This window comes from Triticum urartu, chromosome 5A, assembly GCF_056163025.1.
Source record: "Triticum urartu cultivar PI428250 chromosome 5A, HENAU_Tu73, whole genome shotgun sequence".
Taxonomy (NCBI): domain Eukaryota; kingdom Viridiplantae; phylum Streptophyta; class Magnoliopsida; order Poales; family Poaceae; genus Triticum; species Triticum urartu.
Window position 1 is genome coordinate 601,672,257 of NC_141877.1, and position 125,881 is coordinate 601,798,137.

Consider the following 125,881-nt stretch of genomic DNA (forward strand, 5'->3'; position numbering starts at 1 on the left):
CTTCTTTGCTGGAGACAAAACAATTGCCTGCTGCCTCTTGCCCTTAGTAACTGACAATGTTATCCTCCTGATGTCCTGGTATTGCTTAAGCATTTCATCCACCTTAATCTGGCTGTCAAGCAGTTTAAAACCATCCAATCCTATTCCACCACATCTCATGTAATATAGGCAGTCTGAAAAACTATACCCATTGTCAAGCAGCACATACATAAGATTGTAATATCTTATGTCTTTCTTAAAGAACTTTGTCCTGATGTATTTAATCCCTTCAAAATCAATATGCACGTCCCACTTCTCATAGCTCGACCTACAATACCAATTAAAATGTACATGTTACTATAACATAAATTTGAACAACACATAGTACAACTGGAATGTAATCCTAATAGTGTAATTACCTAAATTTGTACAACACAAGTACACTGCAATCCTAACAATGTAAATATGCACAACAATTGTAGAGCAAGATAATTGTAGGTTCTAATCTGTACTCAAACCCTAGTCAGGACTAAATTCAGAGGCAATACAAAACCCTAGATCGACCTAAACCTCAAGAACGAAAATTTAGAGGCAGAAGGAGCTTGAGATAGAGGACGTACGTGTCGTCGCCGGTGTTAGTAGGGACGACTTCTGCATCAGACGGCGACCGCGCCGCAGCGGAAGCCTTGCCTGCACGGCAAGAAGATGGCGGCTCTTCCTCATCGGGTTGGTCTCCCGCGCCTTCAGCTTGAATGGATCTGGATCCAAATGGCGCCGCCCCCGCCCTCTGCCCGCGCCACGGCGATAGCGGGCTGTCCTCTGAGGAGGAGGACTCATAGTCGACCCCAAGAAGGTCCCGCCCGCGACTCCGTCTGGATCTGGAGCCGCCATCGTCTCCACCCTCGACATCGCCGGAGGGAGTAGTTGCCATGGTTGCGTGCGCAACAGAGAAGAGAGGGAGGGGGATGAGAGCACCAGGGCCGGCGCGCTGGGCTTAACTAGCGGGGTCCTAACGGCCGTTTCCGCTTTGCCGTTTGCCCTTTGCCACGTGGCTCCGAAAGGTGGGCCCGATAAGTCAGATTCTCAGTTAGTCGCAGCTCACAGCACGTTTAGTGGTTTTTGTTACTCACTTGCCGAGGAAGTGGTGGTTTTTTGAAATTTTTGACAAAAGTGGTGGTTTTGCAGTATCCTTGCCACAAATGTGGTGGTTTTCAGCAATTTACTCTCCCTGACGCGACATATTGCTTTCTGTTGGTTTGTAGTCCCTCTTCGTTGTTGCGGTGCTCTCTCCGCCATTGTTATGAAGCGGGCGGAAGGTTTATTTAGGAGATGGCCTGGCTCTGAAAATTCCCATCTACACAAGGCTTCTATGGTAACGGGTTTTTATCGGGCCGTTGGTCCAACTGGACCTTAGTACGAAGACTTCTTGATCGTAAGATACAATGCCAGAACGACTTCTGTGATGGAGCGCCCGCGGTGGTGCGCCTTTGCCTCATGCTGGAGATTAAGTTTGTTTGCTATATAAGGGTCTGGTTGTATTTTCCTTGGTTTTTGTGATGTATTGCATTGTTGAAAGTTTTTAATATAAACCCGGAGTCTTATTTGCCAAAAAAGATCATATATTGTTTGCTCAATTCGGTTGAACTAAATGCGGAAATAGTGCCACCATAAGAAGGTAAATGTTCTGTGCCGAGTGACCGGTCAAGGCTTGGGCCGGTCACCTCTCCCGGACACATGCGACATGTCATTTATGGGCCCTACCCACTGCTTCACCGTCCTTATCTCCAAGGAAAGGTCGCTCTCCCACACAGTAGCCCTTGTCCCCATGCCACAATTCATCTTCTCGTCGCGTAGATCATCCACAAACACGTAGATCCTTGCAGCCGACGGGCACACCCCAACGTCGTGTGCCATCTCGCCCGTCCTTCAAGCTCCCCTTTGCTTCTTCTCCTATCTCAGATGGCCGCCCATTCACATCCTTCCTCTCCACATCAGAGCCTCAGTCGTCGGGGCTGGAAACGATGAGCCATCCAACGCGACATGTTGCAACGGGGACAGAGGCAGATGATGGAGCCATCAACGCCGAGTGTTGCGACCAGCACCCTGGCTTGATGGAACCATAATGATAGGGTGCTACGATGGCAGGGCACTGTGTGATGCAGGGACGCTGCGACGGGGGTGTCGTGATGGCCACGACTGTGGTGCACCCTTGTGTTGCGATCGTGTCGGCCGGGTGCTGATACATCTCCGTCGTATCTATTTTTCCAAACACTTTTGTCCTTGTTTTGGACTCTAACTTGCATGATTTGAATGAAACTAACCCGGACTGGCGCTGTTTTCAGCAGAATTGCCATGGTGTTATTCATGTGCAAAAACAAAAATTCTCGGAATGACCTGAAATTCCACGGAGCGTCTTTTTGGAAATAATAAAAAATATTGGCAAAAGATCAAGACCAGGGGGCCCACACCCTAGCCACGAGGGTAGGGGCGCGTCCCCCTACCTCGTGGGCCCCCTGGAGCTCCTCCGACCTCACCTCCAACTCTATATATTCACTTTCCGGGAGAAAAAAAATCAGAGAGAAGGATTCATCGCGTTTTATGATACGGAGCCGCCGCCAAGCCCTAAAACCTCTCGGGAGGGCTGATATGGAGTCCGTTCGGGGCTCCAGAGAGGGGAATCCGTCGCCGTCGTCATCATCAACCATCCTCCATCACCAATTTCATGATGCTCACCGCCGTGCGTGAGTAATTCCATCGTAGACTTGCTGGATGGTGATGAGTTGGATGAGATTTATCATGTAAACGAGTTAGTTTTGTTAGGGTTTGATCCCTAGTATCCACTATGTTTTCAGATTGATGTTGCTATGACTTTGCTATGCTTAATGCTTGTCACTAGGGCCTGAGTGCCATGATTTCAGATCTGAACCTATTATGTTTTCATCAATATATGAGAGTACTTGATCTTATCTTGCAAGTCTATAGTCACCTACTATGTGTTATGATCCGGCAACCCCGAAGTGCCAATAATCGGGACCACTCCCGGTGATGACCGTAGTTTGAGGAGTTCATGTATTCACTATGTGTTAATGCTTTGGTCCGGTACTCTATTAAAAGGAGACCTTAACATCCCTTAGTTTTCGCTAGAACCCCGCTGCCACGGGAGGGTAGGACAAAAGATGTCATGCAAGTTCTTTTTTCATAAGCACGTATGACTATATTCGGAATACATGCCTACAATACATTGATGAATTGGAGCTAGTTCTGTGTCACCTAGGTTATGACTGTTACATGATGAACCACATCCGGCATAATTCTCTATCACCGATTCATTGCCTGCGAGCTTTTCATATATTGTTCTCCGCTTATTTACTTTTCCATCGCTATTGTTACAATCACTACAAAATATCAAAAACATTACTTTTGTTATCATTAACTTTTGCTACCGTTACCACTACTATAATATTACTTTGCTACTAAACACTTTGCTGGAGATATTAAGTTTTTAGGTGTGGTTGAATTGACAACTCAGCTGCTAATACTTGAGAATATTCTTTGGCTCCCCTTGTGTCGAATCAATAAATTTGGGTTGAATACTCTACCCTCGAAAACTGTTGCGATCCCCTATACTTGTGGGTTATCAGATGCTACGACAGCGGGTCCTGTATGCTGGAATTTCGTCGTCAGGGTCCTACAACGACGATCGGGGGGGGGGGGTGCACCACATGCTGCAACCGCGACTACCTGGGGATGGTCCTTGCTTGCTGGAACCATGGGGACAAGATGATGCAACTGTGACGGCGACGAGCCGGAACCTCAGCCGCAAGATGATGCAACGGTGACCGCAGCGGGATGGAACTGGCGACAACTCCAACTGGAACCGTGTCGTGGGATGCTGCAACGGGGACCCTGAAGAGGTGGAACTGTCACTCGAGATGCTGCAATGGCGACGACGGCCAACTTAAACCGTGTCATGGGATGCTGCAATGGCGACCAAACCGACAATGACTTGTTTTCTTTGAGACGCAACGAGCCAAGGTCGGTCGCGCACGCACGGGTCCAAGGCGGCGGTTGGCCGTCCTTATTGTCGCCTTCCCAGCACGTTGATGCGATTTTGGGGGGAGAACGAAACGGGTGCTTGGAGACAAAGTGGGGAGGTAGATGTGACGGCTGAGAGAAGTCACATCAAGAATTCCAATTCAAGTTTTTTTTCATTTCACTATTCCTTACTCCAGGAGCCATGGAGAAAAGAATGATCCCATTCGACTTTTTTTAGTGGATTTGACTTCACTTTAGCGTTGAACAAAAAGGAGCCGTGGACCTAAAGCAGGCCGAATACAGAAAACCAGGGGACGGACACGGCCCAAATCGTCGAAAGAGCAGGAACAGAGCCCACATCGGAAGACAAGGGCGGAGTGTCCCAAAACGCAGACCCTTTTTCCATCTTCCTGCTGGAGGCTGCCGCTCCATTCCAAGCATGGCTGCGGCTATGCGCCATCTGATTTCTTCACGCCTCGCCGCATTGAGCAGAGCCACCGCCGGGCGTCTGCGAAGGAAGGCTTCCCTAGCCGGTGGAGTCCGGCGGCTTGGACCGGTGGGGAAAGCGGATCCATGGAGGAGCATTTCCACTACGCCAGATTTGAACAGGTACAAGGGGCCGCCGAAGCCGACCTTCTCATGGAAACTGCAAGATCTGCTCAACGATGATTTCTTCAAGAACGAGGCCAGTCTTTTCCTCTTCCTTCGTTTCTTGCTTCCATTAATCATATATATATTGACGCTCTGTACTAGTACTTGGCAAGGCTAAGTATAGCTTGCTTCTTCTGGATGAAGTATATACGTAATGTTAGATCAGCTGTAGAGCAAGCTTTCAAAATCAATTTAGGGCTCATATGGGATTGGGGGCTGTGTGAATCCTAATTATGCAGTGGCCGGATGTACACATTGTGTTTGTATTTTGATGCTTCATTATAAGTTAATAAAACACACCCTTTATCAAAAAATATGGGATTGAGGGGATTTTCTAAATTCACCGTTGATGCGATCACATTCAGGGCACGGGCATCGATCTAGCTGCGCTGCCGTTATTGCACATGGCTATATATTGTCAGCGTACTAATAGGATTTCTGTTGCATGAGGCTGCACTTCGTATCCCTTATTTGTATGGTGTTCTTTCTCATTGGTTGTTCTGTCTGGCTTTTTATTATATTTAAGTAAACTTGTGCTGGACCGTGTAAACGTTGCAACAATTGATTGACGGCTGTGTGCATCGATCGATGCAGAGGACTGGGTTTCAACCCTCTTTTCAAAAGGAAAAAAATGCTCCTACAAAGACCTGACAAGTTGCTGCTAACCTCTATATATGTATGTGCTTCCTTTCATTCAGATTAAGGTGATACCAACAACTTTCACTTCGGTAGAGGGGTACATGGGTTCATTCATGGCTCCACTATTGGAAGAAGCTCGTGCCGATCTCTGCTCTGCATTGCGCGGCATCCGGCACGCGCCGGTGGCCCAAGTGATCCGGATCCAACAGGAACGCACTTCAGAATTCTGTATCTCGTTCAAGGAACCTCGGCCAGCTGGTTGTTATGCCCCGAAAGTCGAGGATATATTGGTGCTCACATGTCGGAAACCGAGCCGCCACAAAGACTTGGACCCATTTGTCATAGCTGTAGTGCCTCCATCTGAAGATAGTAAAAGTGAAAGGAACGATGACGAAGGCACCACCACCGGCTCTTCTGATTCTGAAGATATGGACAATACTGTCACCTCTTCCCAAGACATAGCCATGCCATCTCTTCTCGAGAAAAATGCAACATCAGTTGATGTAGAGGCCTGGGCGCACCCCTTTTTCGAAAAAGAAAAGAAAAATGCACCCCAAGTGGTCGACACTGGCACAACAATATCAATAAGGCTGCTGTCGGGTAAACTACCTGTCAAACGACAAGGTCAAAAAGAAGTGATCGCATTGCCTCTTTTTGCGGTTTTTCTTATCAATATGAAGACCAACAATCGTATACATGATGCACTGGAACTGAAAGCCGGCATCCTTAGCCGTTGGGGCAGTAGCCTCGTAGAGAGGATTGCAGAGTATGCTTCAACTGTATGTATCTATTTAGTACTATAGCATGGTTTGCGTCTTTCTACTCAATCAATATGTTGTGATAGTTCCTATTTTCTGATGGCAGGTCAGCCAGGATCGCAATTCATTGTTGCCAGAGGTACCTTCAGGGTTAGCGTCACATAAGGCGCTGGATGGCCTTGAAAAATTCAAGCTCAACACCTCACAGCAGAAGGCGGTACTTGATTGTGTTTCAGGAATGGATGAAGCTAGGTGCTGGGTGCGCCTTATCTGGGGACCACCTGGGACAGGGAAAACCAAGGCCATCATATCTCTCTTGTGGTCAATGCTGATGAAAAACCACAGGACACTAGCTTGCGCTCCGACCAACACGGCGGTTGTGGAGGTTGCCTCCCGTGTTCTCGGTATTCTCGAGGATGAGTCCTATGGCGGCAGTGGAAAACACTTCTCCCTGGGCAATGTCGTGTTGTTTGGCAACGAAGATCGGATGAACGTGGATGAAAACCTCGCAAAGATCTTCTTGGATCGGCGTGTGTACCAACTTGTGAATGTGGCGACGAGCCGGAGGCACTATGTGAACCACATGCTAGAACTTCTTGCGAAACCGTTGTGTATGCACTCTTTGTATCTTAAGGATGTTCGATCGGAGCGTACGGGTGATATTTTGCAGCTGCAAGGGGTGGGGGATGCTGAACTAGAGAGGAGGAGGAAGGTGACATTCAACGAATTCTTCATAGACAATTACGAATGTCATGAGGAAGCACTGCGCCGCTGCTTCGAGACTCTCCGCAATGATCTGCCCCTATCCGCTAGGAGATTTGATTACCTGGATGAGACCCTACGCTCGCTCGAAGCTTTCGGGAAACTTCTCCGGTCCGAGCCGGAGCGCCCGCTTGGGAAACTCTTCTTCAAAAACGAGGGGTGGCCAGAGTTCCAAGAAGCAAGAGCATTGTGTCTTAACAAGCTAGAACACTTGCCCGATTGGTTTGATTTGCTTCCAAGCGATTCAAGCAAAATTGAAGACTACGTACTGAACAATGCCACGATCATACTTTGCACTGCTGCTAGCTCATTTAATCTGCGCCGCGTCCGTGATTTCCAGCCGTTTGAGCTCCTTGTTATCGATGAGGCGGCGCAGCTCAAGGAGTGCGAGTCGCTGATACCTCTACAGCTTGGTATCCACCGTGCTGTTCTTATCGGTGATGAATGCCAGCTACCAGCGCTTGTCAAAAGTAAGGTAATGTTTTTCTTTTTCTTCTAGCCTGTCCGTCGGTCAGTCCTGGTGTATCAGATCAAGCAATGCTCACGCTCACAATTGGCTGCTGCAGCTCAGCGCTGAGGCCGGCTTTGGAAGAAGTCTGTTCGAGAGGCTGTGCTTGCTAGGACACCCGAAGCACCTCCTCGATGTGCAGTACAGGATGCACCCAGAAATAAGCAAGTTCCCCATCTCAAGTTTTTACTGTAGGAAGGTGACAGATGGCCCCAACGTCCTTCACAAAGACTACGAGAGGAAGCTCCTGGACGGCTCAATGTATGGCCCCTACTCCTTCATCAACATCCAAGGTGGGATCGAAAGCTCGGGCATGCATGGCACGAGCCTGAGCAACGCTGCTGAGGTCGCTGCGGTGACCCGGATTGTGCAGAGATTGTCCCAAGGTATGCTGCAGCTACCTAGATATTTAGCAGCTGTAGATTCATCAAACATATTTCCTTTCCTTTGCTTCCTATCATCAGTTGACTAGTTTGGGTTCGTGTGTACGGAGTCAGTTGACACAAGAAGCAAGCTCAGCGTGGGCGTGGTATCGCCATACAAGGCCCAAGTCCGTGCCATCCAGGAGAGCCTTGCTTTGGAGCACGACAAGTATGGCGGTTTAACCGTAAAGATCCGAACCGTGGACGGGTTCCAGGGTGCCGAGGAGGATGTTGTCATCTTCTCCGCCGTGCGGGCCAATACCCATGGATCGGTCGGGTTCCTCTCCGATCAGAGGCGTACCAATGTGGCGCAAACACGGGCCAAGTGAGTGAACAATTAGTCGCCTGGTTGGTTGAGAGGACTTCTTCAGCTCATAGAAAAATTGGGGTCATATGTGATCTTGCTACTTCAGTTCTGCGCACTTCTGTTGCTGTGTTCTTTTGCAGGCATTGCTTCTGGATTCTTGGCGATGCGGCTACGTTGTCGAGCAGCAGGACAATCTGGCAGAAGATAGTGGCCGATGCAAAGGAAAGAGGATGCTTCTATGATGGCAACGACGACAAAGACCTCTGTTCTGTGGTGAGCGTCGCGATCAAGAAGGATGAAGTCAACCGTCTGCTCAAGATGGTGGATGCTCGTCTTGGTATATGCAGCTCATAATCTTGGGTATGATCGAGTAAATCAATCCTTGGCACTGCATCTTAATTTCAGAACTAACTTAACTGTCGAAAGAAGCATCTGACAGTAGGTGTTGCAACTACCGTTTCTTCCCTTCAGAAATCCAAGACGGACTAACTATGAACTTCTAAACGGGCAGGCATAGGGATGTGCACTGACCGCTGATGCAGTTGCTAATCTCTTTGATCGTCAGTCGAGTACTCGCCAGAGGCCAACTGCAGGAACTTACAGAGCCATTTTTTTCCAAAAAGGAGGATTACCCCCGGCCTCTGCATCAAGTGATACACGCAGAGGAACTTACAGAGCCATGTGCGCAGATAACATACTAACTCTTGGTTGGCACTTTGCTTGTTTGAGCCTGTAGGTTTCTGTTTTTGTGCATGTAAGATGTTCTCAGAGGAGTTTGGAGTGTGCGCAGCAGCGGTGATATTTCGCATGTGTGAGGTGGAACAGAAAGGATATTACTTATTACCTGGTAGCTGATTAGTTTTGGTTCTTGATCGTAAGAGGATGGCCAGGGTATAATCATGTTGGACTATGTAGTCTGATTCCAGAAATGAAATTGAGGAGCTGAGCTCCTTTCCTTGAAAAAAATAGTATTAATTCCTGTGTTATAGCGGTGTATGAAAGCCTTGGGATGGCCAGAAGGCCATTGTTCTTTTGAGGGAACTACATTACTCGTTGAATTCCCTCTTGGGCTGCAGTGCAAGTGTTACCGTGCATCTAGATGAAGCATAGTTAGAATGTCATTCACATGTCTGAACAGTCTCAGTTGCTCATTGCTGAATATTTCCTTACTATTCATTGTACTTACTACTTGGTACATATCTACGTACTATAGATTCATGGTATGGAATTGACACTTGAAAGCTGCTAGTCATCCCTTGTGTTTGTATGCTTGTGTTGCGTTTCAGTCTCTATATGGCTGTGTTGCTTTTACCAAGGAACGTCCGACTTGGATGGCCTTATGTTTTTTCTTCTAATCCATTAATGATAAGAGAAGTAAGTATATATCAGGGAAGCCTCCGCAAAGGTCTGATTTGTTAAAACGCAAATTATATCATATGAATAAAACAGTAGTTCGAATAATTGATTAAACCAGTTTGCTTAAGACTTCATTATTGTAAAATATGTGACCTCAACCAATGGCTTCAGATTATAAATCTTGAAGTGAGAAGAGAAGGACCAATTCCTCCCCACCAAACGAACTATCAACAAGCCAAGAATGCTTGATTACTATAATTAGAACCATGTTAGTAATGTTTTTCATTAATAAAATCTATCTATCTGTTATTTTAGGGGAAAATCGATGGAGCATACTGTCTTCCTGTGCTAGTATCTCTCAATAAGATTTTTCTCTAAAGCACTTGCATGAATGCAGAAATCGCATGCATCATGCTGACATCATTGTATGAAACTAAAATTATTAATTATTGATTTTTTATCTTACCAAGCGCTAATCTAATGCGGTCATCTTCACCGGTGCGTTCGACTTGACAAGTGCTTAAAATTTTGATCACATGTTGTCATATTTTGACAAAAAAGAAAACCTGGCAAAGAACCAATGCAATGTTTTCTTTGTGCGTACGTTGGTATTGGTTGTGTGCATCATAACCATACAGAGGTCGGGTGTGTGCTCATTGTGTTTCTATCCGCTTGATCTTCCTTTTGAGTTAATAAGATCCACTCTTTAGCGAAAAAATAAGTATTGGACGAGCTCTTAGAGCCTCTTTAGTTCGCACGATTCTGAACACGTAAGAATAGAAAACAAGAATATGACAAGATTGTCACAAAGGATTAAAAATACTGGAATTTTGAAAGCATTAGGTTCACATGAATAGGAAACACATGAATACTTGGTCAAATCAAAGTCAAGCCACATGAAAAGGTATAATCAATACAGTTACTATGCTCCCAGGATTTCCACGCTCGCGGTGCATCGTGGTTTTTCGGTCCGTTGTGGGCCTATTTATTAGGCTGTGTTTGGGCTGTTACATGTACATGAGCCTACTTAGTGCTGAGTCGTGACTATTGATGCAGCCTTTTTTTCTTTGTACGTGGAAGTGTGTGTGTGCTCTCTCGGCATTCTCCTTCTCGATGGAGCGCTGGCCCAGATTGTCAGCCTGCGATCGGACGTGGCGGTGCGACGCCAATAGCAATCACATATTGATTATGTGTTTTTCCCTTTTAGTGTGTTTCTTTATTGGTTCTTTGATTTATTTTTTATTTTTTGGTTTTGTTTGTTTTATGTATTGTTTTTTCTTTCTTTCAGGGATTTTCTATTCATATTCTTTCCATTTTATTCAAAAATATATTGAACATTTTGTTTATATAAGTTATATAATTTTCAGATACATGTTAAACATGTTTTTCAAATACCTGTTTACAATTTGATAAATGTACATTGAGTATTTATTGGTGAGCATTTTGTAAACTCACATTGAACATTTTTATTCAAATACTAAGCTCAACGATTTGGAGCCTCCTGGTGCGTCCTTGGCCGTGGGGTCTCTACGGGCTCTACTTTTAAGGGGTTGTGTCGCTTGTTCGGAATAACACATATATATATAGTTGTAAAGTGCCAGCTGGTTTTCTCGTTTTGAGAAGGTTCTAGAAGGTATTTCTTGGGTATTTTTGATTCTTTTATATGTTTTCTCTACCTATTTTAATTATTTTCGTCCTTTTCATTTTTTCTTATTTTTTTATCTTTTGACACTTCAATTCATGAACATGTAAGAAAAATCTTGAAGATTTTTTGGAATTCATGATAAATATATTTAAAGTTCATGAACATTATTAAAAGTCTATCGAACTTTTTTTGTGAACCTTTTTCAAACTCGAGAGCATAGTTTGAGATCCAAAATATTTTTTAAATTCATGAACATTTTATTTAAGAATTTGTTGTTTTTAAATTTCCAAAAATTTGGAAAAATATATTTGTGAACATCTTTTGATTTAATGATTTTTTTCAAATAAATAAGTGATAATAGGTTTTGCTGCATTGGAGCAAGTGCAAAAAAATTAAGCGAGCAAGCGAGAACTTGATGGCCAGGCCCATAAGTGAGCATTATATCAACAGTTTCACCGTTTTACTATGGAATATTAGCAACCAAGAGGCTCACACAACTAATGTTGGCTGACACCGAGTTTGAAACATGTAAGCACACCCAACCACGCACCGAAAAAACCCACTCTCCTCTCATAACAAATACCATCTTCAACAACAGGCCAACAAAATACGCAAGAAATAACTAACAGCCCAACACGATATCTAGATGAAAAAACAAATGCCAGAACATAACTAAAACCCAAACCGATGCAGATAAACCAGAACAAGACAATCGACCGCAATAACATCGTAAAGAAGAAGAAGAAAAAGTTAATCCTACGGATGAAAAACGGCGCAGCAAAGCGTGCGGTAGCCTCTAGTTAGGATCTTAGTCTTTTTCTTCGTGCGTAGGAATTTTAAGAAGAGGTCCATGCGGATTGTAAAATTTCTGTGTTTTTGTTTTGAAACAGAGATTAAGGAAAAACTATTCATTTTTCTTTGCTACAGATCTCTCATCGAAGCAGTGGTTCTCCCAGCTATCGGTGTTGAATCTAGGAGGTGGTTTCTACGACATCTCAGGTCCGTCAGATTTGGATGGGTGCTCCATGTGTCTTCTTGTTGGTTTTGAGGTAATGGTCTTCTTCTCCGGGCTCTTTGCGGTCGTGGTGTTGCGGCCAACAAGTGACTTGGAGGGCAGAAGGCCGACCCTTGATAATCAGGGTGATGTTACCCCGGTCGTTTCTAAGTAGTGGCGAGGATGTGGCCTCCTTTTCTTCCCTTGAGTGTCTCCCTAATGCGACAGATTGCTTTCTGGTGGTGTGTGTTCCTTCTTTGTCGTTGAGGTGCTCTCTCTGTCGTCCTTGCGGAGCTGGCGGAAGGTTTGTCTAGGAGATGGCTTGGCTCTAAATTTCCGTCTACACAAGACTTCTACGATGATGGCTTTTTTTTGGGTGTGGTCCAACTAGACCTTAGCATGACGATGTTCCACAGTAGGATACAAATGCCAGGTCAGGTCTGCTTCAGCGATGGAGCGGCAGTGGCGGCACGCCTTTGCATCATGTGGGAGATTAATTTTGTTGGGCTATGTAAGAGCCTGGTTGTAGTTTTGTTGGTTCTCGAGATGTCTTGTATTATTGGAAGTTTTAAATATAAATCCAAAGTGTTACTATTTGGAGAGGAATCATCCATTTTTTTTCTTTGCCTCATTCCGTTGAACTAAACGCGTGAATAGTGCCACCACAAGATGAATTCCAATTCCAGTGTTTTTCATTTCGCATTTTATTTTTTTTGAGTGGATTTCATTTCACCTTTCCCTTCGAATCAAAGGAGACCGTGGACCTTAAGCAGGCCGATTACAGAAAACCAGGGGACGGACACAGCCCACATCGTCGGAAGACCAACCAGGGGACAGAGCCCACATCGGAAGACAATGGGACGTGTGCTGCTACGGGGGAGTGTCCCAAAACGCAGATCTTTTTTCCACCTTCCTGCTGCAGCCTGCCGCTTAAGCAGTTCCACTCCGTTCCACCCTTCCTAGGAGACTTCACTCCAGGCATGGCTGCGGCCTTGCGCCATCTGATTCCTTCCATGGTTTTGGTAACCGAGTGAAATTCCGAGCTTCCGCGCGGTTACCGCGTTTACCGACCCCCCACGAGAAACACTCATATCAAGCAAAAAATCTCGAATAATTTGAAAATTTTGAATTCAAACTCTCACAGTATAGTTAAATATAGGCCATCTCTTTCCTGCCAACAGAACTGGTTGCGTCCTGGTTGAAGTGAACCATCCATCTGCTAGGAGACGCGGGTTCGACTCCTGGCTCTCATGTTTTTAATTTTTTGAGTTTGCAAAACTGAAAAATGTTGCCAATTAGATGGAGCGACCAGGGCTCGAACTCACGACGAGCGAGCAAGTGTAGCTGCTGTCGAATAGCCACAAGGCCAGGGTAACGTAGCTGATAATAAGGAGTTAAACAAATTTCTATATCGATCTAAAAAAAATTGAATTCAAAATTTGATTATAAATTCCGTCCGAAATTTTTCCGGAATTTCATGGTTACCGTGGTAACCGCAAATTCCAGTGCCCCTCGAGAAAAAATGTCCACTTGGGATCCAAAACCTTGATTCCTTCACGCCTCGCCGCATTCAGCAGAGCCACCGCCGGGCGTCTGCGAAGGAAGGCTTCCCTAGGCGGCGGAGTCCGGCGGCTTGGACCGGTGGGGAAAGCGGATCCGTGGAGGAGCATTTCCAATGCGTCGAGGGCAGCGATGGGCATGTGCACTACGTCGGATGGGAACAGGTACAGGAAGCCGCCGAAGCCGACCTTCTCATGGAAACTGCAAGATCTGCTCAACAAGAATTTGTTCAAGAACGAGGCGAGTCTCTTTTCCTCTTCCTTCTTTTTCTGCTTCAGCTTAGCCGGCTTCGGAAGAAGTCTGTTCGAGAGGCTTAGCTTGTTGGAACACCCTAAGCACCTCCTCGACGTGCAGTACAAGATGCACCCGGAAATAAGCAAGTTCCCCACCTTTAGGTTTTACCAGAGCAAGGTGACAGATGGCCCCAACGTCCTTCACAGAGACTATGAGAGAAAGCTCCTGGCTGGACCTATGTATGGCCCCTACTCTTTCATCAACATCCAAGGTGTGGAAAGCTCGGGCAAGCACGACGGGAGCTGGAGCAATGCTGTTGAGGTTGCCGCAGTGACCCGCATTGTTCAGAGATTGTTCCAAGGTGCCCTGCACGCTAGCTGTACCTAGCTACATCAGCAACAGCAACAGTAGATTCATCAAGCATGATTCCTTTTCCTTTGCTTCCTATCATCAGTTAATTAGTTTGTTTGGACTTGTGTGCACTACAGAGTTGTCAGGTAACAAAAGAAGCAAGCTCAGCGTGGGCGTAGTATCGCAATATAGTGCCCAAGTCCGCGCGATCCAGAAGAGCCTTGCTTTGGAGCGCGAGACGTATGGTGGTTTATCCGTAAAGATCCGGACGGTGGATGGGTTCCAGGGTGCCGAGGCGGATGCCATCATCTTCTCTGTCGTGCAGGCCAACAGGCGCGGAAAGGTCGGGTTCCTCGCCGATGAGAGATGTACCAATGTGGCGCTAACACGGGCCAAGTGAGTGAACAATTAGTCGCCTGGTTGGTTGAAACAACTTCTTCAGCTCAGTCACATATGAGTATAGGACAATTTGGGTCATATATGTGATATTGCTACTTCAGTTCTGTGCTCTTCTGTTGTTGTGTTCTTTTGCAGGCATTGCTTCTGGATTCTCGGCGACGCGGCTATGCTGTCAAAAAGAAAGACAATCTGGCAGGAGATAGTGGCCGATGCAAAGGAAAGAGGATGCTTCTATGATGGCAACGACGACAAAGACCTCTTGGCTGCGATGAGCATCGCGATCAAGCATAATGAAGTCAACCCTCTTGGTATAGGCAGCTCGCGGTCTTGGGTACGAGTAAATTAATCCTTGGCACTGCATCTTAATTTCAGAACTAACTTAACTGTCGAAAGAAGCATCTTAATACTATGTTATTGCAACTGGCGTTTCTTCCCTGCAGAAACCCAACTGTGCGCTGACCGCCGAGGCAGTTGCTCTTCACTTTGAACGTCAGTCGGGTACTTTGCCAAAGGCGAACCGAAGGAACTTACAACCATGTGTGCAGATAACATAGTAGCTCTTGGTTGGCAGGCACTTTGCTTGTTTGAGTAGGTTTCTGTTTTGGTGCATGTTTGATGTTCTCAGGGGAGTCTGGAGTGTGTGTGCAGGAGGGATATTTTGTTTGGGTTGGTTCCTTTTGTGTGAGTGTATGTACCCGGTAGCTGATTTGTTTTGGTTCTTGATCTTTAGTTGTTTGGCTGTCAGTGAGTGTGCTGCGGTCAGAACCCATCCTCCACCTGACGCCGCCCATCGCCTCCTCCCCACCCCTCACGCATCCCTTCTCCTCCTCCCCATCGGGACTGAGCAGGAGAACGAGCACCCTCCCTCGCAACCGCCTCAACGGGAGAAGAGCTCGAGCCCGGGTGTTTAGGCGTGTTGGTGAGCGCGGCGGCTGCCATGGCTGAGCTCGAGCCCGGGCGCGGCGGAGCTTTGTTGAGCATGGTGGCGACCAGGCCATGGACGAGCTCGAGCTCGAGCGTCTCGTTCTCCCATGGCTCCTGCGCGTGCCGCCCCTGGGTGAGGTGTTTGTTCAGTTGTCAACGTTGATTTGCTCGGTTACTTTCGGTTTGGTCAGGGTCTCAAGTGGGTTCCTTGCAGGTTTTGAAAAGCAACTGTTTGTTCCCTTCGTTGAGTCTTCGACCGTCCTGCGAACTGTTGCGCCAAGATGTTGCAAGGCTTATGGTTAGTGAGCTCTTCTTTTTTCCTTCCTATCTAGCAGTCAAATATATGTGGATTGGTTGTTATGTGCGGCTTCAGTAGTTACTTAGATGTGTTGGCTGCTCGTATCTGGCTAATGTTTTTTTGGATGCATTAGCTGCTCGAGGCTGGATATGGTCAGATTCCTTTGATGAATTAGGGGATCTACTTGGATCCTTGGTATTTTTTGTTTCCATGTGGGAGGCTCGGCCACGTGTGTAGATTCCTGCCCTTTTTTTTCTTTCTGAATTTGTCTGCTGCTTATGGGTTTGGCGTGGACTGTTGTTGTTGGCTCGGTTTAAAATATTTTTCCAGTCTCACTATTGGTTTGGGTTAGTCCCTGTTTTAGGTTTTATCTTAAGGATTAGTCATAGGATTATGGTAGGCTCAAATGTATGGCCATTTGGATTAGTAACTGATTATGTTAGGCTCAGATGTATGGCCATTTGGATTAGTAGGTGATTATGTTAGGCTCAGATGTGACACACGTTTAGGGCCATTTGTATTAGTACCTGATTTGTTCTTTGGCTTAAGAAGTAGTTGTATGAATCACATGGCTGGTATATTGTAGGGGTTGTGCCTGTCGTGGTTGCTGTTCGGTGGATTTAGGAAGCCATTCTTAGGTGCTTGATTGGAGCTTGTTAAGTAAAGGGGGTGAGATGGGTTGTGTTGATTGATTGATTCAAGATCTGCCTGGTCGTTTGTTTTTGGGATCAGACATCTCACACATTGGTTGAGGGATGGTGGACCATCAGGGGTTGAATTTGTTTCTGTTCGATTGGGGCTTGCAAAAGAGAGGTGTAGGGCAGGCTGTTGTTGGGTTCTGTCTCCTTGTCTTATTTAGATGTTGTCATTGTCCATTTGTTTTGGTTAGTCTCTGCTTAGTTGTTTGCCTTGTGGATTAGAGAAGTTGCATGGTTGGTTAAGAAGATGGGCGATCTATTCATGTTGTGCTTGCGGTTGTTTGGATCAGGGTGTGATTCTTAGGTGCTAGATTTTCTTAGTCCTTGCTTAGCCATGTAATCACAATAATGGATAGGTCACATGGTTGATTAGAAAAGAGCATGAAAGGTATGTGCTTATTGTGGTTGTAGTCTTGCCAGCTAAAATGTTGTTCTTCGGTGCTAAAATTAATTTGGCTATCCTGACAACTCCAAGCTTCCACTTTCTAATTATATACGAGACATTGGTGCTTTCCTGTTAGTTGTTTTGGTTGATTCTTTTGTTTTATGATACTCTGCTTGCTGCGATTTCAATGCTACCTATGTTGATATACTGGTGCTTGTTTGGTTGCCTCGCTTGTGGTTTTAAGATTTCTTATTTGCTCTGATTATGATGTTTGTTTGTTGATTCTGCTACATCTTTCTTTTTCAGGACTCTGTTGTTGGTTGGTCTGTGTTGTTGTTTTTTATCGTCTTCAGGCAAGCCATGTTCTTTCCTCCGAGAGAGAAAAGCCAAGCAAGATTGGGCCCCAAGTCATGATCTTCATCGTGTTATGGTCACGCTCGGAGCTCTGCCGCCTCCAGATCCACCCCGTCGAGATTCCAGGTTCACCCTCCCCGCCAGCAAGCCTGCTAGATCTTGATTGGCTTTTCTCTCTCGGTCTGTTCGGTTTTGAGCTTTGCATCCTGCTGTGTCTCTTCGTCACCTAGGACATCCTCTCAAGCTTCCTCGAGGTGCAGTGTTGTTCTCCATGGTGTATGTGTATGTTCTTCTTAATGTGTGCATACCTGATCCTCTATTTCCTTTTGTTTTGTTAGTTGGATTTGCATACCAAGGACACACATTCTGGAGAGCTCCTTGGTCATCAGCTGGTCCATCACATGGTATGTAACTTCACTGAGATGATGCATGCTCCTTATAAGCTAGGATTACAATTCTTCTGATTAACTGTACTATCGAGCTGTGAGACGCCGCTTTTTTTGTTAGAATAACTGAAAATATGCTCCTCAAATAATGTAATGTAAGGATGATTGTGGCATATGGATGTTGTTGTCCCAACTCCTAAGTTGAATTTCAAGACACTCGTGGCAGCAATTTTCCACAGAAGTGTTTATCTCGGTGCATCCGAATTGTTTCTTTGGTGCTGACCCTGTACAAAAATATTGGATTCTGTAAATACTGCATCGCATAGTTTTTCTGTCGATAAACATTTTTTGATGTATAAGCACTACCAAATCATATTACCAGACTAAGAAATCTACCACTCGCTCTAGTTTATTCTGGATCAGGGTTTTAATTGTTTCCTGTTGCTTGTTATTTAATTGTTTTCGTGTCTGGGCCACTAAACATATGGGGTATACCACGACGCTTTATGGGTTGCATAAAGCTTCATAGGGGCATGTTCTCAATTCCATTACCTTTCTAGATTGTTGTTTTTTGGTTGATGCAATACTCAGTTTGGTGGTTTCCTTTTGTTTTTGCCGCAGAGAGTGGATGTTTCAGAATGGTGCGGGCAGGTTGAGCAGCAATAGATGTTTTTTAAGTTCTAGGTGAGCACTCAGGTTCTGTGAATTTTCCCTTTATAGTACTGCGGTATTTTCATGCTTCAAGGAAATAGAAATAATATGGTTTCTCTCTCCCAGATTGTTACTACCGAGAATGGAATTGGAGAAGAGATACTTTTGGTGTTGTCCTTTTACCTCACGTATCTGACAGACGACACAAAACTATCAATTTAGTTGGCAAAACAAAAAAGTTCAGATCAGTTGTGAGGATATATGATGATCGGCATACTTAGGCCAGAGTCTTGTAATAACATCTGCGACGTAGCGTCCCCTGTTAAAAAAGTCTAAAAGGTAAGTTATGCCTTCTCTCTCGCTAATCGATTTTCTCTTGGCTTTTCTTTATTTGCAGATGATCATCTTTTGTGTATTTTCACTATTTATTCTTGTATCTATATATGTTAAGCAAATTGTTTCCTCTATGACCATGATTCTATATGATTACTAAGGTCTATAACCTTCTCTTCTTTTCTAATTAGAACAGGATACTAATCTGATGTATCTCCTATTTGCGATGACTATTAAATTATGGAGTTTCTGTGTTGTCTACTGAAGCAGTCAAGCATGCAATCTGAGCAGAATATCATTAAAAGGTCATTGACCCAACAAATTGAACTTAATCTGAACCTCCCCTGTTCCTGCTATATATCCTTATTTTTCTGAACTTAACAACAAAACAACATGATATATTAGATCAGCACACAAGTGAACCAGAAAGCATTTTGTTCGGTCTTGGTACCCTTAGTGTAAAATTATTCCTTACTTGTTGAGGATTTGGAGATGCAGTATGTGGTTGGCGAAGGATTTTTGTCTCCTAAGCTCCACACATTCTCTTCCATCTAAAACAATCGACGCGGTCAAGTGGTGTAGTGGTTGATGGTCGAGAGCTAAAATCAAGGCACCATCTTGTTTTAGGATTTGTGTATATCTTTAGTACAAGTTTTACAGTAGTTGGCATTTTTTGGAGCCGTTCGTTTGTCTTGATCTAATGGTGCATACATACGTAGTACTCGAAAGTACGTAGATGAAAGTACTCGAAAGTACTCGAAAGTACAATTAGTCTAGGGGCATTTTAGTCCTAGGAAATATATGACAAGGTGGGGCCCTCTCGTCCAATGCAAAACCGCCGCCCCTCTCGTCCAATGCAAAACAGCCGCCCCTCTCGTCCAACGCAAAGCCGCCGCCGTTGTCCTTCCCCTCTTCCATCACCATTACAACCGCGACCATCTCCTAGCCTTCTCCTCATTCTTGCGGCCGCAACTTTGCTCTTCTCATCTTCCACATCCAGCCCCCTCTTCCATCCATGCAAGAACCTTGATGGAGCAGCAGATCGAGCAGATCGCCGGCGACGAGAACACCGACTTCGTGGAGATCGCCGGCGGCGACCAGGTCAAGTTGGCCAGGTTGAGGGAGATCCGTTCTTGGTTTGACAACACAAGGCAGATGAGCTGGACGGCAATGGCCACTCTCAAGAATTTGACGAAGAAGGAGAGGGCAAAGCTTTTCCCCCAGCCCGCGCAACCGATTCAGAAGATCGAGATCCTCCTCTGGGCGATGGAGCAGGCCAATTCGTCCAGCGAGTGGACCAGGCGGAGGTGGTGGGCGTTCAGATCCAGGGTAGAGCATCCACTGGATCAGGAACCCACCATGCACGAGGTGCCGTTGCAGATTGTGCAGCCTCCAACCGAGTCACCGGAGACTTCGAAGCGCAAGATGAGGAGGACAATGGTCGCGACCTCGCTTCCCCGCCGTTCTCCACGCCTCCCTCGCCGCTCTCCTCGTCTAAACGGCGGCGGTAGTTATGTTTAGAGTAAGCTTCCCCACTCCTCATCTTTCTACTGCTCGTGCTTACATCGTGGTGATACTGATCATAATAGTTCAGAGAGGGAATGCTAGATGGCATTTTAATCTCAATGAATTGCATGAACATTTGAGTACATGGATTTGGAGGATGGATTATGATGTATGTGAACCCTAGGCATCATATGAACCCTAGGAAAAATTAGTAATGTTGTAGTGGTAGACACTGAAATATTTCGGTACACACCGGTAGGCACTGAAATATTTCGGAACTGCCCTAGGCAAAATTTGTAATGTTGTAGTGGTGGACACTGAAATTTTTCGGTACACACCGGTAGGCATTGAAATATTTCGGTACTGCCCTAGGAAAAATTTGTAATGTTGTAGTGGTAGACACTGAAATATTTCGGTACACACCGGTAGGCACTGAAATATTTCGTTACTACAATTTCAGTACACACCGATGCACACTGAATTATTTCACTACTGCAGTTTCAGTACACACCGGTACACACTGAAATATTTCAGTACTGCAAATTCTATACAAAGTTGGCATTTTGTCATTTATGTGTGAATTAATCCATGCATCATATGGCCTAACTTTGTACATGAGTTTGGGTCAATTTCATGTCTATTTATTGTTAAAATTATTGTCATGCCATGAAACACAAGACAAGTCACTGACCCAAGCTTGCAAAGATGCCATATCAATGTTGCTGATATGACATATGCATGTTTTCACCTAGTCTTGTGTCTGAATTAAAACTGAGCATTTTTTCTTGATGGTATCCATGGATCTAGAACTCCTATGAATTTGCTCATGTTGGATGTTTTGTTCTCCATCATTTGTACTAGCATTCCGTGTGATTAGATGCCATGACAAGACCCCTGGCATATTTATTTTCTTGCCTCCAACATCACATGTGTGTTCTGCAGGAAAAAACCTGGAGTTCACCAGGCTGGCTGAAGTTGTGAGGCTGGGAGGCTGATGGTGCTGCTACTGGCTGATCCTTCTTCTTTCAGTTTTTGTTCGTCATTTCTCAAGCCATTGGACCAGGGCTACTTCCCTATGTGCTGTTAATGTATTAAGTAGTTCCTTCGAATTTGTAGTATTAGTTAGTTTGAATGTGGAAGTACCTTAATTTTTAGGAACGAAATGTTGCTATGTATGACCAAGGGTTTCATACCTTAATCTTTGGATAATTAATTATGTGAACTGTTGGATGTGGCGCATAACGAAACGCCTCTACCATTGATACTAGTTCAACATGTCGGTCCAATTAAAGACCAGCCACTACCATATAGAACAGTTAGCATTTCATACTACAACCTGGCACGTACAAAACATCACACAGTGGAAGCACATCCCTAAGCACCTTGCATTGTACAAGGTCTTAGAGACAAGCCTCCACCATATATAACAGTTACCATGTCACACTACAGCCTATAAAACATCACACAGTGGAATAATCATAGCTAGTAGAGCATTAGGTACCAGTTAATATGAGTACATATAGGTACGGTAATACACGACAAGTACTCGCAAACAAGAGCTAACATAACAAGTTCATTTCAGATTGATACATGGCCCACCACAGTTCTAGATGAGGTGGATGGTGATCATCATCCTCAAGTCATGGCGACGGGTGTTCGCAACAGTGAGTAGGATGGCCTGTCCTACCCGAAGATTCTTGGCACGAAGGAACTTCTTCCACCCTGCCCTGCTCAAGACGGTGCGACCGTCCGTGTCCACTGCATAGGCACAGCTGGTGATGGAGCCCGTTCTGGTAAGGCGTAGTCCAGCAGCCATGCCTTCTTCATCCGGGTCGATGCCACAGCTATCAAGTAACCTCTTAGGTAATTTCTGAAAACAGTTGACATGATCATATACATTAGTGGAAATAGCAAAACAGTTGACATGATATATGATCATGTCACGTGCAATTATCAACAAAGCATACACTTCAAGACACATATATCATTGGATTCAACACTGAGCATATATATCATCACATCAGTACACATACGCCAAGCATCAAATTACTACAGTAATTAGGCATATCATTAGATTACTGCGTACACTAAGCATATCATCGCATATTACTACACTACATGCATGTCATAAAATTCTTCACTAAATGAATTCTAAACTAGGCCTCTCATCACAGTACTACAACATGCATATCATATGAACTACTACACTAACTAAGCATGTATATCATGTAATTACCACACTAAGTAACATACCATGATATGCCGTTTAACATTCGTCCTTGTGAGGCGGGTCACGAATGGCTTCCCTAGGTAGTCTTCACGTAGCGGAAGCATGTCCCAGAGGTTGCCGATTTCCTCGTCGCCCAGTCTAAGTCCTTGGGCATACAGGTATTCAACAAGTGGGTTCTCATCATCATCAGAATCGTCATCATCTGACTCAGCACCATCTTCCTCCTCATGAACTTCATCCTCACTATCCGGAATCAAATTTAGATAGATAACAGAAATCCTGGGCCTATCTTTTCTGAAGGAGAAGCTGATCAATTCACCCCCACTAAGACGGTTGCGGGCGATGAAACGATCTCAATCATCTCGTCCTATCTGGGTTATCTTTCGCCCCTTCTCGACCTGCATAGTGTATGGGCCCCCAAGAGCATTGGAGGTCACGGTGTCTGCGACGAGCTCATTGAATGCCAATCTCACATTGCATGGTACGATCTATGTAAGATAAAAACAAATAACACACACAATACATTAGTGGAAATAGCAAAAAAAACAAAAAGAATGTACTGTCAGAAGGTTCATATAAATTGTTACCGCTGCAAAAACAAAAGAAGGCTGGAAGTAGATGCCGAACAGCGTGGCAGTAGAAAGGCTGGTCCGGCACCGTGAGTTGCAGCGTCCACATTGTGCTTCCTCCATTCTACACAGAACGTGTTGAACTCTAAGTTGAATTGTACATAGTACAATACAAAGATCATACATATAGTAAATCATAGTGATAACCTATACTGGCAATGGCCAATCAATCTATTTTCTATCATCTACGTAATAAAGCAATGCCAATGACAATGGCAATGCCCGTCTCATCTAAAACTGGGAATAGTTCGGCATCCAAACTAAAACCAGTCCAATCCACGGCACACATCAAAACCAAACCAATCCAGATATTTTCATTTAGAATCTAGACCAAACCGAACTATACATGCTCGTCATCCAACCCAGTCCAAACCGTTTTCAACTTTTGGATTGAATCCAAAGGTTCAAACCGTGGACAAAGCCATACGCGAGGGCACGTCATGAATCTAGATCAGACATGGCGTCAAAGCTCGAGAGAGGCGACGAGCTCCGGCCAGCAACAGCGGCTCTTGGATTTGAAGCAGTAGTAGGTGGTAGTGGTGGCTCAAACTAATTGATTGATTTGGTCTCAAACCATAGAAACCAAATCAAGATCCAATCCAAAAACTAAGTTTCAGTCCAAACCAATCGGCTCAAATCCGCCTCCGTAGGGAGACGCGGTTGGGGAAGGGAAGAAGAGGGGAGATCTCACGTACTTGCCGGAGTTGGCGGCGGCCGCGCACCGGCAGCGAAGAGAGGGGTCGTCAAGAGATGGCGGCGACGGCGGCGGCGCTGGTCGAGAAGGGGAGAAAGAAAAATGCGGAGTGGTCGAGACGGGGAGAAAGAAAAATGTGGTACATGTGGTGGCTCGGTTGTGTGGATGACAAGGGGACCCACTTGTGAGACCGATAGCAATTGATGGCAAACCGCAGGAGGTGCAGGACCGCGTGCACGACCGCCACGTCCCCACGTGGAATGGGGACGGCCGGGTGGGTGTGTCAAGTCAAATCGGCACCCGCGGCTTCTCGGTAACTCCAAGAGGCAGGAGCAGGGCATTTCTTCCCCAAAACCCTCGTCCTCTCCCCACCCTCTCTTCCTTCGTCACCACCTCACCACCCTCTCCTCCTTCCTCACCACCCTCCTCCCTTCCTACGCCTCCCTCCTCCTGTCTTCGACCGACGATGAAGCGCGAGCGTGAAGATGCGGCGGACGAGCCGGAGGCAACCATCGGAGCACAGCAGTCTGTTGCCGTGGCTGTAGCCGTGGGTGCAGCGGCTGAGTCCGCCGTAGCGGCGGAAGCTGGCGGTGCAGCGACCGTTGTGCCTTCTCCCGCTGCCATCGCAGCCGTCGAGGCACCCGTCGGCGAGCACAAGGTCGGGGAATATCTGGAGGAGGAGGAGATGAGAAGGCGTAAGCGGAAGGTGCATGACGAAATCGAAGAGCTCATGGAGGAGAACGCCATAAAGGAGTTCGACCTAGATAGCAGGAAGGGCAGCGACTTCGACGAGGATGCCACCGACGAGCTATCTGAGGTAGTACTCTGTTTTTTGCTCTGTTTTTTTCATGACATTGAGGTTTTTGTTGTAAACTAGATGAGCATCAATTTCACTTGGGCGTGCTAGTTCTACGTATGTAGGATTGTAGGGATCTAGCATAGATCTTCATGTTGGATGTGGATTTTTAAATCTGATTCACATTCTGATTCCAGCAGATACTCTGGTTTTTTTTCATGGCATTGGGGTTTGTCTTGTTAACTAGATGAGCATAAGTTTGACAAGAGATACATTAATGAAAGAAGTGGGGTAATGAACCCAAATACAAGAAAATGTTCATGGCAGGGATACATTAATGAAAAGTGGGTTAAACAATGGATATATGGCAGGATTCTCCATTGGCTTCCCAAGGACAATGACAAAGTGCTGCAGTTCCTGATTCATTTTAGTTTATGTAGATGAATTAATTTGCACACATGTTCATATATGATTAGTTTGCACACATGTTCATAGATGATCCATTTGCAAATTCTATACAGCTTTCCATTTTGTAAAGGAAATGATCGCTCCCTTAATAATTATGGGCTGACAGTACATATCCACTGGATACCAAAAAATCAAAACATTTCATCTAGCCAATTTTCCACAGTATGTTATCTAGATGATCACAGCCACATCTCTCATCAATATGAGCAGTGAGACACCCCATAGCTCCTTTACCAATTTCCTTCTGAAACTTATCAGGGTCTAACAATGTTGGAGAAGCAGTATTGCCGCTGTCAGATAGAATAATGGTTTCTTCATTCCAGTAGATAGAACAAACCCCCCTTGTGTGAAGCATGGAGGAGTATAATGAAGCCATTCTTCTGATTCCAAGAAGAATTACACCTGTAACAAGTATCAAATATCATTAAACCAAGCCACTTCATGAAGTCTTTCATGTGTTAATTATGTACTACTTGTGCACTAATCTATAAATGCAACTATTCCACCGTCCATATTTATGCATGTCAGTTTCTTTGGCTCAATTATGTATGTGCACATACGCCTTGTTTCTAGCAAATAGATAGTTGCCATGTTACACATGTGTACTTTCAAAACATTGTAATTAAAGTCAATGTACCATAATAGATTAGCTGAGTTCTTCTATGTGTACTAATTCACAAATTCACAGGAGGATGACGACGACGTGGACTACAGCATGGACAGTAGGCACAGCAAGAGCCGGTACACCCTGAGGCATCTGATTGCTGGGAAGATCAAGTACCGTTTCTTTGGCAAGATTGGGTGCCCTTTCTGTTGCAAGTCGATCGGTGGCGGCATAGATGGCATGATACAGCATGCCTTTAGCACTGGCAATGGACATGGTAAGAAGCATGACGCCAGTACTCTGGCTAAACATGCTGCCTACGCACGCTTCCTCGAGATTGTCAAAGTCAATGAGCCCTACAACATGCATTGAAGAAGGGAGAGAAGTGATGTGCTGCTAGAGTGCTGCTGCTGCCCCAGGACCGCCGTGTCCTGTTATGTTATGTATGTTTGTTTGTTGTTGGAGTCTAAAACTGATGTCCTATGGTGTGTCTGAACCTATGCTGAGCGGTGGTTGATCTGCCGTTTATGTTAAGAGTTTGCTGCTACTCTGGTTTAGTGTTCCTAGTTGTTAATACTATTTTGGTGATGCATGTTTAAGCCTTGTACAATGCTAGATGCTTAGGGTGGTGCTTAGAAAAATAAACAGGGTATTTCTGAAGCACCAGTGCCTATTTCTACAGGAGAGACACCTAGTTATGCGTCTACCCTGTACAAATAAGCACATGTGCTTAAGAAAAGCCTGGTTTATTTCTATAAGCAACTCCCCTAAGCACCTTGCATTGTACAAGGCCTTAGCAACTCAAGTATTGTACGGTGGTCTATGTTATGGTTGCTGTGTTATTCTGCTATACGGTGATGCATGCTAGGAACTGTCATAATATGACTATGGTAGTTATAGCTTGGCATGACTATGTTTAGTGTATAACTCAGCATGTTCCTGTTGGGTTTCGTAGTAATTTCAAAAAATTTCCTATGCACACGCAAGATCATGTGATGCATAGCAACGAGGGGGAGAGTGTTGTCTACGTACCCAACGCAGACCGACTGCGGAAGCGATGACACGACGTAGAGGAAGTAGTCGTACGTCTTCACGATCCAACCGATCAAGCACCGAAACTACGGCACCTCCGAGTTCGAGCACACGTTCAGCTCGATGACGATCCCCGGACTCCGATCCAGCAAAGTGTCGGGGAAGAGTTCCGTCAGCACGACGGCGTGGTGACGATCTTGATGTACTACAGCAGCAGGGCTTCGCCTAAACTCCGCTACAGTATTATCGAGGTATATGGTGGCAGGGGGCACCGCACACAGCTAAGGAATAGATCACGTGGATCAACTTGTGTGTTCTAGGGTGCCTCTACCTCAGTATATAAAGGAGCCAAGGGGGGAGGGGGGCGCCGGCCAAGGGAGAGGGCGCAGGAGGAGTCCTACTCCTTCCGGGAGTAGGACTCCCCCCCAATCCTATTCCAACTAGGATTCCCCAAGGGGGGGAAAGAGAGAGAGGGGGGCCGGCCACCTTCTCCTAGTCCTAATAGGACTAGGGGAGGGGGAAGTGGCGCAGCCACCTTGGGCTGCCCCTTTCTCCTTTCCACTAAGGCCCATGAAGGCCCATATGGCTCCCGGGGGGTTCCGGTAACCTCCCAGTAACCCGGTAAAATCCCGATTTCACCCGGAACACTTTGATGTCCAAACATAGGCTTCCAATATATCAATCTTTACGTCTCGACCATTTCGAGACTCCTCGTCATGTCTGTGATCACATCCGGGACTCCGAACAACCTTCGGTACATCAAAATGCATAAACTCATAATGTAACTGTCATCGTAACCTTAAGCGTGCGGACCCTACGGGTTCGAGAACAATGTAGACATGACCGAGACATGTCTCCGGTCAATAACCAATAGCGGGACCTGGATGCCCATATTGGCTCCTACATATTCTACAAAGATCTTTATGGGTCAGACTGCATAACAACATACGTTGTTCCCTTTGTCATCGGTATGTTACTTGCCCGAGATTCGATCGTCGGTATCCAATACCTAGTTCAATCTCGTTACCGGCAAGTCTCTTTACTCGTTCCGTAATACATCATCTCACAACTAACATATTAGTTGTAATGCTTGCAAGGCTTATGTGATGTGCATTACCGAGAGGGCCCAGAGATACCTCTCCGACAATCGGAGTGACAAATCCTAATCTCGAAATACGCCAACCCAACATCTACCTTTGGAGACACCTGTAATGCTCCTTTATAATCACCCAGTTACGTTGTGACGTTTGGTAGCACCCAAAGTGTTCCTCTGGCAAACGGGAGTTGCATAATCTCATAGTCATAGGAACATGTATAAGTCATGAAGAAAGCAACAGCAACATACTAAACGATCGGGTGCTAAGCTGATGGAATGGGTCATGTCAATCAGATCATTTAACTAATGATGTGACCACGTTAATCAAATAACAACTCATTGTTCATGGTCAGGAAACATAACCATCTTTGATTAATGAGCTAGTCAAGTAGAGGCATACTAGTGACATTTTGTTTGTCTATGTATTCACACATGTATTATGTTTCCGGTTAATACAATTCTAGCATGAATAATAAACATTTATCATGATTATAAGGAAATAAATAATAACTTTATTATTGCCTCTAGGGCATATTTCCTTCAGTCTCCCACTTGCACTAGAGTCAATAATCTAGATTACATTGTAATGAATCTAACACCCATGGAGCCTTGGTGCTGATCATGTTTTGCTCGTGGAAGAGGCTTAGTCAACGGGTCTGCTACATTCAGATCCGTATGTATCTTGCAAATCTCTATGTCTCCCACCTGGACTAGATCCCGGATGGAGTTGAAGCGTCTCTTGATGTGTTTGGTCCTTTTGTGAAATCTGGATTCCTTTGCCAAGGCAATTGCACCAGTATTTTCACAAAAGATTTTCATTGGACCCGATGCATTAGGTATGACACCTAGATCGGATATGAACTCCTTCATCCAGACTCTTTCGTTTGCTGCTTCCGAAGCAGCTATGTACTCCGCTTCACATGTAGATCCCGCTACGACGCTTTGTTTAGAACTGCACCAACTGACAGCTCCACCGTTTAATGTAAACACGTATCCGGTTTGCGATTTAGAATCGTCCGGATCAGTGTCAAAGCTTGCATCAATGTAACCTTTTACGGTGAGCTCTTTGTCACCTCCATATATGAGAAACATATCCTTAGTCCTTTTCAGGTATTTCAGGATGTTCTTGACCGCTGTCCAGTGATCCACTCCTGGATTACTTTGGTACCTCCCTGCTAAACTTATAGCAAGGCACACATCAGGTCTGGTACACAGCATTGCATACATGATAGATCCTATGGCTGATGCATAGGGAACATCTTTCATATTCTCTCTACCTTCTGCAGTGGTCGGGCATTGAGTCTTACTCAACTTCACACCTTGTAACACAGGCAAGAACCCTTTCTTTGCTTGATCCATTTTGAACTTCTTCAAAATTTTGTCAAGGTATGTGCTTTGTGAAAGTCCAATTAAGCGTCTTGATCTATCTCTATAGATCTTAATGCCTAATATGTAAGCAGCTTCACCGAGGTCTTTCATTGAAAAACTTTTATTCAAGTATCCCTTTATGCTATCCAGAAATTCTATATCATTTCCAATTAGTAATATGTCATCCACATATAATATCAGAAATGCTACAGAGCTCCCACTCACTTTCTTGTAAATACAGGCTTCTCCGAAAGTCTGTATAAAACCAAATGCTTTGATCACACTATCAAAACATTTATTCCAACTCCGAGAGGCTTGCACCAGTCCATAAATGGATCGCTGGAGGTTGCACACTTTGTTAGCTCCCTTTGGATCGACAAAACTTTCCGGTTGCATCATATACAACTCTTCTTCCAGAAATCCATTCAGGAATGCAGTTTTGACATCCATCTGCCAAATTTTATAATCATAAAATGCGGCAATCGCTAACATGATTCGGACGGACTTAAGCATCACTACGGGTGAGAAGGTCTCATCGTAGTCAATCCCTTGAACTTGCCGAAAACCTTTTGCGACAAGTCGAGCTTTGCAGACAGTAACATTACCATCAGCGTCAGTCTTCTTCTTAAAGATCCATTTATTTTCAATTGCTTGCCGATCATCGGGCAAGTCAACCAAAGTCCATACTTTGTTTTCATACATGGATCCCATCTCAGATTTCATGGCTTCAAGCCACTTTGCGGAATCTGGGCTCACCATCGCTTCTTCATAGTTCGTAGGTTCATCATGATCTAGTAGCATGACTTGCAGAACAGGATTACCGTACCACTCTGGTGCGGATCTTACTCTGGTTGATCTACGAGGTTCAGTAGTATCTTGATCTGAAGTTTCATGATCATTATCATTGGCTTCCTCACTAACTGGTGTAGGTGTCACTGAAACAGTTTTCTGTGATGTACTACTTTCCAGTAAGGGAGCAGGTACAGTTACCTCATCAAGTTGTACTTTCCTCCCACTCACTTCTTTCGAGAGAAACTCCTTCTCTAGAAAGGATCCATTCTTAGCAACGAATGTCTTGCCTTCGGATCTGTGATAGAAGGTGTACCCAACAGTCGCCTTTGGGTATCCTATGAAGACACATTTCTCCGATTTGGGTTCGAGCTTATCAGGTTGAAGCTTTTTCACATAAGCATCGCAGCCCCAAACTTTAAGAAACGACAACTTTGGTTTCTTGCCAAACCACAGTTCATAAGGCGTCGTCTCAACGGATTTTGATGGTGCCCTATTTAACGTGAATGCGGCCGTCTCTAGAGCATAACCCCAAAACGATAGCGGTAAATCAGTAAGAGACATCATAGATCGCACCATATCCAGTAAAGTACGATTACGACGTTCGGACACACCATTACGCTGTGGTGTTCCGGGTGGCGTGAGTTGCGAAACTATTCCACAGTTTTTCAAATGTACACCAAACTCGTAACTCAAATATTCCCCCCCACGATCCGATCGTAGAAACTTTATTTTCTTGTTACGATGATTTTCAACTTCACTCTGAAATTCTTTGAACTTTTCAAATGTTTCAGATTTATGTTTCATTAAGTAGATATACCCATATCTGCTTAAATCATCTGTGAAGGTGAGAAAATAACGATATCCGCCACGAGCCTCAATATTCATCGGACCACATACATCGGTATGTATGATTTCCAGCAAATCTGTTGCTCTCTCCATAGTACCGGAGAACGGTGTTTTAGTCATCTTGCCCATTAGGCATGGTTCGCAAGTACCAAGTGATTCATAATCAAGTGGTTCCAAAAGTCCATCAGTATGGAGTTTCTTCATGCGCTTTATACCGATATGACCTAAAAGACAGTGCCATGGGTAAGTTGCACTTTCATTATCAACTCTGCATCTTTTGGCTTCAACATTATGAATATGTGTATTACTACTATCGAGATTCAATAAGAATAGACCACTCTTCAAGGGTGCATGACCATAAAAGATATTACTCATATAAATAGAACAACCATTATTCTCTGATTTAAATGAATAACCGTCTCGCATTAAACAAGATCCAGATATAATGTTCATGCTCAACGCTGGCACCAAATAACAATTATTTAGGTCTAATATTAATCCTAAAGGTAGATGTAGAGGTAGCGTGCCGACCGCGATCACATCGACTTTGGAACCGTTTCCCACGCGCATCGTCACCTCGTCCTTTGCCAGTGCCCGCTTATTCCGTAGTCCCTGTTTCGAGTTGCAAATATTAGCAACAAAACCAGTATCAAATACCCAGGTGCTACTGCGAGCTCTAGTAAGGTACACATCAATAACATGTATATCACATATACCTTTGTTCACCTTGCCATCCTTCTTATCCGCCAAATACTTGGGGCAGTTCCGCTTCCAGTGACCAGTCTGCTTGCAGTAGAAGCACTCAGTTTTAGGCTTAGGTCCAGACTTGGGTTTCTTCTCCTGAGCAGCAACTTGCTTGCCGTTCTTCTTGAAGTTCCCCTTCTTCTTCCCTTTGCCCTTTTTCTTGAAACTAGTGGTTTTGTTAACCATCAACACTTGATGCTCCTTTTTGATTTCTACCTCCGCAGCTTTCAGCATTGCGAAGAGCTCGGGAATAGTCTTGTTCATCCCTTGCATATTATAGTTCATCACGAAGCTCTTGTAGCTTGGTGGCAGTGATTGGAGAATTCTGTCAATGACGCAATCATCCGGAAGATTAACTCCCAATTGAATCAAGTGATTATTATACCCAGACATTTTGAGTATATGCTCACTGACAGAACTGTTCTCCTCCATCTTGCAGCTATAGAACTTATTGGAGACTTCATATCTCTCAATTCGGGCATTTGCTTGAAATATTAACTTCAACTCCTGGAACATCTCATATGCTCCATGACGTTCAAAACGTCGTTGAAGTCCCGATTCTAAGCCGTAAAGCATGGCACACTGAACTATCGAGTAGTCATCAGCTTTGCTCTGCCAGACGTTCATAACATCTGGTGTTGCTCCAGCAGCAGGCCTGGCACCCAGCGGTGCTTCCAGGACGTAATTCTTCTGTGCAGCAATGAGGATAATCCTCAAGTTACGGACCCAGTTCGTGTAATTGCTACCATCATCTTTCAACTTTGCTTTCTCAAGGAACGCATTAAAATTCAACGGAACAACAGCACGAGCCATCTATCTACAATCAACATAAACAAGCAAGATACTATCAGGTACTAAGATCATGATAAATTTAAGTTCAATTAATCATATTACTTAAGAACTCCCACTTAGATAGACATCCCTCTAATCTTCTAAGTGATTACATGATCCAAATCAACTAAACCATAACCGATCATCACGTGAGATGGAGTAGTTTTCAATGGTGAACATCGTTTATGTTGATCATATCTACTATATGATTCACGCTCGACCTTTCGGTCTCCGTGTTCCGAGGCCATATCTGCATATGCTAGGCTCGTCAAGTTTAACCTGAGTATTCTGCGTGTGCAAAACTGGCTTGCACCCGTTGTAGATGGACGTAGAGCTTATCACACCCGATCATCACGTGGTGTCTGGGCACGACGAACTTTGGCAACGGTGCATACTCAGGGAGAACACTTCTTGATAATTTAGTGAGAGATCATCTTATAATGCTACCGTCAATCAAAGCAAGATAAGATGCATAAAAATATAAACATCACATGCAATCAATATAAGTGATATGATATGGCCATCATCATCTTGTGCTTGTGATCTCCATCTCTGAAGCACCGTCATGATCACCATCGTCACCGGCGCGACACCTTGATCTCCATCGTAGCATCGTTGTCGTCTCGCCAATCTTATGCTTCCACGACTATCACTACCGTTTAGTAATAAAGTAAAGCATTACATCGCGATTGCATTGCATACAATAAAGCGACAACCATATGGCTCCTGCCAGTTGCCGATAACTCGGTTACAAAACATGATCATCTCATACAATAAAATTTCAGCATCATGCTTTGACCATATCACATCACAACATGCCCTGCAAAAACAAGTTAGACGTCCTCTACTTTGTTGTTGCAAGTTTTACGTGGCTGCTACGGGCTTAAGTAAGAACCAATCTCACCTACGCATCAAAACCACAACGATAGTTTGTCAAATAGACTCCGTTTTAACCTTCGCAAGGACCGGGCGTAGCCATACTTGGTTCAACTAAAGTTGGAGAGACAGTCGCCCGCAAGCCATCTATGTGCAAAGCACGTCGAGGGAACCGGTCTCGCGTAAGCGTACGCGTAAGGTTGGTCCGGGTCGTCTCGTCCAACAATACCGCCGAACCAAAGTATGACATGCTGGTAGGCAGTATGACTTGTATCGTCCACAACTCACTTGTGTTCTACTCGTGCATATAACATCAACATAAATAACCTAGGCTCGGATGCCACTGTTGGGTTTCATAGTAATTTCAAAAAATTTCCTACGCACACGCAAGATCATGTGATGCATATCAACGAGGGGGAGAGTGTTGTCTACGTACCCAACGCAGACCGACTGCGGAAGCGATGACACGACGTAGAGGAAGTAGTCGTACGACTTCACGATCCAACCGATCAAGCACCGAAACTACGGCACCTCCGAGTTCGAGCACACGTTCAGCTCGATGACGATCCCCGGACTCCGATCCAGCAAAGTGTCGGGGAAGAGTTCCGTCAGCACGACGGCGTGGTGACGATCTTGATGTACTATAGCAACAGGGCTTCGCCTAAACTCCGCTACAGTATTATCGAGGTATATGGTGGCAGGGGGCACCGCACACGGCTAAGGAATAGATCACGTGGATCAACTTGTGTGTTCTAGGGTGCCTCTACCTCAGTATATAAAGGATCCAAGGGGGGAGGGGGCGCCGGCCAAGGGAGAGGGCGCAGGAGGAGTCCTACTCCTTTCGGGAGTAGGACTCCCCCCCAATCCTATTCCAACTAGGATTCCCCAAGGGGGGGAAAGAGAGAGAGGGGGGCCGGCCACCTTCTCCTAGTCCTAATAGGACTAGGGGAGGGGGAAGTGGCGCAGCCACCTTGGGCTTCCCCTTTCTCCTTTCCACTAAGGCCCATGAAGGCCCATATGGCTCCCGGGGGGTTCCGGTAACCTCCCGGTAACCCGGTAAAATCCCGATTTCACCCGGAACACTTCCGATGTCCAAACATAGGCTTCCAATATATCAATCTTTACATCTCGACCATTTCGAGACTCCTCCTCATGTCCGTGATCACATCCGGGACTCCGAACAACCTTCGGTACATCAAAATGCATAAACTCATAATGTAACTGTCATCGTAACCTTAAGCGTGTGGACCCTACGGGTTCGAGAACAATGTAGACATGACCGAGACATGTCTCCGGTCAATAACCAATAGCGGGACCTGGATGCCCATATTGGCTCCTACATATTCTACGAAGATCTTTATCGGTCAGACCGCATAACAACATACGTTGTTCCCTTTGTCATCGGTATGTTACTTGCCCGAGATTCGATCGTCGGTATCCAATACCTAGTTCAATCTCGTTACTGGCAAGTCTCTTTACTCGTTCCGTAATACATCATCTCACAACTAACATATTAGTTGTAATGCTTGCAAGGCTTATGTGATGTGCATTACCGAGAGGGCCCAGAGATACCTCTCCGACAATCGGAGTGACAAATCCTAATCTCGAAATACGCCAACCCAACATCTACCTTTGGAGACACCTGTAATGCTCCTTTATAATCACCCAGTTACATTGTGACGTTTGGTAGCACCCAAAGTGTTCCTCCGGCAAACGGGAGTTGCATAATCTCATAGTCATAGGAACATGTATAAGTCATGAAGAAAGCAACAGCAACATACTAAACGATCGGGTGCTAAGCTGATGGAATGGGTCATGTCAATCAGATCATTTAACTAATGATGTGACCTCGTTAATCAAATAACAACTCATTGTTCATGGTCAGGAAACATAACCATCTTTGATTAATGAGCTAGTCAAGTAGAGGCATACTAGTGACACTTTGTTTGTCTATGTATTCACACATGTATTATGTTTCCGGTTAATACAATTCTAGCATGAATAATAAACATTTATCATGATTATAAGGAAATAAATAATAACTTTATTATTGCCTCTAGGGCATATTTCCTTCAGTTCCTACCATATCTATGAGCAATTACAACTGAGCTATGCATTAATTTTTGACAAAATGAAAGCATGCAAATGATTGCCGATTCCACCTATTGCCAAATCAAGCTTTGTACTGATGATGCATTAGATATTGCAATAAGTAGAGGATGCTCATGATTGCCAAAAGTACCTATTTCCACTTTCTGATAAGAACTAAACGTGTATCAAATGATGCTAAAAGTAGAGCATGAGCATGAGCATGTATCAATGCATTAGATATTGCAATAAGTAGAGGATGCTCATGATTGCCAAAAGTACCTATTTCCACTTTCTGATAAGAACTAAACGTGTATCAAATGATGCTAGAAGTATAGCATGAGCATGGGCATGTATCAATTGATGCTACCTATTTGTGTTTGAATGGGCTCAATAAAGCTGGTGCTGGTTTATGCTCTCTGCGTGACCGTGATGGTAACAAAGACACTTGGTTGGCTATGGTCTTGCTGTCAAATTTAAGTTCCAGTTCTTTAAGACTCTTTGTTTTTGCTGCTTGCTCGGGATCGACTAGCTTTCTCGGGCGTCCACGTGCTCTCTTCCTTTTGGGGGAGTTGGGTGCACCATTATTGGGGGAGTTGGCTGCACCGGTATCCTTCTGGGAGTTGGATGTGTCAGGTTCGTTGGAACCATCGGGATTGTTGACTAATTGTACGTCCTCTTCTGAAGCATCAGGTAGAACTGCTTGCTGGGCATCGTACACCTCCTTCTGTATAAGAGAGAGTGCTGCGTTAGTTCTAATCATGAGACTTATGAAATAAATGATATATTCTTCATGTAGCGCTAACCGTTATGGGGAACTTATATGATTCGAGACAAAGCGCATTGCAATTTGAATGCAGTAAGGCTGTACATATTTTCCACCTGAAAATATCTATCCTTGCCTATATTGAATAACCGACACTGACGTCAGCATAGCTTTCAAGCTAAACAAAGTACAAATTTAAATTAGGCATTCAATTACCTGGTTCAAAATGTCGGTCATTTCATCCCCGTTCCATGACAACATGTACTACAGTGTCCAAACCGCACAGGAAGTCCTGCGATGTTTAGTTAAAGATCAGTAATCTTATTCGTGTACGCACATAATAATTTATGAGGCCATGCGTACCCATCGGTCTGTTGTGGTATGTTCTCATAGCGTTTTTTGGTCCATTTGGAAAAATTGATGTTATTAGCTGGTGATATCAACCCTTTCTTGACAGCTTCGTCAATGCAGAACTGAATCGAGTCCACCTAGGGTACGACGAGTTATACATAGGGTTACGGTACTTTGGGAGCTCATGTTCCATGCGGATCAAAAGAGGCAGCAAGAGAACACTTACAAGAGAATCTTCCTTGGTCTTGTCGCAATGATAATTCATGGAGTTCAGAATCTGAATTTCTTTTTTGTTAAAATTAAACATCATTAGCATCCAATGGTTTTGGTGTACATTGAGTGGGACATGCACCTGCAGTAAAATTTGGGCTGGGTTGAGAACCAAAATTTGTCGTGTACAGTGTGTACGTAAACTATGAAAGTGTGGAAAACATGTACCTTTCGGCGCCCTACAAATTTTCCTGCTACACGAGCTAACCATGAGGTTGCACGTCCAACAGAAACCACCCCCTTCATTTGTAACAGCTTTTCGGTTTCTTGAGGGGATATGATTGAGGTAGTATCATTCTCAATTTGGATAATGCGAGCATATGCCATAATAACCTGCCAAATTTTTAATCATACAATAATAAGACAGTTGTTGCAGTAATGATGTAGAATAGAGTATAATGGGCTTACATCACCAGAAATGTATTTGTCGTCCAAATTTCGCTTCAGATTTTCTGCTGTGAGGGAAATGTCTCCGATTCTAGCTATTTCAACAGGGTCATATGTTCCGCGGATGTAAACGGCTGTCTCTATGTCCTCATCCGTGAACTTGTAATCATTACCAAAGACAGGCTTCATCGGAGTTAATTGTGGTTCCTCATTGTTTTCCGTCACATGTCTTGCACTTGGTGTACTCGAAGTCCCTGTCGTGAATTGGCTAGCCCTAGAATTCCTGTCAGGGATGAATTGCACACATTGACTTGATCCTACAATGAACAAAGGTAGTTCATCATTAGTTTGTTAATTTTAGATATTAACGTGTTGGGCCAATTTTGATCACCTGCACGCCTCCTTTCTGTGACACTGATTGTCGGTTCCTTATAAATTCGTATTTTAAGTCCTGTAACAATGCAAACAATAATGAACATGAAGGAACATATTCATAAAAAATACAAAATGCACAGTATGACATACATGGAGTTCCCTCCTTAAGTCTTTAATTTCTTCCTCGGCCTTCGACAACCTAGGATTAGTGCCAGTTTTAGTCTCCATGTCGATCAAGTCTTCACCTAGAGTCTGGTATTTGACATCAAATCTGTGCTCAATTTCCATTAACTTCCTGCATACCTTCTTTTCATGATCAGCAATGCGTGCATTCATGACTTCAACTACCATTTCAATCTGTGTAAAAAAAATAAAACCCCGTTGATAACAATAGCTAAATGAATGAGGTTCCATGACACCTATTTGTGATATTGCAAAAACAAATAGTCTTTGGAGTACATACTTGCTGGCTACTAAATTGCTGTCCTTGTGATGGTGCTCGATACGAATCATGTTGATGCACATGTTCATCTTTTTTTCTTGGAAAATTAATAGAATTCTCGGACGGTCGTTGAGGAGCACAAATTTCCATGACAGCCTATTTTTTTTAAAATATAATGAACCATTAGTACCAAATAAAAAATCGGATATAGAAAGTTCAATTGTAGATAGGTACCAGCCCGTTATGAAGACCTCCTTTCTCATAAGCATCGCTTCTTAAAGTAGCCATCATTTCGTCCCATCGTGCGATCAATGGAGGGGGTCTAGAAGCATACATTAATCGGCCACTACGCACGTGCTCCCAGTACCAATACTACACAATAAATTAGTTCATCACCATACAGATATGCAACAGAACAATAATTAAAGGACATTAAGTAGTGATCTATCACTAACCTGGAGCAGAATTAGATTTCCTTGTAGATTTACGTGATCTCGATTTCTAAACTTGTGAACGGACTTGAAGGAGTGATTAAGTGTGAAACATCCCCAGTTAAATTTCCGAAGGTTTTCAAGATCTATAACAAGGTTGAGAAATTTCGAGTCCACATAATGTTGTGTTGTTGGTGCTAGAACAGTACCAATTGCGTACAGAACGAACCGCCTCAGGAAATCGCCGTCTGGGGCTTTGGAAGCTCGGATTGCCGTTTCAAGGTCAGAAATCAAAATTTGCCCATTGTTTGCATAGGCGGTAAACAATTCTGTGTCGGTTTGCATTTCCAGATGTGGCTCTATATCCTCCCCTTCTATCGGAATGCCAAATATACCTTGCATGTCCTCTTTTGTTATAGGAATTGGCGTTTTACCGATGGTAATGGATTGCGTGTCCATATCTATGCTCTTGGCTAGTCTAACCAACATTATGCGCCGTAGAGTCACTTCATGCATCTGGGTTAGACCGCCAAGACTGGTTTCTGATATGATGTACTTTTTGTGGTCTTGTGACAACAGTTTCATGGTTTTTCCGAACCTTGTCTGTGAGCATACTAACTTCATATGACCATGCTTTTCGGCGAGTTCCTGTTACATGCCATTAAATATTACTGAGTACACATGTATTATGTGTACGAAACGATTGTACACAAACAGTAAATTACTTACCGCATCGATAATTTCGGAGATGGGCTTTTCTCCATTATTAAGGTTCGTATCTGAAACTGACATTGTTGCCTCGTATGCAATGATAAAATCAGGCTCAATTAATCTGAACAAAATTGGAAAATGTATAACAAAATTAGCAGAGAATTAATTTTAACAAAATTAACTGGGTCATTTAACATATGATCCACTTATGGGTTTAAGCACAGAACCTATTTGGGTGCAAAACCTATGAGGGTTCAACAACTAAAGCATCGGCGGACAACGATTATAAAGAGTTACGATCAGCTAATACCATTTCTCGGAGATGGTGCCACCGAGTAGCTGGCGGCGGTTAGTGCGTCGGAAACTATAAGTGCCGGTATAGCGCGGTCGACAGCGCAAAGGAAAAACGTCGCGTTCACGCGAGGAGGAGGCGGCGAGAAGAACACTGACGTCCGAGCCCTCAGATCACGTTGGCGGTGGGCGGCGAGTGCTGGCCGCCGACTCCTGTATTTCCGTGGGCGACCGGCGTCTCCGATCTGATCTTGCAGCGGTCGTGGGAGGTGCGGACGGCCCGGGTGGTTAGAATGCGGAGTTGTAATCGCGGGATTTAGGAAGGGGTGGGCCGCGTGAGTTATGTGAGATTTGGATAAATGATATAAAGAAATAAGAAAATCTTGTGAAGTCGGTGTGGGGTTTACGGGGTTTAGGGTTTAGGGGTTTAGGGTTATTAGGGTTCAGGGGTTTAGGGGTTTAGGGGTTTAGGGGTTTAGGGTTATCAGGGGTTAGGGTTATCAGGGTTTAGGGTTGAGTGTTTACATGCAAGCCCGGAAATGCGCGTGTCAGAGAACGTACTTGCATGTATATGTACTAATGATCCCGAACTTTCTTAATGGCATCCCATGACCACATAGAGAATGAATGCATAATGGTTTCCATGTTGGGCAAAATTTTGAATGTTTTTACGATTTAGTGGGGGGGGTTAGGGTTATCAGGGTTTAGGGTTTAAGGGTTTTAGGGTTGACGGAACTATGTTTGTCTTACGATGGACGTAGCACACACACCGGACATTGGTGGAGCGTTGGTCTACAATGGATTCCCTCCGGTAGCATCGATCCGATCCGTTGAATGGCTCGGCCGACAAACTTCGTGCCATATAGAGCATGCATCCATCCACTGGACCGGATCAATGTTGGGTTGGTTTCATACAGGTGAGGAAAGCAGCTAGTGCTTTCGGGGTGTTGACATGCTAGGCCGGAAATGCGCGTGTCAGAGATCGTACTTGCATGTATAATCCCAAACTTTTTTCATGGCATCCCATGACCCCATAGAGAATGCATGCATAATGGTTTCCATGTGGGGCAAAAATTTGAATGTTTTTATGGTTTAGTGGGGGGGGGGGTTAGGGTTATCAGGGTTTAGGGTTTAAAGGTTTTAGGGTTGACGGAACTATGTTTGTCTTACGGTGGACGTATCACAGACACCGGACATTGATGGAGCGTTGGTCTACAATGAATTCCCTCCGGTACCATTGATCCGGTCCGTTGACTGGCTCGGCCGACAAACTTCGTGCCACATAGAGCATGCATCCATCCACTGGACCGGATCAATGTTGGGTTGGTTTCATACAGGTGAGGAAAGCAGCTAGTGCTTTCGGGGTGTTGACATGCTAGGCCGGAAATGCGCGTGTCGGAGATCGTACTTGCATGTATAATCCCAAACTTTTTTCATGGCATCCCATGACCCCATAGAGAATGCATGCATAAAGGTTTCCATGTGGGGCAAAAATTTGAATGTTTTTATCGTTTAGTGGGGGGGGGGTTAGGGTTATCAGGGTTTAGGGTTTAAAGGTTTTAGGGTTGACGGAACTATGTTTGTCTTACGGTGGACGTATCACAGACACCGGACATTGATGGAGCGTTGGTCTACAATGAATTCCCTCCGGTACCATCGATCCGGTCCGTTGACTGGCTCGGCCGACAAACTTCGTGCCACATAGAGCATGCATCCATCCACTGGACCGGATCGATGTTTGGTTGGTTTCATACAGGTGAGGAACCCAGCTAGTGCTTTCGGGGTGTTGACATGCTAGGCCGGAAATGCGCGTGTCAGAGATCGTACTTGCGTGTATAATCCGAAAAATCTTTCATGGCATCCCATGACCACATAGAGAATGCTTGCATAATGCTTTCCATGTGGGGCAAAAAATTGAATGTTTTTACGGTTTAGTGGGAGGGGGTGGGGGTTTAGGGTTATCAGGGTTTAGGGTTTATGGGTTTTAGGGTTGACGGAACTATGTTTGTCTTACGGTGGACGTAGCACACACACCGGACATTGATGGAGCGTTGGTCTACAATGGAGTCCCTCCTGTAGCATCGATCTGGTCCGTCGACTGGCTCGGCCGACATACTTCGTGCCACATAGAGCATGCATGCATCCACTGAACTGGATCAATGTTGGGTTGGTTTACATGTACATGTACAGGGACCCGAAATGCGCGTGTCAGAGATCGTACTTGCGTGTACATGTACCATCCGTTCCATCCAGTGGCTGGGCCGACAACCTTCGTGCCACATTGTTCACATTGTCCAATTAACACTTTGTATAGATTTTTTTGGTAAAAAATGAACGAAATAATGCAACTAATCTGAACGTAACGTTTGGCATGTATCAAACCAAGTTGCCACTATTCCTCAAAAAAAAGAACCCAGTTAGCCACTAATTGCGCCAAACATATCTCGTAATTACGAATGAAAATGGGTTGACAATTATATCTGGAAATTCTTGGACTGAATTTATTGCTCTTCCTTTTTTAGAGAACAATAAGTTAGAATGGTGGGCGGCGGGTTGGCACGGGCACGGCGATGGCTCGGGCTTGTGTGATATGTGGTTCGACCCGCGGTCAGTGCACATGTTTTCGAAGCCCCGGAAAGATCGCGCTCGTTAAAAAAAACTTGCATCGAAGCGCATTACTTCAAAATAACTAATTAACCCTACAATCACGGATATATACCTTCCCATTATACCGCATATCTACCCTATCCTAACCACCCCCATCTACCTTGTTTCTCCTCACATAGCCATCGCCGGGATCGCGCCATCGCTTCTCAAGTGACCACGCCGACGCCGGATTAAAAAGGTCTCCTCCACGGCTTCTCTCATCTTCGACTGCAGTGCTCATTATTTTTTCCATTGATTCGACCAACAAGTAATTTCCGAAGAGATTAGAAAATCCAGCTTTTGCCATAGTTGAGTAGTTCTGGTGTGATTCGAGTATAGGATGTCATGCAAGAGCTTTTTGATTGATAGTTTGTACTAGTTGATCGTACGAACTGATTATGAATATTTTTTCACGGTCATATTGTTTCGAATTAGTTGGATGAGGGTGTGGATACAGTTTTCATACTATGGGTATATGTGTTGCTGTAGGGACCATGGTCTCAGAGGCGCATAACATCCGTGCGGAGTACGACAAGTCTTTGCATGAAGCGCGTCGGGAGATCGACTTGAAGGTGCAAAAGGATCGCGCTGAGGTAGATAAGAAACTGAAAAAAGAACGTTCATACGTGGACAGGATGATAAAGGAGGAGCGTGAGGAGTTTTCCCGTAAGATGGCGAAGATGCGTCTTGAGATTGAAGAAAAGTATAAGAGGGACTGTGAGTACATGGAAATTTTTTTTGTCTTAGGCTACAAGGAAATGCATCAAACGTTGCAGAAGCACCGGAAGCTTGTGGACAGTATTATACAGACAGAGCGAGTCAGGATGGATGCCTATGTGTTGCAGGCACGTGCGGATATGGACAGTAAGCTGCTACAGGAGCGGTCGAACATGGATTATAAGGCCATGCTGGAGAAGGTCCGCTTGGAAGGACATATGTTAGAAGACCGTGCGATCTCACGGCCACCCCGACAACATGTCTTCAATTTGTGGCAACCTTATGTCGGTGATTGTATGTAGGCTAAGCATCATGAGACGGCACAGTCGCCATTCACTCGAGACATTGCGATAGAGTCACCCGTTCAATGCCACATCAGTCCACCCCAACAACATATCGTCAATTCTCCCCTTGTAAGTACCTCGCAACGATGCATACCCAAGATATGGTATGACCTTTCAAAACTTGTGTGTAAACCCACTATCGACGTTTCATACGCAGGATAAGAAACCTGTGATGGTAGAGTCCCCAGTCACACCACATGAAGGATACATTCCACATAACAAGGTGAGAAGGTTTGAGATGGCACAATCCCCAGTCACTCCACATGAAGGATACATTCCACAAAAGCAGGTAACAACGCCGCAATGTTGCTATGCACATAAAAAATTATGTTTGCTCCTTTACTCATTGAATGTATTAACTCTGATGTGAGATACTAGGTGTTGGTCATGGAATTTTTTGTTAGTAGGGATGATGAGATGTCACATGTCCCGAGAGCATACTTTGATGAACACCCGGCAGAAGTCAGAATTTTTGAACCCGCCAAAGTGACCTACGATCTCATTATGAGTGAAATGAGAGATACTTTTGGTTGCAAACTGGGAGCAGAACTGTACTACTTCTTACCCGGGTCTGCGTGGAAGCTGCCAGAAGGAATGTTCTTGATTGCAGGACCAGATGATGTACAAAAAATGCTTTCTGATCTGAATGGCAGCAAGACATGTCACCTGTACATTGTGTACAATAGAACTATGGGTTATTTTCCCGAGGATGACATTGATTCCGAGGTTCAAATTTTACATGTTACAAGCATCTAGTTTATGGCTACGTCTTTTTTGAGTTCTTCCTAATACAATTCCTATGGTTTTCTACAGGAAGTGAGAATCCAAGAAATGGAGGGTCTTGCTAGAGAGTTGGCAGAGAAAGACCAAGAACAACTTAAGTTGTATGGTTACATTGATGTTAAAGAGAAAAAGATTGAAGCACATGGGTCGTCGCCAACGACGCAACGCAAGAGGTCACTGGATTTTGGCAGTGCAGAAGACAATATGGAGTAGGCTCAATTGTTTTTCAACCAGTTTAAGCTTCAAACCAGGATTATTTAGTTGCAAACAAACATTTTGTTTTCTGTTTCACACTATGTTCGCAATTATGGTACAATTTATTCATGAGACGGTTCTTTGAACAACAATGCATGTGTTTTATGATCAATCATACAGTTGTTTCTGAGTTGTTTTTGAGATGGCATTGTGTCTAAAGAAGTTTCCATCTATAAAACTTGGCACGCAGTCGCATCGGAATCGCGTATCACGCGAGAGGCGTGCGTCGCACGGGAGCGCGTCGCACGCGAGCTTGTTTTCGGGTAGAAATCATAACATATTTCGGATAGATAAAGTTCACGTCCGCCACCCGCGCATGCAAACCCACGTCGCCGCCATTCCCATGCATGCATGCCTCAGGCGCAGACAACGAGACGGCCCATCCGAATTAGGCCCATCTGAATTAGGCCCATCCGAAGTAGGCCATCAGAACCCTCCCCGTACTCCACCTATTCCCCTCGCACTGTGGCCTCCCTCCCTCCATCGCCAGATCCCCCACTCGTCCCCCTCTGTCCGCCGCCCCTGCACGCCGTCGGCGACTCCACCCCCGCCGCCCCCGCGCCCCCCGAACGGGATCGGCCGGATCCATCTCCTCAACCACCGCAGGACAGCGCAGGTACCCCAGTTTCTGTTCACGTCTCAATGGTATCCATGCTGATAATGCTAGGTAGATCGACTGAGTGTAGCAATTTTGTGCCACCAATCCACTTTTCTGGAAAATACTTGCTAGAAAACCATCTGAAACTTGTGATGCTTACTACTGTATAATATAGGACTTTTCAAAGTTCTGTTATGATGGCACTATTGGACACATACAGTAGAGCTGCGTTTTTAGTTGTTATACTTTCAGTTACCATCACTGCTTGGGAAAGGCCGAATTGGATGCATTTAGGTCTGCAGTTGATTGTGTATCATCATAATGTAGGTGCTGTGTTGTGTGATTCTTCATGCTGACAACTTCAGCTTTTTCAGTTATAGTGAAAGGCTTCTGTATAAAAAACTACTAAATGATCACAAAAACTTCTAGACAACATTCTGTATGATCTGACCAAAACTTGAACTAAATGATCACCAAAAGTTGAAGGATTTTGCATCACATCACAACCATAAGTGTTCTGCACCAGCATCATAACAATCACATAACTACATAACAAAAGCAAACTTGTTCATCATTACAAAAGCAAACTTGTTCAACATAACAAAAGCTAACTTGTTCAGCATTACAAAAGCAAACTTGTTCAACCACATAAGTGCAAACTGAGACACATAATACCACAAACAACTCAATATCCCCAGTAGTAGGGGTCATCCCAATGATCCTCCGCCTGTTGCCAGTACTCCAAACCTTCTTTGACGATTTCGATTTTCTTCCATGCCTCATAGGTGACGTACGCACCTTTCGCTGCGTACTCGATGAGGTTGTTTGGCAGTGGGCTGTCCCCCCATAGTTTGTGGTCCAATTCCTTGTTGATCTTCTACTTCATTTCCTTGTACGATGGGTGGATGAGGCTGGCTGCAAACTCCGCCAAAGCCTGCCACTTCTTTCCATTGTTTGGAACTCTCCATTTGCGCTGCATGTCGACATACTTATCGGGGTTGATCTCCAAACCAGACAATTTCAGCTTCTCCTTGTCACCTCCAATGGAGAAGCCAACAAAGGTGTACAGCTTCTTCTCCTGCAGGAGCGGGCGGAGTTCCTTGGGCCTGCATCAAATTAATCTGGTGCATCAAATTCATCTACTTCAAAAACTTCAGAACTTTAGAACTAGTATTGCATCTACTTCAGAACTACAGAACTATTGCGTCTACTTCAGAAACTTCAGAAACTACTAATTAGACAGAAACGTCAGAACTTCAGAAACTTCAGAAATGGATGTTTTTACCATTTGGTTGCCGCGGTGATGTGGTATACCAGGACGAGATCCTCCACGCATAACTGTAGAACTGCAGCCTTTTGCGGAGGTTCATCTTCCCTCGTATACTCGACATCAACGCCGATCGACCGAGAAAGCATGCCGCCGAGCCTCCTCCTGATCTCGCGGATCCTCTTGTCGGCTTCGTCTGGATTGCTGGTGCATACGACATCTAGCTTCTCCTTCTTCAGGTGGATATCAACCATGAGCGGCACGGTGTAGTCCTGCTTCTGCCCGGGGACCGGAACGTCGTCGTCGACCACCAGCGGCTCCTTGCCAGACGCCTCACCTTGGTGACGCTTGGCAGACGGAGGGGAGTTGCTCCACGATGCCTCCGCCATTCTCTTGGCAGACGGAGGGGAGTTGCTCCACGATTCCTCCGCCGTTGCCCTCCTGGCCAGCGATGGTGGAGGCAGAGGGAGGAAGATGGAGCGGCAATGGAATGAGGAGGGAGGCAGAGGGAGGCAGATTGAGCGGCAATGGAATAGGAGGGGAGTTCCCTGCATCGTGGGGAGTTGCCAGTGGAGGGGAGTCGTGGGGAGTTGCCAGTGGAGGGGAGACGTGGGGAGTTGCCTTGAAAACTCAAACGTCCTGCCCTTTGGCCCTCGAAAAATCTGGAGGGGAGACGTGTGCCCTTTGGTTTGTCCTGTTTCTGAAACAAAACAAAAAAAATAACAGCCATATTTTGCTCTCACTGCAACCATATTAAGAGATCAAAAATGGCACCAAAAAATCACTGCAGCCATCCTAAATGGCACGAAAACAGCACCAAAACAACATCAGTCAAAACAGCAAAAAATGCATCCATCGATCGTTCTTTATTTCTTCTAACATTTCGTGTTCTGTGTAGTGAGATAGACACAACGCTACAAATGCAGGCTGACAACGCCCGCGATTTCATGACCATCAGGACAGACGGTGGGTTCATCCACGCTCCGGTCCTATGAGTCGAGTCGAAAGTAGTGATGCTATGTGTAGTTCTGAAACATTGATTGGCTCATGTTGTAATTAAACTTTAATGAATTGTATGTCTCTTTGGTTTGGACAGTCGTTCAACTTAGATGTAATCGATGCTATTTATTACTAGGACCATGAATTGTGCTATTAATGTCTTGCTTTTCTCTTCCGATCCTTTTATTGCATACTTATTTATTGCTTATGTATTGTCTGTTGTTTGGCTTGTGCATAGAGATGCCGTCGTATGTCGTGTACAAGGGTAAGGTTCCCGGAGTCTACGACGACTGGGAGGAGTGTCGGAGACAGGTTCACCATTTCAGCGGTAACAGTTACAAAGGGTACACCACTAGGGCGGAGGCGGAATCTAGATACGCCCGCTATCTAGCGGGAGAGAGGAGGGAGCGTTGGAGGAACCGGATGAAGACCAGTTTCATCGCGATGATGCTCATCGTGATGACCGCAACTCTCTTCTATGTGATGGTAGTTTAGATGATCGATATCGAGTTGTAATGTGAAGACAAACTGTTAAGAACCTTTGCTAAGTCTGGCTTATGTTATTGTACTGTTAAGAACCTTTGCTAAGTCTGGCTTATGTTATCTATCTTAAGTAATGCAGTGAAGAACTGTTTTATTTCTTTAGGTTGTTTTCCTGAAAGTAGCAACGCTGAACTAGTATATTTTTGGGCCTAAAACCATTATGTACACATTGTGGGCCTAGACTGGGCTGTTTTATTACTCCACCTACCTACCACCAACCATTAGTAGTCTATAAAGCCCACCTCTTGAGTGAAACCGCAGTCAATCCCCCCATCCCCACCCTTCCCAACCCCCCAGCCGCCAAAGAAACCCTAGAATCCAAGGGAGAGATGGATCCTGGAGAGGTCATAGATGGAGAAGAAGAGGTGCCCAGACAAGCCAGGCGCAGAGATGCAAGGAGGAGGGCGAGAAGGCAACTTGCTGAGATGATCCTTGCAGCACGCAGCCGCAAGGACATAGAGCAGTTCCTGGAGGCATTCCCCCCTGGTTCCAACCCTAGTGCTGATGATACCATCTACTGGGCAAGGAGGAGGGCAAATTTCCATCCCTTTCAGGTCACCAGGCAAAGGTGGACTAGGATTTTGTACGTAGATCTGTGTTTCTAGATCTGTCTTTCTATCTATGTGATGTTTGAAGTTGGTGTAAGAACAATGTTGAATGAGCTATGTATGTGACGAATCAAGTTGTCTATGATGCAATGCTATGTATGAAACTGGTGAAAGAAAAATGTTGAATGATCTATCTATGTGATGAATCAATCTGTCTATGATGCAATTTATGAGTGAATCTTTTATCTATATTTGTATGTATGAATCAATTGATCTGGTGATCTTGATGTTTTAAGTTAGATATGTTATGGTTTGGTCAGATGGCCATATCTTGTTGTTTTAGGTTTGATCTAAATATGGGAAAAACTAATATGGTTTGGTCAAAATATTGTGTTTCAAGGCAACATTCTCAGTTTCTAGTACTGCCATGTCCACAATAGAAATCTGCTCTTTAGTATTGACAGTTCTATTATCACAGTGAGGGCACCAGAAACCTTTCAAGAGAAGATCCAATGTCGAGACTGGTTGCTTAGAGTCCTTGTCCATGAACAGCTTGCAACTGTTCCCCGCTTTGTCAGTAACATCAGTTGTTCCATTTAAATAAGATAGGAAACCGAGTGAAAAGGCAACACATTTCCACACTTTGTCAGATCCTAAATCACCAAATAACCTGAAGAAGAAGAAAAACTGACTCAAGGTTATCAGATCTTACAGAAGAACTATAAAACAAATTAAGTGCATTGTGGTCTAAGCAAATTTGAATTTATTTATATTCCTCAACCAAGGGAATGCCTTCAATAATATTTGGTAATCATAACCAAACGAGAAATTAACTGTTTTGTTTCAACAAAAGGCAAAGTGTAAAATGATAATCTGAAATCACGGTAAAGTAAATTTACTCACTCAAGTTTCTTGAACATCACTCCAAGCATCATAGGACCAGAATACAGTACAATAATGGGCATTGACATAAGAGCCTCATTTTGAACCTCCACAGATTCACTATGGATAGCCAGTTCAAGGTCACAGTCAATATTCAGTCTGTTGCCAATCTTAGCAATAACTTGTACCACAAGGCATTTTAACTTGTCTAAGCAGAGTCATGTTTGAGTGGAAACATGACCATCAGACCACACCCGTTTCAGCAAGCTGATGAGGTCAACATATAGTGGATAATCTTAATATTCACTGCGAACACAAATCAGCCGAGCTTCATCTTCAAGCTGGACCTGAAGCTGGAGCTGGACCTGATGATGTGGCCTGGTGGTTGTTTTTCCTTGTCATAAACTTGGCCTTAAGTCTGTCTCCACACATTGTCCACTTGTGGCCTTGCAGACCACAGTTACTGCATGTTATTGTGCCCATCCTTGATGTATCCTTTGGAGCTGGCACCTCAAATTCACCCTTTCTCCTAGCTGTCTGCTTCTTGCCTTGCTTCTTGCCATCCTTGATATTGAGCACTGTGAAATCTGAGTGGTCTATCATTTCTTCAACTTCATCTTGACTGTCCAGAAGAAATAAACCTTCCTGTCCAATCCCTTGTTCTTTTACCCAGTACATGTAGTCATCTGACCCATAGCCTTCAGTCTCAGTAAGTGCTATCAAGTTCAGAAATGTGATGTCTGAAACAGAAAACCTCCTTTCCATATTATCTCTGCCCTGGAAACGCAGCCTAACCTCCCAAATTTCATCATCCAGCCTGCATTACATAATATGTTATTTGAAAAGCCCAACTAACTAAGTGTTTTTTGCTACAAAAATTCAGTGCACACTAACTATAAAGTACAGTAAGGAATCTGAATCCCATGCATTTCTACTAAATCTAACTAATCCTTCAGTGCTAAGTGATACTGTTGCATCCAAAACATGTCACAGAGTGTTTGCTCAACTATTATTCAGTGCATGTTCATGTTCTAAGATGAATCACAGCAGCATCAACCTAGGGTTTGGTCAAAAAAATAACTAAATTATGCTATGTTGTTTGAAATGAACAAGCAGAAATGCAGAAACTGTTGAAGGAGCTCATAAGAGGGAAAAAAAACTTACTCCACCCCTCCAAATGCAGAGGCCCAGTGCTGGGAGTTGGCCGGATCTGCCTGCACAGCGCTAGCAAGAGACCTCGCTGCTCTGTACTCCAGCGATAACTGGCAATCATCAGGCGACGGCGGTGTAGCCTGTGGCGTAGGAGCCTGCATCAGAGCTGCAGCCTGTGGTGTCCGCTGCGGCGGCGGCGCCGCCGCCGGCTGGGTTGCGAAGCTACCACTCCCCAGCCAGTTATCAACCTCTGAGAACTCGCCGCCTCCATCCCCCCTTCCACCTCCACCCGTTGAATGGCCGCCATCGCCTAGTTTCGCCGCCGCCGCCATCGGAGAGGGAGGCGCGCACGAGAGAGAGGGAGACAGAGAGGGGGAAGACAGAGTGAGGGCGGGCCGGATCCGTTTGACCTGGTCGGGACGGCCCGTGCGCCCTAACGGCCGTCACCCGCGCGCCGTGAGCACTGTGGCCGACAAAACCCTAACGGGCGGGCCCCACATGTCATAACCCCAGTTAAAACTTAACCGTTCGGCCACTTGGGTTTTTTGGAACAGCCAGCCACTTTTGTGGTAGTTTTTTGAAAAATTAAAAAAAGTGGTAGTTTTTCGGAACGATAGCCCGTAATGTGGTAGTTTTTTGCTATTCACTCATATTTTGTCCAATAATATATTTTGTAACCTGTGAAAATATCAGAAATGTGCATTTTTTCGACCACCTCCAAATCACCTCAGTTTTGGCACACATGATCTCTTCCACAAACAAAACTAGGTTTCCAAGTTTTTGAATTTTTTTGAATTTATAATGCCCTCTAGACTGACTGCTGAAAACATCGGTCTATGCCTCAAGGGGGCATTGTAAAATAATTTTTTTCAAAATTTTCTTGCATACATATGTTTTGCACATGTGGGTGACCATGTACAAGAAAATTTGGGTGATTTGGAGGTGGTGGAAAAATTCACGTTTTTTCAAAAACTGGCTTAGACCAAATGGTCCCTCCGGGAATGCGGGCATTTTTTCGACCACCTCCAAATCACCTCAGTTTTGGCACACATGATATCTTCCACAAACAAAACTAGGTTTCCAAGTTTTTGAATTTTTTTTGAATTTATAATGCCCTCTAGACTGACTGCTGAAAATATCGGTCTATGCCTCAAGGGGCCATTGTAAAATAATTTTTTTCAAAATTTTCTTGCATACACATGTTTTGCACATGTGGTTGACCATGTACAAGAAAATTTGGGTGATTTGGAGGTGGTGAAAAAATTCACGTTTTTTCAAAAACTGGCTTAAGTAGACCAAATGGTCCCTCCGGGAATGCGGGCATTTTTTCGACCACCTCCAAATCACCTCAGTTTTGGCACACATGATCTCTTCCACAAACAAAACTAGGTTTCCAAGTTTTTGAATTTTTTTGAATTTATAATGCCCTCTAGACTGACTGCTGAAAACATCGGTCTATGCCTCAAGGGGACCTGCATGCAAGAGTCGGGGACCTGCATGCAAGAGTCGGGGACCTGCATGTGAATAGTGATTAATCAAGGCCTTGACAGCTACTGGCACAGCGGCTGCCGCCCGATTTGCATGCAGCGAAGATGAACGTGCATGGAGGTTTTTCAAAGATTTCCAAGCACACCCCAGTGGGCCCCGCTTATTTAAAAAATACGTCAGTCATTATTGCTCTGTAAATGAAGAATATGCATGATGATTATGAATATGCATGACAACCATAGTAAGGGTGAAGAATCATAGTGACCAATTTGTCGAAATACATCATCATTCTTAAAGTTGGACATCAAATGATACGCACAGAAAATGGAAACGAAAGATGTCGAACTAATACAGTAACATGGCAGTACAACCGCACTTCACTAAATTACTGTCACGATGAAATAGAATGTAAAGACCACGTCACACAAAGCTGAATGGCACACGACTTTCTCTGGCTCATCGTCGGTTCATGCTGTATGTAGATATCACAGTTCAACCTCGAGATCCTACACAGAAGAATACAATAAATCACATGGACATCAATTATGAGTAAAACACATGCAAAAAAAATATGAACATATTTCATACCTCTAGCAATTTAGCGCATTTACGTCGATTGTGACCTGGTTTCTTGCAATAGCCACAGATATTCTATGATCTTGACTTCTTTGTCTTTGCCTGGAGCCTTTTCTTCGGTGCACCTCGTCCTGTCACATGCACGGGATCCAGAACCTTATCAACTTTCTGCGAGTGCGGCATCAACGGGCCAAACCTAATGCTGTTATGCTAGCATTAGTTGACTCCTTGCTGTCAGCTTGTTCAAAACTAGATTGCTTGCCATGATGTTGTGCTTGCAAAAGCATCTTTAGACGGTGATAGTCCTCATCAGAGTGGCATGCCTGGAAACTTGCGGCATGACTACAATTCCGCAACTCGCGGTACCTCTGCAGGCTTACCGAATAGTCATACATCTGGTTTTTTCTGGTAGGTGCGTATGCACATTTTGCATTCATAGTCCACCTAGTGGGAACGCAACAACCGGGCAGAATTGTTTGTTTTAAAATTCCCAATATGTAAAAAATGTGGGAACATGGTGTGCCTGCGCATTCCAGCTTACGGCAAGAACAACTCACCCTGTGCAAAAGACCTCCTTGCTCTTCAATGCGCACTCCAAACTTTTTATCCATTCTTTCCTGCTTGGACACAACATAAGTGGAATCTTCTGATCCATCTAGTATCTCTCTAATCTGACATTTGCTGACAGCATCTATGCTCCATAAGACCATCTTAAAGACACTAGGTGTGAAAACTGTTGCGGCGTGTTTCTCAAGCGGCGAAGCATTTTCCTCTGTAAATGGAATGGACTGCAAGGCTTCGACGTCATGGAGAGCTTCGTTAATCCGTCGCGACGCAAGGCAACGCTCATAGTGCTCTAGCATTTCAAACTACGACATCTTACCCTCAAGATGCGTATGTAGCACAGAGTTCAAGCTCTCACTCCTCTGATTGCTGCTCAATCCTAGGAAACAACGCCCCTCAAGATATGGAGCACACCACAACTTTCTCATCTGATGCAGCCAAGACTCCTCACTAGTTACTTTATTCCGTTGTAAGAATTGTATCCATTTTATCTCATGCTCTTTAATGGAAGAAGTATCATAAATGAAAGATCCGAATTCCTCCTTTACGTCGTCATCATGCAGATGGCGTACAATGTTCTGCTGAATGTGCCATATACATAGTCTATGGTTTGAGTCTGGCCAGACCACCCTTATTGCTCTCTGCATTGCAAGGTCCCCATCTGTGATCACAGATATCGGATGCTTCTGTGCCATGCAATCAGAAAAGGTCCGCAACATCCACTCGTATGCCTGGCTTGTTTCATGAGAAATTATACCACAGCCAAATATAACAGTGCTGCGGTGGTGATTCAACCCGACAAAAGGCAAGAATGGCAGATTGTATTTGTTGGTTCTGTATGTGCTATCGAAAACAATGACGTCTCCGAAAGCCTCGTAGTCAAGTCGCGATTGACTATCAGCCCAGAACAGTCCCTTCAGATGGCCATGCTCGTCTACCAAGTACTTGAAGAAAAAATCCACATCTCGCTCTCGCCTCGCCATCATGTGCATGATCACCGTTTTAGCATCACCAGCACTGATTGTCTCCTGCTTATTAGCATGGCAGAAATTATAAACGTCCCTCTTTATGCATCCAACCTTATCAAATCCACCGTATTGAAAGCACAAAATATCCATAATACGGTATTTGCGGATCCCACATTTTTCCATGTCCGCAATGTCCGCTTTCTGCTCATCGCTAATTCGTCTGTGCGAACGCAGCAGACAAGAAAGATCCCGTGGGGCTAGAGGATGGCTGTGCTCATCGACGAAATCCTTGACAAACCACCGACCGGTTTCCTCCTGTCTCGTAATGACCAATTTAGCATTACACCCAACACGAGTTAAACTTCGTGGCCTCCTTTTTCTATCTTCCATCTTTCTTTTCATGTGCTTATCTTCGCGAAACCCTTGACGACTACACACAATTTTCCTTAAAATTATGTATTTGTTGGATCCATCCCACTCAACGTAGCTTTTCCTCACACTAAAACCTTTTTCAAGAGCATATTTGTTGTAGAATTCATAACCTTCAGCCTCACTATCAAACATCTTGCTGACAACATTTACATACTCGAACATACTCTCATCACTTGCATACGCCATGTCTTCCTGCATATGACATGTGAGGGAAACCAATCATCAACATATTTCTGTTTATCAATGTTGCAGGTGTAAAATAGCTCATAGGCAAAGACAAGTGCATAGAAAAGACTTTGCTGGTTTGACATGTGAGGGAAACCAATCATCAACATCCAACAAGTAGTATCTCATCTTCCTTTAAACTATATTTCATGCGCTATGCAAACCTAAAGTGATGATGACTTTAATAAACTAAATGAAGTGAACTATGGAACCAGTATCTCATATTCCTTTACTATATCTCATCTCAAACGTCAACATCTTACTTAAACAAACATGATGCGATTAGCTCAAGAGAAACTATGCCACGATGAAGCTTTCCATTCGTTGTTCTAGTCCGTACCCGGATCTTGTGGGGTTGAGGTTGTACTGCATGCACGGTGGAGGGGCGCAACGGCCAAGAGAACGAGCAGAACGCCAAGCCGAATTCATACCTTAAGGATGGTACGCGCGAAGAGATGGGATCGCCGCCGCGGTCGCCGCCGATTCAGCCGGCGCAGATCCGGCCTTCTTCTTCTTCGGTGACGGCATGGGGGGCTGGGGTTGGTTGGGTGGAGGACGAGGACGATGAATTTATTCCTCTCGCCGGGCAGGTCGACGACGGAGAAGGTCCATATCTTGAGGGGCGTTGTTTCCTAGGATTGCCAGTACTTTCCCAATCACCGTAAAACACCTCTATCTTTAGATCCACCGTTACGATCACAATTATTTTCCTGAGCTCTGGTGATTACTCCCAAGGATTACTCTACCAAATAACATTACCGAGGTATCACTGTGTGCATGGCTGGCTATTCATGTGTAGTACGTCAGTTTGTGGCCTTCTCTGTTTTGTCAAATGCCAGTACTTGCTTTGTGACCCTTGATGTAATGTCTGTCAACTTCCAAAGTGTCACGTAACTATGTATCTGTATCTTGAATATCGACATGTCGTAAACCTGTAGCCCTTTGAAACAGGACCTGCTGTCTATTGGTATTACTGATATAAAAGAGAAATTTTGTTTGTGCTGATGCAAGAGGGCAGCAACCTTGACGTGGCGATCACGTCGCTCCTTAGCGTGGAGAAGTAGTGCCACCTGGCCGGCAGCAGGAAGTCCGCCGATCGTCGAGATCTGCTTCAAGACGGCGCCTGGAAGAAGCTCAATGACCAGACCATCGTCCTCTCCAAGTGGAGGGGCCAGTTCAAGCAGGTACAACTAGCTCACCATAGCTAGCTCCTCCTCCAACTTCCTTCTTCAATCGTGTCAAACTTGAGCCTGTAGCTACTATTCAGATATCGCGTCAGATTTATTCTTTATGTCATAAGAATTGGCTATTCAGAGAAGCTACATTGTTTTCTGGAAGGAAGAAACTGGAATTTATGTAGTAGAAATATGTTAGCTGGCTATGTGTGAAGGAAGTAGTAGGTCTTAAATATGTTTTGTTTAGCTTGATGCGTTTATGCAATGGATGTTTGTCACATCTGTAAGGGGTCGAAGACATGCCCTTCGCATACCCAACGCTGATGGCTTGCTGTTCCTTATTCTGTGATTTGCCTTTTCTCGATATGGTGCACTACTAGATTATGAAACTGTAAACCAGTCCGGGATTGTGATTGGTGTGTCTGTTGGTTGGAAGCAGATAATGAGAAAAACGTAGTAGGATTCAAATGATGCTCCGATTGGTCGCCAATTGGAGCTGATTTATTCCTCACATGCATAGACATAAAGAGAGAGGTGAGGATCCACGTGTGCTAATGTTCTATCATTTTTCATTAACAGAAGTTCAGCAAAATAGCTAGGGTCGAAAACATGAAGCAGTTGGACTAGAACATTGTGTACCACTTCTTTCATAATATGGCCTTTAATTCCCTTTAGTTTGCATATATTATTTCTTCGCCTGAGTGATGGTTTTAGATACTTCCGTCGAAAAAATATACAGTTTTAGATACTTGATCCATGTTCAGGTAAGCTAAAATGTTGAGTGTTTCTCTCTAAATCATAGAGAGAGAAATTCACGAGTTTTGAGCTATAAACATGACATGGTCTTTGTTGTCAAGTTGTGTTCAATTCTTTCCATGTAGAATTTACCAACAATTCTTGCATACATCCTAGACAAATAAAGAGCTAGATAAAGCTAGCCACCAGAGTTTTTGTACATGACATATGCAGGTGGGAGAGCTTGTTGTTTGTCTTGTTGCTTAGTGTGTACATGAGCGTGCTCCCACCGTGTGCGCGCCCAGCCGTCCATGAGGTCAAGCGACCACTTGTATTTGTGGATGAGGAACACGCCGGCGTTGAGGCCAACCCGGGACCTCAGTGACACGCGTCGGTGTCGAGACACCAGACCCACTCGACCTCCGGGTGGGCAAGCATGGTGGTGTGAACGCGGCAAGGATCTTGGCCCAATATGCTACCATGGTGGGCTGCATCAGCCGTGTTGTACAAGAGCTTGATCCTATGGAGGCGGCTATAGCCCATAGTCGAGAGTTTTGTTGAGGAAGTGTAGGAGCACATTGCTGCTTGCCGCTTTGTTGGTTCACAGGTGGGACTGCGATCCTGCTCGACACCATGAGCATGCAGTCCCCAAGATCACACCAAGTACCGAGCCTAAGGAGAAAACACCCGGGCAGATGTCTGTGAAGCGGTGTACACCGTCCTGCTCATGCCGCTGGAGGGACAGAGAGGAGGACTCGGCCATGAGGTGCTGGAGCAACGGGAAGGACCCGTCGCCGCTAGCGGCGGTGGTGTGGTCCACGTTGGCCTCCGGCCGCAACGGCGGCGTGGACAAAGCGAGTGTAGCTGCGAGATCGGAGAGGTCGGCGCGCTAGCAGGTGCGGAGACGTCGACACGAGGTGGTCGGGGAGGACCAAACGACGAGCGAAAGGCCCGGGGCGTGCATGCAGAAACTTCATTTCTCTGCCTTTTTGTAGAATGCTGCCAATAATGTTTTTTTTTTTGAATTTTTATCATGCGAGACAAGTTCTTCCTTTTGTTCATATATATACAAATCTGATATATTGTTGGCACATATTCTTCCTTTTGTTCGATATAGTGCTATATTTTCACTGAACATATACGAAACTAGCCCGTTCTACCTTTCTGGTTGTGAGCATCATATGTGTTAGACAAAGAATCATTTATTAAATGAATAATAGTGCCTAATGAGTTTCACTAATGAAACACCATTGAGAAAGTCACATTTATTTGTAGCGAGCCATGCTTCCTATCTGTTCTGGTTGTTTTCTGTGTTATGTTTCTGAATATGTATCCAGAACAACTGGTCTAAAGTTGGGTATCTACATGAGTTGTAGTTTGTTTTTTTAGCAAAATATAGCTACTAGGATGATCTGGTTATCAGCTTTATGCACAAACATCCAATATAAATTTTCAAGGAGTGACACTGCAAGACCAGCACTGTTTTCCTGCACATTTGCATATAGTTTCAGTTGATATGATAGTAAACTTGCTCTCAACGACTCTGATCTTACAAAATATTAGGTCTCCTTAGTTCCAAATATGGTTTTACAGGTTCTAAAATAATTTCTTTGATGCCAGGTGCCATGCTGTGGAGAACAATGAGAGATTATCAAGGTGGAGCGATGGTGAGTGTGGAGCTCATGATCATCACTTCATCACCATGAAGCAGGAGACATGGTATAGCTTTGCCATGGCGAGGTTCTCACCTTCTTTGCGAGTTATTTGTTGATATGCTCGGGCTTAAGACTGTGTTTGCGGCATCACGGGTAAGTCAAGCTTCAAAAATGCCCAGTCGTCTATTCTATCTTCTATGCTTTTTGTATGTGGCATCGATATTTATTCAATGGTTCCGATATTTATGTACAAAGCTGGAAATGGACAGGTAGTACTATATATTACTATTGGTTGCCCATAGAGTAGGTCCATGCAGGTTTCCTTAGTAATGTAAAGCTGAAAATAACCAAGGTCTTCTGAAAATCAGAAACTACTATACCAGTTTTTCATGTCTCGGTGAATCTAGAACAATCTTATTAATTATTCACAATTTCATGTACTAACAATTAAGATGTCTCGTTAGCTGAATGCTGCTGCACTCTATAAATAAGTAGAGAGTTCCATGCATGGAGGAACTTACCCAATTCTTGGCAAAGGGAAGTTGAAGATTCTCTGGCAGATAATGTATTGGTCGGCGTGGACTTCCCCCCTTCTTGCTCTATTACTGCTGGCTGCATGAGAAGTACCACATTTTGTTTCTACACTGGCTTTGATGAATTATTTCTTGATTTCCTAAATAAAAGTTAATTACCCGCAGTTTGCAGCTGGTATAACCTTGTAAACATGGTGATGTATGCCATTTGTACTTGGTCCTAAAAGTTATTGTGGATACAAACCTTTCGGAAATTGTAGCATTATTCGTAGGCTGTGGCAGAACTTTACGAGGCCAATAGATAAAGAAAGGCACCTATTAAGCAGATATTAGTCTTGTATTTTATAGGGCAATGCATTATATACTTGATGTTCTGCATATGTGACTGCAACCTATATGTTTTTTGTCATCTCTATTGGTCATTTTGCCCATGTTTTAAAGCAATTTAAGTGGTGCTTTTGGAAGGTTTTTATTTTTAATTGTGTAACGGTGTTTTTGTGACCAAAAAGGCAAAAAGCATGTGCTGTTGTATTTCAGTCCCATGTGAAGTGCAACGTTCATGTGTGTGAAAGTTTTTAGGATCTCTCATAAATAATGTTCAGTTTTAGTATCCAGTTTTTGCTGCTTCTCACGCACCCAGGCGTGCTTCCTGCATTGCCATGAATGCACATCAATGGCTACATCTTGCTTTTGTTGCAGATGGTACTATTTTGATTTGTGATCCGGTCTATAAAAAAGGGATCAAAGAATAAACCAATTGGCCAGACTTTGTCGAGGCGGCAGTGATGAAAGAATATCAGATACGTGTCTTCGCCTTCAAGATTACAAGGGGAAACCATCGCTCAATGTCCATACGCTTTCAAAGGTTAAGGTACAAAATCAGAAGTGCATTGTCTATAAAAGAACATTTTATGGTTCATCTATCTCACAAACTATTCACATCAGGTCATATGGAATGGCACTCATGGAGTTAATCGAAAAGGCAGTTGAACCAAGCATTAGTATGCCTAACTATGACTTCGCATAGTTTTCCTGTCTTCACAGCCATTTGGTCTTGCATTTGCAATCTCATTTTCCTACTCTTACTATTGAACTTATATCTAATTAGTTTTTGTAATCTCACTGATGTCCATACTGAACTTGATGCTACCTAGCTCATGGGACGGATTGAATGCAATTAGCTATTGTAGTCTCATGACCGTGCTAAACTCATGATGCCATGCTTCTGGTACAGACTACAGAGTGAATGTTTGTTCTTTCTCTTAAACCCGAAAATCAGTTGTTCTTTCTCATGAACATGCGTTTGATATTTATTCGCTTGCCCAAGTCGTTAGGACCGGCACCCTCGCGCCAAGGCGCGTTACCGATCTACTACTAGTACATTGGCACATGCAAAGCACGTCCACGATCAATAGTTCTGTTGGGTTCAAAACAAATAATATTTTCCTAAAAAATCAAATTATGAATAAATATAGTGACATACATGAGACGTTGATTATTAATCTACCATATAGTTATTTTGTCGGCTATCTAGTTTCGACTCTTGAAATGGATTATTTGTATACAATGGTCTACCACAAAAATGTTTAAAACACGGAGAGAAAAAACCAAGGATGTAATTTTTTTTTGGATTGCTTACCACATGTGTCACTTGGTGATCAAGGATGTAAATTGCTACTGCTACTTTTGAGGTGCTCAACTGTTTGCATTATCTTTTGGTTAAATAATTGTTAGCATTTTTTTTGCAAAAATGTCCATTCAGCTAAAAAAAAGAATAGAAAAGTTGTAGAACAAAGTACTCCCTTCATTTTTTTTAGTTTGCATATAAGATTTGGTCAAAGTCAAACTTTATAAAGTTTGACCAACTTTGTAGAAAAAAACATCAACATCTACAATACTAAAGATATATGGTATGAAAATTAATTTCATGATGCATCTAACAATGTTGATTTCATATTGTGAATCTTGATATATTTTTCTATAAACTTAGTCAAAATTAACATAGTTTGATTTTGACCAAATCTTATATGCAGACTAAAAAGAAACGAAGGGAGTACCGAACTTTGCCTCAACTATCATCCCATATTTACTAGAAGAACCCCCGTGCGTTGCAACGTGGCCACATTAACTTTAAGAGTTCAATATTAATTATGTTAATATTACATTTAATATTTTCATACATATCAAGTGACATTGGCAACCTTTTTTACCATCAAATCATCCTCACACACACACACTCCCTCCGTCTTCCTCACTCTCTCTCCCCCTCTCCCTCTCCCTCCTCCCCTTTCCCTCTCTCTCTCCCCCTCTCCCTCTCTCTCCCTCTCTCTCTCTATAACACACACACACACACACATATTCATCTTATTGGGTATGGGATGTAGAGGTTAATTGTTTACTTTGTTTGGAGATTGAATTGTGCACGAATCGAATACTTTATGACAATTTGAAAGCGGGCACTTCTGCGTGTCTAGAATACCAAATTAGTGAGAACTTTAAAGGGAAATATTCATATAAGCAAGCGGCAGTGGAGTAGAAACTGCAAGGCAATAGTGAGTCTACAATTTGAGAAGCTCTAACACTTGGAGAACATGGAAGAGCTAGCCTTAAAATGGCCCAGCTTCGTCCTAGCTAGGAATTCTTCCGGTTAAATAAGGAGTAGAACAACTACGTCCATATGTCGTGGATCAGCAAAAACACACACCCTAGTTAACTCACCCATTTGAATGTCTTGCAAATTCAGCGGTAAATATACCAACATACATAAATAGTTATGTTTCTTCTGGAAATTGCTTTACCACACACAACACAACGCATACATGCATGGAATGGAAAAGGGGGGAACATGGAACTTGGGGAAAATATAATGAATCAAATTACGGAACAATGTGAAGTTGGTGTTGGAGAGCTTCTTCTTGCAATCCTTCCTCCACTGGTGACACATAACGTAGGTGTCCGCTCCTCCTTCCTGGAATCACCATTCAAAACAATGGTTTAGCAGGAGAAAAATATCAAGAAACTCAAGTAACAAGGCATGGATCTTTTGCTGAAGGAAAGTAACAGTGAAACTATATGTGCAGTAGGCAGTAGGACTACTGACATGCGCACCGCGAGGCGGGGCTGATGCATAAGCACAACATGGCCTTGTTGAAGCCAAGGAGAGACCATAGGTCGGTTGCGCTGCGGAGTCGGGTGCCATCGCGTCAGTGACTAGGTCCAATGCATCTGTCTGAGCACCTCTTGCAACGACGTGCCGCGCGCAGTCTTGGACCCGAGACCGGCGGCAACCCGCATCACCGTGCGTCCCTGCGCGTCCTCCGTGTCGGCCTTCTTGCGTCCTCCCGGATCTGAGTATTTGACGAGGTTGAGGATGTAGGGGAAGGGGCCATCGGATTGGAGCGGCTAGGGCTCCACGGATGACGCGGGTGGTGGCATGCATGACGACCATAGCGCCACATCATGCGCCGACACGGGAAACGCGGGGTGGCCGGAGGCGTGGTGTGATCTAGCAGGAGGCAGCACTCTACCCCTTTCTTCTCTCTAGGCACGTCCATCTGCAGTTAATCGATCGGATCAAAGGGGATTGCCAGCCAATTTATTTCCTTGGTCAACACATGCTTCACTTGGAAGGAGGGATTGCTCGTTGATTTCCTTCCTTGGGAGGGACTCGGGGGAGGAGCGAGCAACGCAACAAAAAATCAGAGGGATTGTGTATTGATCGGTGGAACCTGGTAACGAATGGTTTTGGTACGTGAATTGATTGTTGCCTTGTGCGTTTGGTTTTGGTATTTGAAGATTGATTACCATTCGTTAGTTGGGTTACCAAAGAAGAAATCAATCACTATATGTGAATTCATTGTGTTACCAAATAAACGTTGTGTTTGTCCGCCCAATGGGAGAGGGGCGAATAAAAAACCGACGAAAAAAATCGACGAAACTGGAAGGTGGGATCGTTACTACGGGGGATTGGGAGGTGGGAGGAAGGACGAAAAAAATCCCAAAGAAGATGAGACGAAAATTAACCGCGAAAACTACTAACTGAGACATTAGGAATAGAGATGTCACGTACATGTGTACTAATCACTGACCTATACAATTGTGGCCCTTACGGCCCTACGTTCACATCTTTGGAAGAGTGCATTGAAACGGATGGAAAAGCTACATACAGAACAACACCTCACGTGAGCTAAGCCCTTGTGACCCACGTATCAGTGAGTGGAATGGTCCTAATCTGGAGTGTGAAAGAACACTCTAGAGTATAGTCTCGTTGCTTTTATTTTCTGACAATGAGTACTGCGCCGTGACAGTAGGGAGAGCACGACAGTGGTAGGCAGCACCGCGAATCCCTGCACTTTGGGCCGCTAGATTGCTTAATCGGACGGTTGATGTATGTGCACGTAGCTCCATAACTGAGCAAATTTGATATCAGCCATCAGATTTAAAAGATCCAACGGTTCATATGCATCTATACTGGTACACTATATAGGAGTATAGATATAGATATAGATATAGATAATGGGATTGACTATGTGCAAGTTGACTGAATGTTGTTTTTGGGTAAGTCGCCTGACCAAAATTAGGGTCAGTCACTTGTTTTACTGCCGGGCTCACGTACACAACCCGTATGCATGCATGCTCACACAATCCCGCCACAGGACCCAGGCTGCATGCGTGCATGCTCACGAACACAATCCCACCACGGACCCGGGCTGCATGCGTGCAAGCTCAGTTGCTCACGTACACAAGCCGAACATCAGTAATTATATAAGATATAAAAAATAATAAAATTAAAATAACGAATTTTTATAAGCAAGAATACACTAGCAGCATTGGTATTGCCTTTTAAGAATATAAGAAAAAATGAAAAAAAAAACATGCACACAGCATAAATTCGAATCACACTTTCGGTAATACACATATTTACACACATATTGTATATTACTTGCATGTATATACTTACACACACAGAAATGAAATAAAAGAAGTTTAAGAAATAATGAATTAGTGGCATTAGTATTCCCCTTTAAGAAGAAGAAAATAAAAAATGACAAAATTTGCACATAGTTTACACATAAATTGCACTTTTTATAAATATGCAAGAATAACCATATAATAGTGAAATTATATTGTTATTGCCCTTAAAGAAAAAATGAAATAAAAAAATCAAAATCAAAATAATGAAGTTTTCTACGGAAGAATGAAACCCTTCAAAAAGAAACAAAATGAAAAAAGCAAAATAATGAAGTTTTCTAGGGAATAATGAACCCCTTTAAGAAAAAATGAAAAGAGAAAAAAAAACTTGCACACAAGTTTGTACTTAATTAAATTGCACTTTTAGTACTATGCAAAAAAAAGGAACATATAATGTTGCAATTTTCGCAACAAGTTGTATAAAAATAACTAATTAGTGGCATTATATTCCCCTTTAAGAGAATAAAATGAAAAAATAACAAAATTTGCACATAGTTTACACATAAATTGCATTTTTATAATATGCAAGAATAAGCATATAATAGTGAAATGATATTGTCATTGCCCTTAAAGAAAGAGAATAAAGTAAAATAAAAAGAAAAACAAAATCAAAATAATGAAGTTTTCTATGGAAGAATGAAACCCTTTAAGAAGAAAAAAAACTAAAACTAAAGCAAAAAAATGAAGTTTTGTAGCGAATAATGAACCCCTTTAAGAAGAAAGAAAAAGAGGGGAAAAATTTACACACAAGTTTGCACTGAAATTGCACGTTTAGTAATATGCAAAAAAGGAACATATAATATGGGAAAACTTTGTTTTTGCCACTCTAGGTTTTGCCCAGTTTGCTTATGCCACTCTAGGATTTGACATTTCACTTTTGCCACTCTTAGCTTTTGACAATATATCACTTTTTCCATTCCGTGGCAAAAGCAAAAAAATTAGAGTGGCAATTGTGATACATGTCAAAAGCTAAGAGTGACAAAAGTGAAATGAAAAATTATCATTTTTGCCACGGAATGACATTTATGATGTAAAAATTCAGGCAACTTACATGTAGCTAAAGTGATATATAATAATATAAGACCAATAATAGGCCTTTTGCTTTAATCATCTTCATTAGATTTAGGAGTACAGTACCTTACACTTCTCTTACAAAATACAATACCCGTTACCTTAGAAATGCGAAAAATTATACTGTACGACCTTATTCCTTGACGTGTCGTCCTTTCAATCACAACTGCAGCGTATGACGACCGTTGTACGCAAATGCATGCATGTAATTATATATATCGGTATAAATAGCAGTATATCTTAGATATAGATTCACCGTGAGGCACTCAGGCATCGGCCAAATCCACGAGGAGAGGTGTGTCGTTGTCCCCTTTCTCCACGGTGAAGGTCTTGAGCATCTGCTTCCCCGTCGCCGTGGTGACCTCCACGACGTACCTGCCGTAGAAGCCCCTGAACTTGAAGTCCCCGTCGCCGTCGACGCTCCCGCGCGCGTCCGTCTTCCACTCCCTCTGGAGGTTGAGGAACATCTGGCCGGCCTCGTTGACGGTGCCGTCGGCGTCGACGAGCCAGGAGTTCTCGCGCCACATGGTGCCCTGCATGAAGCCCCAGAAGACGACGCCCTCCACCGCCGGGTGCGCGTAGGCCTCCCGGAGCACCACCTCCAGGTCCTTGGCGCGGAGGCTGACGTCGTACTCGGGCACGTCCAGCTCGGTGAACCAGATGGGCACGCCGGTCTTGGCGAGCCTGTCGATCGCGGCGCAGATGACCTCCCCGACCGGGTTCTGCACGTGGCCCTGCAGGCCGATGCCGCCCACCACGGCGCCGCAGCTCTGCAGCCACACCACCTGCTCGGCGTACTTCTCCGGCGTGGCGTTGGGGTCGTTGGCACGCTCCACGTTGTAGTCGTTGACGAAGAGCGCGGGCTCCGGGTCCAGCCGCGCCACCTCCTTGAACATATACGCCGGGATGTCCTCCTCGCCGAGGCGGTCGCGGAAGAAGCGGCCGTGCAGCATCTCGTTGTTGACGTCGTAGTGCGGGAACTTGCCGGCGTAGCGGGAGACGAGGCCCTGGAGGCGGCTCTGCATGGCGGACCTGAGCTGGTCCTTGTTGAGGTTCTTGACCCACTGCTGCACGTCGCCGTCGACGGACCAGAAGACGCAGTGGCCGCGGACGCTCTTGCCGAGGCGGTCGCAGAAGGCGAGGAGCGCGTCGGCGTCGGCGTAGTTGAGCTGGCCCTGCTGCGCCTCGGTGTGGTACCACTTGAGCTCGTTCTCGAAGACGGCCCAGTCGAAGTGGTTGGTGAAGAAGTCGAGGAAGGCCGGCTTCTGGATGACGGACGTGTTGATGCATGACCCGAAGGGGAAGGCGTTGTCCAACTGCACCACGCGCACGGACGCCGCCGCTCCGGTCTGCCTTCCCAGCTTCAGAATCACGTCCCTCTTGCGCGCCTGCATCAACGGAGCTCGTATGATGCATGCACGTCCATGCCAAAAAAAAAGTATGCATGCATGCAGGTGGTTACGTGGATGCATGCTCACCTTGTCAGTCTTGTCCTTGAGCTGCCTGAAGCGCGCCTTGTGATCCACCGGGAAGACGCGGACATCCATGACCTTGATGTCGACGCCGGCGGGGGCGCCGTGGACGTAAACCGCGGCGCTGCGTGGCTCCGTCCTGAGGCGGAAGGCGCCCATGATCTCCGTCCACGCGCCCTCCTGGGCGCACACCGCGCCGCACTCCACCAGGGTCTCGTTGCCATTATCGTCCACGTCAAGGTGGATGCGCACCGGGTGGCTCGTCCCCTGCGCTTCGCCCAGGCTGATCCACCCGGCCACGCGGTACGTGATCCCAGACTTCAGGACGCCCACCGGGATCGGCAGGCGTACGCCGTCCTTCTCGTCGGCGCGCCCCGCCACCAGGATGTACCGGCCGCTGGGCTCGTTGCCACCCACGGCGACAGTGATGCCCGTCTCCTCCTCGTTGTGCACGGACAGCATTGTCGTGCTCGAGCCGAACGGTGCGTAGCGGGCGAGGCTGCCGTCCATGTTCACGTCCTGAAACAAGCAGCACACAAAGTGCACCATGCAAAATGAGCTAACTGGACTCATGGTGTTACTCGATCGACCGTGCGCTGCAGTTGTAACATACCTGAGTGCTTGCCATCTTACGCGAGTGGGAGTGAGAGCTGTGAAGACAGATGTTCGCCGGATTGATCTGCTGTGTGAGTGAGGGAATGGATCACGGTGCGCTGCGGTATTTAAAGGGAAATTCTGGCGGCGGCCGTCGACGTCGAGATGGATATAGTCGAGTCGTTATCACGGTATGGGAAGAGTAACGGTGAAGAGCGATAACGAGCGAGGCAGAAACCGGAAGCAACTCTCTCTCTCTCTCTCTCTCTCTCTGGCATGCTCGCATGCTGCAGCTCTTGAGTAGTAACAGTGAAGATTGCACATCACAAGGGATGAGATGAGACCTTCCTCGCTACTATTTCCCAAAAGAGATAGCCAACTTGCTTGCAGTGACGACCATGTAACTAATTCGTGCGTGTTAAATTCAAGCGTGGCCTTGCATGCAATGCATGGCTTCAAGTAACAGAAAACGGCTTCGCGCGTCCAGTATGGACACAGACGATTGTTCCCGAATCTTGCCTGCCTGCTAGCTCGATCGGTCTAATCACGTTAAGCAATGGCGAGACGCATGCACGAGCGCTACGACCCATATTTTCGTCAGGATGATCAGTAAAATCGACCATTGCGGCGCACACGCCGTGCACGGAGAAGACTATACATTTTAGAAGGCCCTACGACACAGGAACCTGCACCTGGCTACACGCGGGTACCCGTACACTGTGCGGTGTCGAGGATGAAAGTTCATCCCATGCATTGGTTTCCTGCAGCCATGCTTGGAATATTTGAGAGCACATGCGTGCCGTATGGCCCTTGCCCCGTGATGTTCTGTCAGTCTGTCAGTGGACAGTGGGAATGATTCGCTGCTGAATCTTCTAATGAATTGCACAGCAACCGTGCGGGACATGGTGATTATGTTGATCGCGCATTTGGCAGCTTCGATTCGGAATGACTTGTGCCAGTCATGGCAAAGAGACGGCCCTCCAGTTGTGGCTACAGTAGAATTCTTTTATAGCTATTTGAAGTCCCTTGGTTACTCTCACAAGTATAGCTGCGGCAGGCATGACACTGAGAAGAGAAGATTATTCGATCGGTCATATTTTCAGCCTATTGCTATATCTTTAATTGCAACGAAGCGCTGGAGGTCATATTTTCATGTAAGGTATGACTCTTGCTATTCCACATACGGACTTTCCAGTCGTTGTACAATCTGATTCCTTAGAGGCTTTAGCAGTGTTCTCCGGTGAACCTCTCTCCCGCTCTGCTTATGGGCATCTCATCATGGAGATAAAGGCGTTGTGTTCCGACAGGGGGTTTATTCCTCAGAAGGTTCGGCGCGCACAAAATAGTTGTAGGGAATGTGTCACGACGGTGTGGCTCAACCAAGGTTTCCCTTGTATTGAGGATCTTTTGGCCACTCGATTGTAACACTGTAGTATCAGAATAAAACTACTTTTATGCTAAAAAAAAGGAAACACAATGCCGTGGTGTAATTCCTTTGTCCAGGTTTACTAGGGTCCCTTGTATATTAGGTTAAGCTTTGATCATCTATATAACAAATAAATTATAATTTATGTCCTACATAAAGTAGAGTACTGAGTTTGTTTTTTTTTTTGGCAAAATATTGAGTTTGTATTTGAAAGAGGATTCTCACCGTAATTTTTTATGGTCAAAGTGTGACCCTAAATATGAGGGGGGGCTCAATCAAAAAGTCACTTCCGATGACTAGCTCCAGTGAGCTCTATATTTTGGATAGTGACAAAATAGTATTTTGAAGTTTAAAAATTCAGCATGTCTATATGGATGTATATTAAAAACATGTATATTTTGATGCTGAAATAAATAACCATGTGAGTTGCACAAAAATGAAAAAAAAATCATGATTTTGGAAAGATGAACAGTACATGTATTATTCAGTTTTTAGAAAATCACCATTTTGTCATTTTTTGTATAGCAAAATAATTACAAAATTGTTAAAATCTGTACGAAATCATTATCATCTGCTTAAAATGCATGTTTAGTATTTTTTTCAAATTGAGTTACGTAATTACAAAGGCGTTCTTTTTTATGAAACAATTGTAATATGTGTCTAAAATCTAGTGCGTGTGAAATAATTAAAACACGTCTAAAATGAATGTGCAATATTTCCTGAATTCAGGTGATGCAAAGCATCCTACGGTCACCCCATGTACACTAGAACTACTCCCTCAGCCCCAACTGGACATATGACGAGAGCTCGAGCATGTGCCATTGGACACAAAGTGAACCCGCTTCAAAATGCTTCCCCTTTCCATTCATTCGAGACATGGTTGCTACCTAATGCAAAGACACTACATATGCTCAGGAACAATGGAGATGCTCGAAGCTAGGACAAGTCCACACGGAAGGGGAGCAAGGGGTGCCTCAAGTGGAGTTGCTGTGGAGCTACAGTGGCCAGACATCCGGCGCCACCAAACAGAGGAAGGCCACAGAAGAATGGACGCGAGGCGACACTACAGCTGCCGGACATCCGGCACCCGTCAAACAGCCGGACATCCGGCGCCAGCCCGAAAATCCGGCTCTGGCTATCCAGGGGAGAGAAGTGACCGGCCCTCCACGCCGGACATCTGGCGTCTCGTGTCGGGCCAGACATCTATTGCTTGCGCACAGCATCAAGCCCAAGTGCCTTGTAACCTCCCCTCGCTTACCCTTTCGCCCCTAGCTCTATAAATAGACCTCCTCCTCTCCATTTCGAGGGTAGGCAAAGATATTAGATATTTAGTAGAGTTTTGCTCCTTACCCCCAGCCCCAAGACCTCCTAGGAGAAGATCCCTAGTGGATTCAAGACCCCATCTATGGAAGATCCTCTATATAAGGATATCAAGACCTCAATTTCTTCAAAGGATTGGGATGAACTAGTTCCTCTTGTGCCCTCTTGTGTTGGATTTGGATCCTTGTATCCCTCTATGTGTATGTGGATTTAGCATATGTGTGATTGGATCTTGTCTATTTGAGTGTTCATCTTGTGTTCTTCTCTTGATTTGCTCCCTTTTACTCCTCCAAGTGTGAAAAGATCATGAACTAGGGTTTCACCCTACAACATCTTAGATCAGAGCATATGTTGATTCACATATTGGAGTCCCCCCCCCCCCCAAAATTTCTAGTGTAATTTTGTTTGTTTTTACCCAATTCCAAAAATCCCCACAAAAAGAGCCATACCAATTTTTTTGTCCACGGGAGTTCTTCCAGCAAAAAATGGAGATGAAATTCTTACACCACACCATCCTGACAAATCTAGTGTGGTTAGTCATGTTGCTTATTCCACAGCCTATAGGGTAAAGGCTAGCACTAACCACTATCCACTACTCAAGGCTCAACAATTTATACTTTACCATTACACTAGCTAAACACCCGTGCGTTGCCACGGAATTCCAGAAAATAGGTGGAGGAGTCACAGGTGAGTGTTGACTTGGACAACAACCTGCTTCGACTCCATGGTGGCCTCCTCGTGGTGGTTCAATAGAAAGTTGTAGGGTGAGTTCATTGAGAGGAGCTCGGTGATAGGATGGGGTCAAAGACAACCCAGGCGAAGATGGTGCCAAATGCAGTCCTCAACCCATGCGCTAGAACTTGATAACTATCTCGGGGACACAAATATATCATTACTTGGTTAAGTCCTCTTTTAGTTTCTAGTATACATATTAGAATTTTATTGAAAAACATTACTGCAGTTGCAAGTTGTAGAAGAGACTTAATCTAACCTTGGAGAACGTTCATATCTTCGAGTATCATTCTAATCATTATTTAGAAATTGTGGTCGAACTGTGCAATAAAGGAACCAATTCAAAATAGAATCTTTCACTTGTACTTCCTAGCCATTTAAAATTAACATGTGTGGTAGTGATCTAAATGATCTTATATTTGTTTACAGAGGAAGTAGAAGAGAAAGGCTTGCACCTCTTAATATTCATAATTTCAAGATATGGAAGTTGTGCACGCACAAATGCGCATCTCGAAATTCAGTAAATATATATGACCAACATATGAATGATATTCATTGGATGAATTGTTTTCTTACTTCCTAAGAAAGAAAGAAAGAAAGAAAGGCTCCCAGGCATTTAGGGCCACACCTCTCGTCGACGTTGTCATCTATTTCCCTCGTCTCATGTGGCCTTAGGGCTATGAAGACGCGGTGGAACCCGATCCATGCCGGCGGGAGGGCTCATGCTTTGTTTTTAGGTGTTTTTCTACTGCATTTAGGGTTCGTGTCCTGTTTAGGAAGTCGAGGTGGCGGCAGCACCCTGAAGAAGGAAGAAGGTTGTTCCCACCTTGCCCCAGTCCCAGCGACACACCTCGCGTCATCAGATGGCATGTGGATGTGTATCTCCGACAGATATCGCATGATTCGGTCAGTGTTTGTCTTCGGTGGATCTGCATGGATCCAGTCTCCGTTCATCTGTGCTCATGTCTCTATAGGTCGGATCCTTCCAATCTATGATTCTCTTTATTGGTGGCGGTTGTTTTTCTGGTGCGCTGATCGTGTGGAGCCTTAGTACGACAACTCCGACTTCCTATTACAAAAAAAGTTTGCCCACCTCCAGTGAGTGAAGGGTGATGATGACAATGCACCTTCGGCTTGCTCCAGTGCTTGTAGTCGTCGTAGATGGTCTACGAACAATGACGTAATATTTGTTACTTCTCGCATTTTTTTTACTGCCATGATGTTTGATGAATAAATCGGGAGTTTCCCCGCCAAAAAAGTAATACCCACTTGATTGTAATATAAAGTTTTGTTCATGACAACCCCATTCTCCCAGCCTCGCTTCCAGGGTTTCCACCTCTCCCACCATGTATCCCTCCCTCTCCTTCCATTTTTTTCTCCCCTTTTGAAAAAGTAACGCTTTGATCCATGCATGTTTACCACCGACGCCGGAAATAATCCCAACTCATGCACACACACACACACACACACACACACAAGGAATTGAAGCCCCCCTCTTGCCTACGTACTCCGCTGGCGAGCTCGTCCAATCTCGCTACCGCTCCATCTCCCCCGAGTGCCATTCTCTGCCTTCCCATCTCTCGCGATCTACCTCCCTCATCTCATATGACGTACATGTTGATGAAACTCGAGTCCATGATGATGACGAAATACCATGATTCCGACACTGGTGTCGCCATGAGCCAGTACGCGCGTCGCAGCCTTGGTAACCCACTATCGTGCCACCCCTAGAGGGCCAAGACGATGATGACACGACCCGGTGAAGCCGAAGCTTGTAAGGAGAAGGTAAAGGGATGCCTCCATGATGAGGCGCTTGAGCTCATAAATGGCCGATGCGGCCATGTGGAGGGAGGAAGAGGTGTATGAAGGTGGTCTAGAAGCGTCAAGGGCGGGGGTATGGCGGCGAGAAGATGCGCACCGAGGAGAGCCACGACGGGTCGTGCGGCAGGTGGTCGTCATTGGCAAGGGTGAGGGAGGAGTGTAGCGGCGACAGTTGGAGGAGGCGAAAAAGAGGAATGACGGCAAGGCAGAGGTAAGTTGTGAAGGTTGTTTAGGTAAGGACAAAAAGAAAAAAAGAATCGGCTAAACCGAACGGGTGAATCATTTGGGAAAAAAAATGATGATGAGAAAGTCTGCGATGGTTGTAATCATGCGATCTGCGAGATGAAACGAACGCCGTACAAACTCCTTTTTTTTGCCGGGGAATACATACTCCTCTTTAGTAGAGATATACCTTTAGCTTTAGATTTTGCAATTTCAAGGTTTCCCTGCGCCATAATATCTGGATATGCTCGAATACTTTATATCCAAACCAGGATTTTGATCATGCACTAAATGCATCGGAAAAAAATAAATGCATGAATGAGCGGTCATGAATGCTTTGAAGTGAAAAGAGTCTAGGGCTCTTCTTGCCCCGGCCGTTTTGCCTACCTTTACACCGTTGACTTGGCGCTTGTTAATGGATGGCTGCAAGTTGTAGAGCGAAAGGGAAGAATCCAAGGGCCAGGTGCCAAGAGATAATATGGTAAGACCAAAAATCTTGGAAAGTAAGTCGCGTCTTCCTGGATCCAAGCAGTCTTTTTTTTGCTTTTTTTTTAGGCGCCGGATCCAAGCAGTCATCTTTGAAGCTACGTACATATGCCTGCTCCCGGCAAAAGAAAAACGTACGTATGCCTGCTGGGCCGTGGCTGTTGATGTTGGTTGGGCCACGTATCGTAATTATAGTTGGGCTGATAGTTACACTTGAACACGGCCCCTCAATATTTCGGCCTGCGGGTAGTTCACGCCAATATGAATTCGGAAAGCCGCCCGACCGAGTTGATTACCGATCATGCGGAGCATAATATATACAACTCCTGCGATTAGGGCATAGATTGTGATTCGACCTGTAAGTTGTGATCGAGCCAAAAAACGCGCAAACTCGAGGAAGAACACCCCGCGAACAACGCGCGAGAGAAGAACGGACGGCGGACGCGGTCACCATGGTGGCACAAGAATCGGGTGTCCCTCCCAAACACATCCTCGGCGTCCTTTACGGATTCTCGAGCGGCAGCGTCGAACTGCTCAAGACACAGGCGCACGTCGCCGGTACGCGCGTCGCCTTCGAAGCCGCATGCGCGTTCCTTGAGGATCGTGAAAGCGAACTCGAGGGCTACGAGCCCGTGGCGTCGCATGGCGGCTTCGTCGCCCTCCGCCGCCGTCCATCGCCGTCCGCAGTCGTCTTGCCCGGCCACTCGCCGCCGCCTTCAGACCTCGTCGTGTGCAATCCTGTCACCGGGTAACACGTCTCTCTGCCGCACCCGTCCATCTGGGACGAGTCTTTTGTGCTGTTGGCTCACGGCGGCACGAGCTTCAGCCTACAGATTCTGAATCTTGAACTGGCGGACGCCGGGATGCTCCAGATCCAGACCTTCTCGTCGGCGAAGGGCAAGTGGGATGGCGTCGTGGCCACGTATGCCAACCTGCCCCTGGGCGCCCCGAGCAGGTTCGTCCGGCCTTCGCCGCTCGTCCTCGACGGCGTCGCGTACTGGCTCTGCAAGTCCGAGTCCAAGTGCCTCGGTTACCACGTCCTCGCGCTCCCTCTCGACGGACAGCGGCAGCCGACGCCGATAAACTTCCCGATCAAAGTTCCAGAAACACGAGGTCGCGGCGACAACTTCAACACCGAGGACATCCTCCTGGCATCGATGACGGTGAATGGGACGCGGCGGCTGACCCTAGCCGTGGTGGCAAATGTCACCATATCTCTATGGACGCTGGACGACCATCAGGCGGAGAAGCCGGCGAGGTAGACGCGCCACAAGTCCTTCGACTTGTGGAACATCACGTTGGAGCGAAAGGGCCGGCTGCCGTCGCGGGAGAAGGGAGACAGGGTGGCGCTGGAGTGCTTCTCAGAGTTAGGGGAGAGCGGCAGCTTGCTTTTCCACTTCTACCATCGCATGCTCTACAGGATCGACCTGCAAACCGAGAAGGTCTCCCTCAACCTCGCCGGCATTTACTGCAAGCGGAGCTCCAGCAACATGTGTGAGTACCATGTTGACGATGCAGCAGTGCTCAAGCTCAAGAGCTAAATGAGATGGTATATATGTCGCGACGCATGCACACCAACTTCCGCGCAAAGCTGAAAGAATCGTCCAAATTGTTTGTTATAGTTAAAGAGGCTACTTCTCATTTTACCGTGCACGAAGTAATTCAAATGTTTGTGAGTGTGAAATTGAAGTAGAACTAGTAGTTTCTTTAATTTTGTCTCGAGGTATGTTTATTTTTAGGATCTGTCTCGAGGTATGTGAAGTATGTTTTTTCTGTCTCCTGGATGTGTTTAATTCTCAAGCGAAAGCCATGTACTCTGCCTCCTCAAGTGCAAGTCTACGCTCCTCGGATACCACATCCTCGCGCTCCCTCTCTATACCATGTCCTCTGTCTATGCTCCTGAAGTGGGATTACGCTCCTCACAGTACCAAGTAATTGAATTAGAAAAAGTAGTAGTTTTTTTTAGTCTCGAGGTATGTTTACTTTATGATATGTCTCGAGGCATGAGACATATTTTTTTTTCTTTCTCACGGATATGTTTAATCTCAAGTGAAAACCATCTTACTAACATTCATTTTGATGTCAAAGTACTCCTTATTGCAAGGTGATTACTATAGTAGTAGTATCTTTTACAAGAATATCTTACCAACAATTTTGTATTGCCTTCATGTGGAAAAGAAGATTATTTATACAGACAGATGTTACCATCATACATCCGAATATAAGGTTATTTCTGGTGCTTCATAGTGTACAGATGCTAAGACTCTAACCGATCTCCTAAAAAATAGAGGAGGACCCGGCCGAGTAAAGTTAATAGAGTAAACATTTACTCCTTCATAGATGGCCGCACCTAACCGAGCCCCTAAACTTAGTAAAGTAAAAAAGAAGTTTGTATAGGTTTTGTGTCATAGCCGTATGAACCTTAAACACTACACAATATATATCATAAAAACATTCAAATTAAAACATCCATAACATAACCGTTAACAAGCATATACTTTCATCATTGCGATTTTCAAATTAAAACATGCGTAGTGCAATCAAAAGGCATTATTTCAAACACAAAGTTTGATCCAAAATCACCACAAACATAACTTGTGTATGTTGTGGATCAAGCCAACCAATGGCAATGCATGAACTCAAACGAAGTCCTCGTCAAAGAAATCATCACCGCCACCACCATCATCCTCTCGTCCACCATCACCACCACCATTCTCTTGGCCGCCACCACCATCACCACCACCACCATCCTCTCGGCTGCCACCACCGTCATGACAGCCATTCCGAAGACAGCCTTCCGCTTCTGGCAAGATCTCCCCACGAGTGAGCTCCCAATACTTTCTTGTGGTTTCATCCATTGTGGACATGATAGCGCGATTTTCGGCTTTCTTGGCATTATGGATCCTCTCCTCCTCAAGTGCAAGTCTACGCTCCTCTGCCATCAAATTTCTCTCTTCGGCCGCCAACTTGGCCTTCCATTTCTCATCCTCCAACATCTTGAGCTCATTCCACCTCGCCATCTTCTCTTCTTTGCGCTCGGCTGCTAGCACCTTTCTTGGCCTCAATAATGGGCACAAGATCTTCTTTGTATGTGCCACCGTATGCATTTCTCTTCTTTCTCTCTTTTGCAATTTTGTTCCCTTTTGGTCTATTGTTGGTCTCATATTCCACCTTGTTGTCCTCCTCAATGGATATGCTCAACCTTGATCTCTTTTGAGTGGTCTCCGCATGACAAGAAATAATGGCAAGCACGGGAACCTAGTCAAAACACTCAAATGAAGAAAACTCACCAATGCATTGAAACATTTAGTTGCTAAATCAATAAATGAAGGGAGCTTAGGGCATCTCCAACACCGACCCTTAAAACTGACACTGTATTTGTCCGAGGACTGATACAGGAGCCGACCATCCAACCATGTCTTCATACATTTCAAAGTAAATTTGAATAAACCATATGGTTTTTATGCAAACCGGATAATTTTTGTTTAAACCAGACCAAATTCATTACATTTTTTTTGCATATTTTGACTAAACAAAAGCGGGCAAGCCTTTATTAAGCTAGTCTAAATTATCGCCAACCGTGGTGGAGTCTGTGTCCCATGGCATTTTTATTGTATGGACAGTGGCAAATTGTTGTGACCATGGCAATTTACTTTTTGAACAATTTCAAAATTTAATTAAAACCATGGCAAAAAAAATTCTAGCATGGCAAGTTTATTTTTTTGTTGGACCATGGCAATTTTTATGTTTTTTGTCAGCTATTTTTTCTATGAATTTCTATATTTGTTGTGACGCTTTTATTTGTAAAGATTTTCTCAGTTTTTTAGTTGGTTTTCATGCATTCTTTTTCATGTTTTTTTACACTAAATAGACTTTATTTCTCATGTAATCCCTCAGTTTCTAAATATAAGTCTTTTTAGACATTTAAAATGGACTACAACATACAGATGCATGTAGACATATTTTAGAGTATAGATTCACTCATTTTGCTTCCTATGTAGTCACATGTTGAAATCTCTAAAAAGACTTATATTTAGAAACGGAGGGAGTAATAGTCATATCGTTTACATTCTTTTTCATGTTTTAGTATCTAAAGGGCATGTTTTCCTTTTATTGCTTGTGCAACAGGACCACATTGGCAATTTTTACGCAATTCGTCGTGTTCTTCATCTCTACTCCTAATGGAGCAGTTGGTAGTCTCGCTTCCAGGTTTTTTTTCGTCCCACCTTTCATGGTTTTTTGGTACCTCCTCCCACCTTTGCTGGTTTTTTTTCGTAGATTTTTGTAACGACCAAACCTCGAAGGATTTGAGTCTCTGTGCTTACCGTGCTAGTCCCTGGATCGAACTCGCTAGCACACATAGTATAGATGAATACCAGAATAGCAAGTGCATCATTTATTACATCGTATGATCCAGAATATATAAAATAAAACGATCTGCATAGCACTTGGCTAGCTTTATTCAATCAAACAACGGAAAGTAGCAGAAAATAACGATGAGTCCCATCATAGCCCATTGGCGATGCTGAGTGCAGACTCGCGACCCTAACGGTACCTTACTCTTCGTCAGAATATCCTGCAACATGAGATGTTGCAGCCATATAGGTCAATACTTGGAATGTATTGGCAAGTTACACAGGAGTAATAATAAAGCAGACCTACATGTATATGCATAGTACAACAAAGAAAGGCTTGAGGGTTTATTTTGCGGAAAGCTGATTTTGTCCTCATAACTACCTAATAGTCAAAAATTTTATATAGTTCTTTTATTACTACAATTAAATGCACAAGGTTGAGTTGGCAAAATCAACTCCAACCTACCCTTTATTAAGTTGCAAACAAATTTATTAAGTGTCACATCTATCAAGATCATCCAACAACTGTAATGGCATAGTGGCTCAAAGTTACCCATAACCGGGGGCACGACTAATCATGATTAGTTTTAATACTCTACAGAGTTTAGTACGCTTTACCCACTGGACCCAATCCGAAGATTGAGACGAAGTCTTTCAGAAGAGGTTCCCTTGACCACCTGACGACCACATCCCACCTACATATGCTACATCTGTCGACACTGTCTGGGCCAGGGTTCCAACAACTGATCAACTAAGCCAGAGCCCATATAGCCAGTGGCCGCACATGGAAGCTACTAGTCACTAAGTCTGTCTGATCTTTTTGAACCTGGGCGGCATTCCACTTAGGGTGCACTCTCATGAGCGCATGGCCTTAGAAAAGGTGCAAGACCCCATGATGCCTTCCCTCAACACCAAGCAATACCACTTCCACCCAGAGGTGAGTTAAATCCTGAGTTACTACTCAATTTGTTAAATGTATATAATCCTCACATAAACTCAATGAATACACGAACCACCCCCGTCTACAAAGCATAGCAACCTACCACTACCATGATTTGCAAAGACGGGAAGATAGCTCATCAGCATAGCAAAAATAATATAGTATTCCTATACATGCATATATTCATAGTGTGATATAACTACATGCATAGAAAACAATAGGTAAAGGATGATCAACATGTAACTTGCCTTGGTTCTGGTTCAGAAAGTCACACTCCTGACAATAGCTCGCGTCGCACTCCGGACAATCTACACGTTCACTAGTAGAAAACAGGGCTATGGTCCAGGCCGGCTCAGCCCATTAGTCCCGGTTCAGTGTAGAACCGGGACTAATGTGGGCATTGGTCCCGGTTCGTGAGCCCAGGGGGCCGGTCGGGCCACGTGGGCCATTGGTCCCAGTTCGTCTGGACCTTTTGGTCCCGGTTGGTGGGACGAACCGGGACCAATGGGCCTCGCTCCTGGCCCACCACCATTGGTCCCGGTTGGTGGCCTGAACCGGGACCAAAGGCTCCCCTTTAGTCCCGGTTCTTGCCACAAACCGGGACCAATGAGGTGCCTATATATACCCTCGCCCGCGAGCAGAGCACTCCAGTGCTCTGTTTTTCTCTGGCCGGCGAGGGGAGGGGTTTGTGGTGCTCTAGCTCACCTCCTATGCACATGAGGTGTTCGATGGAATGCCCGAGCCACACTATTTAAACTTTCTCCTCTCGAAGCTCGACCTCCAAGCTTCATTTTCCTCGAGATTTGTCTAGATTTAGCGGTCCGTCACGCCCCGTCCCCGTCTTCACCGCCGTCGATCACCCGCGCTGATCTCATCACCGACACCACCGTGGTGAGCCTCTTGTTCTTATCTTCTTTCTGAAAGGAAAAATATTCTTACTTGTCTGTTTAGATAGATACTTGTATCATTTTCTTACATTTATTATTGCATCTTATATAGTGCGATGGTTTTGGTATCCGCCCCCGTCGGCCCTCGTCCTGTCTATGATTCGGATTTGGTATGTATATTATCTTCATAACTATTGGTTCATTTATTGTTTATGAAAATTATGCCGACCAACGTGACATAGATTTTATTTATCTAGGATGTATGTGAATCGGAAATGCCAACCGACCCTATTGTCGAGAGGTTAAATTTAGTTGAAGAAGAAAACAATTTGTTGAAGGAAAAAATAAAAAAATTGAGGAGGAGAAGATGATATTGGAGTTGCATGTTGCGGATGTCGTCGATGATCACAAGATCAAGATGGATGCAATGCGCTTGAAAATTAGAAATATTAGAAAATATGCCATTCATACCGAGGCTTGGTATCATTATGCCGTTGGATCAATTGTTACCTTGGTTGCGATTATGATCGCATTTGTTTTCGCATTGAAATGTTTTACATAGTTTCAATGCATGGTTTAATTAATTAGATGCTCTGGAGAGCTATATGTTGTTAGATGAGAACTATGTATGCACTTTGGTTTTAATGTGATGATGAACTTCTATTAATTTGGACACTTAATTATATATAATGCACGCAGATGAACCGGCAATGGATGTACGGTGACAGACACACCCGCGAGTACATTAAGGGCGTGCATGAGTTTCTCGATGCGGCTGAGGCAAACAAGCAGAATGGTTTTATGTGTTGTCCATGCACTGAATGTGGGAATACGAGGTCTTACTCTAACCGGAAAATCCTTCACTCCCACCTGCTTTACAAGGGTTTCATGCCACACTATAATGTTTGGACGAGGCACGGAGAAATAGGGGTTATGATGGAAGACGGCGAAGAAGAAGAGTACGATGACAACTATGTGCCCCCTGAATACGGTGATGCTGCAACGGGGGGAGCTGGTGAAGATCAAGAGGAACCAGACGATGTGCCCAATGATGCTGCCACGGGTGAAGCTGCTGAAGATCAAGAGGAACCAGACGATGTGCCCGATGATGATGATCTCCGCCGGGTCATTGTCGATGCAAGGACGCAATGCATTAGTCAAAAGGAGAAGCTGAAGTTCGATCGCATGTTAGAGGATCACGAAAAAGGGTTATACCCCAATTGCGAAGATGGCAACACAAAGCTCGGTACCGTACTGGAATTGCTGCAGTGGAAGGCAGAGAATGCTGTGGCTGACAAAGGATTTGAGAAGCTACTGAAAATATTGAAGAAGAAGCTTCCAAACGGTAACGAATTGCCCGACAGTACATACGCAGCAAAGAAGGTCATATGCCCTCTAGGATTGGAGGTGGAGAAGATACATGCATGCCCTAATGACTGCATCCTCTACCGCGGTGCATACAAGGATCTGAACGCATGCCCGGTATGCGGTGCGTTGCGGTATAAGATCAGACGAGATGACCCTGGTGATGTTGACGGCGAGCCCCTCAGGAAGAGGGTTCCTGCGAAGGTGATGTGGTATGCTCCTATAATACCACGGTTGAAACGTCTGTTCAGAAACGAAGAGCATGCCAAGTTGATGCGATGGCACAGTGAGAACCGAAAGAAAGATGGGAAGTTGAGAGCACCCGCTGACGGGTCGTAGTGGAGAAAAATCGAGAGAAAGTACTGGGATGAGTTTGCAAAGGACCCAAGGAATGTATGGTTTGCTTTAAGAGCGGATGGCATTAATCCTTTCGGGGAGCAGAGCAGCAATCACAGCACCTGGCCCGTGACTCTATGTATGTATAACCTTCCTCCTTGGATGTGCATGAAGCGGAAGTTCATTATGATGCCAGTTCTCATCCAAGGCCCTAAGCAACCCGGCAACGAAATTGATGTGTACCTAAGGCCATTAGTTGAAGAACTTTTACAGCTGTGGAATGGAAATGGTGTACGTACGTGGGATGAGCACAGACAGGAGGAATTTAACCTTAAGGCGTTGCTGTTCGTGACCATCAACGATTGGCCCGCTCTCAGTAACCTTTCAGGACAGACAAACAAAGGATACCATGCATGCACGCACTGTTTAGATGACACTGAAAGTATATACCTGGACAAATGCAGGAAGAATGTGTACCTGGGCCATCGTCGATTTCTTCCGACCAACCATCAATGTCGAAAGAAAGGCAAGCATTTCAAAGGCGAGGCAGATCACCGGAAGAAGCCCGCCATGCGCACCGGTGTTCACGTGCTTGCTATGGTCAATGATTTACACTACGTAATCTTTGGAAAGGGTCCCGGTGAACTAGCTGTTCCGAATGATGCTGAGGGACACGCACCCATGTGGAAGAAGAAATCTATATTTTGGGACCTACCCTACTGGAAAGACCTAGAGGTCCGCTCCTCAATCGACGTGATGCACGTGACAAAGAACCTTTGCGTGAACCTGCTAGGATTCTTGGGCATGTATGGGAAGACAAAAGATACACCCGAGGCACGAGAGGACCTGCAACGTTTGCACGAAAAAGACGGCATACCTCTGAAGCAGTATAAAGGTCCTGCCAGCTACGCTCTTACGAAAGAAGAGAAAGAAATCTTCTTTGAATGCCTACTCAGTATGAAGGTCACGACTGGCTTCTCGTCGAATATAAAGGGAATAATAAATATGCCAGAGAAAAAGTTTCAGAACTTAAAGTCTCATGACTGCCACGTGATTATGACACAACTGCTTCCGGTTGCATTGAGGGGGCTTCTACCGGAAAACGTTCGATTAGCCATTGTGAAGCTATGTGCATTCCTCAATGGAATCTCTCAGAAGGTGATCGATCCAAAAATCATACCAAGGCTAAGGAGTGATGTGGTGCAATGTCTTGTCAGTTTCGAGCTGGTGTTCCCACCATCCTTCTTCAATATCATGACGCACGTCCTAGTTCATCTAGTCGACGAGATTGTCATCCTGGGGCCCGTATTTCTACACAATATGTTCCCCTTTGAGAGGTTCATGGGAGTCCTAAAGAAATATGTCCGTAACCGCGCTAGGCCAGAAGGAAGCATCTCCATGGGCCATCAAACAGAGGATGTTATCGGGTTTTGTGTTGACTTCATTCCTGGCCTTAACAAGATAGGTCTCCCTAAATCGCGGTATGTGGGGAGACTGACTGGAAAAGGCACTCTGGGAAGAGACTCAATAATATGCAGGGACGGATATTCTTGGTCTCAAGCACACTACACAGTTCTACAGAACTCTACCTTGGTGACCCCGTATGTCGATGAACACAAGAACAGTCTGCGCTCCAAACACCCGGAGCAGTGTGACGACTGGATTACATGTGAACACATCAGGACTTTCAGCAGTTGGTTGGAAACACGTCTCAGAGGTGACAACACTGTTTGTAATGAGTTGTACTTGTTGTCCAGGGGACCATCTTTGACTGTATTGACTTACAAAGGATACGAGATAAATGGGAATACATTTTACACGATCGCCCAAGATCAAAAGAGCACCAACCAAAACAGCGGTGTCCGCTTTGATGCAGCAACCGAGAGCGGAAAGGACACATATTATGGTTACATAGTGGACATATGGGAACTTGACTACGGACCTGATTTTAAGGTCCCTTTGTTTAAGTGCAAATGGGTCAATCTGTTAGGCGGCGGGGTACAGGTAGACCCACAGTACGGAATGACAACAGTGGATCTGAAAAATCTTGGGTACACTGACGAACCGTTCGTCCTAGCCAATGATGTGGCACAGGTTATCTATGTGAAGGACATGTCTACCAAACCGAGAAAAAGAAAAGATAAGGAAGCGAATACATCATACGATGAGCCAAAGCGCCACATAGTTCTTTCAGGAAAAAGGGACATCCTGGGAGTGGACGGCAAGACAGACATGTCTGAAGATTATGAAAAGTTTCATGAAATTCCTCCCTTCAATGTCAAGGCTGACCCAAGCATCCTGATAAACAATGAAGATTATCCATGGTTACGGCGCAATAAGCAAATGACACAAGCGAAGAAAAAGTGAAGACTTTCTCCCGCAATAAGCAAATGCTATGTGGGTGAAATTATGATACCATGCCAACTTTCAACTTTTTCAGAGTTCATTTGAAATGCTTTCATGTCTTATGGTTTGAAACTTTGATACTTCGAAAGTGATTGTCCATTTTGTACACGAAGTGCATCAAGTTTTTGTCGTAACCCTCTCTACTTTTTGGAACATGCTATGTGGGTGAAATGATGATACCATGCCAACTTTCAACCTTTTCAGAGTTCATTTTGAAATGCTTTCCAATTTCAGAGTCATTTAGCTCAAAGAATGAATTAATAGCAAACAGAATATAATTTGTGTGACCTAAAATCAAACTATAAGTATTTAATTGTAAGTATAAATAAAAAATAAATAACAAAGAAGAAAAAAATTCTAATTTTATAGTAAAGTTATTCATAAACTAGTGATTCACACAAATTTTTAAAAATTCAAATTTAAACTATTTAAAATTTAAAACTAATGGCACTAACAGAAAGTTTATAATTTTTGTGACCTAAAAGCAAAAAGAAATCACTAAAAAACTGTAAGTATTTAGTTGTAAGTAGAAATAAAAAATAAATAGAAAAAATTCTAATTTTATAGTAAAGTTATTCATAAACTAGTGATTCACACAAATTTTTAAAAATTCAAATTTAAACTATTTAAAATTTAAAACTAATGGCACTAACAGAAAGTTTATAATTTTTGTGACCTAAAAGCAAAAAGAAATCACTAAAAAACTATAAGTATTTAGTTGTAAGTAGAAATAAAAAATAAATAGAAAACAATTCTAATTTTATAGTAAAGTTATTCATAAACTAGTGATTCACACAAATTTTTAAAAATTCAAATTTAAACTATTTAAAATTTAAAACTAATGGCACTAACAGAAAGTTTATAATTTTTGTGACCTAAAAGCAAAAAGAAATCACTAAAAAACTATAAGTATTTAGTTTTAAGTAGAAATAAAAAATAAAAAACCAAAAAAATGTAGAAATAAAAAAGAAAAAACCAAAAAAAATGCCACCTACTGGGCCTCCACGGCCTGAATACGACTAGAAACCCTACATGGGCCAGGATTCAGGCCCGCAAAGGCCCAATAGGCCAACAGGCAGTAGCAGGTTTAGGCCCGAAAGCCTGCATTAGAGAGGAGCTCGAATGGGGAGGCAGAGCAGCGCTTATAAACCAGTGCCGGCGCCCTTTCAGCTAGCGATGTGGGACTAAACTTTTGGGCGCGGGGCGCACAAGGGCATTGGTCCCGGTTGGAGGCACCAACCGGGACTAAAGGGGGCATTGGTCCCGGTTCGTGCCACGAACCGGGACCAATGCCCCCTTTAGTCCCGGTTGGTGCCACCAACCGGGACCAAAGGCCGCCGCTTCCCGCCCTTTGGGCTGCTGAAAATTGGCCTTTGGTCCCGGTTCGTGGCACCAACCGGGACCAAAGGGGGGCATTAGTCCCGGTTGGTTTCACGAACCGGGACCATTGCTCTGGCTATATAAGCCAACACTTGCAAAATTTTCGCCAACTGCTCCATTCCCCATCGCCGACGCCGCCAGGCTGCTCGTCCTCCTCGTCGCCGTCGCCGCCGCCGAGCCCTGCCCCTCATCGTCGCCTCCGCCACCGCCGAGCCCTGCCCCGACGCCGTCAGGCTGCTCCACTTCGCCGTCCTCGCCGCCGCCGTCGAGCCCTACCCCGACGCCTTCCCGGCCCGCTCCCACTGTGAGCCGCCGTGCCGTTCCCCTCCTCTCCTCCTCTCCCCCCGCCGCGCCCTGCCACCACCGCCAGCCGCGCCCCGACGCCGTTGCCCGCAGTGCTCTTGCCGCGCCCCGACGCCGCTGCCCGCCGTGCTCTGCCCGTACGTGCTCCGCTTGCCGCGCCGGCGCTGGTTCGCCGCCGCCGCCCGTCGTGTTCTGCCTCGACGCCGCCGCCTGGCCGCGCTCCGCTTGCCGCGCCGCCGCCCGCCTCTGTTAATTTTTTTGAGATATATGTATGCATGTGTGTAGTGTATATATATGTGTATGTATGTGTATGTGTGTGCAGTGTATATGTGTGTGCATGCAGATATGTGTATGTATGTGTATGTATGCATGTGTGTAGCTAGTGTATATGTGTATGTATGTATATGTGTGTACCAGATAACTTCGACATGAGGGGGGTCGATATACCCCCTCCCCGATAACTTCGACATCATGGGGGGAGGGGGTCGCCGAGGGTCGAGGGTTGCCGAGTGTTCAAGGGATCGAGGGGGCGAGGGTCGGGAACTAGCTAGGGTAGAGGGTCGAGGGTCGCCAAGTGTTCGAGGGGGCGAGGGTCGGGAAGAAGAGGAGAAAAAAAGAAGAGGAAAAAGGAGAAGAAGAGGAGAGGAAGAAAAGGAAGAGGAGAAGAAGAAAGGAATAGAGTAGAAGAAGAAAAAATAGAAAAAAATTCTATTTTTTCTTCTTCTACTCTATTCCTTTCTTCTTCTCCTCTTTTTTTTCTTCTTTTTTTTCTTCGATCTTCTCCCCTTCCCGATAGGAAAGTTTTATATAGAAAGTTACAATTTTAGAAAAGTTTTATATATGCAAAAGTTACAATTTTAGAAAAAGAAGGATAGGAAAGAAGAAAATAAGAAGAGGAAAGAAAGAAGAAGAGGAGAGGAAAAGAAGAGGAGAAATAAATAAGAAGAAGAAAAAAGAAGAAAAAGAAGAGGAGAAGAAGAAAGGAATAGTGGAGAAGAAGAGAAAATAGAAAAAAGAAGAAGAGGAGAGGAAGAAGAGGAGAAATAAATAAGAAGAAGAAAAAAGAAGGGGAAGAAGAGGGAGAAGAAGAGGAAGTCTTCTCCTCTATTCTTCCTTTTCTTCTTTTTTCTTCTTCTTCTTCCTCTTTATTTTATCGGGAACGAGGGTCGTCGAGAGGTCGAGGAGCGGTAGAGGAGAAACCCTAAATAGAAAGTATCGTCGGTGTGAGATACATGTACCGTCGGTGTCGGACACTACACCCACATCCCACAAGTGGCGCGGGCTTCGACGCCCACGTCACTTGTGGGACGTGGATGTAGTGTCCGACACCGAAGGCCACATGTATCTCACACCCACGAAACTTGCTAGCTATTTAGGGTTTCCTCTACCGAAAAGAAGAGGAGAAATAAATAAGAAGAAGAAAAAAGAAGAAAAAGAAGAGGAGAATAAGAAAGGAATAGTGGAGAAGAAGAGAAAATAGAATATATTCTATTTTCTCTTTTCTCCACTATTCCTTTCTTCTTCTCCTCTTTTTTTCTTCTTTTCTTCTTCTTATTCTTCTTCTTCTTATTATTCTTATTAGCCGGAAGTAGAGAGAGGTTTCCTAGTGTCAAAGTATTGAAGAAATCCATGCCTTCATCATTAGCCGGAAGTAACCAGGGCATGTTGGTACGAAGTTCTGCAATGTTGTTTTGGAATGGAGTCCCGGATAGAATAATCCGCCTTTTGGTACCAATTCAGCAAAGGCCTTCCAAATAGCGATATTCGGAAGGCTCTTGCTGAACTTTGTGCCAAAAGGCGGATTATCCTATCTGGGAGTCCGTTCCAGAACAACTTTGAAGAGCTTCGTACCATCATGCACATGTTACTTTCGCCTAATGATGAAGACATGGTTTTGTTGAATCCTGAGACACTACGCAACCTCCCGACCCCTCGGCGATCCTATCGAACATGAGAGGAAGAAGAGGATAAAAAAAGAAGAGGAAGAAGAAAAAAAGAGGAGAAGAAAGAATATTCTTTCTTCTCCTCTTATTTTTCTTCTTCTTCCTCTTTTTTTTATCGGGAACGAGGGTCGTCGAGGGACATAGATGTAGTGTCGTCGTTGTCGATATATACCCCCTCCCGATAGCTTACTATGATTAGGTAGCTAGTTCTACGTTTGACACTAATATATCCATCTGTCATGTTTGAATAATAATTGCCATGTTGTAAATATTTGTAGAAACTATGGACACCGCCCTAGACGAAGCAACAAAAGAAGCGTTGTTGAGGGACATAATCGCAGAAGGAAGTGATGCCATCTCGTTGTTTCTCAACGAAACCGATGGTCTGGAAGGAGAGGGTGAACAAGCTGGCTACGGTGACCTAATGCCGGTGCAAGAAGAAGAACATGAGGACGGCTCCGGTGACCCAATGCCGGTGCAAGAAGGAGACCGTGATGACGGCTCCGGTGACCGAACCGAGTCCGGCCAGGTATATATATTAGTTAAGCCTATGCTGACTAGCTGATTGATGCATTCATTGTTTTGGTATGTACACATATTAATTAATTCTTTGTTCTTTTTTCTAGCCCTCTGAATCGAGCACAACTTCGGTAAAGAGACGAGGCCCGAAGAAAAAGTTGAGCTCGGATGAAAAGTTTGAGATCATAGCAATTGCGCCCGACGGCCAACCTATTGAACCCCTCCGGACAAAGAGCGCATTTGTTGCTCAGTGCGGGGTTCTGGTTAGGGACAAGATCCCGATAAGCATCCAACAATGGTTTAAGCCAGCTACAGAAGACCCTGAGGTGTCTTATGTCAATGATATGCAGAAAAATGATCTTTGGACTGAGCTGAAGTCAAATTTCACCCTACCGCCTGAGGATAATCCAGAGAACCCAGTTAAAGAGAAATTAATCAAGTCTTTTGCTCTAAAGAGGATGGCAGAACTATTCAGGAGGTGGAAGAAAGAGCTGAATAAGTTTGTCGAAAATAATGAGACACCAGAATTCAAGGGCAGATATGAGAAGATCAGAGATCACTGGCCCGCATTTGTGGCCCACAAGACATCAGAAAAGAGTAAGAAGATGTCGGCGACAAACAAGCAAAATGCTGCGAAGAAGAAGCTTCACCATCGCACGGGGTCAGGTGGCTACCTTGTAGCCCGGCCTAAGTGGTCCAAGAGTGAGAATGATCTGGTTCATAAAGGGATCGAACCAGAGACAAATAACTGGCCAGACCGTTGCCGGACTTGGTTCTTCAGGGCTGGCGGAACCCTGGACCCTGAAACAGGGAAGTGCATTTGGACGAACGATCAAATGGACATACCAGTCAGTAAGCTTAAGCAGTATATCGAAGCAGCGCATGAAGGGACGTTCTTTCCAGACAGAGAGAACGACGAGCTCACAATGGCCCTCGGGAATCCTGAGCACCCTGGACGGACACGAGGCACGCCAGGCTCCGTTCCGTGGAAGGTTGGGTTTCCGGACGCAGGCGGTTACAAATCCCATGAGAGGAGGAAAAAAGTGCAGCAGACCCAAATGCAGGCGCTGAAAGCAAGGGTGGACGCGATAGAGGAACGAGAAGCAAATCGCAGCAAACGTACTGCCGAAGCCTCCCCCGAAGCTACCCCGCCATCTCAGCGCAGAAGCAGCGTGGCTTCCACCGAGCTGCTTCAGCCGGAGCATGCCTTGACGGCTCCTGCCAGCTATCCCGTGGATGCTATAACGGAGTCTCAAAATTGCCACCTTATGACGCAATGGATGAATTTGAAGGTCAAGGCGGCTGTTGGCTCTGTTTTTCCTACTGAACCCGGCGCAACTTTTCACTGCCGGCCGATTCCAGAAGGATATGCTAGGGTGATGGTGGATGAGATAACGGAGGGATTTGAGGACCTCCAGCTTGACCACCCTACCGGTGAAGGGGAGACTCGGCTGGGGTCTGCTCTGAAGACTCCATGCCTATGGCGGAAGGAGCTCATCAACCTTCCGAACTGGACGCCACCGCCTCCTCCTCCTCCTCCGGCGAGTCAGGGCACTCCGCCTCCACCGCCTCCTCCTCCGGCGAGTGACGATCAGGGCCCTCGGCAGGCTCCTTCTCCGGCGCGCGGCGGCACTCCGCCTCCTTCTCCGCCTGCGCCGACGCGCCCGAGCAGCCAGCCTCCTCCTTCTCCGCCTCGTCAGCAAGGGCGGAAGAGACCTGCCGCCGCTCCAGCTGCTCCGGCGCGTCGTAGTCCTTCTCCTCCGCCTCTTAAGCAAGTAAAGAAGACAACCGCTACGTCTGCTCGGTCGGCGTCTAGCAGTACAACCAGAGGCGGGAGGACATACAGATTCGGTCCTTCTCTGAAGACTCCAGAGAAGTTACCATACGAGAGGACCCAAGAGGAGAACGCCGAGATCGCGCGAGAACAAGTGAAGAAATTCTTTGAAGGGGTGAAAGCAAAGAAACATCCACCTCCGGAGGAGAAGGTAGATCGGGTGAAAGTGAAGCGCACTCTGGCTGCCCTGACAAAACCACCGAAGTCTGATTCGCCGAAAGGAAACTATGACCGCATTATTGGAAAGGAATTTGCCGAAGCGGAGCGGTCGGGAAGTACTGTCAGTGATCAAAGGCTGAAAGAACGACGAGCTAGGAAACAAATTGCCCAGCTCGGCGAACAAGCGAAGCAATCGTGCCCCCCACTCAAGGTGCCTAGCCACAACGTCGCTAATGATCTGAGGATGGTGCCCGGTTATAGCAATCTTGCAGATTACCTGCCCGACGAAGTACATTATGAACCCATGGAGATGCAGATACAAAGATACGAGTACGGGAAGCCTCTCGTCAAAGATGAAAGATCTCTATCAACGATGATGCGAAGATTGCATGATTGGTACTTGAAAATCTGCAGACTCTGGGGGGAGGAGTACTTTGTATTTGAAAGTTAAAAAGGAGCATGACCTCGTTGGAATTGATCTGTTGCCTGTTCCATTTGAGGAGTTCTATCAGTTTTTCAATCAATTGGCCCTCGATAAAGCAACGGTCACCTGCTACTGTCTGTAAGTACTACTACTTCTGTCATTAAGTCTCTCCATATAGCTCAGCTCTTTCATTGCATGTATTTATAATCATCCTCACTATATTATGCAGATTGAAGATCGTCGAATTGAAGAAAAGACAAGTCGGTGATATTGGGTTCATTAACACATATCTCATAGATGCAACTCAGGTTAAATTTCATGCCGCAGAAACCGAGGCCAGCATGCTAGAATCGTTGATAATAAATCAAAACAAAGATATAATACTCTTTCCTTACAACTTCAAGTGAGTGTTACTGTCTTGTGCGTATTCGGTTTCCCTTATATATTAGTCAAGGTTATAGTAATGTAATTGATGAGTTATGCATGCGTGTGCAGTTTCCACTATATTCTCCTACATATTAAGCTTGAGCAGGGACTAGTAACCGTCTTAGACTCAAGACGAAAATATCCCAAGGACTATGCCGACATGACTCAAATACTCGAGAAGTAAGTTAAATCGATCATTATCCACCATATCAGCAACTTTGTTCATTTCCTGATATATCAAGTAATTGTTTTCTTTGTCCGGCAGGGTTTGGAGAAAATTCACCAGAAAAGCTCCGGGACTGCCGAAGGAGCTGCAATTTAGACACCCGAAAGTAAGTACTAGCTATAGTAGCATTTTAAGCGCATCTACTAGTCATTCAAGCGCTAGTTTCATCAATACCATTTGGCATTCTTGCTTATCAGTTTGATTAACCTCTATTTCTTGTAAAGTGGTTGTGGCAGGAACAAGGGAATGATTTCTGTGGATACTATGTTTGCGAGTCCATCCGCCACATGACCTGTGAGCGGGGCTACACTGACGAACAATATGAAGTACGTAAATAACAACATTCACAATTTTATTTTATTACCATCATTTGTGTTGAGTTTCATTCATTCATATATATATATGTATTGACCCCCTTCTTTAAATTAGATGTTTCGGAAGCGGGATGAACTCCTAGCAACAGCTCGCATGCGAGGAATTCAAGAGGAATTGGCGGCATTCTTTCTTGACCACGTGATCCCTGAAGACGGAGAATTCTATGTGGACCCTGAGTCCGTATGATTATATTTGTAAGAGATAATTATTGTATATATGTAGCCGGTAGTGTCAGATAGATATACGAGAACTTGTTGTTCGACCAATCTCTCGGAGAAGGAGAGGTGGTCGATATCACTTCTCTCTGTATATATGCATATATGTTCATGACGATCTTTCTGTTTCCTTCGTTTGCTTAATTACTAGCTAGCTAGTGTGTCTAGTCCTCTCTATATACGTATGTATAGTACGTAGCGTTGACCAAGCACGTACATAACAGAGGACACTTCTCTCTATTAATTATAACTAGCTAACACAATATATGAAACACCTAAATTAACCCCCCAAAACCCCCAAACCCCCCCCCCCTTTCAAAAAAAAACAAAAAACCCCAGCCACAGAAGTGCTGACGCGTGGATGCCTATTGGTCCCGGTTGGTGCCACCAACCGGGACCAAAGGGTCTCCTGGCTGGGCTCTGCGCACTGCCCACGTGGAGGGCCTTTAGTCCCGGTTCTGGATTGAACCGGGACTAAAGGGGGGAGGTATTAGTACCGACACTTTAGTCCCGGTTCCTGAACCGGGACTATAGGCCCTTTTTCTACCAGTGTTTCACACAATTCAACAAATCAATCACCGGAACACGAAAAGAACCAAAAAAAAACCAACAGCAAGAAAAACATTTTAAAAACTCAACAACAGCACCTAAATTGCACTATGGTCACAACGCAAAAAGAATCACTCGATTCCGGTAAACGGTTTGAGAGTTACGGCCTCCGGAAGGTTTAATTCGAATTCAAACGAATTCAAATTTGAACAGAGCAAACATGTGCAAATTTGGTACTGTGATAATGTGCTGATTTTTGTGAGTACATAGGAAAAAGAATTACCTAAATTGGAGCTATAGACTAAAAGATATAGCTAGTTGAAGTTAGAGTTGAAATCTGAAAATAAAACAAAAGAAAACAGAAATCTCCTGCACAGTTCACGCGTTACTGCAGCAACTCCTGTGCGTGTCCTGTAGCGAAGTGCCACATGGTAGTGCTTGATTGGCCGGGCGCCTGTGCTCACCAGAAAAACAGAGGAAAACAACGGCGGTCTCGGGCGTTGGCGGCGGCGCTCCTCCGGTGGGTCTCCGGCGAAGGAGAGGTGACGGACGGGTGCGTAGGTGAGTGGCGGAGACGGTGGTGGTGTCGGATGGCGGCGAGGTGGACTGTGCCGGTGGTGGTGAAGACCTGAACGCGGCAACTCCGGCGGCGGCGGTCGAGCTCGTCCCACTCACGCTGCTGCGTTTTCGTCCAAGCAAGAATGTCAGGAAGGTGCGGCGTTGAGAGGAGGGTCGAGGGGAGTGAACGATGTGGCCGGTGGTGTCCTTACGGCGGTGGAATCCTCCGGCGAAGACGGCAGACAGCGGAGCTCCGGTGCGAGATCCAAAACACTCCAGCGGCTTCGTGTGGTCGAAGGAGGACGATGGGAGGCTGCGGTCGGGTTCCCCTAGGGTTTAGCTCGCGCGTGGCGTCTCCAGGGTGCTCAGGGTGGACCAGGGCATCGGGTCGATCCGGCTCGGCCTCGGTCGCGTGTACGGTGTGCTCCAGTCCGGCTCGGGGAAGGAGACGATCAGGGGCGCGGTGCGGGTCGGGCGATGCGGTGCGGCTGTGCGTACCGCTTCGCGACTGCGAGCGAGCAGGCTGCGGGGCTGGCGGTTGGCTGGGCCGCGGTGCGCGACTGGGCCGACTGGCTGCAGCGCTGCGGCGCTGCATTGTTTTTTTAAAACAACAACAGAAAACAAAATAAATAAAATAAAATACACAGTATAAATTCTAAATAAAAATACCCAGACACACAGTAAAAATAGCTCTACGGCTATAAACTACAGGAACACTAGTTCCAACACTAATACAATTTTTGTAAAATAATTTTGATGCAATAGGCCACTCAAATAGCAATAAAACAATCAAATAAAATATTTTGAAGATTGCAAAAATTACCAGAACATATCATATGAACTGGAAATAATATTCTGCACATTATGAACATTTTTAAAATAGGGGAGAAGTCATGTTATCTCCACTCCAAATAAATTGCCTTTTGTTACATAATGATATGAATATTCTGAAAAAGCAAATAATGAAATAAAATACGATATGTATATGAATGATCTATTAACATCCTAATTTAGGAAAATTGAGATGTTACAAACCTACCCCCCTTAAGATGAATCTCACCCTCGAGATTCGGGCTGGCTAGCAAATAGGTGTGGGTGATCCTGCCTGAGATCTTCCTCTCGTTCCCAGGTAGCTTCCTCCTCTGTATGATGATCCCACTGAACCTTGCATAACTTGATTGTCTTGGTGCGAGTAACTCTCTCTGCTGTCTCCAGAATCTTAACAGGCTTCTCCTCATATGTCAAATCACTCTCCAACTGAATTGCCTCAAGTGGCACAGTGTCCCTCAATGGAACATCCATCATCTCTGCATGGCACTTCTTCAACTGAGATACATGAAACACACTATGAACTCCTGACAAGGATTCTGGCAACTCCAGCTGATAAGCTACCTCTCCTCTACGCTCCAAGATTTTGTAAGGCCCCACAAACGTGGTGCTAACTTACCCTTAATTCCAAACCTCTTAATCCCACGAAGTGGTGAAACTCTAAGGTATGCACGGTCTCCTACCTCATATGTCACCTCCTTACGTTTTGCATCTGCATAACTCTTCTACCTGGACTGTGCTATCTTCAGCCTGTCACGAATCAGCTTGACCTTCTCCTCAGCATCTCTGATCAAGTCTGGTCCAAAGAATTGACGCCCTCCAACCTCATCCCACATCAATGGTGTTCTGCACTTTCTACCATACAATACCTCAAACGGTGCCATCTTCAGACTAGCCTGATAACTATTATTATATGAGAACTCTGTATAAGGTAAATTATCATCCCAACTGGACCCATAGTCCAAAGCACAAGCTCTCAACATATCCTCCAAAATCTGATTTACCCTCTCTGTCTGCCCATCTGTCTGTGGATGGAAAGCTGTACTGAACTCCAGCCTGGTGCCCAAGGATTCATGCAACTGACGCCAAAATTTGGATGTGAACTGAGTACCTCTATTAGACACTACCTTCCTTGGAACTCCATGCAGACAAACAATTTTAGACATATAAATTTTTGCTAGTTGAGCACTGGTATAAGTGGTCTTTACTGGGATGAAGTGAGCAACCTTAGTCAAACGATCAACAACTACCCAAATAGAATCATAACCTGACCGAGTCCTGGGTAGACCTGTAATGAAATCCATACCAATCTCATCCCACTTCCAATCAGGTATAGGCAATGGCTGTAACAAACCTGCCGGTCTCTGATGTTCTGCTTTAACCCTTTGGCACACATCACATGTCGCAATATATCCCGCAATTTCCCTCTTCGGGCTAGGCCACCAAAATCTTTCCCTCAAATCCAAATACATCTTAGTATTACCTGGGTGAATAGAATAAGGTGAATCATGCGCCTCCTGAAGAATCAACTTCCTGATATTTGCATCTTGAGGTACACAAATACGCTTCTCAAACCATATGGCTTCATGTTCATCCGCACGGAAACCTTATGCCTTACCTTTAACCATATTCTTCTTTATCTCAGCAATCTCCTTATCATTCTTTTGAGCTTCTCTGATCCTGTCAAGCAAAGTAGGCTTTACCTCAAGTGTTGCTAAATATCCCTTAGGAACCATCTCCAACCTGAGATTCCTGAACTGTTCACATAACTCGGGTGGCATATTATCAATATTAACTGCATTAGCATGGCTCCTACGACTCAACGCATCAGCAACAACATTAGCCTTACCAGGATGATACTGCACATTCAAATCATAATCCTTAATAAGCTCCAACCATCTCCTCTGCCTGAGGTTCAAATCCTTCTGAGTAAAAATATACTTCAAGCTCTTATGATCAGTAAATATATCACAATGATTACCAATAAGATATTGCCTCCAAGTTTTCAATGCATGCACAACTGAGGCTAACTCCAAATCATGTGTAGGATAATTGTGCTCGTGATTCTTAAGCTGACGTGAACATAAGAAACAACTTTACCTTCCTGCATCAAAACACTCCCAAGTCCTTGACGAGAAGCATCACAATATACCTGGAAGTCCTTATGTATATCCGGCAGAGTTAAGACTGGTGCTGTAACCAAACGCTGCTTCAATTCCTGAAAGCTGGCTTCACATTCATCAGTCCAAACAAACTTCTTCTCCTTCTTCAATAATTCAGTCATAGGCTTTGCAATCTTGGAAAAGTTCTCAATAAACCTCCTGTAATAACCTGCAAGGCCCAAAAAGCTGCGAATCTCTCCAACTGTCGTGGGTGTCTCCCACTCCGTAACTGCAGCAACCTTAGATGGATCAACTGCAACTCCATTACCTGACACAACATGTCCAAGGAATGCTACCTCATCCAGCCAAAACTCACATTTGCTGAACTTGCCATACAGTTGATGTTCCCTTAGTTTCTCCATTACCAAACGCAAATGCACCTCATGCTCTTGCTTATTCTTGGAGAACACCAATATATCATCAATGAAAACAACCACAAATTTATCCAAAAACTCCATAAACACCTTGTTCATCATATTCATGAAGTATGCAGGGGCGTTAGTCAATCCAAATGACATAACAGTATATTCATACAACCCATACCTCGTAGTAAAAGCAGTCTTTGGAATATCTTGCTCACGAATCTTCAATTGATGATAACCAGAACGAAGGTCAATCTTAGAAAACACAGTAGCTCCCTCCAACTGGTCAAATAGATCATTTATCATAGGCAAAGGATACTTATTCTTAATGGTTACCTCATTCAAAGAATGATAATCAACACACATCCTCAAGGTCCCATCCTTCTTCTCCACAAACAAAACTGGAGCTCCCCAAGGTGATGAACTTGGGCGAATAAATCCTTGTGCCTGCAATTCTCTTATCTGCTTCTTCAATTCTTCCAACTCTTTAGGAGGCATTCTATACGGTCTCTTTGCAATAGGTCCAGTGCCTGGTATTAAATTAATTAGAAACTCAATATCTCTATCTGGTGGCATACCTGGCAACTCCTCTGGAAACACATCTGGATAATCTCTCACAACTGGCACCTCTTCCAGGCTACCCCCCTTAAGAGAGTTCACCTGCACCTGATTACGCTTATACTTACACACATATTTGATCCTCTTCCCTCCTGGTGCACTGAGAGTAATAGATCGACTGGCACAATCAATACGATCTTTATATAACTGCAACCAATCCATACCCAAAATAATATCCAGACCTTGTGACTTCAATATAATCAAATCCGTAGGAAAATCATGCTTTCCAATAGACAAAGTCAACTGATGGCAACCAACACCTGCTATCATCTCAGCTCCTGGGGAACTCACTCTAATAGGCATACTAAGTGTTTTGGTTGGCAATCCATGTTTATCAACAAATACCCTCGAAATAAATGAATGCGATGCACCAGTATCAAAAAGAACAAGTGCAGGTACTGAATTAATCAAGAACTTACCAATCACTGCATCAGGTTCATTGTAAACCTCCTCCACATTAACATGATTTACATGACCCTTTTGGAAGGGGTTTGGCTTGCTGGATCCTGAGTTCTTCGCCCCCGGGCAATCTGTGGCATAGTGCCCCATAGCCTTACACCTGAAGCACTGCACCTGACTCAAATCCCTTGGCGCACGTGTAACCTGGTGGTTCTGGTTATTGTTCCCTCCATTGCCATTGCCATTACCATTACCATTACCTCTGCCATTGCCATTGTTACTCTTGTGCCCATTATAATGATGGTGGCCATTATGGTTGTGGCCATTCCCTCCATGATGATTATGATCATTACCTCCATGATGATTATGTCCATTACCTCCATGATGATTATGTCCATTACCTCCATTACCATGATATGAAGTGCGTGGTTTCTGCTGTGGTCCTGAATTATACCTATTATTGTTGTTGTACTTCCTCTTGCGATTCTCTATGGCATGTTGCTTTCCCTCCAACACAATGTGAAGGAAATATGCCCTAGAGGCAATAATAAAGTTATTATTTATTTCCTTATATCATGATAAATGTTTATTATTCATGCTAGAATTGTATTAACCGGAAACATAATACATGTGTGAATACATAGACAAACAAAGTGTCACTAGTATGCCTCTACTTGACTAGCTCGTTAATCAAAGATGGTTATGTTTCCTAACCATGAACAATGAGTTGTTATTTGATTAACGAGATCACATCATTAAGAGAATGATCTGATTGACATGACCCATTCCTTTAGCTTAGCACCCGATCGTTTAGTATGTTGCTATTGCTTTCTTCATGACTTATACATGTTCCTATGACTATGAGATTATGCAACTCCCGTTTGCCGGAGGAACACTTTGGGTGCTACCAAACGTCACAACGTAACTGGGTGATTATAAAGGAGCATTACAGGTGTCTCCAAAGGTACATGTTGGGTTGGCGTATTTCGAGATTAGGATTTGTCACTCCGATTGTCGGAGAGGTATCTCTGGGCCCTCTCGGTAATGCACATCACATAAGCCTTGCAAGCATTGCAACCAATGAGTTAGTTGCGAGATGATGTATTACGGAACGAGTAAAGAGACTTGCCGGTAACGAGATTGAACTAGGTATTGGATACCGACGATCGAATCTCGGGCAAATAACATACCGATGACAAAAGGAACAACGTATGTTGTTATGCGGTCTGACCGATAAAGATCTTCGTAGAATATGTAGGAGCCAATATGGGCATCTAGGTCCCGCTATTGGTTATTGACCGGAGACGTGTCTCGGTCATGTCTACATTGTTCTCGAACCGTAGGGTCCGCACGCTTAAAGTTATGATGACAGTTATTATGAGTTTATGCATTTTGATGTACCGAAGTTAGTTCGAAGTCCCGGATGTGATCACGGACATGACGAGGAGTCTCGGAATGGTCGAGACATAAAGATTGATATATTGGATGACTATATTCGGACACCGGAAGGGTTCCGGAGAAGTTTCGGATAAAACCGGAGTGCCGGAGGGGTTACCGGAACCCCCCCGGGGGTTAATGGGCCTTATGGGCCTAATGTGGAGAAGAGGAAGGGGCTGCCAGGGCAGGCCGCACGCCCCCTCTCCCCCTAGTCTGAATTGGACAAGGAGGGAGGGGCGGCGCCCCCCCCCCTTTCCTATTCTCCCTCCACCTCTCCTAGTTGGACAAGGAACGGGGAGGGGAGTCCTACTCCCGGTAGGAGTAGGACTCCTCCTGCGCCCTCCTCTAGGCCGGCGCACCACCCCCCCTTGGATCCTTTATATACGGAGGCAAGGGGGCACCCTAGGACACACAAGTTGATCCTCGTGATCGTTCCTTAGCCGTGTGCGGTGCCCCTGCCACCATATTCCACCTCGGTCATATCGTTGTAGTGCTTAGGCGAAGCCCTGCGTCGGTAGAACATCATCATCGTCACCACGCCGTTGTGCTGACGGAACTCTTCCCCGAAGCTTTGCTGGATCGGAGCCCGGGGAGCGTCATCGAGCTATACGTGTGCCAAGAACTCGGAGGTGCCGGAGTAACGGTGCTTGGATCGGTCGGATCGGGAAGAAGACGTACGACTACTTCCTCTACGTTGTGTCAACGCTTCCGTTGCGATCTACAAGGGTACGTAGATCATACTCTCCCCTCTCGTTGCTATGCATCACCATGATCTTGCGTGTGCGTAGGAATTTTTTTGAAATTACTGTGTTCCCCAACACAATGGCCTTATCAATTAGGTCCTGACAATTCCTAAAAGTGGCCACTGTCAACTGAAGGCTCAAGTCATCATTTAGGCCCTCCAAGAATTTCTCCTGCCTAGCTGCATCAGTGTTAACATCATTAGGAGCATAACGTGCAAGATTATTAAATTCCTCCACATACGCATTAACTGTGCGACCTCCCTGGCGCAAACTGCGAAACTCCTTCTTTTTCAGACTCATAGCACCAGCAGACACATGTGCAGCACGGAAAGCATCCTGAAACTGAGGCCATGTGATAGTAGCAATGGGATAGGTGACCAAGTAATTGTCCCACCAAGCTGCAGCAGGACCCTCCAACAAATGTGAGGCAAACCTCACCCTCTCTGCATCTGTGCATCCAACCGTCTCCAGGTTCCTATTGACTGCACGGAGCCAGTCATCAGCCACAATAGGTTCAGGGGAACTAGAGAACCTCTGAGGATTCAACCTCAAGAACCTGGTAAGCATATCCACTGGTGGAGGTGGCGGTGGATTGTTGTTGTTATTGTTGTTGTTCTGGTTCTGAGTAAGCAACTGGATCAACTGGGCCTGTCCCTCAATAACCTGCTGTATGTATGGTGGTACTCCATTGCCATTATTGTCTCCTCCTGCAGTATTGCGTCTAGTATCACGCCTCGGCGGCATCTGGTGGGCAAGCATAGATGAATTATAGATATAATAGGGCCAAAAGCTATGTATATATAAATATATTCTACCCATATGCATAATATGATCAAGCCAACAAAACACAACAACGAATAACACCAACAAACAAACAACAAACAATATGGTAATATTTTATATACATATATATATATATATAGTCGAATAATTTCGACACTAAGCAATTTAACAAACAACTACCAATCAAGCAAACAATCTAGTATCTTCATACCACGAAAGTGGGCATAATCAGATACGCTAACACGATAACGTGGCAATATAAAACAAACATGAATGGTGGTCTCAGCACTAGTTCCTACTTAACTGTTCAAGATACTCGAGGGGGTTAACTAATAAACAGTAAGAAGGATAGCTAGTTTATAAAATAACTTTCACTCCTATGGTTTTTCTAATCCATTTTCTAGGGTCACGTCCTACAGTCAACACACTGCTCTGATACCATCTGTAACGACCAAACCTCGAAGGATTTGAGTCTCTGTGCTTACCGTGCTAGTCCCTGGATCAAACTCGCTAGCACACATAGTATAGATGAATACCAGAATAGCAAGTGCATCATTTATTACATCGTATGATCCAGAATATATAAAATAAAACAATCTGCATAGCACTTGGCTAGCTTTATTCAATCAAACAGCGGAAAGTAGCAGAAAATAACGATGAGTCCCATCATAGCCCACTGACGATGCTGAGTGCAGACTCGCGACCCTAACGGTACCTTACTCTTTGTCAGAATATCCTGCAACATGAGACGTTGCAGCCATATAGGTCAATACTTGGAATGTATTGGCAAGTTACACAGGAGTAATAAGCAGACCTACATGTATATGCATAGTACAACAAAGAAAGGCTTGAGGGTTTATTTTGCGGAAAGCTGATTTTGTCCTCATAACTACCTAATAGTCAATTTTTTTATATAGTTCTTTTATTACTACAATTAAATGCACAAGGTTGAGTTGGCAAAATCAACTCCAACCTACCCTTTATTAAGTTGCCCAACAAATTTATTAAGTGTCACATCTGTCAAGATCATCCAACAACTGTAATGGCATAGTGGCTCAAAGTTACCCATAACCGGGGGCACGGCTAATCATGATTAGTTTTAATACTCTGCAGAGTTTAGTACGCTTTACCCACTGGACCCAATCTGAAGATTGAGACGAAGTCTTTCAGAAGAGGTTCCCTTGACCACTTGACGGCCACATCCCACCTACATATGCTACATCTGTCGACACTGTCTGGGCCAGGGTTCCAACAACTGATCAACTAAGCCAGAGCCCATATAGCCAGTGGCCGCACATGGAAGCTACTAGTCACTAAGTCTGTCTGATCTTTTTGAACCTGGGCGGCATTCCACTTAGGGTGCACTCTCATGAGCGCATGGCCTTAGAAAAGGTGCAAGACCCCATGATGCCTTCCCTCAACACCAAGCAATACCACTTCCGCCCAGAGGTGAGTTAAATCCCGAGTTACTACTCAATTTGTTAAATGTATATAATCCTCACATAAACTCAATGAATACACGAACCACCGCCGTCTACAAAGCATAGCAACCTACCACTACCACGATTTGCAAAGACGGGAAGATAGCTCATCAGCATAGCAAAAATAATATAGTATTCCTATACATGCATATATTCATAGTGTGATATAACTACATGCATAGAAAACAATAGGTAAAGTATGATCAACATGTAACTTGCCTTGGTTCTGGTTCAGAAAGTCACACTCCTGACAATAGCTCGCGTCGCACTCCGGACAATCTACACGTTTCACACAATTCAACAAATCAATCACCGGAACACCAAAAGAACCAAAACAAAACCAACAGCAATAATTTTTTTTTAAAAAACTCAACAACAGCAGCTTAACAGCACCTAAATTGCACTATGGTCACAACGCAAAAAGATCACTCGATTCCGATAAACGGTTTGAGAGTTACGGTCTCCGGAAGGTTTAATTCAAATTCAAATGAATTCAAATTTGAACAGAGCAAACATGTGCAAAGTTGGTACTGTGATAATGTGCTGATTTTTGTGAGTGCATAGGAAAAAGAATTACCTAAATTGGAGCTATAGACTAAAAGATATAGCTAGTTGAAGTTAGAGTTGAAATCTGAAAATAAAACAAAAGAAAACAGAAATATCCTGCACAGTTCACGCGTTACTGCAGCAACTCCAGTGTGTGTCCTGTAGCGAAGTGCCACATGGCAGTGCTTGATTGGCCGGGCGCGTGTGCTCACCAGAAAAATAGAGGAAAACGACGGCGGTCTCGGGCGTTGGCGGCGGCGCTCCTCCGGTGGGTCTCCGGCGAAGGAGAGGTGACGGACGGGTGCGGAGGTGAGTGGCGGAGGCGGTAGTGGTGTCGGACGGCGGCGAGGTGGACTGTGCCGGCGGTGGTGAAGACCTGAACGCGGCAACTCCGGCGGCGGCGGTCGAGCTCGTCCCACTCGCGCTGCTGCGTTTTCGTCCAAGCAAGAATCTCAGGAAGGTGCAGCGTTGAGAGGAGGGTCGAGGGGAGTGAACGGTGTGGCCGGTGGTGTCCTTACGGCGGTGGAATCCTCCGGCGAAGACGGCGGACAGCGGAGCTCCGGTGCGAGATCCAAAACGCTCCAGCGGCTTCGTGTGGTCGAAGGAGGACGAGGGGAGGCTGCGGTCGGGTTCCCCTAGGGTTTAGCTCGCGCGTGGCGTCTCCAGGGTGCTCGGGGTGGACCAGGGCATCGGGTCGATCCGGCTCGGCCTCGGTCGCGTGTACGGTGCGCTCCAGTCCGGCTCGGGGAAGGAGACGAGCAGGGGCGCGGTGCGGGTCGGGCGATGCGGTGCGGCTGTGCGTACCGCTTCGCGACTGCGAGCGAGCGGGCTGCGGGGCTGGCGGTTGGCTGGGCCGCGGTGCGCGACTGGGCCGATTGGCTGCAGCGCTGCGGTGCTGCGCTGTTTTTTTAAAACAACAGCAGAAAACAAAATAAATAAAATAAAATACACAATATAAATTTTAAATAAAAATACCTAGACACACAGTAAAAATAGCTCTACAGCTATAAACTACAGGAACACTAGTTCCAACACTAATACAATTTTTGTAAAATAATTTTGATGCAATAGGCCACTCAAATAGCAATAAAACAATCAAATAAAATATTTTGAACATTGCAAAAATTACCAGAACATATCATATGAACTGGAAATAATATTCTGCACATTATGAACATTTTTAAAATAGGGGAGAAGTCATGTTATCTCTACTCCAAATAAATTGCCTTTTGTTGCATAATGATTTGAATATTCTGAAAAAGCAAATAATAAAATAAAAATATGATATGCATATGAATGATGTATTAACATCCTAATTTAGGAAAATTGGGATGTTACAATTTTTTTCGTCTCCTTCCCCCACTTCATCGGTTTATTTTCGCGTCACCCTCTCACACAACGAACGAAATCTGAACAGATCAAAACTTTCCATACTGGCGCAAGTTATTTAGTAATGTAAAATCAATCACGAACAATCTCTAAAGATCAAATCTAAATCAATTAATCTTACCTTAAATCACTCTATCACATTAATTAGAAAACAAATATTAGATTTTCAGAAAAATCGCTCAATCACATTAACCTTACCTTAACTCACAGATGATAATCAATCTCCAAACAAAGGAAACAATACATCGAGGGAGCAGTAAATAAACAATGACATGCATATGATCTTCCCTTTCCTCTCCGTTGTCGAGCGTTCTTAATTCTCGAGGCCGATGCTTGGGCTGCGTCACTGGGTTGCGACGGTGCCGGAAGACGAGGACGGCGAGGCCGGGTGCCGCGACACCGCGTTGGCCGCTGCCAGTGAAGGGGGCGAAGAAGGGCGGCTTCCCTAGCCGTGGCCCTGGGAGTTGGTGCGGTGGAAGCGGCACTTGAAGGACCCGGCGTGGGTGGCCGGCGCGCAGACGCACTTGGAAGCAGGCCTGTGGCCCGCGCCGGACAGCGCCGATGCCAACCCGGGCCACCTCCTCCGCGTATTCTTAGAGCTGTGGCTGGCCGATTTACATGAAATTAATTCCCTCAGTTGTGGTGGCAAATATAATACACATAATCCATATTGCTATGCACTAGCGTGTGTGTGTGAAATAGATGGATTATGGTCTCGTACCCAATAAGATGGATATGTGTGTGTTAGAGAGGGGGGGGGGGGGGAGAGAGAGGATTTGATGGTAAAAAAAGGTCGCCAATGTCACTTGATATGTATGAGGATATTAATATTAAACTCTTAAAGTTAATGTGGCCCCGTTGCAACGCACGGGCATTCTTCTAGTTAGCTATAAGTTTCTGGAAGTGTTCGCGCTCGGAGGCCTCTCAGACCGAACGAAATCGTTCGGTCGTTTCACCTGCGATGGGGAACGATTGGTTAGATCGGTAGAAATCTGGCGTTCGCTCCTTATCGGGACCCAAGGAATAACCATGGTGCGGTAACAAGAGGAAAGAATCCTTGTGCCGTACGCACTTTAGCTACTTGGCCGTTTAAGATTTTGCAATATCGTTTTAAAACAGCAGGATCTCTTCAAACTCGCCGTACGCCAACAGTTTGCAAGCCTGTCGATTTTTATCTCTTGGTTAAAAAAGAAAAAAAGAATTCTCCCGAAGGGCCTATAAAAGCAGCAGCCCCGTGTGATCTTTTCCACATCGTCGATCGCCAATTCGCCATACCCCCGGAGCAGCCGTCTACTCAGCGCTACAAGGAAGGTACGCATGGCCGCAAATTGCAAGTGTACAGAAGTACAGAGCCAATTCCTAGATCGGTTCCACTACGTAGCACACTCGCATGCATGCATATTGATATTCTCTCTTAAGCATAGATCGATTTGTAGCAACTTCATGTGCGCATACTGATGTATTTTTTTTTCTCAACTGAGATTTAAAAGCTTGATACGGGGCGCAGCAACCCTACTGCTCCCAAGGAGCTAGGTGCTCAAGAAAAGAGCAACTCCAACTCAAGTTCAAGATCCATATCTCAGCCATGCATGCTGGGATCCTCACGGCCCTCAGGACGCAGGAGTGGCCGGCGCGCCTCCTTTTCTGCAAACGTCACATTTTTCTTCAGGCTTGTTCGGGTTTTTCTTCCCTTCCAAGCGATGAGCCATCACCTTCAGAATGGAATCCAGCTTGTCGGGTACATTGCATTATACGGTGTCACCCATGACGTCGTGGCTATCTATATCGCCTTTAGAACATTGGCCCTGCATACGGCTTATTTCTGAGTGATGTTGGAATCTTTTAAGTCCATACACGTGATCCTTGCATTCCTCTCGGACACAAGGTCTGAGACTAGAAGATAAAAGTGGCGCTTCTTGCCCGACTTATCATCGGTAATCGGCGGGATCATGTCTAGGAGAACTGGTAGCCCATGAGACACCAACGCCTCTAAGCGGTGATGTGGATCTCTTTAGCCCGCTCAACGAAGTTCGTTGCAACATCTTTCACTCCATATACTACAACACTGCTTTTTTAGATGAAATACCTATAGTGAAAGATGGTATAACGAACTTCATCGGTCTTAGGAGCTCCACATCACCGCCGAAAAGTACTTCGAGGTGCTGGTATCTCATGGGCCACGACTTTCATGGACATAATCCCACCGACTACTGACGATAAGCCCTACTTTCACCTTTCAGTCTCGGACCCTGTGTCTGACAGGAACACAAGTATCGTGTGTGTTTACTTAAAGCAATTTAGTATCACCTCGAAAAGAAGCATTTTCTCAGGGCCAATATTCTAAGGGCTATAGAGATGGCCACGGCATCATGGGTGACATTGTACAATGCAGTGTACCCGATGACTTGTTGAAACTGGATTCCCTTCTAAAGGCCATGGCTCATAACTTGGCTCGGATGAAGAACCCAGACGAATATGAAGCAAAGGATGTGAACTTTGTAGAAAAGAGGCGCGTACGTTCTTGAAAAGTTTAAGGGTGCCTATTTCTGACGTATCCGAACAACTTGTGCTTGTCAAAGGTGACCGTCCAAAACCAGAGAGGCGATGTGTTGAAGTGGAGGGTTTACAAGAGCGGCTTCAGAAGAAGGCCGACGAGCATGACAAGCTATCAGCCATGGAGAGGAAGGGCGAGACTGCTCCTCGCCTCTCAGGAGAAGATGCCGTTCAAGCACCAAGCCTATGACCATGCGGTGGCTTCATCGATTATTCTGAACTTGATTTATTGTCTTTTAATATGTGTGCGTTCTTTATTTTACCCGCACGCTTGCGCTAGACGCACTGCAGCTTTTTTTAGGGCCGGTACAAACCTGCTGCTCCCCAGCGATCTACAGTGCGAAATCAAACTCCACGCCGGCTTAGGTAGTAACATGCATATGTTACTAGTCTATATTACTACATCTATAGTAAGAATAACATATGTATGATATCATGCAACACTATATTTATTAGGTTGTAGACTTATCTTGTCTTGGTATGTGTGATGTTACAGTAACTAGCTATGTTATCGCATGTCCTCTTTCCTCATTAATTATTCGCACATCATCTGTTTTGACTAGAGGTGTGTGATGTTGCCACCTATGTTACTCCCACTTGGGTGGTCTTAACCAGAGCCCTCATGGCGCAAAGTTAATGCGAGAGACAGTCTCGTCAGCGATTCAATCGGCCATCAGTGTCTCTTATGCATAAAATTTATTATCTTTTCTGTTATTTTCTCTACTCTTTTTTTAGAAACTGTCATTTCTACTTGCTCCCATAGCATCGAGGCAAGCTAGAATCGAAAATACCTGTCATTTAGTTCCTCGACGGCGAAAAGAAAGGCGCGTAACTAATTCGTGTTAAATTCAAGCGTGCAGCGTTGAAATGCATGGCTTCACGGTACAGAAAACGGCTTCACACGTCCAGCATGGACACGTCACACATCGATTGTTCGCGAATCTTGTCCGCTTGCCTGCTGCTGGCTCGATTGGTCTACTGACTAATCACGTTAAGCAATGGCGAGACTCATGCACGAGCGGTTCGATTCATATTTTCGTCATGATGAATCGGTAAAATAGCTCGTTGGCAACACCGTGCACCCAGAAGATTATACAACCCTTTAACGGTCGCGCAAGGAGCGGTCGATGGCGTTGTCCACGTACGCAAGGTACGCAAGAGACAAGCTAGTTGAGTCCACGTTGGCAAGCTCGTTCGCTTCATCGCCAAGAAAGGCCGAAGGAAAAGGAATAGAGAGGGAAACAAAGGTGGAACCTGAGTCGTCCCCTCCTCTGTCGCTTCTCCCTCTCTCTCTCTCTCTCTCTCTCTCGCCTTCTCTTTCTTCGCTGCCGCCTTCGACGGCCGGTTCCAACGAACTCCGGCGATCTCCGCCGTTGTGGTGGCTGCCAATCTCTTCCTCTCCTCGCGCTCTATATGCTCCACCGCATCGATTCGTCGATCCCGTCCTGATGTGGTTGCCTGCATCGGATTTACCCCTCTAGGGTTTCGGCGCGGTCGTCCTCCTCATAGCCGACGATGCCACGGCGCCTTGATCCGGTCGTATCCGTCTCCTACCGTGCTCTCTCGTGCTGCTGTGCCTCCTGGACGGCGCTCCCGTGCCTCGGATGCACGCCCGCGTCGGCAGGACGGCACAATGAGCGGGTGGGAGGAGAAGGCGGCAGCAGTGGCCTCGATCTATTATCTATGTCGACACGGGAGGCGGCGCAGTGATCTGGCCGAGATGCCTGGTGCCTATTTCCTCACCATCCTGCTTCCTGCGCCTCCGCAGATCGCCGGAACGACTACAATATGAGAGGCACAAGGTTTCTTCTCGCCTTGTTCTGGGTTGTCTCTTTGATATCCATTGCCTTGGGCGTTTCTTGATTCGTTCTTTGATAACTGTGCTTGGTTTACTAGCTAAAATGTAAATCGATGAGCCACTTAGAACCCCTCATGATTTTTAGTTCTACCCAATTATTGTATTGATTGCTCAACTTTTATTCTGTTTTTGACACTGCAGTTATCAGAACTCCTAAGAGTTATCACTAGTGAGAATGAGTCATTGTTTATTTTTTGCTGTTGATTTCTATAAAACAAAACTTTTATGTATCTCGTATTCTTGTGTGATGATCTGCGTCATGGATGGCCGGTGAGTATTCAGTAATGACTGCTATGTTGTGCACTAAACGGTTCACCTTTTTATGGTGTTTTTCCTGGAGGAAACTATTGAGCATAGGAGTTACCAAGAACTAAACCGAGTGATTCTATTGAGCAGGGTCTTTCAGTGTGGCTTGAACACGAACGGCTGCAGAGGGCAAGAGCTTCAGGAAAAGGCATTGAAGAGGTATTTCTGCCATGTTTGTGAGTATGTCCTATAAGTTATCTGCAATTATTAACCATACAGCTAACTGTAGACCTATGGCACCCCTGCTTTAAGTGTTCTTTTCTTATTTCCCAAGAGCTACTTGATCTTCCTGGTCCATGTTGTTAGAACTTACACATTAAGTCGTGTATTGTAAATTTCTAAGCTTCTATTGTTGACTTACTAATTCAGTATCTATATGTAGGTGGGTAATATTAGTTGCATTACAGGATCCTGTTTTGTTAAATTCGAAGTTATGTGGTTGAATTTATTGGGTCCAAATAAAGAAAATTTGATGTGATGATCCATGTCATATGATAACTCATGGCCAACTTAACAAGAACGAAATTGTGAAATGAGTTGTGAAAACAATAAAGTGATGAATCTTGATATTATTTCCTTGTCTTTAGGAATTGTGTTACAGTCTGATGTCAATTATGGAGTAAACTTATTGTAATTTCCTTTTTTTTGTCTATGATACTTTATTTGACAAATTCTTTTTTCATAGTATCAAGATGTGCATCGCCAGGAAGAAGATCCAGAAGGACATGGACATCAAGCCCTTTGAGTTCGGGGATACCTTCGCGCAGGTCAGTATCTCTCGCGTTCCTCTCGTCGCCGGCTTGTTGACATGAATGAGGGAGGGTGAACTAAGTATTTGTTGACTAGGTGGATTGCTAATGAAGCTCACATGTGGATTGCTTTGCGTTATTGGGATTCAGTTGCAGTATTGACACAAACAAATATGACTATTGCATTTCAGTATGGTGTTCGAGCTTAAAAGAAATATTTGAAATTTTAGTTACATGACAATGGTGAAATGTTTAAAAATTGCATATTGTTCCAGATTTGGTTCTGCAATAAGATATGTGCTTCCTTTAGTTATAGGTACACCCATTGATTATTTGCCGCAATTCCAATATATAGTAAGGAGTCTATTGCTGGTTTGAATTTGGGACTCCATACCACAAGTAGCCAATGTAAATTGGTAATTATTTGCATAGAAATCTCTTTTTTTCATAGTACCATGAACATGCTTGTGAGTTTTTCTTCACTTAGGATGTCGTGATATACAATAGCGCCGGCTAGATGGATCTGGAAAATGCATTTCTGATTCTTACATCCCTGAGCATTTTTATTTTCTTTGTTATGTAAAAACCTGCATCAATTGCCAATGCGTAGGATTTCTGTAAGCCTCTAAATGATGCTATTGCAAAAGCAACTGCTATGACTGAAGGAGGACTGACTACTTTAATCATATGGAGAGTGTTCCTGACAGTCTCGCGGCCTTGGCTTGGGTTGCATTCTTAGGAAACGATTGTGGTTAGTGAAATTGCTTCACTGGTTTTGATTTTGAGTCCCGTCAAAGTTACACAAGTTTGTCCACTCTCTACAAAGCAAAAGTTTCCCAACACCACATGTTGAAGAAAGTTGGCACATGTTAACATAGCAGTGTTTTTTCAAGATTTATTACCATTTTTAGACCATGAAATAGCTTTTATTTTTCTTCAGGGTATATATCCTTGTCCTTGGTGCCCGGTTATCTGCTGCTTGGGACTGGGTTTATTTGTATGGCTGCGGTAGAAGCCGGGAAGGTGTGGCGGAGTAGAAGGAGAGCACATATCTATGGTGATCTGGTGTGGGGTGGGAGAAGGATCTGCACGGGGAGAGTGGTATCTCGCATCTCTCTCGTAGTTTACGCTCGATTGATTTGCTGCCAGTATTGTCCTGTACCGATATCATGAAATTAGATAGGTACAAAATGACTATTCATCTTTACTTTGCTCAATTAATTTCTAGCATTTTCTGTCTTTTATGATTGCCACCGACATCCTCGGTTGCATCAAATTTAACATCAGTTTGTTGCTGGTAAGTCTCTGTCATCTTCGAGTTATATAACACATTCAGATCTTTACTTTCAGCATTTACTTGACTGGACACCGTTATTTCTATTGCAAAGAAAAGACAGATTTTTTTTTTTGGAACATTCCAGTCAATTGTTGAAACATAGGGAAGAAGATTTTCTATTGGCACCCCCTTTTGCTGTGTAGTAGTTGCCTCTGGTAATTATGGCACACGACTGTATATTACTCGTGCATCTAGAAGTTCATGTGTCTGATAATGTTTGCTTATCTTTACATAGCCCAGTTGACAAATATTCCAAAACTGATATAGTGTGTTACTTTTCCTTGTTTGCTCAGTGACTAATGAACTGGTGGGCTATATGTTTCCCCTACTATGGTTGGAAGCAAGTCAGATAGACTAATCGCATGAGCTTGGGCTGTAATGATGTGTGTTGGATTGAACGGTAACTACTTCATTCGCATATCCATCAGAATGGTACTCCCTCCGTTTTTGTACAGAAGGCAACTAACTAAAACTCAAGGAGAAGTATAGAAGTAATTAATTTCATATTAACTCCCCATCTTGTTTCTGTCGATATTATTTTGTGGACCGTCCAGATTACTAAATTCACATGCATGGAATCTAGCAATCACTCACGCCCCTCACCCTAGGAAGGTGTACACATGCATGCAGCACATTAATTTTCTCAGCATACGAAGCAGAAAACAAGTTAATTTTCTTGGGCAAGTGTGGGGAGAGAGCTAGTGACCTTGTATATGTAGAAAATGTGTTTTTGGGAGTGGTCTTATATTCAAAAACAGGGCGAGTAGTATTTTTGCAAGGTATGTATTAGAACAACATTCCTAATGTGGCCTGGGCCTTGTGCTTGTTTTCCAGGTTACTTGGAAAGTACGGGTTAAATTATGGGAATCTCAAAGAAGATAGAAAAAGGGTAAACAACCTGTTTGATTATCGTGCTTGAAAGGCTACTATAAAGTACACACAGATCTGAATAAAGGCTGGCGCTACCGTGCCTAGCAGTGTTTTGCCATTTTTCCTGGGTATTTTCCAAATAAAAGTTCTGATATGTTATGAACTTATGGTCATTCCCACTTGTTATGAACAATAGTCAAATTTCATAACTAATGTTTCTATACAAGTAATATGTGTCCTCGTGAATGTGCTGCAACTGAATCCTTTCTCTAATTTTTCAGCTGTACTAAGATTAGTTGTTTGTGCAGAATGAAGGCCTTTGTGATGCAGGTTGAGGAGGTAGACGACTCGGAAGAGGAAGATGATAACAGTGATGAGAATGGCTGGGCTCTTGTCACCATTGGAGCGAGGTTCTCATGTAATGGTCTCGAATCTAGGGAGAGTTCGGTACTGCAATTTAGTTCCTACAGTAAATTGCATTTTCCCTATGAAATTAGCGTGCCGTAGTTTGTCAATATCACCTGAATTGGACCATCTGAAATTCACAAGCTTTACCTCAACGAAATAGGAAGACATTAGAAATTTTGAGTGCCAGCCTGTTTGCTTGTAGAAAGATAGCTTGCATTGTTAGCCTGCTTTTTTGTTTGTTTCACAAGCTTCAAATATTCTACAGTGCTGATGGTGATGGAGGGGTTTGGTTACAGTGTATTGGTGTACAACCCTCCCAAGTTTTCAAGTATTTTAGTCTCCCATCTTTTGCAATATAGAAAGTCTCATGATACATTTTCTTCTGCAATGTTATTTATAGGATTGTAGTACATGTTCGGTTCAGTGCTCCTGGCAGCTATAATTGTTGTTGGTATGTGCACCCCTCATCCTCCTGGTTACTTCTCACACAAAAAAATGGTTTTTGTGTAGTGTTGGGCGAAGCAAGCGGCATGCGGCCCGTGCGCCGTGAACCACTCCAACAAGTGCCCGGCGTGCACAGATGTCAATGGCTTGCACAGATGTCAATGGCGTACTGCTGTGGGGGCTCCGTGGTGTACTGCATGGTTGGTGACCACTGTCTGGTGCGCCCGCACGAGCCGTGCCGCTGCCCTGAGCCCGGCTGCAGCTTCCTCGACCCATCGCTGGTGCTCCGTGGCCACGAGTGGCCCGTGACTGACGTTGCCTACGTGTCGATGTTGGAGGTCGAGGTCCAGATGCAGCCGGCACAGCGGAGCTGCGGTGGAGGACCGGAGCGGCTGTTCTTGTTGGTGGCGAGCAAGTGCGGTGTCATGGTGGTACAGGTGCAAGGTGTTGGTGCACACTCCCGTGGACACGGACACTGACCACATGGACATCCTGATGCTGGACGCCAAGGTGAGGAGCTGCGTCGTCCCCGGCGTGGAGGCGGCCATGGATGCGGGCGGCAGGTACCTGCCAGTGTCGGCTGACGTGCCGCCGCAGGAATGAGGAGCCCCCGTTCCTGGGGTTGACGATTCGCTGGTCAGCTCTGGTTATTTTATTCTAATATATATTCCCTCCGTATATTATGGGACGGAGGGAGTATTATATATCTACCATGGCTGACATTGGTGATTTGGTAGTGAACTAGCAGTGATCAAAGGTTAGACCTTGATTGGGCTTTGATTGGTTCTGTTCATGGCAATGGTTGCCAACGTATCGAGTACCAATGCGGTTGATCCCTACTTGGCATGTTCATCTTGTTTGACTGTTGCTGTTCTTGCAAGGATGAACAAATGGCACCTTATACGGTCCTGTTTGTTTGTGTGTGAAAACTGAATTTGTAGCAGCTAGCTAGCAGATAATCACACGGATTCTATTCTTGACAGTGCGCCCTGTACCTTGCACCTGTAATTTGAGTTGATTATCTGCTAGCTAGCTGCTACAAAAGGCGTGCTATGCGGTGGCATGGTACCACGGCACCACGCTACTGCTACTGAAGTGAGCCGAAGACACGTCGTTGTCATCACCCCTTATCGAAGCTGGGTAAACCTTATTGTATTAGACAGTCGAAAAGTCGTCATACTAAGGCCAGCGCCGAAGCCAGCCAATACAACCTGTTGGGTCATTGCTAATTTTTAGAATTATTTCGTTCATAATATACCATAAATAGTACAATATCTTATATATAGATAATGCTAACTGACGAACTTTCACCAGGAAGAAACTCCCGGCAAATCTCCTCGCTGCCGTTTGATCGAAATCAAACGATGGAAGTTTTAAAAAAATATTGCCTTCACAACACAATAATGACATGCTAGTATGAAGAAATCGCCATGTCCCTAAAATTAAAACTGTCATGAAAAATGTTCGTAGATGCTAACCCCCAGGCGAATGATCGCTAGCTAAGAGGGCCCTTCAACATTTATGTGTCCATAAACAAACTGTCATGAAATAATTCTAATATTAAGTTACCAAGTGTGATGATTAGTAGACATAAATGAGTTAGAAATTATGGGTTTAAACACCCTTTGTTTCTTCCATTGGAAAGATATATACAAGTGTATGTGTGTCTATATCAAGGAGGGTATGTACTACTTTGTTTATTTTTTTGACATCAAGGGTCCGTTCGTTACTAAATATAAGATTTTTTAGAGATTCCAACACAGGCTACATATACAGTAAAATGAACGAATCTATACTTTAAAACATATTTATACATCCGTATGTAGTCTCTGTTGGAATCTATAAAAGTTCGTATGTTTAGAAAACGGAGGGAGGGAGTAGTTCATTATAAGTAACTAGTAGACCGCCCGTGCGTTGCTACGGGCTACAATAAAGTGCATCTCTACTACTAATAAACAATCCAACATTATCTTTTCTAAACGCACCCCATAAAACATACACGGATTTATTACCACCGCATGATTAGACCCATATTGTCCGTAGTTGCAGGGCTGGCACAATATTATCCAAGATAACTTTATTAAGTCTAGCACATTAATAGTTCACCATATGGTCATACCCAAAGACTAGAAGTTTGCTAATAGTGATGCAATGCACGAAAAGTAAAATTTGTGCATGGAATTTTTTGTTTGCACAATGGAATTTACAACAATCGTGAATTAAAACTATTTGTACTCTAATGGACAGAACTGCCAAAGAACATAACTACAGGGTGATGATAAATAACATATGGAACTGCAAGTGAGCACAGAATGAAACACATACCCTCGGCTTCAAACCAAAGTGTTTCACATGAGAAATGATTCCATCAATACTCCAGTCCGGCAGCGTTGAAATAGGAGAAGTTAAAGGGAATAGCATTTCAACCATGTCCCTACTGCCTTTAGAGGCAGCAACTTCAATTGGTGTCCTACCACACTGCAAGAGTAAATAATAAATAACAAATATAAATACAAAATGTAATTGAAAGATTTCCAAATTAATATTTAGGAATCACAGCCTAAGATCTCAATGAAATGGCTGGTTGGACTTCAAGAGAATCACTATGAAGGACAAATGATAGAACAGTCTCGTTCATCCTTCCGAACAAAATTTGTAAGACAAGGGTTACGTCAAGTACACTAACACTAATAACCGAGAGCTTCAACTAATATGTTGTATTGCATAGACTTTTCAAAACAGAATAGGATGAAAATGATACAAACACCGAAATATACATGGAAGGGGCAAAGAAATCTTTGCAGAAGTAACATTTTATGTTTCTTTGACCAGGCTATGAAGAAACTGGAGATTTTTTTTTCAATTCCTAATTCAGTAGACAAGAAACATATACATGACATACTCTGCAATTTACAACACAGAAGATTCAATTTTTACAATGTTTCGACATCATCTCTGCTACTATAAACACACAGCTCTTTGTCTCCCTCCCTCCCTCTCTACACCACCGCTGCCCTTGTCAGAGCGAGGTTATGTGGAGTCCACCTGTAATCCCTCCTGCACTGGTGCCGGCCTCCATTGCCCCCTGGCCGCAGAGTCAAAGTTCAGGCGAAGGGGTCCTTGGTAGGACGCATGATCTGATCCTCTTCTAAGCGTCTGATGCACTATCCCACACTAAATTATCGAGGCACTGGGACGTGCCAGCAGAAACCTCTAGGTAGTGATGGATTTCAGTGCCGAATTCTTCCATGATTTCAGGTTGCGATTTATATTGATTTATTTACATTCACCGGTATAGCTATATTTTTATCCTATATCCGCATTTTTTTTTCTTTTTTCTTTTTAGTTGTGTTGGACATGTTGGAAGGACAGGCCTGGTGCAGTGCTGAAGTACTCCCACTTGTGCCAAGAGGTCCAAGGTTTGACGCGGCCTCTCTGCATTGCAATGTGCGGGGGTAAGGCTTGCCTCGTATAATCCCTCTCTAGACCCCACCTAGTGTTGGAGCTTCTAACATTGGGTCTGTCCTTTTTGTGTTGGACGTGTTGACTGTGTGCAGCATGCTATGCAGAGGCCGGCCATTTGCTCAGTGCAGTTGTATCACCTCGATATATCGGTTGAATGAAAATGTCCTTTATTTAAAAGGCTATACTTTTATCATAAATAACTAGAAGTAAAGCACCAGTACTAATGTTCTTCGCATGTTTTTTTATTTTTGTAATCTTTGTAAAAGCATGTGCGAAAAAATGACCGTACATAACTACTCCCACCGTCCCAAAATAAGTGTCTTTGATTTAGTAAAAATGACCCTAATTCAGGATATATATATATATATATATATATATATATATATATATATATATATATATATCCTGAATTAGGGTGTACAAGCTATAAGATGTACTCCCTCCGTCCCAAAATAAGTGTCTTTGATTTAGTAAAATTTTCTACCATCAATTCTAATGATACAAGGAAAGTAAACAGTGATGCATATATTTTCTTCATACTTGCATCCTTTATAATAGGTATTTTGTTTTGAGCGGAGCCTTTATATTTCTGTTCTGTTAGGACGTGAAGCAGGACATCTGTAGATCTATTGAGGTAGTTATTAGGTTCTGACTTCTGATTGTGACCAAAAGCTCAAGTAGGGAAATAACATAATCTATTATGCTGATCTGAGAGTGAAATTATTCAGATGGCGTTTTGGAGGTCCTCTTTACATGGAGGTGAGATATCAAGCATGAGTAAGTGAGAATGTGAGATGATTGAAGAGATTGAGGAATATTGGCATAAGTTCGCCTATGGTATAATAACTGGCAACTTTGATCTACCATAAGTTCTCTATTTTTACATCCTTTTACTTATATATTTAGTACTTACAGTACCTATAATACTTAATCCAAGGCGCAAGAAGGTACCCTCACAGAATAAGAAGTGAAATAAGGTTACTGAATTCCCCTGACCATGTGTCATCAAGAATTGACCGGGGTGAATGTCAGATGTATAAATACAACCTAACTATTCCATTTTATAATCCCACATAGGTTTGAATCGTGTATTTTTCTTCTGTGCAACTGAAAAATGGATTTCGGTTATGCACAGAAGCAGCATCTTCTCTTCTGCTTGCTGCATTGCATACTGCATATATAGTCGTCACAAATGTCTTAAGCCTTGACCTTAACCAATAAAATGTGGGTTATGTGTCACAAAAATTATACCATTAAATTCGTACTATATAAAGAATTTTCCTATGGTACAATCTTTAAGTTACATGACTTGTGTATTATTTCTCTAATTGATGATCAAAATTAAATCTCGAAAATGTGTATGCCATCTTTTTGTAGCCCAAGCAAGTAGTGTTTTCCCCTCATGCAAGCCTATTCCTGGTGTCAGACAATGTGTGGGTAAGATGATTATCCTAATCTGTCAAGTGTCAAGAGTCTACAGCCTAACATAACCTCGTAGAGAAAAAATGGAACGGTAATGTCAGCTAACTTACAGCATATGCATGAAAAGTAGATGATGACAAGTGAAAACAGCAAAGAATTGGGAGAATTGGGAGAATTGGGAGCCAAGTCAAGGCACTAACCCGTCAAGCTACTACCATCATCAAACCCTGAGAAAGAGCATGAGGAGGAGGAGGAGGAGGAGGAGGCGGGGTTACTCTTGAGGAGGCGGAGGTTGCCGGCCGCGGCGGCCCCGAGGAGCGCCTCCTCCCTCTGCTGCTTCCCCATCGCCCCCATCTCTATGGCGATGGAGAGACGCGAGAGAGAGTCGCGAAATTTTGAGAGCGGCAGTGCGCGAGAGCGAGACTGCGGGTTGTGGAGAAGACGAGGAGACCCGGACGACGGGGAGGGGAGGAGTCCGTGGGCCGAAATGGAATTCTAGGTTGTTGGTTGCTTGCTTTCCCGCCGTTGGTGGGCACACCCACTTGACGCTCACTGCGCCAGAATGCTCTGGCCCGACCGCTGGTTGACCCAGAGGCCCAGCTTACTACTCCCTCCATTGAATAATGTATTCCCTCCGTCTCAAAATAAGTGACTGAACTTTGTACTAGTTTTACAAAGCTTATTTTAGAACAGGGGAGTAGGAATGAGGAAGTATTTTTTGCGAAAAAAATGTCATCATCAAAAGATAACCCTAATTGCCATTATCTTAATTATGAAAGAAAAACAGTCGTGCTTCTTTATTACTGTCATTTCTCTCATTTATAAATCTACAATGAGTATGATAAGAAAAATGTCGTGTGATCTACAAAATAAAACTGCCATGCTAAACTTTAAAAACTGCCATCCTCTAAATAAGAAATATTTTCTCTACTACTAATAAACAATCCAACATTATCTTCTCTAAACGCACCTCATAAAACATACACGGATTTATTAGCACCGCATGATTAGACCCATCAAACTCGATCTAACAGTTAGGCTTAATATAATCTGTTTTCTGGCGTGCGTTTAGTAATTTAGGTTAACTAGTAAATATGCACGTGCAACGCATGTCTTGCCTAATATTATAACCATACATTCACAAATATAACATGTGTTCGAATATTTTAATATATACTACATTTGGATTGAAATAAGTGAACAAACACACTAAAACATGTCTATATACATCTGATTCACAAAACATAGTTTAAAACCCATTATGTAGACAAAGAAGAAACAAAATAAACATAATAGGAATTGAACTTTGTACGGGCCTTTGCCCTTCTCTTCTTGTATCTATAAAGTTCACATGTAGTTCTCCTCCATGATTAAAAAAAGACACAGAGAAATAATTAAATAACTCATGAAAGCCCGAAACTCGTCTAACATGATCTTCAACTTCTCAAAGGACATGAAAGGATGACTGTAATCTCCAACTCATTTTTGGCGATGGTCTTAAATGTAATTAGTACCGTAGTGCCAACCTCATGTCATGTCTCATGAGGAACTTCTTCCATCCTTGCTTGAAGAATAAGTGATCGACAAGTGAGGTGTCATACTCGGTCCTCCTGAAGCTCTCTTTGCCCAACCTTAATCTCGCCAGCCCATGCTTCGGGGTGTTCAAACAAGAGGCAACTTCTTTTGGAATTTTTTGGGTGCCCCATAATGTACACACACACACAAAATATTAGGTTGGCCATTCTGGGTGTCTAAACAAAAAGACCAACTGAGAAAATGGTGAAAACATACATACCATCATCTGTAGTTCTGCGTTAGTCCTAGTGAAGCGGTGTATGAAGAATGGTCATGTGACCTATGGTGGAGCGGCAATAGGTTGCACAAGTTAGCTATGGCATAATGACAATTAGCTAATTGAACTATGTATGAACAAATATAAGACAAAATGGGGAAAAGACACAACAAATATATCCCAAAAAAGGACCAGCTACTATGTGAACTGAGTTTCAAAATAATTGACAACTCTAAAACTTTCAGCTAGAATACCGATTAATGGACAGACAGCAACACAAAAAAAATGCAAGTTCTAGGATAGGTGAAAAGCATAAAGCTCGGTCACAAATTCCTATGTGTGCCAATCTAGTTTGGAACACCCTACTCTGAATTTCCATCAGAGCAAGAGCACAGCTATGTTTCCACAAAAATCTTCTCAAGCTAAAATCTGCCCCTTAGAAAGCGGCAAGTGGCCAGTGGAAACACACATCATAGCTGATCAACAAACATGTTATTTTGTCTATGAATACATTCAAGCATCAATCGAATGACAAATTTACAATACGGAGAATGACAAGACTGGTAAATGAATAGTGATTTCTCTTAGTTCCTTTGAGGCTCATCTGGTTTGACAGTCTGACAAATGAGCAGTTCATCAACATCAGTAATACCAAACCCATATCCATCTCATTGTCCTTATGCAAGAACAGGGAGCATGCCAACTTACCTCAGGGAGAGAAAAAAAAGGGGAAGGATGCAAGTCGACGGAAAGTTCCAGTTGATGCTGATGGAAATGGGCTTGATCTCCTTCAGTACAGTGGAGATAGCAGTGCCAATTCCAACACATGCATCATCCATATTGTATACCGATGCCTACAATTTATGGAATGAGATCGTATCATTGAAAAAATAGACTGAAGAAAGAATACAGTAAGGATTGATTGCTTTTGAGGGAATATGACTAAAAACACTAATTGACAAAGAGAAAAATAAAATAAAACAAGAGGGTCTGAAGACTGATATATAATAACTAAAATCTCAGGGCTGAGAGACTGAAGAATGATGCATTTGTTGTCCCAACACTTTTACATTCAGTCAAGGAAGTGTTCACATATCTAGATACAACAGATGGATTTATTGGGCACCGAGTTCTAGCAACAGAATGGCTAACATATTAAAGAAAGTATTGTGCTGAAGTGGATTTTTGGAGGCAACATGTGAACACTTATTTACTAAGTTATAACTGTTCACATTTTCACGTATAATATTCTATAAAGAAGTGTTATATATGTTGATTAGGTACAAACTCCATACCATGTTACTCCTCCGATAATCTTCGGGAAACAACAATATTTGTAATATCTTGAAATGGTGTACATGCTTGTATGTCAATGGACCTTGCTAAATGGAGTTTTCCTTGCCTTCCTTCATAGATGATTTTTTTACAGATGATCGATCGTGCACAAATTAAATCAAGCTCCTGCATCAAACAGTATATCATCAAAAAAAATTGGTACGAAATTACATGGCAGCATATATGATTGTACAGAAAAAGAAACCGAAAACATCTGTAGGCATAAACACAAAAATTTGGTGGTCGGGATTTATGCATAAACACAAAGACTTGGTAGTCAAAATTTAGGATTTCCGTGTCCCTCCTACAGGCGACCACCAGTACCAAGGTTGCCTCGCTTGTCTTTGCTCCTCCCCTGCGTGTCGATCTGTAGCAATGGTGTCGCTGCCATGACCGTCCCTTCCATAGATCCAACTTGTCATAGCCGGATTCATGCAGATCGAGGCCACCAAATCCTGATTTGTGCAGATCGAGGTTGTGTTCACCAGATCCATGCACATCGAACTCTCCAAAGGCCTCTTGACAATGGTATAAACAATTGCCCTTTTTTGACTATTTTTCTGGTGCACAACATTTAGATATATCCTTGTTGTCAAAGTGAAAGTGCAGATAATGCCTCTTTTGTATGCATTCCTAACAGCTTAGACTGGCCTTGTTATTCTCCTTGTAATTATAAGGAATCTATTTAGTCTTGCAAGTTTCTCTTTTCCAACATACAACCGCGCTGTTATGAATATTTACTTGCTTCATATACCATACATTTTCTTTTTCGTAATGCAACAATTGTTTGTGCTGTAACTAACATATTTGAAACAGAAATTATTGTTTTCCAGGCATCCATTACATTTTTATCACACTAATAATCTTTTTTGTTGCGTGTGAACAAAAAATGGATATAATTTAAATATCTACGTGAGAACAGTGTCATTGACTACTTCTTTTTCACACTGGATCAATTATTCCTTGTCAGAAAAATTTCAACATGTATCACTGGTATTGCTGCAGAGTTCATTTCTATACTGGAAAGCATGCATTCTAAAGGGTAAGCATGCATTTCCTTACCTGCCCTGCTCTTGGCCATCTATGAGCCGCGTGCTTGCATTGGATCGCGCCACCCCACCTCAACAACCCATGGCTGCTATTTAGGTGATTTCTCTGCCTAATTTTTTGTTTGTCTAGGACGTAATTTTTTGGTTGATTCATTCAACTTTATAGGTGCATAGAATCGATGCGCTAGGGCATTAACGGATTTCTCCTCAATTGGAATGCTCAGACTATCAAAATAGAGAATGAAAAGCTTTGTAAGCATAAACACAAACACTTCGTGGTCAGATTTTTCTTTTGGGGATTATTCTATTTATGCTAGATCTGAGCCATGAATCAACAAAAAGAATGCCTATGCCCCAGCGCAAGGATCCCAGCTCATTCCACGGGATGGTATAGTGCGCAAGATGATTTTAATCTTCTATCTGCTTCAAAGGAAAAAACGTATGAAGCTACTAACCTTTCTCTGGCCAGCGGGCTGAGGGCATGGGATGGTGCTGGGCATGTCCAGTGGGAGGAAGGAGGAGCTCGTATCAAGGAGCATGACGACAGCAGTACGGAACGCGTCGCCTTCACGCACGCGCCCTCCACCATGCAGCCACGCCCCGCACCCAGCGCCGCGTCCCTGGCCGCCCGTTGTGTCCTGCACTGCCGCCGATGGTCGAGGGAGGAAAGGGACCCCGCCGCCGACGACGAAGGCCGAGCCCGCTGCGTCCCGCGCTGCCACCGATGGTCGAGGGAGGAACGGGACCCCGCAGCCGTCGACGAAGGCCGAGCCCACTGCATCCCGCGCCGCGGCCGCTGCTCGATGGAGGAGAGGGACCACAACGTCCCATCGACGTAGGTCAAGCTCGGTGCACCCCGCTCCGCTGCCGTTGCTCGAGGGAGGAGGGCCGTGCGCCGCCAGCCGTGTGGGTTTTATTTTAGGGAGGGCGGTGGCAATAGGTGCGAGGAGGCAGGGGCGAGAAGAGATGGGACACCCGATTTCATTATGTTTCCTTAGCTAGCGATCAGAATTGCGTGATTACAGGGGGCGCAGGACTGGTTGGCAGAATATTCCTCCGTGGATGGAGTATGGTCAGTCATTGAAAATTGCTAAGTCCATCTCATAGAGTTATTAGATCAATCATGGCTGTTAGATTGAGATTTGTGGGACTAATCGTGCGGTGCTGATCGGTCCGTGCGGTGTTGTGGACAATTTGCTGGGTGCACTTAAGAAAGTTCTTGTTTGATTGTTTAATAGTAGTGGAGATGGAGATGGAGAGGAGATGGAGATTTGCTGGGTGCACTTAAGAAAGTTCTTGTTTGAATTGTTTAATAGTAGTGGAGAAGATGGAGAGGAGATGGAGATTAACTGACGTGCTCCACCGAGGAAAATACGAAGCACTCACGTCCGCAGCCCCTACAATCACGCGCGAGGCATACGAAAAGGAAGCTGATCGCAATCCCCTCAATTTGTGTGATGCCTTGTTCAAAACAACACCCCCCACTACCCACGCCGCCTGCCTTACGCGGCCTACAGCGCCGCCACCGGATCCTCCTCTTCCTCCGCCACCGACGCCGCTGAAGGATCGACCCGTGCGCCGCCCTCTTCCACAGCGATCCCCGACGCCAACAACACCTTCCACCCGTCCTATTGCATCTTCCCCACGTAGCGGACGGCCAAATGAGGTAGAGTCGACGTCTCCCTCATTCACCTACACCGACGACGAGCTGCGATGGCGCCGTCTCGCCGTGCACACCCCTGATCTGGACGGCACCGCCGACCACATGGCCCTCCTCCCTTGGTTATCGGATCCAGCCGAGATTCGTCCCGTCTGTTCTACCACCGGGGCGCATCACCTTCTCGCGCCTCCCACATCGGCCTCCATGGTTGTCCTCTGCACTCAAACTCTATCTATAAGCTTCATGTGAATCAGCAGGTTTGAGCCAACGATCTGGATTGAGTAGGTCGCACGAAAATGTTATACGGAACCATGGTTCTGCCGAACCTACGCTTGACACCATTGATCTCTGGACACTTTTCATAAGGATCCGTGCATGATTGATTAAAAAATGCATGATGGAAGCTGTTTGCATATTAAACAATGCGTGACGCGGATCCACATGTAGCAGGATGTTGAATCATACGGCGTCGACCATAGGTTCGGCTGAACCATGGTCCAGAATCACGCCTCTCGTAGGTCGCAGGAGCTTGTCGGCAACACCAGATCTTTGTTCTGGTTTGAAGTTCGTCTGAGGTGATTTCTTCTCTGGATTTTTTTGAAACATTAAAGAGTACATTTGGAAATCGTTCATGCTAACTGAATTTTATTGATCCTACATTCATGAAAATTTATGGATAAGACAATCGTGGGTGTTTGCTTTCAAACGTTCTGGTGTATCAAATCCCTCTGAAGATCCATACCTTGAGGTTGAAGCGATGCCAAGATAGTTGGCATTCACGCTGGGGAGGAATGAGATAAGCTCAATCATCTCCAATTAGTCTTCTTTCTTGCTATCCATGTCTTAAATGAGCAGACAGTCTTTGAACAAGGGGTGGATGGGAGTACACGGTTTGGACCCCTTTGCAGAATGAAACAATTTTGTGATACATAGTTTACAATTTTCGGAACTTAAACACAGGAAGGTTCTGGTTGCGATTCCAATGTACAATTCTGATTAGTGTTTTCTCATGTTACTTCATCATCCCTTTTTGTTTGCGCTTAGACTTGCAACGCTTATTCCCACCGGCTGTATATACTGCTATTGTGAAGGTACCTATTTTTTGAAATTTTGGTTAAATTTGTAATGCATGGCCTGTCAGCTTATATTGTCTATCTTGTCCAGTTGTAAACCCAGCTACACTAATTATGCCAAATGTATTTGATTGAAAAATAGCATGAGCTTACAATTCGCAAGCGTGTGATTTGATTTCGCATGTTTATTTGGCAAGTCTGACTGTATTTGGTAACCTATTTTTAATTTTCAGTTTCTTTTAGGGGAGCAACCTATTGTTCATTATGTCCAATAGCTTACGGACACGGACGGTCACGACCATCTTTGACTACCTGATATCGCCTTGGCCAGCTGCAGAAACCTAGCACCGCCGCTGATTTGACTTGGTTCGTCTCTCTTCATTGCACTTTGGTTTCAGTCATAGGCTTCTTGTGAGGATATATCTTGCTTGCAAGGATGATTGTTCTAGCCACCACGAACCAGAACTGGAGTGCAACCCTATGCGTCATCCCCTTCTAATTAAGTGAGATTGGTTTCCTTTTGCCATTTGGAAAACTTGTGATTCTGAACCTGTGACTCTGCTCTTCTCCCCTGCCCTGAAACTCTGAAGCTGCTGCCCTCTTTCTTCTCTGAATTCTACTCTCTGTCAGCTCAATTCTCTATCCCGTGAAGATAGAAATACCAATTGGGTGGGTGTGGATGCTGATTCTGAACATAACTGTATCGAATTACTCCGCTGCACTGGTGCCTCAAGGTACTACGATTTCGCCTTCAAAGAATAACAATGACTCTGCGGGACATGTATATACATCTCTGCCTGCCATAAGTAAGCATGCAAATAAATTTCGGTAAGCAGCAGCAGACATATTCTTCTTTGAATTTTATACCTAATTGAACGAACAAAATTTGAGCCACTGTATTGTGCTTATCTGGTAGATGCTTATTAGGTATTGCTATAAATATGATGAACTCAGCTACAAGGTTCTCGAAAGAGCAGTAACTAATTATAATGGCTTTGCTAAAGAGTTAAACAACACTGTGTTGGTTGATGAGTTGAATAACATTATATTATTTCATGCAGCTCCATTACTGCTGTCAAAGTTTTATCGTATTTATCTCATGGAATAGTCTACATCTCTAGAGCCTTAGTCTATTTTCTCATTTGTAAAGTTACATGATTCCATTGTAAGGAGCACCCATTTTAGAGACTTAAATCACAACTTTTCTTTCATTTGGTTAAGTTAGACTAATGATTATCATTTAGTATGCCCTGTTACACACCATGATTGAAGCATGGAGCTCACTGGAATTGCATGAAATCTGTAATGCTATTATTTATTAAATTTACTTATTTTGGTAATGGCACCCTCTCATGTTTATTTTAGATCAAACATGTACAACTCAATGCGCACACACAAAGGTAAGGCTCTTCAGATCCTGTGGTAGCAGTCTTGTTAATAACTCCATGATATCTCCAAGTAGGAGGGATTTTTTAGTTCATGTGAGGATTTCTTGGCTCCAAGACTGGGTGTGAGGATCTCTGAGATTGAAGATATGCAGCCACACACTATGTGACAATCGGTTTAGAATGCCCTGCATCCCTTGCTAAATTATTTGACAAACTATAAACATCTGAGATACTTGTTGTTCATGTGTACATTTGAATTTACATAGTTGTTGTAAGTATGGAGAGTGGACTATTGCACTGTGGTGTCTCGACAATAACTCAGTATGGAAGGACCATAGGAGAGCATCTTGGCTCCTAACTTGTAAGGAACCAAACTGTTACTTGCTTCTATGTGATCGAACCGTGTGCTTACACCATTTTTCTTGTACTCTCACCTGACCAACAATTTGACTTTGGCCTGAGAGTTAGCTACCAATACGAATTCATAAAATTTTGAGGTATTTGTATTTTTGGCCGGGAATAATTGTTCGATTGAGCAGCTTGAAGATGGGATCGATGTTCTTTTTGACGGAAAGATATTCTAAGCAGGAAGACATGCATCCTGTACACTCCTTGGAACACAGAACATATTGAGCTGATATGTATTTAATTAGGGTGGGCCTTTATTATGTTGGTTTTTACTCATATTAGTAAACAACCTTTATAGTTAGGGTAATATTTCTAAAAGCATGCACAATTAGGTGCATATATGGATAAAGTAATGTTAAAAGAATTTTAAATTTATTGATCTGTAAGATCGTGCGTTGCACGTGCACGCTTACTAGTATAAATAAATTAAACAAATGACTAAAGTTGTCTTCAAGGTCGAAGCTCATTTCTCCCTTATATATTTGGGCATGTTTGGACATTTCTCCCTTGTATATTTGGGCATGTTTGAACATCAAACGGGCAGCCGGTAGGCTCTCCGAAATTCAGCTGTGTGGACAGTCGCTGCAACATAGCTAACCCTTGATTTGTAATCAACCACTCTCTTCCCACAACATCTTTTCTTCCTGTCATTGTAGCCCAATTATTGAGCTCCCTCCATAGTCACACATTTCCTCACACCTCCAACCCGTCAACCACGTTGGGGGACACCCGAAGACAACCGTCCTTATCGTCGCCCTCTCGCTGGGAGGGACAAAGAGGGAGGCATAAACATACACATACGTAAGTTAATTCATTATTTCATTAATTAATTACTTAATATGATGTCTTGTATCCTCTACATGGACAAAAAATACAACAAAAATATTATCTTCATTCTACATAATGAAATTGAAAACTTGTGAACAAAATCACAAATAAGTGTTAAAAAGTAAGAAAACATGAGGATCCTTAAATTGGTGATACGATTTACATGATACTAACTCCTTCCATATACATAGGTCCCCTATCAAAATACTGAGAAAAAAGAGAAGTGATTAATGCCCATCTCATGGGCCTCGCATACTTGGACAGACGATGTAAATGAAATCCATATATTAGCTAAATTATAAGGTGCTTCCAATCAAAACAAAACATGTATAAGGGAAGGAGCTACTACAACTTGTACAGTCCCGAGCCACCACGCTGCTAACACACTCATTGTCCAGTGTATGCAAGTCATCTCTTCCTCTCCCCATCACAAGTGACATGTTCAAACTCCAAAGTCGATGGATTGGATCCTTCAATGCGAAGACACCAAATTTTGAGCTCCAAGGTGCAACCTTGCAGCCTTCATGGTCGGAGAG

General features: G+C 44.4%; 6 protein-coding genes and 1 pseudogene across 13 annotated transcripts; 3 read left to right on the forward strand and 4 right to left on the reverse strand.

Moving 5' to 3' along the window:
- The first annotated feature begins 4,446 nt into the window (after positions 1–4,446).
- LOC125506157 (helicase SEN1-like) lies at positions 4,447–9,047 on the forward strand. Its single transcript, XM_087521985.1, has 6 exons — positions 4,447–4,699; positions 5,364–6,083; positions 6,169–7,299; positions 7,391–7,718; positions 7,830–8,079; positions 8,202–9,047. Exons 1-6 carry the CDS (start codon positions 4,454–4,456, stop codon positions 8,413–8,415), a joined length of 2,889 nt encoding a protein of 962 aa, XP_087378111.1. The 5' UTR covers positions 4,447–4,453; the 3' UTR covers positions 8,416–9,047.
- Positions 9,048–13,748: 4,701 nt separating this feature from the next.
- Positions 13,749–15,545, forward strand: LOC147973236 (putative helicase MAGATAMA 3). Its single transcript, XM_087524614.1, has 5 exons — positions 13,749–14,211; positions 14,339–14,597; positions 14,736–14,931; positions 15,041–15,098; positions 15,346–15,545. The coding sequence occupies exons 1-5, from the start codon at positions 13,749–13,751 to the stop codon at positions 15,543–15,545; spliced, it is 1,176 nt and encodes a 391-aa protein (XP_087380740.1).
- Positions 15,546–37,224: 21,679 nt separating this feature from the next.
- Positions 37,225–38,111, reverse strand: LOC147973237 (uncharacterized). Its single transcript, XM_087524800.1, has 5 exons — positions 38,055–38,111; positions 37,842–37,976; positions 37,529–37,735; positions 37,395–37,454; positions 37,225–37,320 (listed from the first exon to the last, which is right to left on the reverse strand). Exons 1-5 carry the CDS (start codon positions 38,109–38,111, stop codon positions 37,225–37,227), a joined length of 555 nt encoding a protein of 184 aa, XP_087380926.1.
- A 7,362-nt stretch (positions 38,112–45,473) lies between these two features.
- On the reverse strand, positions 45,474–46,252 carry LOC147973238 (uncharacterized). The gene is made up of 2 exons (XM_087524615.1): positions 45,882–46,252; positions 45,474–45,702 (listed from the first exon to the last, which is right to left on the reverse strand). The coding sequence occupies exons 1-2, from the start codon at positions 46,250–46,252 to the stop codon at positions 45,474–45,476; spliced, it is 600 nt and encodes a 199-aa protein (XP_087380741.1).
- Positions 46,253–53,069: 6,817 nt separating this feature from the next.
- Positions 53,070–54,201, reverse strand: LOC147973239 (protein FAR1-RELATED SEQUENCE 5-like; annotated as a pseudogene).
- Positions 54,202–64,377: 10,176 nt separating this feature from the next.
- On the reverse strand, positions 64,378–66,529 carry LOC125532075 (endo-1,4-beta-xylanase 1-like). Its single transcript, XM_087524801.1, has 3 exons — positions 66,466–66,529; positions 65,859–66,371; positions 64,378–65,768 (listed from the first exon to the last, which is right to left on the reverse strand). Exons 1-3 carry the CDS (start codon positions 66,478–66,480, stop codon positions 64,647–64,649), a joined length of 1,650 nt encoding a protein of 549 aa, XP_087380927.1. The 5' UTR covers positions 66,481–66,529; the 3' UTR covers positions 64,378–64,646.
- A 39,685-nt stretch (positions 66,530–106,214) lies between these two features.
- On the forward strand, positions 106,215–111,834 carry LOC125531907 (uncharacterized). 8 transcript variants are annotated; one of them, XM_048696129.2, is made up of 8 exons: positions 106,215–106,756; positions 107,209–107,277; positions 107,804–107,885; positions 108,808–108,968; positions 109,497–109,603; positions 110,038–110,092; positions 110,382–110,491; positions 110,992–111,834. In XM_048696129.2, the coding sequence occupies exons 6-8, from the start codon at positions 110,064–110,066 to the stop codon at positions 111,402–111,404; spliced, it is 552 nt and encodes a 183-aa protein (XP_048552086.1). In that variant the 5' UTR covers positions 106,215–106,756; positions 107,209–107,277; positions 107,804–107,885; positions 108,808–108,968; positions 109,497–109,603; positions 110,038–110,063; the 3' UTR covers positions 111,405–111,834. The 8 variants fall into 8 exon arrangements, with proteins under 8 accessions (XP_048552086.1, XP_048552085.1, XP_087378115.1 ...); XM_048696128.2 differs by lacking the exon at positions 110,038–110,092 and adding an exon at positions 108,478–108,618 and having other exon boundaries at positions 108,808–109,603; XM_087521989.1 differs by having other exon boundaries at positions 108,808–109,603.
- Positions 111,835–125,881: the final 14,047 nt, after the last annotated feature.

Coding starts and splice junctions, on each gene's coding strand:
- LOC147973237 (XM_087524800.1), bottom strand. CDS start 38,111: ATGATGGCTACTTTAAGAAGCGATGCTTATGAGAAAGGAGGTCTTCAT. Junction 37,736..37,841: donor AGCAATTTAGTAGCCAGCAA/GTATGTACTCCA, acceptor TTTTTTACACAG/ATTGAAATGGTAGTTGAAGT. Junction 37,455..37,528: donor ACTTAAGGAGGGAACTCCAT/GTATGTCATACT, acceptor GCATTGTTACAG/GACTTAAAATACGAATTTAT.
- LOC147973236 (XM_087524614.1), top strand. CDS start 13,749: ATGGGCATGTGCACTACGTCGGATGGGAACAGGTACAGGAAGCCGCCG. Junction 14,212..14,338: donor TGTTCAGAGATTGTTCCAAG/GTGCCCTGCACG, acceptor TGTGCACTACAG/AGTTGTCAGGTAACAAAAGA. Junction 14,932..15,040: donor TAGGCAGCTCGCGGTCTTGG/GTACGAGTAAAT, acceptor TCTTCCCTGCAG/AAACCCAACTGTGCGCTGAC.
- LOC125531907 (XM_087521987.1), top strand. CDS start 109,566: ATGAGCTTGGGCTGTAATGATGTGTGTTGGATTGAACG. Junction 109,604..110,381: donor GATGTGTGTTGGATTGAACG/GTAACTACTTCA, acceptor TTGTTTGTGCAG/AATGAAGGCCTTTGTGATGC. Junction 110,492..110,991: donor CATTGGAGCGAGGTTCTCAT/GTAATGGTCTCG, acceptor GTTTTTGTGTAG/TGTTGGGCGAAGCAAGCGGC.
- LOC125532075 (XM_087524801.1), bottom strand. Junction 65,769..65,858: donor TCAAGGACAAGACTGACAAG/GTGAGCATGCAT, acceptor CCGTTGATGCAG/GCGCGCAAGAGGGACGTGAT.
- LOC125506157 (XM_087521985.1), top strand. CDS start 4,454: ATGGCTGCGGCTATGCGCCATCTGATTTCTTCACGCCTCGCCGCATTG. Junction 4,700..5,363: donor ATGATTTCTTCAAGAACGAG/GCCAGTCTTTTC, acceptor CCTTTCATTCAG/ATTAAGGTGATACCAACAAC. Junction 6,084..6,168: donor TTGCAGAGTATGCTTCAACT/GTATGTATCTAT, acceptor TTCTGATGGCAG/GTCAGCCAGGATCGCAATTC.
- LOC147973238 (XM_087524615.1), bottom strand. CDS start 46,252: ATGGCGGAGGCATCGTGGAGCAACTCCCCTCCGTCTGCCAAGCGTCAC. Junction 45,703..45,881: donor ATCACCGCGGCAACCAAATG/GTAAAAACATCC, acceptor AATTTGATGCAG/GCCCAAGGAACTCCGCCCGC.